General features: G+C 44.6%; 3 protein-coding genes and 1 long non-coding RNA gene across 11 annotated transcripts; 1 reads left to right on the top strand and 3 right to left on the bottom strand.

Moving 5' to 3' along the window:
* Positions 1 to 17,552: 17,552 nt before the first annotated feature.
* Positions 17,553 to 40,500, bottom strand: SPARC (secreted protein acidic and cysteine rich). Its single transcript, XM_057730583.1, has 10 exons — positions 40,356 to 40,500; positions 30,237 to 30,306; positions 28,725 to 28,787; positions 28,041 to 28,128; positions 26,506 to 26,627; positions 24,584 to 24,704; positions 22,771 to 22,904; positions 21,612 to 21,760; positions 19,255 to 19,403; positions 17,553 to 18,769 (listed from the first exon to the last, which is right to left on the bottom strand). Exons 2-10 carry the CDS (start codon positions 30,291 to 30,293, stop codon positions 18,741 to 18,743), a joined length of 912 nt encoding a protein of 303 aa, XP_057586566.1. The 5' UTR covers positions 30,294 to 30,306; positions 40,356 to 40,500; the 3' UTR covers positions 17,553 to 18,740.
* Positions 40,501 to 72,121: 31,621 nt separating this feature from the next.
* ATOX1 (antioxidant 1 copper chaperone) lies at positions 72,122 to 94,377 on the bottom strand. 5 transcript variants are annotated; one of them, XM_057730567.1, is made up of 5 exons: positions 94,265 to 94,370; positions 93,429 to 93,506; positions 87,874 to 87,949; positions 85,060 to 85,229; positions 81,765 to 81,911 (listed from the first exon to the last, which is right to left on the bottom strand). In XM_057730567.1, the coding sequence occupies exons 2-4, from the start codon at positions 93,429 to 93,431 to the stop codon at positions 85,105 to 85,107; spliced, it is 204 nt and encodes a 67-aa protein (XP_057586550.1). In that variant the 5' UTR covers positions 93,432 to 93,506; positions 94,265 to 94,370; the 3' UTR covers positions 81,765 to 81,911; positions 85,060 to 85,104. The 5 variants fall into 5 exon arrangements, with proteins under 5 accessions (XP_057586521.1, XP_057586531.1, XP_057586541.1 ...); XM_057730538.1 differs by lacking the exons at positions 81,765 to 81,911; positions 93,429 to 93,506 and adding an exon at positions 72,122 to 73,724 and having other exon boundaries at positions 94,265 to 94,374; XM_057730548.1 differs by lacking the exons at positions 81,765 to 81,911; positions 93,429 to 93,506 and adding an exon at positions 74,034 to 77,770 and having other exon boundaries at positions 94,265 to 94,374.
* A 10,977-nt stretch (positions 94,378 to 105,354) lies between these two features.
* Positions 105,355 to 109,059, bottom strand: LOC130850958 (uncharacterized). Its single transcript, XR_009053082.1, has 3 exons — positions 108,374 to 109,059; positions 107,001 to 107,340; positions 105,355 to 105,770 (listed from the first exon to the last, which is right to left on the bottom strand). It is a non-coding gene; the product is annotated as an uncharacterized LOC130850958 (long non-coding RNA).
* Positions 109,060 to 109,199: 140 nt separating this feature from the next.
* Positions 109,200 to 142,081, top strand: G3BP1 (G3BP stress granule assembly factor 1). 4 transcript variants are annotated; one of them, XM_057730465.1, is made up of 13 exons: positions 109,596 to 110,075; positions 118,221 to 118,294; positions 123,657 to 123,769; positions 127,007 to 127,088; positions 127,562 to 127,735; positions 130,058 to 130,148; positions 131,080 to 131,173; positions 132,419 to 132,620; positions 133,878 to 133,979; positions 134,223 to 134,334; positions 134,538 to 134,666; positions 135,057 to 135,166; positions 138,458 to 142,081. In XM_057730465.1, the coding sequence occupies exons 3-13, from the start codon at positions 123,675 to 123,677 to the stop codon at positions 138,662 to 138,664; spliced, it is 1,398 nt and encodes a 465-aa protein (XP_057586448.1). In that variant the 5' UTR covers positions 109,596 to 110,075; positions 118,221 to 118,294; positions 123,657 to 123,674; the 3' UTR covers positions 138,665 to 142,081. The 4 variants fall into 4 exon arrangements, with proteins under 4 accessions (XP_057586457.1, XP_057586448.1, XP_057586437.1 ...); XM_057730454.1 differs by lacking the exon at positions 118,221 to 118,294 and adding an exon at positions 111,082 to 111,175; XM_057730474.1 differs by lacking the exons at positions 109,596 to 110,075; positions 118,221 to 118,294 and adding an exon at positions 109,200 to 109,357.
* The last annotated feature ends 741 nt before the right edge of the window (positions 142,082 to 142,822 follow it).

Below are 142,822 nucleotides of genomic sequence, written 5' to 3'. Positions count from 1 at the left end.
ACTAGGAGTGCTCTGGGACATGGCTGTTTATTTAAGTTACCCATTAGAATGCTAGCAAGGTCTGGTGCAGGATAGATTCTGGGTTGTCCCCATGCTTGGTTGCTGCCTTGCCCTGGCATCAGCTGTGCCAGTGGAGCTGTTGGCAGGAAGCAGGTGAAAAGGCAAGTCCCACAAGGACCCTCTGGGATTTGGCTTGACCTTCAAACAGCAATTGCAATGTCACCCTCACACTTAAAGGGGTTGTGAATAAAAACACCGTGGCAAAGTGGCTGGGGTTCCCAGTCCCCTCTCTCCCTAAATATGTACCCACTATGTTCCAGGCCAGGCACAGGTGTGGAGTGAGGGATCCCGCAGTGCCCAGAACAGACCAAAATCCCTGCCTTCAGGGAACGTCTATGATTTGCTAAATCACATAAGAGCTTTAAAGACGTCTTCAAATTTTTTTTAATTGTGGTAAAATATACATATAACATGAAGTTTATCATTTTAACTATTTTTGAGTGTATAGTTCAGTAGTGCTAATTTACCTTGTTGTGCAGCTAATCACCAGAACTTTTTCATTTTGCAGAAGGGACATTCTATACCCATTAAACGATTCCCTTTTGTCCACTGCCACCCCAGACCCCTGGCAACCACCATTCTACTTTATCTATCAATCTGACTTCTCTAAGTATCTCATATAAATAGACTCATACAGTATTTGTCTTTCTGTGGCTGGCCTATTTCACTCAGCATAATGTCTTCAAGGCTCGTCCGTGTTGTAGTGTGTGTCAGAATCCCCTTCCTTCTCGGCTGAATAATATTCCCTCGTGGTATACGCCACATACTCTTCATCCATTCGTTCACAGAGGGACATCTGGGTTGCTGCCACCTTTGGACTATTGTGAAAAGTGCTACCGTGAATGTGGGGGTCCAGATATCTCTTTGAGACCTTGCTTTCAATTCTTTGGGGTATGTACCCAGAAGTGGAATTGTTGGCTCATGTGATAATTCTAATTTTAATTTTTGAGGAATGACCATACTGTTTTAGGTATAGAACAGCTGGGCTTAATTAAGTTGGCTGGAAAGGCGTGAAGGAAGGCGCAGCTCAAATTCTTCATTACCAAGTGAGCAAACTAAGGCTGCCGAATGAAGGTCTCGCTCGGAGCTGGGCCTTGAGGAGCGGGTGGAGGCGGCACGGGACTCTACACCAGGGCTCAACAGACTTTTGCTGTGAAAGCACCGGGAGTAAGTACTTTCGACTCCGGGCCACACGATCTCTGTCAGTCTCTGTCGCGACTCCCCAGCTCTGCTGCCGTATCAGGAAAGCAGCCACAGACAACGCGTACAGGCATGGCTACGAGCCAGTGACACTGGGTTCACAGAAACGGGCAGTGGGCTGCAGTCTGCTGCCCCCTGTTCTAAACCAATATGCTGAAATGTGGTGACCAGGTGGAGCAGTGCTCCTCCCCTCCCCCTCCACTTCCGGTCACCCGTGTGTGATCTTGGTAGAAGTGTCGGTCGGGGTAACCTGCCCAGCTGGGGCCGGGAGGTGGGCACGTGGCCCAATCTGGAGCTTTCTATGTGGCCTTCCCGTCTTGAAGCAAGGACAAGATGTTGAAACGGAACAAACCCGTGGTCCCTGATGACTTCGCTGCAGGTTCTTCCTACCTGGATCCCCAAAAGCTGCCCGGTTCCCAGCCCTCTCCTATTCTGGTGTCTCAGTTCTTCCTTCTATTCTGCAAGTATCCCCGCATCCTTCCAGTAGATTTCCTTTCTCCTAAATTAGCTGGAGTCAGTTTCTTCTGCTCACAACTAAAGAATCTTGATGGGTCATTAACTTTTAAGGTACAATAGCCTATATAATTTCTTCAACCACAATGCCCCCAGAGAGCTAAATGGGATCTGATGTCTTAAAAAGCAATTTATCCAGAAGTTGAAGGACATCTCAGGTTCATCAGTTGAATTGTTGCCTTTCATGCCTGCCAATGCAGACATGGCCGCAGGGCACATCTTTATCCTTGTTTCTTAGTTCAACAAATACCCCAGCTCTCCCCAGCTGTCTGTCGTACAAGCCTCTTGCCCTCTGTACCTCCATCTGTAACATCAGGGTGAGTCTCAGATTGGGTGCACCTCAGATTGGGACTTGAATCCATGTGCCAGGACTCAAACTGGGCCAAAACCCTGATTGGGACTTGAACCCACATGGCTGGGACTCAAACCCAACCAAAAGCCAAGGTCTTCCAGCTGAGATCACATGCCTGGTTTCAGGACTTGAAGCTCAGGTTCTTGATGTCTCATTGCAGAAAGAATTCAGTGAGAGACAAAGTGATAGGTAAGAAGTGGATTTATTTAGAGAGAAATACACTCCACAGACAGAGCGTGGGCCATCTCAGAAGGTGAGAAAGGAACCAGGGTACAGGGTTGTCAGTTTTCATAGGGGTGGGTCATTTCATAGGCTAATGAGTGGGAGGAGTATTCCAGCTATTTCAGGAAGGGGCGGGAATTTCCAGGAATTGGGCCACTGCCCAATCTTTGATCCTTATGGTTGTATTACTGAGGCTCAAGGTCTAGTGGAAGTCGACTCGGCCGCCATCTTGGATCCATTTGGTTGTAATCAGTTTATGTCATGGTCCCAGGCTGTGTCATTCTTTCAGAGTTGTGCCCTGCCCCCTTCCCTCTGGTTTCAGCGGGAGTGAACGATCATGGTGACTCAGGTTCCATCCAGCTCCAGGCTTTTATCAGGGTCTCCTACTGTGTGCTCAGCACTGTGCCCACGAGGAGCTTGACGGTGAACTGGGAGAGAAGTCAGGCATTGGTAGGCAGTGGTGATACGGGGCTGCCTGTGCAAAGTGCCAGGTGAAGAAAACAGTCATTGGCGCTCAGGGGGAAAGAGCTGCTGTGGACTGGAAGGAACTTTAGCTGAACCTTTAAGAATGGATAGGTTTTGAACAGGGAGAGAAGGAAAGACTTCATGCACTTTGGAGGCCCCCTCAGCAGCCCTCAGACTCAGCTCTGGCAGCAGGTCCTGGCTTCATTTCCCTCCCTGGAGCAGCAGAGGGTGAATGGAACAAACCAGCGGGTGCTCAGGTGCACTTCTACTGGTGACATTATTTGTTCCATTGAGTTCCTTGTAGGTGTTTCTGGCTGTTGACTGCAGGGAGCAGGGTGTGGACAGTTCTGAGCTTTTCAGCTAGAATATCAAAGTCTTGCGGAACTTGCTTGTTTTCTGCCTGTTCCAGCTGTCCAAGCAGTTGTAGACAGCCCCCTGCCTCCTCCCCACCCCACCCTTCAGGAGGGCAGGAATGAAAAGGGGCTCTGACTGTGTGGTCCAGCCCCCCAGGAGGTGCCTCTGATGCAGACTGTTCCCTCACAACAGGGTTGCTGGGCAAGGTGGCACAGGGTGGTAGGGGATGACCCTCTCTCCTCCTCAGCTTTCTAAATGCCATCTGTTCCAAAACCCAAGCCTTGCTTTCCGCTACACCCAAACCACCCGTGGGACTGGTTATCCCCAGCACAAACACCTCTTTGTTTGCTGCTTGTGTTTGTTTGTTGGCATTTAAACAGTTCTCTGCAGTTCGGGTTTGAGGTCAGCCTGAGGCAAAATGAGATTGGCAGAGGTGGGTGTGGGTGCCACACCTCTCTTCCGCTCTCCTGCCCGCAAGCCTAGACCCCAAGCTCCCCTTTATAACAGACACCACCACCACCACCTTTTGGAATTTCCTCCTTCCTCAGGGTCTCATTCTTTGCTTTTTCGCATGACTTATCTGAGAAACAAATCTCTTCTAAGGGATGAGATTTTGATAAGGTGTTTCTGTTTTAATAGGAGTTTTCTGGAGACATATTACCCAGGCATTGCCACAGGTTTCTCAGGGCAGATCAGGCTGCCCCTTAAATACACTTTCCCCTGTTCTTTGTCTTCGTGATGGACACTGGGGTACGTTGGCCCAGCAAGAAGGGTGACTGATCTCCTAGTCTCCGCTCAGCCATTAGCATCAGTGTCTTCTCCTTTGGGAGAGCCTCAGTTTTCCCGTCATTACAGCAAAGGGGTTGGAGGGAATGGTTACCACCAGCCCCACCGTTTACGAGCCTGTGTAAGCGGCAGGGAGGGGAAGAAAATGAAGCCCTGGCCACCGCCCCGCCCCCCGGCCCCCCCGCCAAAAGAGAAGTTCTCTGCTTTTTAAGAACTGCTCATGAAACTAGGAGACAGTAAGTTTTCTCTGACTCTAACGCTCATTGCTTTTCTGCCACTTGGGATGGTTTTCACCGAGGTATAGCGCTTTACAACTTCCAAAGTGCCGTCACTGCCCTGACTCAATTCAATGTGTGTTCTATAAAAAATTAATACACAGAAATCTCAGTTAAATAGACTTGGGAGAACTGAAGAGGGAGCTCTCACACCCAGCACCCACTGCAGAGCCCAACAGCAAGAAGAAAGGCTCCTCTTCTTTCCTAGCAAGGACTCAGCCAATGAAAAAACATGGACTCTTTGTTTTAACAACAGCCCTCCCAAATTCCTTTTCCCCTCTGTAAAACAGTTCTCCTCTCCTAGTTGTGCAGGGACTTGCACGTAGCTCACCATGGTTGCAGATCCCAAATTGCAATCCTTTGCTGATCCCAAATAAACTCATTTTTGCTGGAGAAATATTTAGCAGTCTGTTTGTTTCAGGTCGACAGTTCAACAAATAATTTTGAGCATCAGACACTGATGGTGTGAGGCACTGTCTTGGCTGTACGGATACAAGCATTAATGAGATGAGTGGTTTGGAAATAATACATAGGGAAAAGGAAGAGTGTATTGAGAAGGAGCATGGCTCCTTGTGGATGGACTTTTTTAAAAAAATATTTATTTATTTATTTGGCTGCGCCGGGTCTTAGTTGTAGCACACGGAATATTCATTGCAGTGTGCGGAACCTTCATTGCGGCATGCAGGATATTTAATTGCAGCATGCGAACTCTTGGTTGTGGCATATGGGATCTAGTTGCCTGACCAGGGATCGAACCTGGGCCCCCTGCATTGGGAGCATAGAGTCTTAGCCACTGGACTACCAGGGTAGTCCTGTGGATGGAACTTTGAATGTAAGATGGGAATGAATAGAAACAGTCCATGTGGACTTCCTAGGTGGCGCAGTGGTTAAGAATCCGCCTGCCAATGCAGGGGACATGGGTTCGAGCCCTGCTCTGGGAAGAATCCACATGCCGCGGAGCAACTAAGCCCACGCGCCACAACTATTGAGCCTGTGCTCTAGAGCCCGTGAGCCACAAATATTGAGCCTGTGTGCTGCAACTATTGAAACCCACATGCCTAGAGCCCGTGCTCCACAACAAGAGAAGCCACTATATTGAGGAGCCCGCAGACCACAATGAAGAGTAGCCCCCACTCACATCAACTAGAGAAAGCCCGTGTGCAGCAATGAAGACCCAACACGGCCAATAAATTAAATAAATAAATAAATAAAAGAAAGAAACAGTCCATGTCTGAAAACAAAATGAGCATTTATTTACAAGAAGCAGCCAACCTTGGGAAGGTCTAGAGGCAGCTTGTGCAAAGGCCCTGAGGCAGGAACTAAGGCCACCGGGCCACTGGGGATCAGAAAGACAGCCAGTGTGTTTGGAATTTAGGGAGCCAGGATGATGGCAGGACTTGAGGTTGGAGAGGAAAATGGGGCTAGATCATGCAGAGAGATTTATGGATTTTATTTTGAGTATAACAAGAAATCACTAGAGTTCTTTTAACATTAAAAAAGTCATGCTGTAAAGGAGACATGACAATTAAATGAAATGTGGAATCCTTGGATTCTAGAACAGAAAAAGGACATCAGTGGAACAATTAGCAAATTTTGAATAAGATCTGTAGATTAGTCAATAATAAAAACTATTAAATCAATGTTAATTTTAGGTTTCAATAATTGTACTATATAAATAAATTCTCAGCATTTGTAGAAGCTGGGTGAAGGATTATATGGGAACTCTGTGAACTGTTTTTGTAACTTGTTTGTAAGTCTAAAATTATTTCAAGATAAAAATCTTTTTAAAGAGGAAAAAAAAAGTCATGCTGGCTGCTGTAGTGTCATCAGCACCACTTTGTACCTCTCCAGGGCACCATTCACTGTGTAGTCAATGTAAACAGAGCCCCCTGGAGTTGTGCAAGGGGAAGCGGCCCTGACCGTTCTCCTCAAACCCCATGAGCCTTCAGGGGATCCTGATACTAAGAGACTTTGGGGTAGAAAGCCTTCCTCAGGGGCTTTGGTGATGTCAGTCCTCTGTCATCTTTGAGATGCCTGAGGGGAACTCTGGCCCCTCGAGGGTGTCTGCACTGATCTGCATAAACACTCCCTTCTCCCAAACTCTTTCATCTGAGAGGTCCAGCCAAGTGGCAGCAGACGCTCCCTCTCTCTCTCCTCCCTTCAGGCTGACATTCTCTAAGACTTTAAGCAGCTTGTAACTCCATCATCTCAGCACCCCTTGGAAGGGAGCAGCCAGCAGATTAAGCGATTCTGGGATTCAGGCGCTGAGGAATTCGGGGCCTCTTGGGTTTCTTGGCACGAGTTACAAGTACATGCAGAGACTCTTCTTCAGAACAAGTGAAAATAATTCCTTCCAGGGGCAGAAAAAGGCATGCTTTTGGCAAAGGACTTCATAAGATGTTATCTCAAGAGACCCACATGGAAGCCCTGGGAGGGAAGGCAGACGTTGCTAAGCCAGGTGGGGAAATGGCCAGGCAGGTGGGGACAGACTTACAGGGCTCCTTCCCACAGCAGTTCAGGAACTGGTTCTGCTACCTGGCAGCTTCCTGCGTCTTCCAGTCTCCTGGGACTGGTGGGAGGGAGAGGAGGGGAGTGGAGAGGAGCAGAGATCTACTACAGTTCCAGGCCCAGTCCCACTCCCCAGCCTGGACATTTTGAAGGAAAAAAGAACCTACAGATTTAGAAAGTTAGGGCTACAAGGGACCCTGGGTATCATCCAGTCCAACTTTTATTCCTTGGATGAAAAGATCAAGACCCCAAATGTGAGTACTTCCACTTGCTGGCCAGCAGGGGAGGTGACCTCCTCCTGTGCCAAAGGAGGAATTGGAATGGATGCATTTTGAAGGACACTTCGGCAACATCTGTCAATGTTTTAAACACACATACATTCTTGGACCCAGCAATTCCACTTCTACGAATTCATCCTATAGAAATCCTTGCACGTGTGCACAGAGATGGTGTATGTCTGAGGTTCACTGGAGTGCACTCTGTTGGTACAAGAACCTCAGAGACAGCACAGGGCATGGGCACTGGCTGATGCAGCATTAAACTGTGGGACATCTGTTTTAGGGAGTACTGTGCAGGCACTGGGAGGAGGAAGGAGGCAAGTATACATCATCGCTATGGGAAGATTACTAGTGATATTTTAAATGGAAAACAAAGAACATAATAAAGCATATGGTATAACCCAATTTGTGTAACAAAAAGTATATATACATATGTATGGACACACATATATTCTTGTATATTATTAACATATTTCCAAAAAAATGTGTAAAGAATATTAACAGCTGAGGAAATGAAATAGGAGCTAAGGAGAAGACCTTTTAATTTCATTTTATGCCCTTCTGTACTGTTTGGAGTTTGATGTTGGGTAGGTTTTTATCATGTTCATGATACTTCATGACACTTCTGGGCATAGGAAGGATGACATTGTAGGGCTTTGGGATTCTGTTTCTTGAATTCCTTTTCTGGCTGTGCCACTAAGAGTAGATATGGAGTGAATCGCAAGTCCCTTTTCCTCCCTGAGACTCAGTTTCCCCACCTGTAACACGTTTTGTGTGTGTGTGTGTGTGTTTGGCGTGTGGTAGAGCAGGCAATCCCTCAGTGTCCTGGGGGCGGACAGGCCAGGCTGTTCCTGGCAGAGCTCTGCAGTTGGGGTGCACAAGCCTGGGAGTTCCCATTTCTTGCATCAGGTTTCCCCCTGCTGGTCTCCTAGGAAGCTTCTCAGGGGTGGCTGTACTGCCCCTTGTGTGCCCTTGGGAGATGTGCGGAGTTGTTTGGGGATGTGGGGGGACACCTGGCATTTAACGGGCAACACCTGAGAGACCCCAGATGTCCTCTAATGCGTGAGACAATCCTGTACAGTAAAGAATTGTCTCACATCCTGCATAGCTTTTGAATGAGCCAGTGAAGAAATCCCGTTCATCATTATCTGAGCCTGGACTCTCATTCTCCTTTACAAACATTAACAAAGTCATTTGGGTTTTTGATTGTTGCTCTGTTTTGCACTGTTTTCAGATCTATTGAATTGCAACCATCCTGTAAATCGATGGATGCTTGCACTTTGCCTTGTCTCGAACTTTACCAGGAGTTGTTCACCATCTCATAAAACCACTTCACCAGGGACACTTGTGTGATCACCATTTCCACTCGCTTGTATCCACCTGTATTTGTAGCTATATCCTTTAGCAAATATGTAACCAAAGGGATCTGAGACTTCTTTTAACAGATGGAGAACTAAATATTACTAAATTAGCAGAGGTAAATGCAATGCAGAGGTTTTATCGCTTTTAATTTTTTCTAGCTTTATTGCGGTATCACAGATATATGTGATTTTTTCACATCTTTATTGGCGTATAATTGCTTTACAATGTTGTGTTAGTTTCTGCTGTACAACAAAGTGAATCAGCTATATGTATACATATATCCCCATATCTTCTCCCTCTTGAGCCTCCCTATCCCACCTCTCTAGGTCGTCACAAACATCAAGTTGATTTCCCTGTGCTCTACAGCAGCTTCCCACTAGCCATTCACTTTTACATTTGGTAGTATGTAACATATGTAAGTTTAAGGTGTTAATGTGGTAATTTGATACATGTGTGTATTGCAAAAAGCTTACCACAATAATGTTGGTTAGGAAATTCCCTAGTGGTTCAGTGGTTAGGACTCTGCACTTCAATTGCAGGGGGCCCGGGTTCAATCCCTGGTTGGGGAACTAAGATCCATCCTGCAAGTTGCACAGAACGGCCAAAAATAAAATTGTTAGTTAACACCTCCATCTCCTGATAAAATTACCTCTTTTGTGTGTGTGGTAATAACATTGAAGATCTCTCTTAACAACTTTCAAGTATATAACACAATGTTGTTGATTATAATCACCATGTTGTAGGTTAGATTCCCCAGAACTTATTCATCTTATAGCGGTATTACATCTTATAGCTGGGGGTATGTACCCTTTGATCAACATCTCCACATTTTCCCCACCCCCCAGTCCCCGGCAACCACCATTCTACTCTCTGTCAGTTCAGCTTTTATTTTTTCTTAATTAATTAATTTATTTATGGCTGTGTTGGGTCTTCGTTGCTGCACACGGGCTTTCTCTAGTTGTGGAGAGTGGGGACTACTCTTTGTTGCGATGTGTGGGCTTCTCACTGCGGTGGCTTCTCTTGTTGCAGAGCACAGACTCTAGGTGCACAAGCTTCAGTAGTTGTGGCACACAGGCTCAGTAGTTGTGGCTCACGGGCTCTAAAGCGCAGGCTCAGTAGTTGTGGTGCACAGGTTTAGTTGCGCCTATGCATATGGGATCTTCCTGGACCAGAGATGGAACCTGTGTCCCCTGCATTGGCAGGCAGATTCTTAACCACTGAACCACTAGGGAAGTCCCTCAGCTTTTTTAGATTCCAGATAGAAGTGAGAACATGCAGTATTTGTCTTTCCTTTTCAGATTAATTTCACTTGGGATAATGCCCTCAAGGTCCATTCATGTTGTCACAAAAGGCAGGATTTCCTTCTTTTATGGCTGAATAATATTCGTCTCTGTGTGTGTGTGTGTGTGTGTGTGTGTGAGAAGAATAATTGATTTACAGTATTGTGTTAGTTTCAGGTATACAGCAAAGTGATTCTGCTATATATACTTTTTCAGATTATTTTTCATTATAGGTTATTAGAAGATATTGAAATGTAATTCCTTGTGCTATACAGTAAATACTTGTTGCTTTTCTGTTTTATATATAGTAGCTTGTATCTGTTAATCCCAAACTCCTAATTTATCCCCTCCCCCTTTTTCCCCTTTAAGGTAACCATAAATTTGTTTTCTATGTCTGTGAGTCTGTTTCTGTTTTGCATACAGATTCATTTGTGTTATTTTTTAGATTCCACATATAAGTGATATCATATAATATTTGTCTTTGTCTGACTTACTTCACTTAGTATGATATTCTCTAGGTCCATTCATGTTGCTACAAATAGCAGTATTTCATTCTTTTTATGGCTCAGTAATTTTCTATTGTGTGTGTGTGTATACACACACACACACACACATATATATATACATCTTCTTAAACCAGGCATCTGTTGATGGGCACTTGGATTGTTTCCATGTCCTGGCTATTGTAAATAGTACTGCTATGAACATTGGGGTACATGTATCTTTTTAAACTAGGGTTTTTGTCTTTTCTGAATACATGTCCAGGAGTGGAATTTTTAGTGTTTTTTAAGGAACCTCCACATTGTTTTCCACAGTGGCTGTACCCAGTTACATTCCCACCAACAGCGTAGGAGGGTTCCCTTTTCTCCACACCCTCTCCAGTATTTATTATTTGTAGACTTTTAGACAATGGCCATTCTGACTGGTGTGAGCTAATACCTAATTCTGGTTTTGATTTGCATTTCTCTAATAATTAGCGATGTTGGCATCTTTTCATGTGCCTGTTGACCATCTGTGTATCTTCTTTGGAAAAATGTCTATTTAGGTCTTCTGCCCATTTTTTGATGGGGTTATTTGTTTTTTCTATATTGAGTTGTATGAGCTATTTATATATTTTGAATATTAACCTCTTGCTGGTTACATGGTTTGCAAATATTTTCTCCCATTCCATAGGTTGTCTTTTCATTTTATTGATTTCTTTTGCTGTGCAAAAGCTTTTAAGTTTGATTAAGTACCATTTGTTTATTTCTGCTTTTGTTTCTTTTGCCTTGGGAGACTGACCTAAGAAAATATTGCTACAGTTTATATCATAAACTGTTTTGCCTATATTCTCTTCTAGGAGTTTTGTGGTGTCATGTCTTATACTTAGATCTTTAAACAATTTGGAGGGTTTTTTTTTTTTTTCTTTGTGTATGGTGTGAGAGAGTGTTCTAATTTCATTCTTTACATGTGACTGTCCAGCTTTCTCAACACCACTTGCTGAGGAGATTGTCTTTTCTCCATTTATTCTTGCCTCTTTTGTTGTAGATTAATTGACTGTGGGTGCGTGGGTTTATTTCTGGGCTCTCTTCTGTTCCATTGATCTATATACCTGTTTTTGTGCCAGTATCATGCTGTTTTGATTACTGTAGCTTTTTAGTATTGTCTGAAGTCTGAAAGGCCTATGCTTCTAGCTTTGTTCTTTTTTCCTCAGGATTGCTTTTGCAGTCTGGATCTTTTGTGGTTCCATATAAATTTTAGTATTATTTCTTCTAGTTTTGTGAAAAATGTCATGGGTATTTTGATAGGGATTGCATTAAATCTGTAGATTGCTTTTAACAATTTTAATTCTTTTAACAACATTGATTTTTCCCATCCAAGAGCATGGGATATCTTTCCACTGTTTTGAATCATCTTCAGTTTCTTTTATCAATGTTTTATAGTTCTCAGGATATACTTCTTTCACCTCCTTGGTTAAGTTTATTCCTAGGTAGTTTTTTTTATGTGATTTTAAATGGAATTTTTTTTTTTTTTTGCTTTCTGATATTTCATTGTAAAGAAATGCAACAGTTTTCTGTATGTTAATCTTGTATCCTGCTACCTTGCTGAATTCATTTATCAGTTCTAATAGTTTTTGTGTGAGGTCTTTAGAGTTTTCTATATAGAATGTCATGTCACCTGCATATAATGACAATTTTACCTCTTCCCTTCTGATTTGGATACCTTTATTTCTTTTCTTGTCTGATTGTTGTGGCTAGAACTTCCAATACTATGCTGAATAGAAGAGGTGAGAGTGGGCATTCTTGTCTTGCTCCTGAATTTAGCAGTAAGGCTTTCAGCTTTTCACCACTGAGCATTAAGTTGGCTGTGGGTTTTATTATGGTGAGATTTGTTCCCTCTATACCTACTTTGATGAGAGTTTTTATCATGAATGGATGCTGAATTTTATTAAATGCTTTTTCTGCATCTATTGAGATGATCATAGGGCTTTTGTCCTTTCTTTTGTTAATATGCTGTATCACACTGATTGATTTGCATTATATTGAACCATCCTTGTGGCCTGGGAATGAATCCAACTTGATCATGATGTATGATCCTTTTTATGTATTGTTAGACTCGGTTTGCTAATATGTTGTTGAAGATTTTTACATCTATATTCACCAAAGTTATTGGCCTGTAATTTTCTTTTTTTTGTAGTGTATTTGTCTGGTTTTGGTATTAGGGTGATGATGACTTCATAGAATGAATTTGGGTGTTCTCTCCTCTTCAGTCTTTTGGAATAGTTTGAGAAGGTTAGGTATCAATTCTTCTTTACATGTTTGGTAGAATTCCCCAGTGAAGTCATCCAGTCCTGGACTTCTGTTTATAGGAGTTTTTGATCAGTCTGTTCAAATTATCTGTTTCTTTGTGTCTCAGTTTTGGCAGGCTGTATGTTTCTAGAAACTTGTCCATTACTTCTAGGTTGTTGAATTTGTTGGCCTATAACTATTCATAGTTTCTCTTAATGATTTTTTGTATTTCTGTGGTATTGGTTGATATTTCTCCTCTTTCTCTTTCCTTATTTTGTTTATTTGGGTCCTCTCTCTTTTATTCTTGGATATATACCCAGAAGTTGGATTGCTGGATAAAAGGAAAGTTCTATTTTTAGTGGCTGCTCACTATCTGCTTTTAAGAACTTTACAATTCATCCATACTTGCTTCAGTTCTGTTTTTGATTCTTAAGGAAATAGAACACATTACAAATACAGGTGAAGCCTGAGTGCTTGTCAGAGGTGCCGATTCCAAGGCCCTAGCCTGGGTCTACTCATTCAGAATCTCTGGAGACAGAGCTGGCGATATGCATTTTTAACAATCTATCCTCCCTCCTCCTCCCTTACCCACCACAATTTCTATGCATAGTGAAGTTGGACAATATGCCGGTTAAAATCTGCCCCATCAAGCAGTTGCCTGTCCTTCCTTATAGCGAACCCAAGAGGGCTTAATCTTTGCTATGCATCAGAGTCACCTGGGGAACTTTTAGAAATGCAGATTCCCAGGCTCCTTCCTAACCTTGTAAATCAGATTGGGGCAGGGATGCAACTCTATGACCAAAACCTGAAAAAGGTGGATTTTTGATGGTTGCCGGGGTGGGAGGAGAGAGGCATGGGGTGGGGAGTGCCCATCTCCCATGTTCTATTTGAAATACTCCTGGGATGATCAAAGTCAGGTTCAGATATCCTTCCACTTGCTCTCTCCCAGAATAATGTCAACATGCCCCTGAGTGCTGGGCAGAGCTGCTAGCAAAAGACATTGGTCAGTTATTGTGGGGAAGAAGCCCCAACCCATGTCGGGTCTGCTCAGACATTAACTCAGTGGGTGGACTGGAGGTTGAGTTACTAGATTTAGCAAAGAAAACGACAGGACACATGGTTAAACTTGAATTTCAGATACCTAACGCATAATTTTCTAATAGAAGTATGTTCTAAACATTCATGGGACATAGAGTAAAAAAAAAAAAATTATTTGTTGTTTATTTGAAATTCAAGTTTAACTGGAAGTCCTGTGTTTTATATGACAGTCCTACCTAAGGGGGTATCTTCCGCCCCTGCAAACCTCACTTTCCCCATTTGGAAGATGAGGGGGCCTGGGCTAGATGACTTCTATTGGTTCTTATGGCTTGGATGCTATAGCAGTCAGTTCAGATGCATCCCACAGCTCTGGAGCCCTTCTCCCCTACTCCACCAGAGGGCTCCCTGGCTCTCCGCAACGGTCTCCCAGCCTGTGGGCCTGCTTGGTCCCTCTGGCTCTGAGGGGCCATCTGGAAACCGGGTTGTGAGACCTTCATGGCTCCAGGTCCTTACTCATCCCTAGGACAGCTTATTCAGAAGGAGAGGTGGGGAGATCTCATAGAGTCTCTGAAGATGGCACCATCTCATCCAGCCCCCCCCTCTACCATTGTATAGAAGGGGAGACTAGATGCTCAAGGGCAAGGCACTCATCCAGGCTCACACTGCTGTCCTGGAAACTAGACTTCAGAATCCCTCTCCAGGGCCCCTTTACCTCCTTAGGCTGCCCTTATTTCTGTTTCCTGATGAACATATTTTAACCGTTACAGTTCTAAAGCCAAAACTAATGCAGACATCAGGCAGCTCAGCACAGCCTGACAACTGTGACATGCCTGAGCCCCTTCTCAAAGGGGATGAGGTCTTGAAACCTTACAAATGAGAGAGGACCAGGGATATAGGACCAGTTAGGCAGTGGGGAAAGAGCAGACCCCTCACATTTAAGTTGGGAATATCATCATCATTAACTTTGTCCCTGCACTTCCCCCCCATCCTCCCCCTCCTCCCCTTCTTCCCCCCTCCCCCCCTCCTCCTTCTTCTCCAGATACAATGACCTATGAGGCAGGGACCACTATCATCAGGATTTCACAGATGAGGAAACAAGCTCCATGTTTAATCATTGGACTAAATGGGGCTCAATCCAGTTCTGCAACAGAAGTTGGGAAGGAGGGAGGGAGGCTGGCTTCTGTTACCAGTATCTAGATAGTCTCCAAAGGACCCACACCCCCTTCAAGGAAAAGAGAAATCGCTTAAAGTGAGAGATACCCACCACTTCGGAGCAGGAAATGATTTTGAGAGACTTACAGATTTGGCATGAATTAACATTGAATTACGTGTAATTCATTTCTCTTCTGGACCATTTGATTATCAAAGAGAAAGTCTCTTAGAGTTCTTCTTTTGACAAGAAACAGAACATCCTTCTAGCACAGGGAACATTCATAATTGCGTAATATTTTTTTTCCACTGTATTTTTTTCAAATTTATCTTTAAGGTTTATCTCTATTTATGATAAATGATACTGGTTTTCCACCCAAGGTAATAATTTCCTTTAAATGTTAAGTTTTTATTTTGTTGTTTTTGTTTGTTTTTAAGAGATTTGACTTAAAGGGAGGGAAGCGCAGTTAGAAGGAGAGTGTGAAAACACTGCCTTTAAGGGTTCTGAGGGCCCCTCGCAGCTCAGCTGAACAGTGTTGCTACAGCCAGCAGGCTGTGCAGCCTCACCCTGTCCTCCGGGCTCCAGGCTGGTTCCTGCTCCTTGCTTCTCTTTGATGCTGCCTTTCCCTTGAAAACTCCAAGAAACTCCCTAGAGGGAAGCCTCCAGATATAGGGGAGAAAGCTCTGGGTTCCAGTTCCCTCCATTTTTCATTGTCTCATCACATGATCAAGTCACTCAATCTCCTTGAACCTCAGTTTCCTCATCTGTGAGTAAGCTGGTGGCACAGCTATTGTGATAGTGGGTGCTGTGTGTTAACACGGGTGATCTGCCCCAGGCTGACCAAGGCACAAGAACTACATCCTACAGTCTCAGGGAAGATGTCACATCTCCCTCCCTACCCACAGGAACAGTCCATCCAAGCCATGTTCCATCAGAGCTCTCTGCTTTATTTCCTTTACAGCACGTGTTTCTACCCAAAATGGCCTGACTTGTGCATTGTGTGCCTAGCCAGAATGAAAGCTCCAGGGCAGCAGGGGCCATGCCGGAGCGTACTCATGAGCACATAGAACGTGCCTAGCATACTGCAGGCATCTGGTAAACGTCACTGAATGAATGAAGGAGCTGATACCGAAATTTACCCTATCAGTCTCTGCCTGGATTCCTAGAGATTATGAGACCAGTGCTGGACTTGCATTCCTCAAATGGCCAGAACTGAACTGGCCAGTCTTCTCTTCCCATTGTGTGAAAACAGAACACCAGAATAAAAGTTTATGAGTTTTATGATTTCCTTAGTGAGTTCGTATTATGTCCATATTTAACATAAGAGAGGAATAAACCAACTGTAGGCTTCGCACCTGAAGACCTAGCTCTCTGGTCCATTGCAGCGGAGTACACTTCCTGGAACTGTTTCTCTGTCTCGAAGGGGAGCTTCAGAACACCAGCCTGAAATATCACACCGGCGTGGTGGGCACACATGAGCTTTGAAAAGTGCTCTGTGAACTTACGGTGCCGTTATCTTTCCAGAACCAGAGTGTTCTTTTTAAAGCCAGTCTAATCTTGTCTCTCTCTTTCTTTGGTTTAAAACCCTCCAGTGATTTCCCGTTGCAAACAAAAGAATAAAATCCAAACTCCATATGCCTGCCAGACAGCAGGGTCTGGCCTCTGCCCGCCTGCTCAGCTTCATTCAGTATGAGCCCTCATCTTGCACACGAGCCACCCTGGCGTGGGACTCAGCGTGCTCCCCATCCCCTCCAGAGCTCTGCGTGTGCTGTACCCCTGCCTGGAGTGCCCTTTCCCCTACCTCCAAACTTCATTCCTTCTCGCCCTCTGTGACTCAGCTCACGTTTTCTCTCGGATGCCCTAGAATAGCCTTGTCCAATAGAACATTCTGTGTTGATGAAAATATTCTGGATCTACCTGTTCAGTAGGGTAACCACTGAACAGGTAGATCCAGCCACATATTGCTATTAAGCACTTGAAAAGTTTCTAGACTGACTGAGGGACTGAATTTTTAATTTTAATTAATTTAAATGTAAATCTCAATAGCCATGCACGGGTAGTGGCTAACGTATGGGACAGTGCCATTCTAGAATGATGCTGTGTCCTGTGACACACACTCCTGGTTTCTTTTTTTTTGGCTGCGTTGGGTCTTTGTTGCTGTGCACGGGCTTTCTCTAGTTGTGGTGAGTGGGGACTGCTCTTCGTTGCAGTGCACGGGCTTCTTAGTGAGGTCGCTTTTCTTGTTGCAGAGCACGGGCTCTAGGTGCACAGGCTTCAGTAGTTGCGGCACATGGGCTCAGTACTTGTGGCATGCGGGCTCTAGAGCACAGGCTCAGTAGCTGTGGTGCTCTGTGGCATGTGGGATCTTCCCGGACAGGGGATCAAACCTGCATTGGCCGGTGGATTCTTAACCACTGCACCACCAGGGAAGACCCACTCCTGGTTTCTTATACTCTTCCTTCAGTGCACCTATCACATCTTGTAACTTATATTTAGTTGTACATTTTTTTAATCCATTAAGTTCCAGAAGAACAGATGCTTTGCTTTGCCACAATTGTGTCTGTAGCACCTGGAATGGGATCTGTCCAGAGTAGGTACATCATAAACATTTATTGAACGGGTGGACAAATGAATAAATGGTTAATGAAAGGAGAGGGTTGCTTAGCCTGGTGCTGTGATGATGAAGTAGTCATGAAAAAGTCATAAAATTATGACCCCCAGGTCATAAAATTAAAAGTAAGCTAAATCTGTGCTTATAAGCACCATGCAGTCCCTGTGTATAAGTAAGCCTGTGTGTGTGTGTGCACTTGTGTACAAGAGTATAATAGTATGTTTGCAAAGCTTTGCATTTGTGCAGTCGTGTGTGGAACGTGTGTCTATGTGTCTGTGTGTCCAGGAAATGAGGTCACTAAGACACATGCAAAATCACTCAGGAAGGCAGTTTCTAAGTCAGTACTTTTTATTTTGAAAGATTTGTCAAACTCTTCACATCATGGCAAGAGTTTGCATGATTAATAAGAAGCAGCTTTTTCATGAAATGCTTGGAGGTGAACGAGTTCTCAGCCTGTGAGATCCGACCATCCCATTGACTTTGAAGTTTCTTTTGATTAATAGAAAGAAAGAGAGGGGAGGGGGAGAAGAGGAGGAACATGCTAGAAACTAAAGGAAACGTCCCTCATGACAGCCATCCAGATGTGAAAAAAGAAAAACCAAACAAAACCAAACCAAACAAAACCGATTCACCAACTGCACTTTTTCTATTTTACAACGTTCTGCACTTCACTCTTGATTTTGGCCTTTCTGGCTGAAACAGCCTCCCAGTCCTGCATCTCCCAAAGGTAGTTCGGAGGGCAGCAGCCCTGTCCAATGTGGTGATCCACCCCCCAGAGGTATGGTGGATTCCAGAGAACTGATGATCTACGGCTCTGAAAAGTTTGAACAAACAGCCTAACGCAACAAGAAATGGCACAGAAAAGTGAGGGGGGATAATGCTGAGGAACTGGGTTTATGTGGGAGTTCCTATATTTCCACAGCATAGCCTCGGATTCTTTCTCTCAGTTACAGCCCCGGGCACACAAGATTTGTTATCTGCGATTCTGGCTGATGGGAACTGCAGGTTTCTCCCACCACTGACCCTCTAGCCCCAGAAGCACCCTCGCCAGTGTCACGTGTCTGTTACTTCCCTTTGCTCTCCTTCAGGCCGCACAGGGATGACCCCCGGGCAGCCAATACCCTGAAATAAAAGTAACACAAAGTCTGACTCAGTGAGTATTAGTTTCAAACAGAAAAGTAGAAAATCTGAAGATGCAACATGATGAAGGCAGACTTGAGCAGATCAGATTTTCCACCCATGTGCCACGAAGACAATGGGCAGAGGTGCAGATGGCAAGAGAAAAATGGGACCGTTAGTGGGTAAGCAAGAGGCCGTGACAGCTGAGTTACAGCTAAGAATGTCGTGACTTGGGTTAAAATTTCCAGGTTTAGCACCGTTAATGTATTCATTTAAATCTATATTAGCACCTTGACCCCAGGCAGAACGACAAACCATCCAAACATTTTAGACATTGGGGAAAACAGGAGGGGGAAGGTCAAAGAGAGAGAATCTGGTTCTGCAGGAGGAGACGTGGATTTAGATCACGAGATCCTTGTCGATGTCCTCTGTAAAGCAAGAAGGAGCAGAATTAGACTTGGAGGTCGGTGTTGATGAAGATGTGCTTCCCTAGGAGTCAGCAGGTCCCACCCATCTGCGGGACCAGGGACCAGGTGACCAGCCCGAGGTCACCCAGGGAGTCTGTGACTGAGAACTTTGGTCTTCCTGTCCCTGGCCGGTCCTTGTCACTTACACACGCTGCCAAGTTACACTCCCTGTTTCTTCTCTAGGTACCTGCCAGTTCCCAAAGTGGTGCTAGACACAGAGTGAGTGCTGATTCTTGAGGAAGGGAGAGAGAAAGAGACAGCTGGATGGATGGACGGAGAAGGATCAGGACGTCACCTGAGAGAGTGAGGCCCACCCAGGCAGGAAGAGCAGACACGAGTTAATGAGGCACAGAGAGCAGAGATGGACAGAGAGGACAGACACACAGACGGCAGCGAGCAGCGAGAAGGGAGGGAGAGGACGGCGGCCCCTGTGCTCAGACACTCACGCTCCTTGATGCCGAAGCAGCCGGCCCACTCGTCCAGGGCGATGTACTTGTCGTGGTCCAGGTCACAGGTCTCGAAAAAGCGAGTGGTGCAGTGCTCCATGGGGATGAGGGGCGCACGCAGTGGGGCCAGCTCGGTGTGAGACAGGTACCTGCAGGGGATGAGGCAGGCAGAGCCTGAGGCATGAGAAAGCCCCACACCCCTGCATGAGGAGACATGGGGAGGGACCTATCTCCCCAGGGCCAAAGGAAAGGATGTTCAATGCAGGATGGGAAGCCAGGGTCCTGGGTCTACCCCCAGCTCTGCCACGGACCTACTGTGGGACTGAGAGCACAGCACTGCCCCACCCTGAGCCTCAGTTTCCCTCTCCATCCAAGGGGAAGGAGTTGACCATAATGTCTAAGGGCCCTTTCAGTTCTGAGGTCCGTAGGTTCATAACACAGGTCTCTTGGTGCATTTAGTTGTTTCCTAACTGGCAAAGAGTTGAGGGCACAGAAACTTAAAATGAAAATATTCAGCATTTCTGCTCTTGGTAGATCAAATCTGGTATGAAACAACAACTCATGTTTTCTGTAGACACTGCAAATGCACAGAAAGAGGCTAAAAAGAGATGCTCAAAATGAAGAACATGCTAAGAAAAAAAGGGTTGGGAGGGAGGGAATTTCTTGGTGGTCCAGAGGTTAAGACTCCTTGCTTTCACTGCCAAGAGGCCAGGTTCGATCCCTGGTCAGGGAACTAAGATCCCACAAGCTGCATGGCCAAAAAAAAAAAAAGAGAGTGAGAGTGCTGACTCCTGGGGAGGAGCGTGGGAAAGGACTGGAATTGGCAGGAGGGTCACTAGAACTTTATCGTTTGTGTACTGTGTCATGTGCGAGAGGGAGGCCTTCTGATTTCTCCCCCACTGTCCTCCGTTCCTGACCTTCCAGCTGGCCTGGACTCCAGAGCACATGTATGATTTTTTTTTTCCTTGTTCCCCAGAGCCCGCAATTAGTGGTCCTCAAAACACTCTTCCCCAAGGGGTGCAATGCAACTCCAGTTTTCTCTCTGACCCCCAGGCCCTCCTGCCCGACCCAACCCATGGAATGAATCACACAGTGTTTGAACTGAAACCCCCCGCGCCTTCACTGTATACCAGTGAGAAAACTGAGCCCCAGAGAGGGGCAGGGACTCGGGTGAGGTCACCACGTAGCTCTGGGACAAGGAGAGGGGGAGGACGGATGCACTGACCCAGGCTGGAGAGCTTTCCCAGATGTACAATCCTTGCAGCCCCATCCAGAAGCCTCCCTCCTGGCCCCTTCCTTGCTTAGCCTGAGCTCCAGATGTCCCCCTGACTTTTGCCCTCCCCTCCACATTGTGACTCAGATGGATCCCAGCCACGGAAAGAGCCTGGGAGAGAAGCAGCAGGGAGTTTCCCAGTGCTCAGGAGACCCCAGCCACCCAGGATCAGCCACAGGGTGGACAGGCTCTAGGCACAGGGGCTGGACCAGGAGGGAGGATGAGCTTCCTGAAGCGGAGCATCCCTGGGCACAGCATGCGAGCAGGATGGCCTTCCTTTTGTGCTGCTCCAGGAACACACAGCAAAAGAAGGCCAGGAGACGGTGCTGAGGGTGACCACCCCTGCTCAGCTGCAGATACGCTAGCCACCACCTGCATCTTCTGGAAGCCAACTTTACTTTTTCCTTTGATTGTAAGAAACTGATCATCACCCAGAGTCCCAGCTCCATGGGGGCAAGGGCCATGTCAGTTCGGATTACTGTTAAATCCCTGCCTAGAACCATGCGGGGCGTGTAAGTGACACTCAGTAAGTGTTTGTTTACTGACCACTCCCTGCCTATCCTGCAGGGCAGTTACACAGCACTTCCTAATTCATTTTGACAAAGGGCGAGAGTGATCAAACCAAGGGCTTGCCATGGGGATGCGACTGGCTTTGTGAGTGTCTTAAGAACTTCCAGGGCCAGTGTGCCCTGTTGGTGCTGGGGTCTCAGGGCCTTGCTGAAGGACTGTGAGTGCACAGGCTCTGCCACCCCATGGAGTCTGGCACTCCTTCGTAGCTCGCTCTCCCTCTGAATAGATACCCAAGGCCTGCACTCACGGGGTTAAGGAGGGGTTTTCAGTTCCAATGGCTTCTGCCTCTTCTGGCAGGAGGGGGTGTCTCATGGCTTTCCACATCCTTTCTCCTACACCTGTCCCTTCCTGCCACAGCCCTTGGGCAAACTGTGAGCTCCAGGGCTGGGAGCAGCAGAGGCCACTGGGAGATCTTCTGTCCATGTCTAGTGCAAATAGCAGCCCTGACCTGTGACTGTCCACTCCAGGGCCAAGCCAGAGCAGCGCCCTTGATCCTGAGGGCCTGAGGTCTTACCCATCAATGGGATGCTGGTCCAGCTGCCCAAACTGCCAGTGCACAGGGAAGATGTACATGTTGTAGTTCTTCTCAAAGTCCCGGGCCAGCAGCTCCACAGGGTGGTCTCCGGCTTCCAGGCGCTTCTCATTCTCGTGGATCTTCTTCACCTGCGGGAGCAGAGATGCTGTGTGACAAAGGGTCCAGGGAGGCTGTCTGAGCCAGTCAAGGCCCCTCCCCCTCTGACAGGAGGCCAGAGCTGGCAGAGACCAGCCAAGGCCAAGGTTCAAAATGAGGGACAGGGGCTTCCCTGGTGGCACAGTGGTTAAGAATCTGCCTGCCAATGCAGGGCACATGGGTTCGAGCCCTGGTCCAGGCAGATCCCACATGCCGCAGAGCAACTAAGCCCGTGTGCCACAACTACTGAGCCCACGTGCTGCAACTACTGAAGCCCACATGTCTAGAGCCCGTGCTCTACAGTAAGAGAAGCCACTGTGCTGAGAAAGCCTGCACACCACAATGAAGAGTAGCCCCTGCTCACTGCAACTAGAGAAAGCCTGCATGCAGTAACAAAGAACCAACACAACCAATAAATAAAAATTTAAAAATAAATTAATTTTTAAAAAATGAGGGACAGAAGTGGCATAGATGGGTATCAGCATCTCATCCCCAAGAGTGGAGGCCTGGGGCCATTTCAAAGGGCTCTCCAGAGAGCTGCCACATCGAAATGAATGGGGAGTGTGTTCAAATGCAGCTTCCTGGGCCTTGCTTCACAGAGTCACTGATTCAGTGGGCCTGTGGGGCCCAGGAAGCTGCATTTTATCAGTACTCCTAGTGCTTGATATGTTCATTAAAGTTTAAGATCCACAGACTCAGAAGGAAAAAAGGAATAGAGTTGTTTATGTCTCTTATTTAATGTGGAGCTAAACAAAGTGAGCAAGTCTTTTTGTTACAGGACTTCTCAGAGGCTTTAAGATATGAGTGTGCTCTAGGAGCCTTCAAAGGCAGAAAGGAAGAGTTTGTGTCCTAGTGCCCAGAATAAAGGCACTCGTCAGAGTAGGAATGTGGGCTTACACTTTGGGGCCTGGATCTAGGAATGGGACTGTGGGTCTCAGCCAGCCTGAGGCCGGATGGGGTCCGGCTCAGGTGCCCTGGGACAGGATGAAAAGAGACCACTTACTCGCAGCTTCTGCTTCTCGGTCAGAAGGTTGTTGTCCTCGTCCCTCTCGTACAGCGTGACCAGGACGTTCTTGAGCCAGTCCCGCATGCGCAGGGGGAATTCGGTCAGCTCGGAGTCCAGGCAGGGAGGGATGTCTAGGGTCCAACACACAAGGGTGGTCAGCACAGACCCTGACTCCCCCTGCCCTTCACCCTACACCCGCCTCCTGCAGCCGCGTCAGTCAGTGACCTTGGCACATGGCTCAGCCTCTCTGGGCCACAGCTTCTTCACACCTTTTGAACAAAGTAGATTGCGTGGGGGGAAGGATACTCTGCAAATAGACAAGTGCAAAGGTGTGTCTGCTGTTCCCTTGGCCTTGATCTGATTTGTGGAGGGAAGTTGTTTGCTCCAATGGCTCCTGCATTTTTCTGGGTGTTGGGCCCTGAAAACAGAGGCCAGTACCCATGATGAGGATGTTGGCTCTTGAGAGGTGTTTGAAGCTAGGAGACTGAGGAATAACATCCACCCACAGGCCCCGCTGAGCTGGGGTGGGAGTTCAGGTATGCTTAATCACCAGAACATTCTTAGTGATAGAATTCCTTCATGGTCTTCAGAACTTAGGATCCCAGCATGTCAGACCTGGAGATTTCATCCAAATCCACCCTCTTGTTGGACTTATTAGCGGTCAGTGTGGAGAGAAGGGGCTTACTTAAGGCCACATTGTCAGAGCCTCATCCAGCACCAGGGTGTGTTGGCGCCTGGGGGCCTAGGGGTCCATCCTTCCCTCATCCTTGGACCTATGGAAAGCCCCCTCTGTGGTTAGGACCATGGCCTTCTTCACCAGCAGCTGGGGAGTGGAAGAGAGCATCTGAGATGGAAATGCTAGGAGTTGGAGTGAGCCACTCGGCACACGTGTCAGTCTCACTGCCCAAGAATTCCTACCAGCATTCCTCCCCCTGCCCTCCTTCTCCAGGCCTATGCCCTCTCATTTCATGCCCTAGGCCTCATAACTGGGAGAGCGGGGCTGACCACAGGAGAACCTGGTTCCCCCTGCTCCACCTTTCTGCACTCTGCACACCTGAGGCAGGTGAGTGGCTCTCCCCAGTGTCATCTGGTGCCGGAAGGTACCAGACACACCATGGGGGTATTGGCTGGGAGGGGAGCGGAGGCGGCCTCGGGTGTTTCAGATGACAGGGAGGCAGCCCCGCTGAAGCAGAAGGCTGGGCCAGCTGAGTCCACACCTGGGATCACTAACAAAAGGCCAGACAACACCCTGTTAGCCCTTCCCCCAAACACCTGGCTCCCAGGGTTCCAGAAGAAGGTGGTTAATCATATGTCTTATGCGGGCAGATAGGAATGTAATGGAGAAAAAGGGCCAAGGATATGACAATGTTGAGTAACAGGGCCTAAGGGGAACTGACAACTTGCCCCAATTTTAAAGCATTCAAAGTCAAGTATTTTTAAAACACTTCACAGGCCTAGGTAGAACATCATTTTTGCTTCACAGTGTTGAAGCAGGAAAGATTGTGGTTAGCCCTATAGAAGAACTTCCTCATCATTACAGAAGAGAAATGAGCTGTTTTGGATGCTAGTGAGAGGCTCCAGAAATCCTCCCTGATCTTGTGCTCCCACAACTGCTCAGTCCTTCCCTGGACATGTCCTGAATGCAGACACCTACTCATAGATAATCATCTCATTTTATAACTGGGGACCCTGAGGCTCAGAGAGGGGAATAGATTTGCCCAAGATCACACAGCACAGGGGTGGCATCAGTCCCAGTTTAATGCCTTTTCCCTGAGAGGGGAGGCTCGGCAGGGCCCAAGAAGAGACTCACATTTACAAGGCCCGATGTAGTCCAGGTGGAGTTTGTGACCCTTCTTGGTGCCCTCCAGTGTGCACTTGGTGGCAAAGAAGTGGCAGGAAGAGTCGAAGGTCTTGTTGTCATTGCTGCACACCTGTCGGCAAAGCATAGAGCACCTCACTCTCATTCCCAAAGCCCTTCGCTGGTACTGCCATCCTTGCCCATTTCAGAGATGGGGACATTGAGGGCCAGACAAGGAACGTGATTAGCCTAGGGTCATCCAGTGAGTTAATGGTGGCACCCAGACAAGAAGCCACTGTTTGGGCTCCCAGGCCAATGTTCAGCCCGTGTTGAGAGCCACTGCTGGTCTCTGAGCAGCGGTACAACTGAATCAAGGCTGGGATATGGGGAAGCAAACCTGGGAGATATGGAAAGGATGAATTAAAGGTGGGGATGGGCGGAAAAGGGCAGGGTGTGTGGAAAAGGGCAGGGTGTGTGGAAAAGGGCAGAGTGTGCAGCAGGCCTGGAATTGTTATCCTTAGAAAGGCCTGCTTATGTTGTTGGCCCTTGGCTGGCGTCTGGGATGTGGCTGGTAGCAGTTCCCTGCACTGTTAGAAAACTGTCCGCAATGATGGAAGCGGCTCACTGTGCCTAGATTGCTCCTACAAACAACATGGTTCATGCTGAACGTCTGTTTTCCTGCTCGGCATCTGGAATTTGGGTGCATGCTAGGGAGAGGATGTCTGTGTGACCACCCCTCAATTAAACGTTGGGTGCTGAGTCTCTAATGGGCTTCCCTGGGCAGAAACCTTGCTCACGTGTGGCTACAGCTCATCACTATAGCTGGGGAAAGAGTGGGTTTTGTGAGACCCCTCGTGGAAGGCGGGGAGTAAGCAAGATCGTGCATGGATTCCTCCACACTCTGCCTGTGTCTTTTTCCCTTTTCATCCAGCTACGTATCCTTACATCTTAGCGCTGCGTACAACCGTATGCCAAGTTATGTTGGTCCTCCTAGCAAATCTCTGCACGTGGGGCCAGCTGAGCCGAGATGCCATGGGCTGAACAGGGGCGGTGGCAGAGTAAGTGGCTGTGTTGGGAGGAGGGGAGGCTTGCGTCGGACATCCCGCGCATACTTACTGCGTCTGTATCCCTGCCGAGCGAGAACTGATGGCCACTGATGGCCAGTGGGATGGGGGTGACAGGGTGAGGTGGAGGGAAGAGTTGACAAAGATGCTAAAATTTGGAAGCCAGAGGATAAGTTGTTCTTGGGAGAGATTGACGATGGAGAAGCCAGGTGGGGGCCTGTGGGAATGATGCTGGTTCTCAGTTGGCTGCTCTGAGCCAGGTCACCACTAGCACCATGGTTGACAGGCCTGGGGGCTCAATATTTACTTGGATGGATGGATGAGTCCTATTGGGGGCTGAATGGACAGCTTTGAAAGATTTTTTTTAAATAGCACATATTAAGTACTTACTAAGTGCCAGACATTACCTGACAAAACCCCATAATAGCCCTATGAGGTAAAGTCTATTTCTGTCCCATTGTTAGAGGTGAGAAAACTTGGAGAGGTTCAGGAACATAGCTAAGATCCCGCACTAGTAAGTGGTGGAGATGGAGTTTGATGTCAGCCTTTAGTCTGACCCACCTTTTTTGGACCTGATGCTTGGCTACGGTGCCCCCATATGTTAAGCCCCTATCTTGGTGCCTGAGGTTGTTGATGTATTTATTCCCTTCTGAGCTGAGTGGAGATGGAACCTGACGGCGTTGAGTAAATTCTTGCTGGTTGCTGGAGAGCCCAGTGACAGGCAGAGCCTCCCCTCTGACTCATTTCCTTGCTGTGACTAGACCTGACACGGGAGCTGCCCCGTGGGACCCCCAAGCCAGAGGAGTTCTGGGCAGATGCTCTGTGTTCTGAGGGCCCAGACCCCACCCTGCCCTGCCCCTCAGGCCTCACCTTCTCAAACTCGCCGATGGGGGCAGGGCAGCTGGTGGGGTCCTGGCACACGCACATGGGGCTGTTGTTCTCGTCCAGCTCACACACCTTGCCGTGTTTGCAGTGGTGGTTCTGGCAGGGGTCTGGTAGAGCGCAAGCGCACACGGTTAGCCTCACCCCGGCTAGCACATCCACCCCAACCCCACCCACACAGATCCTTGGACAGAAGTCCTCAGCTGTGGCCGCGACTCGGGCTTTGAGCAGCCCTGCGTCCTCCCTTCTCTTCTGCTGAACCCCACAGTCGGCATGTAGGGGAGCAGCTGGCTCAGTCTAGGGAGGAAAGATTCAGTCTGAGGTCAGGGCCAGCCACACTTGGGGAGCTGGGGGCTCCGTCCGGGACCCAGAAGCGCCAGATGCCGTATAGCTTCCCCAAAGATTAAAGCAGCCATCGTGTCCTCAGCTGTTGGCTGATCAATCATCGCGAGGCATTTCGGGATTCTAGTATAGACTTTCTAGAATGACGTGGAAAGTCGGCTGTTGGCACGCAGCCAGGGAGCTGTGAGGCCCAACAAAACAGACTTGAGTGGCTGCAGCGGAAAAGGGAGCCGAGCCCCAAGGCCCACACGGAACAATAGAGCCTGCCCGTGTCGGGTAAACACCGGATGAGGCACGCGGAGGGGGAAGGGACATGACTCAGTGGACACCCCTCTGCTCCAGCAAATGCTCCGTGCCCTCAGGATGTGAGCTCCTCTCGCCTTTTCCTCCTGGTGCCTGACTGCGGTATCGGAGTCATCCTTTGTTGGATGCCTGCTCTGCCAGGCCCTGGGCCAAGGGCGCTTCTGCTTTCTCTCATAGTCCTCTGACAGCGCTGGGGCGAGGACCTACCATCGTCCCCCTTTCCCATAAGACATGAGGAAGCTGGGCTCAGGGAAGCACCTCGGGCTGTCGGAGGGCACCGCAGAAGGGGTGGGCAAGTTCCGAGGCAAACCGTGGTTGCTCTGCCTGCAGCGTCCGTGCTGTCAGCCCCGGGGTACGGTGCGTCTCCGCTGTGTGGGACGGGGATGCTGGCACTGTGGGTGGGCGCCAGAGGCCCTGGGTCACGCCCTTGCTCCGGCACTAACTCCATGGGTAGCCTTATGTGGGTTGTGTCAGGTTTCCAGGCCTTATATCCTCATGGCTGTGTGGACATCAAATAAGCTCACGGGTGTGAAAGCTTCTGGGGCCACTGAGTGACCAGATGGGACTGGGGATCTCAGTGGGGAACTGAAACCCAACTTTGGAATTAGAGTAAAGCGCTATAACGGGAGAAGGCCATTTCCAGCTTGAGAACTTCCCTTCCTGACACTCACGGCCTGGTTATAAATAGATCTTTCCAGATTCCAGAAAATATTCCCAACCTTTCAGTCAGGCAGTTTCTCCTCCACAGGTCATCCTGCAGGGAGGACCCCAACCTGCATTTCCTTGGGAAGGAACCTCACGCAGGCTGGGCCCATGCTTCTGGCCCAGGCGGCAGAGGGCAAAGGCGGGATGTGACAAGACACGGGGAAGGGACCTACTTTCCGCCACCACCTCCTCCTCGGCTCCCTCGGCACCTTCATCAAATTCTCCTACTTCCACCTGGACGGGGTTGGCTCCCACAGGTACCTGGGGTGGAGGGAAAAGAATACGTCAAATGGCCCCACCCCATCCCAGACCTGGAAGAAAGAGGCAAAGGCTGGAAGGGGCTTGCCTCGAGCCTCAGGTACCCACAAGGGGGTGGGGAGAGACAAGCTGGAGAAGGGTGCTGGGCCCAGGTCACAGAGAACACAACTGCCAGGTCCAGAACTGTGATTGACTCTTATGGACCCGTGGTGCCCGTGGGGCCCCAGAGCCCTCTGGAGATGCCTCCGAGGCCACCAGGGGAGTCAGGGCAAGAGGGGGTGCCAAGCTCTCCACCCTTCCCGCCGCACCAGCGCAGATTCCCTCTCATCTGTTTGACATATGGGGAGACCGTGGGTGATCGTCGGTGAAAAACGTCCCACAGCTTAAAAAGGTAACAAAATTTCAAAATCATAGCCCCCAGCTGTAAGGTTCCATAGAGGGTCTGGGGAGCATTCAGGTGTGTCAGGATTGGGGGATACACAGGACTTACATCTGTGCCGCGCCCGTTCCAGCAGGAGACCCACAGCCCCTGTCTGGCTTCCCCAGGGAGCACAGGTGGGCAAAGAGGGGCCGGGGGTCTGGGGTCCCTACCCACCTACCTCGGATACCTCAGCCACGGTTTCCTCCACCACCTCTGTCTCATCAGGCAGGGCTTCCTGTTGCTGTTGGGAAGTGAAAATGGGGTTTGGAGAGGTCAGGGCCAAGGCCAGCTTCACTGCTGAAGTGCCTCGGTCTGGACCTCTAAAGCTGGGGAGCTAGGAGAGCAGCTCTTGGAGACCCCCAAGGCTGTGCTTCAGGGACTGCAGTGGGTGGCGATGAGGGCACAGGAGAAACCAAACACGGGGGCCCTATGGGGCTCTGGAGCACCTCGCTTTATGTTTATATCTGGAGTGTCTACCTAAGATTTGGCCTGGAAAAAGCATTTCCACTGCGTAGACTCCCATGAAGTCTGAAAACCACTAATGCAGACCAACTCCCTTCATTTTACCAATGGGAAGATTGAGACCCAGAGGGGATGAACACTGAATTGTGACAGATGTCACTATCTTCCCCACCAGCATGATACCATCATCGGTATCATTGTTGTTTGGTGATTCCCTCTTGGAGTCAACTTGCAGTTAGAAGAAGCAAGACAGCATATAACTCTGAGGTGACTGGCTGGCTGGGGCTTCTTCTGAAAGTGATGCCAAGTTGTCAGATCTTTTGCCAGCATCTCCCTGCCTGATCACCATTGCCGGCGTCTATCATTATCACCCCTTCTAACGAGGAGAGGGTGAGGGAATCACAGGTGAAAGAAACTGTTCTTTGCCCACGTCATGCTTCTTCCTCTGCCTCCTGGTAATGACTTCCAGTGTGGCCTCGGATGGCAACTACTGGCCCCCTCCACGCGGTTCTTGGAGGGCCTGTCAGTCAAGGTGCCTCACACTCCCTTGGCCAAGAAGCAGGCCCAGGACCCAAGCTTAACTAGATGGGCCCTCCTTGAATTTTTTTAATCTTCTTGGCACGTTTTCTCCAGGTGTGAAAATGGTCGGAGTAGAGACATTCAAACGTGGCAACCCCTCCATTACTGTCCATTAGATCTTACCTCCCAGATCCCAGAGCTGCCCTATTCTAGTTCTCACCAAGGCCTTGGATTTTATAATCTACCCCTATGTCCTTTTCCCTCCTAATTTAGTCAGACTGGAGTCTGTTGCTTGCAACCAGATAGTCCTTACCAATTCGGAAACTAACCCAGCTCTCACTCTGTGTCTTGAATCCCTTCTACCCTCATCCCCACCGTCATCCTCCACTCTGCTAGAATTCCTCATATGACAAACAGGTCACTTCTAAAGCAATTCTAGTCCCTTTCTGGGAAGCTCTGATTGCTAAAAAGTGCATCTTCGCGTTATATGGAAATCTCTCTTTTCTGGAATCTCCACCCAATGGTCCTCATTCACTTTTTCTTCTGAGCTTATTAGTTTAAGAAAAAAAAAAATCTTAAAAAGAAATAAGACAGTTAACTCAAGATGGGGAAGTCTCTGTCCCCTCTGAGCATTCAGGGCTGGCAGATTCAATGCCCTGAGCTGGTGGTGCGAGGTAAGACCAAGCAGATGTGACCTTTAGGTACTTACAGGGGCTGCCAAGGCCCTCCCAGCCAGGCAAAGGAGGAAGAAGATCCAGGCCCTCATGGTGCTGGGAACCCTGTGGGAAGGAGAGAGATGGGGAGTTCAGTGAGAGGGAGGTTTCTTTTTTTTCCTTTTTTTTTTTTCAGCTGTGCAGCATGTGGGATCTTAGTTCCCAGACCAGGGATCGAACCTGAGTCCCCTGCAGTGGAAGCTCAGAGTCTTAACCCCTGGACCACCAGGGAATTCCCCAAGGGGGAGGATTCTTGATGGAGTGTTCCTTCTGAAGCTGAATTCCTGTTGTATGCAAGGTAATTTTAGATCCTCTGTGTTAAACCATAGTGAAGGGCACAGGAGAAAGTGCTTCTACTTGGTTCTCTTTCAATCCTGGTTATACGAGAAAGTCTCAGTTTGGTGCTAACATGTCTTTAACTCAACACTCATCCCTTTTGAACAGAGAGCAGGCATCTGGCTCAGAGCCTCCACAGGAAACTACATCCAGCTGGAATTCAATAAAGTTGTTTTGTCTCCTTTGTGTTTAGTTTTAGAGTTTCCTTCTATTTATGACAAAGGTACACAGATTTTTTCCATTTATGGTAGCGATCTTAAGTCTCCTTTCTCAATACATCTATTTAACTTTTTAAGAAGTGATTCGACAGAGGTGATTGGCTCATTAGTCAAGTCTGGGCAATACTGAACCAGATCATGTTTAAGGGCCTTTCAATCCCTGATCTTCTAGGATTCTTTTCTTCCTATACCCCAAACTCTTTTCCCCTCCTTCTCCTCCTTTCCCTCCCCTTCCCCCGCCCCCCACCCTCCTCCTCCTCCTCCTCCTCTGCTTTCTCCTTCCTGCCCATCTCCCATCTCTCATAAGAGAAGTTAATAGGCAGAAACCCCTTACCAATTTGAGACAATGAGATCTACATTCTAAAACAAAGAACAATAGTTTTCGAGTGTGGCGGGTGGAAACTTGCGGCTATACTTTCCTCCATTTCACCCACGAGGGATGGCGTTTCTCTGGATCCTGTGTGGAAACGATCCAGATGCTTACGTATGTTGCGTGTCACCTTCTCTTTCCCCTTCACAGTTAAAGGATGTTAGCTGAGATCTAGAAAAATTCTCCCGCCCTGGTCGCTGCTGAGACCTTCCTTTAGATGCTGAGCTCTCGACCCTAACAATCTCATCACTGGAAGGCATCTTGGAGCAGAATCTCCTCTGATGGTTCACTGCCAAAATACTCTCCCTAACTGAGGAACTGTGATGGGGACACTTTGTTTCTTGTTCTAACTCAATGGACTTCCACTTCCAAATGGCTTTAGAAAGTTCTTCCGTATACTGTTCAATTTGCCTCCCTCAAGCATCTCTTGGTCTACTCTGGTCATCCTTCCGTGGCCACACAGAGCAAGCATGCTCCCTCTGCCCCCCAGAAGCTTTTAGTCAAGGTGAGCAACAACCATATCTTCTCTCCTTTGTTCCCCAAAACTTCCCTATTGGGCCCATCATCCCTAGTTCCTTCCAGGACTTCTCAACTGACCAAGCACCTTGGTGGGAGGTACCCTGGCATCACAGAAGAAACACTTGGCTTGGAACTAAATGCCAGGGATTCTGGTTCTTTCTCAGTACTAACTTGGTGTATCAGTTCAATCCTTCCTTCTCTCTAGACCTTGGTTCCCCCTTCCATTAATTGAAAGGGTTAGACTAGGCAAACATTGAGGTGGTAGCCTGGGCCCTTAAGATGCCCTTAAACTGTCACAGCACCTGCTGGTCTAGGCACACATCCTCTTCTCTGGTATCCCCCATCTTCACTTGGATTATGGTATTTGGGTAGCAGAAACAGGCAAGGGAAGGACAGATTTCATAATGGTTCTTTAGTGGATTGAAATAGACACTAAACCTCACTATTTCTTGGAGTGTACAAGAAATAAAACCAACATAAATTTAAAGAAATCAACCTAGGAGCTTGGCTTTGTTTCACAACGTCCCCAACTCGCAGAGGCGTCCAGTCTTCCCCTTGCAGGCGGTTTTGGGAATGTTCCTCCCCTCACACAGTTGTTTGCTTGTCCTCTCCCCTCTCCCGGCAAGCCAACAGGTGGGAAAATCTCCCTTCTTACTTCCCCATTTGGAAGACACAAGCAAAACAACTCCCGCATGCGGCTTTGGACGAAGGGAACAGGAGAGAAAGCGTGAATGACGGGCTTGTCTGAGATTGTTTGAAGTTGAAGGGTCAGAGTGAGACTTGTAGCAGGAACAAAAAAGTCACCTTGTTTGGGCTCTAATGACAGAGAAGTCATACTGTTAGAGAAACAGTCCAGCTAGGATTTAGGAATGCAATAAGCTTCAGGTTGGAGAGCCAGGAAGACTGACATCCCCAGAGTCTGTGTCCTTCACCTGAGCAGAGAAACTCCTCCTCCTCTTTGACCAGGGAGAGGTTTGTGGGTCAGCTCTTCCATCTGCCCTGCCTCACCACCTGTGTGCTTTCCCGTGGCACTGACCCTCTCTGCCACCCCCATCCTTGGTGCTGCCGCTGGTAGAGAAAAATAATTCTAGACCTTTTTAGTTTCTAAAGGCCTCGTGTATAGTACTCTGTCCCCTTGGAGCCTCTGACACACTGGCTGGCAGACAGGCGTGGGAGGGCTCTGAGTCCTGCTTTCCTGAGGAGGAGTCTGGAGTTGAAAGGGTGAAAGTCATGCTGACAAAAACTCCCTTCTCATGGGGTTGGGTTGGGCCTCATAGGGGTCCTGCTCAGAGACTGGGGTAGGGGTAGGGGAGAGAAGTGGAAAGTGAGAGTTGAGATAAGGGCACAAAATCTCGGAGGAGGAGTTGTTTTCCAAATTTGGGGTTTTGTCCAGTGCCCAGTGCTGCCTCACCAGTCCCAGAACCCTCTCCCTCCAAATGATGGGATGCGATGGGAGGGAAGGGGAGCATGGACCTGTTCTCGGATGTGCGACCATACTCCCTGCATACCTGTGAGCTCCCTCTTGGAGGGTCTCTAAACCATCACTGGCCGAAGAGGCCAGGCGCCCATCCTGCAAAGCTAAGGGGGTGCATCAGTAACCCCAGCAAAGTCAGAACGCAGAGGCAAACCTGTGCCTGGCATGCCTGATAAAATTATAAACGCCTTGGTATAAATGAGCAGTAGTAAATGAAAATTCCTTGCTTTGTATCTCTTTAGTTTGTCATGATACCTGTGTTTATCCTTTTCAAAGTGTCTTCATCATGTGGCATCCCACTGGGGGTTGAAGGCATGTCCTTCTGCCTTATAGTACAAGAGAGAAGGCTGAGGCCTGGAGGGGGAGAAAACCTGCCCAGAGCCCCAGGGAGCGAGTGGGAGGGCTGAATGAGGACCCAGGCTGCCCCCTTCCGACACTGGCATGCCCTACGCCTCACATGCTGTTTCCCTGGGCCGCAGCTCCCCACCTAGGTGCTCACCTGAAGGGGGCCCAGTTGGGCTCTGAACTGGCCTGCGGTACAGGGAAGAAAATGGGTGTGGGGTGGTGAGCGGAGGAGGAGGAGGGGAGCAGGAGGTGTGTTTCCCTTGGCTCAGTGGTCATCAGAGGCAGACGCCGCTCACTCCCACCCCACCACTGCCCCTGCCTCCTGTACCGTACATCCAGTCCCTTCCTTCTGCCTTTATTTGCTCTGGAGACGGCTGAAAACCCGTCCTTGGCTGCCAGCAGGACCTGAAGCTGAGGTCACTTCTCCCTCTTTAGAAAGACTCCGGGGATGGAAAAGTACAGCCAGCCCCCCCAGTTCATCTCCCTCAAAACATGAAGGGCCTCCTTTGGGCTCTCGCTGGACACTGAAAAGTTCTGAATGTCAGAACTGGGGGAAATCTCAGAATCGTAACATTTTAGACTGTGGGTCTTGGAAGCATAGACCCCTAAGGACATGAAGCACAGAATCCGAGATGCAATCATCAAATTTGATTTGAGTAGAAGAGTTTATGGAGCAAAGCAGTCTAATAGAACTTCTGGAGATGATGAAAATATTCTATATCAGCATTGTCCAATATGGTAGCCACTGACCACCACCAGTGGTTATTGAACGCTTGAAATGTTGCTAGTGCCGATGTATTTCATTTTAATTAATTTAAATCTATGTAGCCATATGCTACCATATTTAGACAGAGTGGTTATCAACTTTTACAGAGGCAGTATGGCAGAAAGGTAAGCCCAGGGGCTCTGGAAACAGAATATACAGGTTCAAATCCTAGCTCTGCCACGTAGCAGTTGTGTGAACTTCAGAAACTGACTTTCCCTCTCTGGGCCTCAATTTATTTCTCCATCCGTAAAATGAAAATAGCACACCTACCTTGAAAGGCTCATGGGTGATTTGCCCAAGAGAATACAAGAGGTTAGGATTGGAAGAGTATCTTAAAATCCAAAGACCCCAGAATCTCCATCCCCTTTGAAAATCCAGGGCAAGGATCCCAGCTCTTTGTCTGTGGCCCGGAGAGACAGGTGTTGGGGTGGAACAAAGGAGACATTGCTCCTCTTGGTCTCGGGCACACCAGCCTAGCCCCCACCAGGCACAGTGACGAAGCCGGGCCCCAGGCAGCCCTCTCAGTTGGGCTGCTGACGCAAACCAGGCATCTTGCTTCCACTGTTTGGCTTTCAAACAAGGGTTCCAAAAACACACGTTCCTGGTAAACAAGCCCAAAGAGAGGAAAACAAGTCTAGAAGCTAATAAAGGAACTCATGAGTGAGCCAGGCCCCCAGGGAGCCGAGACTCAGAAGGAAGACTGAGCCAGGCCAGAGAGGCACCATGGCGGCCAGTGTGGCCACACGGGCACTCACACCCCGGGGAGCAGTCGCAGCAGCTGGGAGGTGATGCGGAAGTCAGGAGTCCTGGGATCGAGTCTTGGCAATGTTGCTCCCAGCTCACCATGCAGATTAGGGTAGGCTCCTCTACTCTCTGGACCTCACCTAGTGCCACTCGTCTGCACAATGAGGGGGTTGTTTTAGATCAGTGGTGTTCAAAATCATACAAGCCAGGGAGCCCTTTTTCTCAATGAAGTCTTCTGCAGAAGTCCAAATTTGAAACAGCTAAGAAGAGCCTTTTGCATTTTTTGAACATATGAATGTACTATTACCTACTCAATGAATCAGCTTGAAATTTTAAAAAAACAAAAGCAGGTGAAAGCAGTGTTGAGATGGGGCTGGAAATCCTATATACTCGGACACCCCCTGAGATGCCTTGGAACACCTCCAGGTTCTTTTATGAACAGAGATTGAAGACCCTGGGGCCAGGTGGTCCCTAAGTTTCCTTTCAGTCCTGATGTTCTGAGTCAGCTGAGGCAGAAGCCTTTCAGAGTACCACCTTTCCCGACTTGCACCTTGACTCCCTGCTTCCACTTCTAATATTTCTTGCTGGAAAGGAAGAAGTTAAGGGAAACTTTTAGGGTATTACGGATGTTCAAGCCTAGCTTTGAAAACGTTCAGAGGCAACTCAGAAGTAGCCCCAGTGTATGAGACTAGAATCAGTCTAACTGAGGTTCCATAAACACATCTAAGATGCCACGTTTCACCGTGGTTAGGAGAAGGCCCCAGGGTGGAGTTCAGGCTCTCCTCCTTGGCTCCCCCTAGAGGCCACTGCTGCATCTGGATGACCACAAATGAAGGGGATGAGAAATAACATCAACGTGTCCAGGCTGTCATATCCCAAAGATAGCAAATCTGTGGCATATATGCCTCCATCTGCGCCTCCTGTGCATGTGGCAGACATTACTAATCAATCACATGACCTTTTCCCCTGAAGCCCAGAGTGGCATTCAAATCCTGAACACAGTTCTTCTGTCAGCTGCTACCAATGGATTGGCGTTGTCAAGCCATGGGAAACCTTTTTGCCACGCTTCTGATTTTAGAGAGAGGGAAACTGAGTATCAGAAAGGGAAAATAATTCACTCGAGATCATATGGCAAGCTGGTATCTGAGCGAAACTTCCAGATGTTCAGAAACATCCAGATGGTTGGGTTTTTGTTTATTTTTTCATCTGCTCAATGGGGATCCCAAGGCTATAACTAACACAGGATGGCCCAGAAGGATCCGTAGATGAGATGGGTTAATACCAAGTTTCTGAAGGAACCCAGCTCTGGGGACAGTTGCTATTTCCATTTGTATTTTCCCTATAGACATCCAGCTGTATAGCGTGATGAGTGAGGGCAGAGTTAACTTCCTGTCTAAGACATCTCCTGTGTGAGAAGGAGGCTGTTTTTCTAAATAATTCTGTCAAGTCACTGGTTGCTGGCCCTGGGCCTGCACAGCCCAGCTGTCCCTGAGTTCAGGGTGGGAGTCAGGACCCAGGCTGTGTGCTGCAGAGAAAAGGTAGCTTCATTAATCCCCAGGGTTGGCTGAAAGCTCAGTTCCAGCCTTCCCTTTCCTCCTTTGAATGAGGTTTCGGAGGGAGCCAACAGGTAGCAAAAGAGCAGCCACCTCTTAGCCACGTCCTGCTGCCCTAATGACAAAGTCATGGGTTAGGCCACAGCAGGCAGCACAGGAGAGAGGGAAGGACTGCTCATCACTTACTATCCACGGGGCTCATTGCCTCTAGAGGGAGGAGTGTCAGGAGGATGCCAAACTGCTCAGATGAAACAAACAAAAAGAGCAAGATGAACATCTGGATGTTTCCAGACATCTGAAAGTGTGGCTCATTCTTCAGTTTGCTATGTGGCCTTGAGTGAGTTATTCTCCCTTCCTGAGTCTCAATTCTGTTTGTAATATATAGCAGGTGGTCAGGCATCTGTTTCCCTGCCACGACCTGTAGTTAGGTCTGGCTGTGCACATCTGTGTGTGGCTACAAATGGCAGTCATGTCTCTGTGTAAGTGACCTATGGACCCGAGGACCTCTGTGTGAAGCTGGGTATGCGACTCGTGCATGTCTACCTGACTCGGCATCTGTCGGTTTCAGCCTGTATCGGTGAGGGTCAGAGTTTACATGTGCATCAAGATGGACACCTGGGACTTGTCTGTGAGTCAAGGTATTGTTTAGGGAGAGCTGTGAGTGCGTGACCTGTGTCTGCTTATGTATTGAGACATTTATTTTTAGCTGTGCCAGTGGGTGCCTGTTGGTGAAATCCATGTTTATATATTTGGCATCCTTTTGGGTTCGTGTCTGTCCCTGTTTATCTCTGTACACATAGCTACCTATCTAAATAACCTCAAAAATCAAAGATTTTCCTGTTTACCTCACATCCTCAGCTCTTTCCTTTCCTCCACCAGCCTTTTCTATTTATAGCTTATTTTCAGCACGGAAAACTGCTCTTGTGAATAGCAAACTCCAGCCACGCTATTGGTTGACAAGTCTCTACAGATGGATAAAGATTTTAGCAGGTCTGTTATGCAACCCAAGATGCCCAACCCCTCCTCTCTTGTTTCCTTGTCAACTAGGGGGCCAGGACGTGTTAAAGATGTAGCCCAACTCTTCCCTCTACTGAAAGCGGCTCCTGGCATTTAGGTTCACAGGACTTCAGAGCTGGAAGGGCACCTGGAGACCATCTAGGTTAGATTCCCCATTTAAAAGATTGGGAAACTGAGGTCTGGAGAGGGGAAGTGTCTTTCCAAATGTCACTCATTGCGAATTAGGAGCCACTTCTGCCATTGCCTTGACCAATGCTCTTTCCACACTGGGCGAGTACGACACTCTTGGGGAATGCTCAAGAAGATGCCCAAATCAGAAGAATTTGAACAATATTTATTTTGTTTAAATGTGCCTGTCAGCACTTTTAGTAAAGGGGAGTTATATCCAAACCCCAAGATGATGAAGCTGCCAGGCAAAAAAGCTGGGAATGATTTCACCAACTCTTCAGATGCCATAAATGTATCAGTTCTAAAACCCCTCTTATTAGGTGGGAGGGCCACAGGCTAGCAAATGTTTCACTGTGCATCACCCCATTTTGTCCACACAACATCCCTTTGAGGTGGTGCTGTTATTGCTTTTTAATCAAGGAGGAACCTGGGGCTCAGTAAGGAAAAGCCATTAGTTCAAGGTCAAATGGCACCTTTGAGGCAGAGGTGGAATTAAAACTCAGGTCTTCAAGTAGCCTGTCCGGGAAGTGGGAAGCATATCACAGCCCCACAGCTTGCCCTGGGGTCCCGGGAAATCAGAAGGGCAGGACTTAGAGTTTGCTGTCCTGGTGTTTGGGGATGGAGTGGCGTGGGGGACATTCATGGAACGCATGTTCCAAGTGTTTCTAGAGTCCCCTCCCAGCCAGCAGGCAGAGACCCTGAAAAAAGGGTTACCATGGCAACTCGCATTCCTCCTGGAATGAGTCATAGCAAAGAAGAGCGTTTGGTGGGTGGGACTTGGAGAAAGTTTCAAAAGTTGATTCCTTCTCCAGGCACCCCCACTTCCTCCCCTCCCTCCCTCCCTCTGCTCCAGGCTTTGTCGATGTGGCAGCTGATGGCTGTGAGTTAACTCTCTCTTCCCCCAACCACTCGCATTTCAAAGTTTTTCATCCTCCTGAAAATATACCTTTGCTTCCAGTCCCCACCCGCTCCATCTTCCACGTCATGCGCTCCAGCTACCTGGAGGGGCAGCATCCATTTGAGAATATCTTAAGACTGAAGGCTGTGAACACCCTCTTATACACTGCTGCTGTCTCTCTCTCTCTCTCTGCCTCTCTCTCTCTGTCTCTCACATGAGCACAGACACATAGACACACAGACACACACACACTACTATATACCCAATTTTAAGGGGCTTGCAGGTGTCTTGAAGCCTATTCAAAAGCTAGTCCGTGGATCCTGGTTTAAGAGACCTTCCTTTAAAAGTTTCAGAGGACGTAGGGCAATGCAAAGACCATCGATCAAGTCCACCCCTCTTACTTTACAGACAGGGAGACTAAGTCCCGAGGAGACACTTACCTAAGATTACACGTAAAACGTGTGCTTTCAGTCTGCCACCTTGCTTCTAATGTGCTTCTCACCCTACTATCAGCACTTGGGGCGTAGAGAAATTTAACCCCAGAGAAAACACTTTGTGTGTTCTGCATAGACTTAGAATTTTCTGGAGGAAAATGTGTGCTTCTCTGTTCCTTTTGGGGCAGACTGGGCTTCCTGGAAGACATGACTCCCCCAGTGCCCCCTTTTCTCTTGGTGTCCTTAGGGACTCAGGAAGTCCACTTCTCAACCAGCCAGTGGAGCCAGAGACTGGAAGGGGTTTACCTGAAGAAGACCTAACACCAGCCTGGTGTAGAGTTTGAGCTTCTCGTAGCAAGGTGTGAGAAGGTTGCCCTGGAAGCCTCTCCATTTTGCCTTCTCCCTTCCACTCTTTACAGCATCACTTCCCCAAACAGCCCCCACTCCCACCCCGCCCCGCCAGCCTCCCATCATACGCAGTGCCTCGGCTGGACCAGATCAGACGTCCGGGGTCTTCAGATCTAGATACATGGAGGGCTACTGCTGGCGATTTCCTGGGTTTACACCCCAGGGAGCCCAGGATGGGAACAATGCCTAACCCAAGACTGAGTGTCTGATAGTGCTATTTCAGGCTGAATGGCACCGGGATCTGTGTGTGTGTGTGTGTGTGTGTGTGTGTGTCTGTGTGTTGGTGGAGGGGGTTTGAGAGGGGAGAAATTCCAGGGAAACAGGAGCCTTCCCAGAAGTGCTGATTAAAGGTGAAGACTCCCCCTTTGCCTTCCAGAGGTCAATTTATCATTCAGGTAAAGTCCCTTTTGGAAAACAGAGCCCCTGACCAAGAATCAAGTCTAGGAAGTTTCTTCTCCTGGCATGGGAAGCAGGGCAGGCTCTGGCTGTCCACCGGTCCCTCTTGCAGCTGTGCCCAGATCAGATTCCCAGGAAAGGAAGAGGCTGCCACGTTTGTAAAGGCTGCCTCTGAAATCAGAGACGGACAAAGAGAGAGACAGAGAGAAAATACTCCCTCAAAGACAGCCTGATTATTTTCTGCAGACCTAAAAGGGAGACCAAGTTATGCTAAAAAGCAACAGGCTGCAAGTCTGTGGTCCCTTAAGGGGAACAATGATGGAGCCCGAAGAGGATGCACATCTCCGTCCAGGATCCAGGAGACCTCCCAGCACAGCTTCCCTCCCTTGTACACAACGTGGAGGAGTGAACCAGGGTGCAGGGGCTATGGGACTAGAGAAGGGACAGGCAGGGCAGGGGTCGTGCCTACCTCAGTGGCAGGCAGGCAGGCAGCAGGCGAGCGCTCCGGGCGGTCTGAAGGTCTGCAGGAATGCGAGGGGTTTAGAGCTGGCAACAGGAAACCACTCTGAGCTCTGGGCTGGGTCTGTCTCCCCCTCCACCCCTCAGTCCCTCCTCCTCCTCCTGTGTCTCCTCCTTCCCACCCCTCCCCCTCCCCTCTCCCCACAGCCAAAGCTGTCTCTGTCTTCCATTTCTTTCTTCCTCTCTTTGCGGTGGGCCGTCCTGACCCGCCTCCCCAGCCCCGCCTGCCACATGGGTTCTGGAGCTGTTGCCTGAACAGCCTGACAAGTGGCGCGCCGGGGCTGGAAGGGCCAGCAGGAATCACCTAGAACATCCTCCTCCTTGTTCAGAGGGGAACTGAGGCCTGGAGGGGGCAGGGTATCACCCAAGGGATCCCAGGAGCTGAGCCAGGCCCAAGTGTCGGGACTGTATGACCAGTGACCGTTAGACGAGCCTCCCTAACATTAGGCAGTGCTGAGGAGGGCAGAGCCATTGGAGGGGGTTGTATCTGTGGCAAAGGCAAGGCCAGGACTCGCCTCTGTACAGACTAAAGAAGCTGCCGTTGATGGCGTCACTGCTGACAATTCGGGATATGGTCTAAAAATAACCACTCCAACTCTAGCTGCGCCACCAATAAACACAGGAGGGGTTAGCTTTCTAGCTGGGGGACCTATGTCATCAGTATAGAACAGAGAAGGTGATTGATTGATGATATTGATTACAATCACAGAGGTAACAATGGCCAAGATTTACTGAGGACTTAGAATTTTCGTAGATGTCGTCATTATGCCTGTTTTACTAATCAGGAAATAAAGGCGCAAAGAGGCTGAGTTCCTTGCTCAAGATCGCCTGGCCAGAAGTGAGGTAGGCAGGCTGATTCTACATTCGGCTTGGTTCACTCTTATGCTGTGTGAACTTCTCGGTGTAACAGGTCTTGGTTGAATGTTTATGAGACTATTGATGAGGGTATGAATATTTATGAGAGGTATAGGAATTAATGTCTGATCCTTGTCCCCAAGGAGCTTTGACTCTTGCTAAGAGGGCATGCCTTAGGCATCCACCCACTCGCGTGAGTGGTACAGGCTGAGGTTTATCCCCAGGCGTTCAGAGTGGCAGGATCTCTGACTTGGAGCAAGCGGAGAAGCCTTCCTGGAAGAGGTGGCTCTCGAAGCATGAATTGGGTTTGAATAACACGGAAGGAGAGAAGGCAGAGAACACTCTCATAAACTCCTAAACAATATGGCCTCTGCCTCCTTGGCCATCCTCTCCTCCTGCGACTGTCCTCCCTTTTTACTGCACTCCAGCCATGCTGGCTTCCTTTCATTTCCTCAACAACCAAAACATTATTCCTACCCCCGCATCTTTGCACTTGCTCTTGCCATCGCCGGCTACTTTCTTCCATCTGATTTTGCCTACCTGGGGTTTTTTCACCCTTCAGATCTCTGTTCTAATGTCACCTCCTAAGAGAGGCCCTCCCTGACCCGCTCTCTCACAGGCATGGTCCAGCACCTTTTGTTTCCTTCCTGGCATTTGTCACGATCAGGAGCTATTTGTCACCCCTCCTAGACAGATGCTCCATGAGAACAGGGGCTTCACGTGTCTTAGTTGCTGCAGTGCTCCAAGTGTCTAGAGCAGTGGCCGGCGCATAGCTGGCTCTCAATCACTGTGGGCGTTGTCTTTTACTAGGGTTCTAGCCTGCCATAGTGCCCAACACTGGTCTTCAAGTGAAGTAAGTCAGAGAGAGAAAGGCAAATATCATATGATATCACTTATATGCAGAATCTAAAAAAAAAAAATGATACAAATGAACTTATTTACAAAACAGAAACAGACTCACAGACTTAGAAAACAAATTTATGGTGGTTTCCAGGGGGGAAGGTTTGGGGAGAGGCATAAATTAGGAGTTTGGGATTGACATACACACAGTACTATGTATAAAATAGATAACCAACAAGGACCTACTGTATAGCACAGGGAACTCTACTCAATATTCTATAACAACCTAAATGGGAAAAGGATTTGAAAAAGAATAAGTACATGTATATGTACTACTGAATCATTTTGCTGTACACCTGAAACTAACACAACATTGTTAATCAACTATACTCCAGTAAAAAATAAAAAGTTTAAAAAAAGTATAGAGAGAGAGAGAGACTCTCAAGCCTGCGTAAGTCTGGGCGTCTGTGCATTTTTCTTCAGACAAGGTCTGTGGCTTCCTTTGGGTTTCCAAAGGGACGAGTCAGGAATCCATGAAAAGATCTCTGCTCCAGCTGACCCCCAAGACCCCTCCCTGGTCCAGAAGCCAAGAGTGGGTGCTCTGCCTCGGCTGTTCAGTGCAGGGTGCTGGCAGACTCCTCAGGTATCTGTTTGCAGCCCGGACAGATGTATGTTTTTATAGGATTGGTTGCTATAGCTCCCAGGGACCACGGGGACTAAAATTAACTTAAACTTTGTGTTTTCCTTCGTAAACGAAGATAATGATTCTGATGAAAATGAGCTGATGGAACCATTTCCAGTATTTGGTTGGGGTTCCCATATGGCCTTTGGTTCAGAAACTGGAAAGCTGGTTGGGGCTAGGCTAAAGCTCTTGGGCAAAGATCCCATCTGGAGGCCACTCTCAAGACCCTGTGGGGAGATCCTGACACCAGATCCCTCAGAGGAAAATTTGGTAGGTTTTCTGTCTCGCAGTGAGAACACCCTGGGAGAACAGGAAGCAAGATGACTTTGACCTAGGGAGGGAGACTACTAAGACTAAGGCTGGTCCTCCTGCCACCACCAAGGTCACCACCAAGGGAAGGGAGAGAAGTGCACCTGGGCCAGATGAACTAGACTTGGGCCCAGCCCCAGCTCTGCCACTGAGTCACCGAGTGGCACAGGACTCATCCCTGTTCCCGCCTGAGCTACACCTTTTCCATTGATATGTAGACTGGACAGCATAATAGTAGTAATAAAATCCAGCATATGTTAAACACCTGCTATGTGTTGAGCACTGAGTTAAGTGCTTGGTACATATTTTCTGACCTAACCTTTGTAAAATGGAAACTATTATTATCCCCCTGTTTGAGATGTGGAAAGTGAATTTTAGGTCAATAATTTGCCCAAGCTCATGCACCAAATACATGGTCAAATTAGAGATTCAAATCCAGGTTTAAGGGACACCAGAGCCCATGTGCTTAACCACTACACTCTACCCTCTCCTAAGTTCCCCTCCAGCTCTGCCATCTGTGGACTCTGCACTACACAGCCATTTGGTGCCCGTCTCCCTAGTTGAGTGTGTTGCTGACCCAACATCAGATTGGATCAGCTTTTTCAGCTTGCAGAATGAGAAGTCAGCACCCTGGGGCCCTTGCCAGCTGCCCACCACCCCATCCAGCCTCTCACCAGCCGTGCTCCTCTAGGTACCAGCCCCGCTACCTTGATCCTGCCCTTCCTGACTTGATACCCAGCACAGCCTTAGAACTCCAAGACAGTGCCCACAGGCGCATTGCGTCCAGGCTCCCCACCCCTCCCAGGACATCAGCTGCCTCCATCATTCATTCATGGACCCCACTGCGCAGAGGCTGGAGCGATAAGTAGGACCAAGACTGTCCTTGTGCCTTTTACAGTCTCACAGCTGGAGGCCGGTGATAAACGAGTTTCAGGTCGTGATGAGTTCTATAATGAAGAAAACAAGATGCCTTGAGAAAGCAGTGGGGGCACTATTTAGATAAGGTAGTGGGGGGTAGGCCTTTGGAGGAGGCCAACTTTGAGAAAAAAAAGCTGAATGATGAGTCTGTGAGAAGGGCTAGGGGAGGAGTGTTGCGGGCAAGGGGAGAATAAGTGCCCAGACCCTGGGTGGGGAGAGCTTGACCTCTTCAAGTGACTCAAAGTGTAGTTGGAATTACCGGCCAGAGTTTTCCCTTCTCCTCCTGGCCTTCCTCTTCCTTCTCTCCATCCTCTTCCTCTGCTTCACTCCTATTATTTTTATACCTTTTCAGGCATTCCAAAGTACTTCCTCTACTTTCTCAGTGAATGACCGAGCCATCCTGCGAGGGAGGCAGGTAGGGCTTAGAACCTATGAGCCTATGTAGATACGGGGAAACTGAGGCCCCAGCCACTCAGTGGAGCTGGGGCTCAAAACTAGGGTTCTTGAGCCCTGGCACAGAGGCAGAGTCTCAACCTCATTGTGAATCTGCTTGTCTTTCTGCTCAAAACCAGAGTCTCGGTCACCTGGACCACGTGATGGATTGTCTCTGGGAGCTGGACGGGGGCCAGGTGGGCAACCAGTGTTCCCACACATGGGCAGAAACACCTGGACAGGGAGCGAGAGGGCTCAGCTCTGGAAATAGATCAGGGAGGCTCTGTCGATTTGACTTGTAACAGGAAGGAAGACAAGCAAGGAGAGAGTGAAATAAATAAAAGCAGTGCCAAGAAACATACCCTGAGGCCTCACATCAGAAACAGCGTCAGGATCTCAGTGGTTCAGATCTCCAGGCCGTCAATCCTTAGTGGGTCTTGCAGGTAAAAAACTTAATGAGGGGCTTCCCTGGTGGTGCAGTGATTAGGAATCCACCTGCCAATGCAGGGGACATGGGTTTGATCCCTGTCCGGGAGGATCCCACATACCGCGGAGCCACTGGGCCCGTGCGCCACAGCTGCTGAGCCTGTGCTCTAGAGCCCGCAAGCCACAACTGCTGAGACCACGTGCCACAACTACTGAAGTCCACGTGCCTAGAGCCCGTGCTCTGCAACAAGAGAGGCCACCACAATGAGAGGCCTGCGCACCACAATGAAGAGCAGCCCCCACTCTCCTTAACTAGAGAAACCCATCCTCCATCCCTTCAAGTACATCATTCCAACCTCTGCTTCCATGGTTGCATCTCCTTTGTCTGACTTTGACCCTCTTACCTCCCTATTATAGAAACTCTGTGATTACATGGGGCCCACCCGGATAATCTAGGATAATTTTCCCATCTCCAAAGCTTTAACTTCAAACGGCAAAGTTGGTCCCTTTGGACATATTTATAGTTATAGGAATAAGAACGTGGACTTCTTTGAGGGGCCATTATTTTGTCTACCATAGGTAGGTACAATTACCATTTCCATTCCAAAGATGAGGAAACAAAGGTTCAGAGAACTAAATAACTTGCTCGAAGTCCCACAGTGGTAAAGCCAGGAATCCACACAAGTAGCTTAACACCCCAACTCTCTATCACTTCCCTAATCACAGCTCTGCCTATGCCATGCTCTTGGTGAGGCTGCCTCCCTTCCCCCATCTGCCCCAAACCCACCCATCCTTTGAGTTCAGGCTGTAACTTTATTAGTCTTTCAAAGTTTAGACCTGATAGGGCCCTTCAGCCCTATCCAACCCTACACCTCCTTGTATGGCTGGGGAAACTGCGGATCGTAGAGCCCAAGGTCACAGTATAGACAGTTAGGCCTAGATCCCTGGCCTCTAGGCCCAGGCAGAGGCCAGCCCTGGCCGCTCCAAGTCTCTGGAGGCAGGGACTGGACCAGCTGATCTCTTTGGGCTGAAGATTATGTATCAAAACTCTGAAACACACCCTTTGTGCGTCTGGCTGAAGGTCAAGGCTGCCAAGCTAAGACGGCCCATGCACATGGAGACTGACTCAGTCTGTTGTCCTGTTACTGTATCTTTCCCCAGGCCGGCCCTCCTATTGGCTGAAGGGCATAAAGGCCCCATTGTCATCTGGCCCTTGGTCTCCTGGGCAGAGTGGCCACTGACCAGGGCAAGGCCAAAGGGAGAGGAGGATGAAATTTCATGTCAGCACCCCTCCCCACTCGCAACACTCCCACTGGGCAAATTCTGATTTTCCCTCAGCTGTTTGCCACAAAGGGCTTTTATTCCCACAATCTTACAGAGCAGCACAGTCAGTCTCTCAGGTAGAAAAGTCAGGATTTACTAAGCACATTCATGACTTGGGCAGACAGAATGAGCAGACAGAATGCCCTGTTCACGGTCACCCAGGTGGGCCATGTGGAGCTGAAATGACAATTCCAAACTTAACACTTGGTCCGAAGCTCTTTCCAGTAACCAGCTGCCTCCACCTGGGATGCAGGGAGTGCTTGCCGAGCCATCTCCTTCTCCACTGAGGTGACAAATGGTTCACGATGAGTTGACTGCCCTTCCTCACACTGGCACAGACCCACCGAAGGAGAAGTGTTCACTTGAGCTCCAGTTAGGCTTTGCTCTTAACAGGACTTGTGCCCCGTGGCCCTGCCTGTAGTCTGTCCTGGAGTGGCCCATCTTTCCACTCCACCTCGGTTTTCTTGTCTGTTAAATGAGCATAATTATAATACCTGACCCTCCTGGGTGCAAAGTCAGTGTAAGATTCAAGCGAGTGTGGGTTTCAGAGAGTCAGTTAACAAGAGTGAAGTTAAAAGGCTCAACCTTGGGGTCAGATCTCTGGGCCTGGATCCTGTGGCAGGTGACGTAACTCTAAAACTGGGGCCATGTTAGTTCACCTCCACTTTCAGTTTTCTCAAGTGTAATGTATAACTCCCCTCTTTATGAGGATCTTGTAAGTATTAAATGAGATCATGTATGTAATGTGTTTGGCTCACTGTTTCATATCCTACACTATCAATAAAGGTGAGCTGTCTTATCATTAGATCACTAAACATTTCCCAAAGTGTGTCTACAAACTATTAGTCCTCAGATAAAAAGGGGAACCCCGGGTTCGAGTGAGTTTGGGAAATGTGGCATCTGCCACCTTCCTCAAGGCTATTCCTAAGACACATGAGAGCATTAAAGCCTCTGAAAAGTTCTGCAGAAAAGAAACGTGTTTAACTCCATCTAACATTTACATGTCCCTCTTTTCTATGAACTTCTGAATGCATCCCATAGAACTTGCGTTCCGTGAAAATGCCTTTGGGGGATGCCTATTTGATCCAATGCCCTTGTCCAAAGAAGAAATTAAAGTCCAGGAAGGTGAAGTGACTTGTCCTGGGTCACGTGGCCAGTAACTGGCAGAGCTGGGACTTGACCCAAGCTAGCGAATTCTTTGGGCTATTGCTTTACTAAAGCACGCAGAGAAAACACCTTCTGCTATTGGTGTGGACAAGCGCTCTCTAAATGTCAAAGATTTGGTTTCACAGCCTTTTATTCTTTCTCTGAGGTTCTGTATCCATGACTGAGGTTACCAGGCTCCCTCTGGCCTGAGCTGTCTCCCAGCAGCCCTGGGTGGGGTTGGAGGAGCTCAGCGATGGATTGGTTCTGCCTCCTCCCATCCCTGGCTCTGTAACATTGCAGCTGCTGGTCCAGGTCCAGGGAACACTCACACGCAGGCAGCAATTTCCTTCTGAAACCCCACACGCCTGGAAATCTCTTCTGAAGGAGGCAGAAAGCCCAATAACCCAAACTGACAACGTGGCAGCTCTTACATGTTCCCTGACGTGGCCCGCAAACCAAGCCTTTAGCAGCTGTGGACCCAGGAATAACGACAGCCCCGCCAGCTCAGCAACGTGGCAGCCTGGGCTGTGACTCAGCTGACCTGGGGGGCAGCCTGGAGCATCCGTCAGTCTTTTCCCGGTTCCAGGGCTGGGCAGATAGGGGACATGGAAGGGAGATCTGGATTAACCGGGAGAGCCTCTACCCCAACACGTCTCCAACACAAGTCTCTTCTTCCCCACCATTGCCTAAATAAGGCAGACCCCATCACTCTCTTCTGAGGCTGACCCAACACTGCCTCAATACGTCACGTCTCCCCACTCCTGGCTTCTGTTCTCAGACAGCAACTCCTTGTGCTGAATCTTTGAGACTTCCTATGCCAGTGGTGTTCAAACTGCCTTCCACAGGAGTTTCACACAGGAGTCTTAAGGGGGCTGAAAGAAGGCCAAAGGGGCAAGTCTCTAGGCCCCAGTCCATCTCTGCCTTCAACCAGAGCAGAACTTTTTTTTTTTGAGTTCAGTTGATTTACAATGTTGTGTTAGTTTCAGGTGTACAGCAAAGTGAATCAGTTATACACATACATATATCCACTCTTTTTTTTTTAGATTATTTTCCCATATAGGCCATTACAGAGTATTGAGTAGAGTTCCCTGTGCTATACAGCAGGTTCTTATTAATTATCTAGGGCAGAACTACTTTTATCTGTCTGACATATCAGGCTTGTGCCTAAGATTTCATTTCTTAAAATGGTTTCACTCCTTTAAAAAAAAAATTGAGATGCACGAATTTATTTTTAGCTCACTGGCTTTACACGCGAAGGAAAAATGAGCATAGAGAGAGGGTCATCTGTCCCAGGACACAGAGTATCACAAACTCACAAACTATACCAGGCCCTGTGGGAAACAGGAGGGCTCCAAGAGCCAAGTGTGAGCCCCGGAGGATGTCAGACCCACTCCCCGGAAGCTTGCAGTCTGCTCACCCTGGGCAGACAGCCATGAGGCAGGGACTTTATCCACCAGCCTGGTCCATCCCTGGAAGAGAAACCAGGGTTACCAGGGAGGCAAATTCACCATCTTCAGGGGCAGGCAGGTGACAGATGTGAGCAGCCCCTCTAAGCGGTGTACTGGGACTCGCGGGGCCTTGGGCAACCTGGAGAGAACATGCCCCGCCCAGAGGCTCTCAGATCCCTTCTGCCCTTTTTATTTATTTATTTATTTTATTTATTATTTTTTTAAGTCTTTATTGAATTTGTCACCATATTGGCTCTATTTTATGTTTTGGTTTTTTGGCCACGAGGCACATGGGATGTTAGCTCCCCCGACCAGGGACGGAACCCGCGCTCCCTGTGTTGCAAGGCGAAGTCTTAACCACTGGACCATCAAGAAAGTCTCCCTTCCACCTTTCTTAAATGTTTTCTCCTCCAAACAAAATCCATCTTCAGGAGAAATCTCACCATTGGCCACCAGTTTGGCCCTTTTACTGAGAGGGGCTGGTTCACCTTTCTTTAAAACAGTGGACCAACCCGCTTCTGTATTCTTCTGGGAGAAAGGCCAACGTCTTACTTTCTGGTTTTGAAAACTTTAAAGAGGCTCTTGCTTCCTTCTCTCTGCTAATCTGTTCCTCTTCTCCTCCATCTTCTCATTTTTCTTCTTCCTTTTTGCCTGGGCCCTTGCCTTTCTGTCCTTCCCATCTTTTTGAAAAGAGCAGTGGACAAGGAATCAAGGGGCCTGGGTTCTTTGCTCCATAAATGACTGGGGCAAGTCATCACCCCTCTCCGGTCCATTAACTCATTTGTAAAATCAGGCTGTCAGGTTAGGTCATAGTTTCCATGAGGACCAAGGAGGGGGCACTCAGATTGCCTCCTCGGACCCCCAGAGCCAGCTGTTGTTTGGCTATTTTAATCAGGTTCTGCAGCTAAATAACTCTTGAAAGTCACTAAGTCATGTAACTCAAGGCCTTCCAGCCTTTCAATTCAGTGTTTCCTCTTCTCTTTCTATTCTGTCTCCTGCTTCTCTCCCTCCCTCAGATCCCTGAGTTTGCTAGTGAAGCCTTGTAATTCTCCAGGGTGGCAACCCTAAGTCTGTCCTGCTATCTCTCAAGAGACTGGACTCTGCACTCTCCCTTACAACATGGGAGAAGAAATGGTTTCTTTCCTGAAATCCCAGAACCGTGAGGGCCCCCCCAGGGCCATGAGGAATCGTAGCCAGCCATCCATCTTGGCCCCTGGTCCCAACACGGAGATCTCCACCCCCTGCCCTCCCCCCGTAAATGGCCGCTTCCCAGCCTTATCCCAAGTTGGATTATTCTCCTGATTCAGACATTTTTGTGGTGTGAAATCATCTCCGCCCCAGCCAGCTGAAGCCAGGCGCTTGCTACAGCCCGCAGCCAGCCCTCCCTTCTCCTGCCACGTCCCACACCCTCAACTCCTCTCCTCCGAGCGCTCAGTATTTCCATTTGATGTCCTTCCAAGGCTAAAAAGAAATTCAGACAGAGTGTCAGGGGCATGTTAGCTCTGGGATTCAGCTCTGTCCTTTCCCTGTAGCTCCTGTGTGGGTCCTGGTACATGGCTGACTCCCAGGTAAAGGGGACCAAAAAATGAGTTTGTGAAATCAACACAGAGGGACAGAGTCAAAGCAAGAGATAGACAGGTTCAGACAGAGGCGGAGAGAGAGAGACACCGACAGAGTCTGGCATGGTCAAGAGAGAGGCAGAGGTGAGGAGACAGGGGAAGAGGCAGATGCAGAGAAACAAATGTGGAGAAAACAACCCAGAACAACTTAGCAATAAGACAAAAGGGTGACTGCATATCCTCCCTTTTTTTTTTTTTTAAATAAATGAATGTACTAAAAGGTCTTTTTCCTTTCTTTCTTTTCTTTTTTTTTTAAATTTTTTTGGCCATGCTGTGCGGCTTGTTCCCTGACCAGGGATCAAACCTGCACCCCCTACAGTGGAAGCACAGAGTCTTAACCACCGGACCACCAGAGACGTCCCTGCACATCCTCTTGACGTCAGACTGAAGCTTGGACTAATACGTCTGTCCAGAGATCTTCTTCTCTAGGGGATGTATTGTAGTTTGACTTGCTATTTACTGTTGATTAAGGGTCTGGCTCTGAGGGTACGTATTAACTCATAGATTTCTGTCCAGTTAAAAAAACCCAGCTGTTACAGTTTTATTGCCTTGTAGGACATTAACCAGTTTTGTATATGACCTAGCAGACGTTTTCCAGCCTTCCTTCAGTGCCTATGTAGACAGAATCTCTTTGAGCTCTCCTTCAATCAGCTTTACCACCTTGCTTATTCCCTCATTAACAGGTTAAACAAATCATTGACATGTGCCCATTTTTTATTTTTATAAATGTTGGGTTTTTAACTTTTTAAAAAACTATATTTTTGACAAGAGAAGCAAAAAGAGAATGAGGCAGATAAAGAAAGAGTGAGAGTGAGAGTGTAAGGCAGAGACAGAGAGAGAAAGGAAAAGAGAGAGACATTGAGAGACTGGCAGGAGAAAGCAACACAGAGAAACAGAAAGAGATGAAGGCAGAGGGACTGAGACCCAGTCAAACACATACACAGAGTCAGAGGGAGACAGACAGACACGAGGGCCAAAAGCAGAGTGCAGGGTCAGCCGTGCATACATGCGAAACCACAAAATAGTGGCAGCTTCTGGAGACGGGATGGATTGGAGCAGAAAGTGGAGGTGAGGGGGACTTTGTACTCACTTCTTTATACTTCTCTAGAGAATTTTTTATGAACATATAATCAATCACCTGTTATTTTATGTTTTTGAAATAATCAGACATAGAGGGAAAGGCAAAGAGAAATGGAGAGAGGAAGAAACCACCAAAGAGAGACAGACAACATCAAGAGCAGCCCAAGTAGGGAAAGGAGATTTGAAGGAAGGCCCTGGAGGCAGGACTGCGGGTGGTTCAGGCCTGCTCCTTGATGAGCCTGGAGCCTGTCATGGGCTGGGTGTGGTGCTGTCAGAAGTCTGTGTGGGAGGCAGGGAGGGAGCTGGAGGAAGCAGAGAAGGGACAGACATGGAGGAGACAGACAGAGCAGAAACAAGCAGATCCAGGGCAGGTGGAGGGGCAAACAGGAGCCGGGGCCGGGGCCGGGCCCTCTCCCTTCTTCTGGTACCTGAGCGCCCAGGCCTGAAGTCAGGTGCCTTTCAGAGATGTGGGGTCAAGGAGATAGAGGATAGGAGAGCCTCCCAGAGATGCTTCTCCAGGGCGTGGAATCTGCCCTGAGAGCTGCCAGGCCCACAGGCAACCACCTCTGGTATGTCTGCCTCCTAAGGGGAAGGGGACTGAGTGCTTGTCACATCCAACCCAATTTAAGAAATGAAGTAACGCAGGCCCAGCAAGGGGAGAGACTTGGTCAAGGTCACACGGTTAAGTTGTGTATCATCAGGACAAGGAACCAAGTCTGTGTGACCCCCTCTTTGATATTGTTTCCGCTCTTGCCCACCACTGTCAATTTTCCACACAGCAACTAGAATCACTCTTTTATTTTAATTTTTTATATTTTTTAAAAATTTTATGTATATATGTATGTTTGTATTTTTCTGCATTGGGTCTTTGTTGCTGCGCACGGGCTTTCTCTAGTTATGGCAAGTGGGGGCTACTCTTCCTTGCAGTACGCGGGCTTCTCAGTGTGGCAGCTGCTCTTGTTGCAGAGCATAGGCTCTAGGCACTCAGGCTTCAGTAGTTGCAGCACGTGGGCTCAGTAGTTATGGTGCGCAGGCTCAGTAGTTGTGGCACACGGGCTCAGTTGCTCTGCGGCATGTGGCATCTTCCTGGACCAGGCATGGAACCTGTGTCCCCTGCATTTGTAGGCTGATTCTTAAACAATGCGCCACCAGGGAAGTCCCAGAATGACTTTTTAAAAATGTAAATCACTTCATGTCCCTGCCCTGCTGGAAACCCTTGCAGAATTCTCTCCCCCAGTATCCATTTTCTAGCCAATGAGATGTGTGGAACTTCTGAGAAGGACCATTTCAGGAATTTGACTCAGCTGGGAAGTTCATCTCTCTCTTCTTTTAAAAAGTCACATTGTTAAGGGGGACTTGCCTGATGGTCCAGTGGTTAAGACTCCATGCTTCCACTGCAGGGGCCACGGGTTTGATCCCTGGTCAGGGAACTAAGGAGCTAAGATCCCACATGCCATGTGGTGTGGCCAAAAAAAAAAAATGGAAAAAAAAAATCAAATTATTTATATAGATGGGGACCTTACCCTAACCCCCCAAAATTTGTCCAAGGCCATGTACACCCTCAAGGTAGCTCTGCTTGTGTTTAAATCCAAATGTCTTATGTATCATGTCCTCAATAAGCTCTTGACATGGACTGTCCTCCCCAGATTACTCAAATGCTCACTCTTGGCAGGCAGAGCAGTCTGAGCTGGCCTTCTTCATCCCTTCTCCTTCCCAAGGTGTGAAGTTCTATCATCTGGTAGACACTCATTCCTGGTGGGATGAAAAAGGACTCCAAAGGACAGAGTTGTTATTTGCAGCAATACTTTGATCTAGCAATTGGAAGTCTATCCCTTTGGCCTTTCCTTCCTTCCTTCTTCCTGCTGCCTGGAATGCAAACATAATGGCTGGAGCCCCAGCAACTATGTTGGACCACAAAATGACCTTACAAATGGAAGCCATTAGCTAAAGGGATGGAGAAGACAGATAGAAAGAGCCTAGGGCCTTATGACCAAGGAGCTGCCATGTCAACCCTGGAATTTTACCTGATAGAGAAATCATTTCTATCTTGTTTAAGCCACTATTATTTTGGGGTTTCCCATTATATGCAGCCAAACAATTCTAATTGATTTACTCTTAATGTTTCCTAAACATTTGTTTTAATCCAAATTCTTTTTCTTGGCCCCCAAAGCCCTATGTGATCTGGCCCCAGCTAGCAGCTTCCAACTCAAACGACTCACTCCCTTACTTCATACTCTTTACCTACACTGGCCTTCTCTCTGGCAAGTAGATCCTTGTTCTACCTGAGGGACCAGGCACTTGGTGTTCCTGTATGAAATGTTCTAACCCCAGGTGTTCACAGACACTAACCCTCCAACCATCTGATTTCAGCTCAACTAATTCCTGAGAGAAGCCTTCACTAACCACCTAATCTCAAAGAGATTCATGACCCACCCCCAATCTCCATCACTCTGTCACACCACCCTGGGGGATTTTCTTTATAGCACTTACTTATCACAAGGTAAATTTACCTTGTGTGTTTATTCATGGCCTTGTTCTCTATCTCCCTCTCCCCATCTAAGTGTCACATGAGCAGGGACCTTGTATGTCTTGGTCAACAGTAGTGCCCTTATGCCTCACACAATGCCTACAATTTGCTCAACAGTGATGGTTTTTCTATTTTCAAGAACTCCTCATATAAATGTTATGATTGTTTTATCACAGTTTTTAAAAAATCAGTCTTGGACTTCCCTGGTGGCACAGTGGTTAAGAATCCTCCTACCAATTCAGGGGACATGGGTTCCATCCCTGGTCCCGGAAGATCCCACATGCCGCCGAGCAACTAAGCCCATGTGCCACAACTGCTGAAGGCCCATGTGCCTAGAGCCCACGTTCTGCAACAAGAGAAGCCACCACAATGAGAAGCCCACACACCACAACGAAGAGTAGCCCCCACTTGCTACAAGAGAAAGCCCGTGCGCAGCAACGAAGACCCAATGCAGCCAATAAATAAATAAATAAATAAATAAATTTATTTTAAAAAATCAGTCTTAGTAGGTGCAAAGATTAGAAGGTTTAAGGAATAATGATATAATTATTTTTAAGAAATTAACACTGGGCTTCCTAGGTGGCGCAGTGGTTAAGAGTCCGCCTGCCAATGAAGAGGACACGGGTTCAATCCCTGCTCCAGAAAGATCCCACATGCCACAGAACAGCTAAGCCCATGTGCCGAAAAAAAAAAAAAAAAAGAAAGAAATTAACACTAATCAATGTTAAGGTTAACTGGAATTTGATTTGGGTTTTTTAACATATCTTTAAAATTGAAATATATGTTGTACTACTTTCAAGTGTACAGCAAAGTGATTCAGATATATACATGTGTATAAATTCTTTTTCAGAGTCTTTTCTATTATAGGTTATTAAAAGCAAGCTATTGAGTAGAGTTCCCTGTGCTGTACAGTAGGTCCTTGTTGTTTACCTATTTTACATGTAGTAGTATGTATAATAGTTTATTAATCCCAAACTCCTAATTTATCTCTTCTCCCCCCTCCCCTGACCCGATTTGGTTTTTAACTACTGGCAAAGTCAAACAATGTAATCTTTTCTAAAGAGTCTACATTAGTTCCTTTGAATGTATATTTTGCCCCTTATTCACAATAAAAATGATTTTATAGGAAAATGAATTCACCCTATGCCAGGCATGTGCTCTGGGCAGGAAAGGCACAAATCAGACATGAATTGTGCCCGTGGGTGGCTGATGGCTTCAGGGGTGAGAGAGGCACATGTACACATAGCTGGGACACTCTTGCCAGCAGCCCACAGAAATCTTGAGAACAGCATGCTCAGTGACAGAGCAGTCACAAAAGACCATACGTATATTGCAAGACACCACTTATGTAAAATGTCCAGAACAGGCAAATCTATAGAGACAGGTAGTTAGTAGTTACCTAGAGCTGGGGGGTGGGGTTTGGCAGTAGGGAGGGGTCCTAGGGAAAATGGCTGCTAATGAGGTTTCTTTTTGGGGGTGAGAAAAATATTCTAAAGTTGATTGTGGTGATCTGCACAACAGCACCACTCTGTGGATAGACTACAGACCAGGGGTCCCCAACCCCCGGGGACCGGGGCCGCACAGCAGGTGAGCGGCGGGCGAGCGAGCGAAGCTTCCTCTGCTGCTCCCCATCGCTCACATTACTGCCCGAGTCATCTCCCCCACCCCCGTCCCCGGGGAAAAATTGTCTTCCACGGAACCGGGCCCTGGTGCCAAAAATGTGGGGACAGCTGCTACAAACCATTGAATTATACACTTTAAATAGGTGAATTGCATAATGGATTAGTTACTAGGGCTGCCATAACAAAGTACCACCTACTGGGTGACTTAAACAACAGAAATTTGTTTTCTCACCATTGTGGAGGCTAGATGTCTGAGATCAAGGTGTCACCAGAGTTGGTGTCTTCCAAGGCCTCTCCTCTTGGGTTGTAAATAGCTGTCTTCTCCCTGTGTCTTTACATGGTTTTCCCTGTCTGTGTCTGTGTCCAAATTTCCTCTTCTTAAAAGGACACCAGTCATACGGGATTAGCCTAATGACCTCATTTTAACTTAAGCACATTTTTAAAGGCCCTATCTCCAAATAAGAGCACATTCTCAGGTACTGGGGAGAGAGAGAGGGGGAGGGGTTCACCTAGAGCAGAACACAACGTGCTGGGGGATTCAGGAGGAGACCTTGCTGTTGCAGGGGTCCAGGGAATAACAGTGAGGTTGGAAGTGCTGAGGCACATTTGAGAGCTGCCTCGAGGGCAGCATGAAGAGTCTCTTGAGCACAAATCTGATGATGTCACTCCCCTGCCTAAGCACTTCATTCTCCACAGAATACCCTTCAAGCTCCTTAAGGCAGCTCGAGTCCTTGCCTAGCCTGGCCCCTGCCTGCCCTCCAGCCTCATCTCTCAACACTTCCCATCCCTTGCCCAACCCCACCCCTCCCCACCCCCGCCACGCACACATTCTAATAAACTGACCCACTTGTAATTGCTCTACGACACCAGGCTCTCTCGGAGCTGCGGCTGCCCTTGTGTATCCCATTCTCCCTATGTAAGAAAATTTCCCTATGGACTTGCTCACTCCTACCATCCTTCAGTGCTCAGCCTAGACATCACTTCCTCTGGAAAGCTTCTCTGATTCCCAAGGACTGGGTTAGGTGCCTCCCCTACAGGCTCTGTAACTGTTTACTCAGCTCTCCTCTGCACTATACTACAAGTTTCATGAGGGGGGAGATGATACCTTGTTCTCCATTGTGTCCTAGCGTTTGCACAGTGCCCTGTCCAGAGGAGGAGCTCAATCCCTCATTGAGTTAATGAGATTATATTTAGTTGTGGAAGGCAAAGAAAAGGCAAGAGGGCTGCCTCCTTTTAGAACGGTCTCTTTTATCCCTTCCATCCCGGAATCATCCAGCTTTCTGGTGCCCCCATCCTTGGCGACATCTTCTCTGAGGTCCTCACTTAGCCCTCAGGCCGTGGAGGCTGTGAGCCAGGGCCAGATGGGGCTTGGACTGAATACAGGTGGGGGATCCTTCCATGCCTTCAGGTCCTTCTCTGGTTTCAAGCCCAGGGTTTCAGCCCCAAGGACCGGCAGCATCTACCTTCCCTCAATGGCTCAGCTGGTCAGGGGATAAGAAAGATGGTCTGTGCTCCCTGAGAGAGCAGCTAAGGGAGTGGGTTTGGGGTGGGGGGAGCAGGGCAGTGGAAGGCCCAGGGAAGCATGGATCCATTTCAGGCCCTTCACCCAGTGACCTCCCAGGGCCTCTCCTCTCTTTCCAGTGAAAAATATCATCGCCCTAAAGTTTCTCAGTAACTCTCAAAGGTCCAGAGGAAAGGCAGCCAGGGAGGGACCAGAAGAGAGAGGAGGCTATCTCCTAAAATACAAGGGGGCAGTGTGTCCTCCTGAGTAGGGCTTCCCAGATTCAGTCATCGGGCACCACCTCCAGCATCTTTGCCATGTCCTTCTAACACCTATCATCTTATTTCAGCTTTTTTTTTTTTTAAAGAGAATGTTAATTTTTTTTAAAATTTTATTTATTTGTTTGGTTGCGCTGGGTCTTAGTTGTGCCAGGTGGGCTGCTTTTAGTTGTGGCTCGCAGGCTCCTTCGTTGCAGCTTGCCAGCTCCTTAGTTGTGTCATGAGAACTCTTAGTTGCAGCATGCATGTGGGATCTAGTCCCCTCACCAGGGATCGAACTCAGGCCCCTGCATTGAGAGTGCAGAGTCTTAACCACTGCGCCACCAGGGAAGTCCCTAGGCTTATTTTTTAAAACCAAAATCCATTTAGTTTAAAGGAGAGCTTGTATCAAAAAAGAGTCTCACCAACTGTTCCAGATGTGTCCTGCTTGCCCCTGGGATCCATTCTCCACCCCTCCCCCTCTGCACAGAGGTGTCTTAAGCCCACCCCAGTGGGCACCCATGGCCTGTTTCCATTTGGGATGGGCCAGTGGGGAGCACAGTAGGAGACTGGAAAGAGGAGAAAGAAGAGTGAGGTGGGTGTATCAATTCCCCTAGCTCCTACCCTGGGGGATCACAGTAGACTGACCATGTCCCTCAGCCCGGGGCCCAGCTTTTGTCCCAGGCTCCTCTCTTGTTCTTGTAATGACCTCTCCCCTCGCCCCTCAGGCCCTGTGCTGTTGCTGGCCTTGGGGACCTGCGCCACCCCTGTGGTTGACCTACATGGGCCCACATCTGCATAAATAGTCCCTTGATTAAATTCTCACATTATGCATTTTGAAAGTGCCATCTGTTTCCTGCCAGGAACCTGACTGATAAACTTGTCATAAATAGAAAGTAATTGACACAATGCTAATAAAGTGATGGTATTAAATTCTAACAGTGTAAAAAGGAATGAGGGGAAATTTCCATACAATGCTATAAAATGATCTCCAGGACATATTAGGTAAAAAGCAAAAAAGCAACAACAAAAAAATGAGGCACAGGACAGTATTTAGAGTGCAAGGGGGAGACAAATAAAAATCTGTACATGTGTTTGCTTATATTTTCAAAGAGATACAATTGAGAGCTAAACCAAAAATTAATAGAAATGTTTACCTTAGGGGGAGAGAAAAAGATTGTTGATAAAAGCTAGCTTTCTGAGTATATGTTCTTTTATAATTCTAGCTTTGGAACTATTAAATGTTTTACATAATTTAAAATGCTAAATTATATCAAAGAGATAAAGCAAATTCTAAAAAGAAAAAAATATGGGAGCAAATGAGCCTCATTGTATATCAAGTTGGTGGCATAACCATCCTGAGAATCATTATTTCAAGTAAATTTAATAGTATTTTGGCTGTTCATCCTTAATGAGATATATACTTAGGAAAAATGTATATTATATAGACTTATATTTAGCATTAATATTAGTATCTGGATACGATAGGATAAAGAAATAAGCGATATAGGTGGTGAAGGAAAACTCATTTTAATATCATTAGCAACAGCATTTAGAGCCTGAGATAAGTTTTTTAAATAAAAAAATTAAATTAAATTAAATGCTTGTAATCACTTGAGCTGAGAATTTAAAGCCCTGAGCTTATCATTTTCTTTCCTTGCCTCTGCCAGCACCCTTAGAAGCAACCAACCAGCTACATCACATTCCTTAATTTCACTAAGATGTTCTATGACAGCGAATATTTGGTCACTTAGAGCCCTGGCTTCTTTAGGTACTTGGTTGAGAATCTATGGCTAATAGTTTGAGTAACCGCTGTGCCAGCATGTGCCATGGGCTGCAAATGTCCCCTTTAGCACTGAAGACAAGATCATCAGTGCCTTTAAATCCAGTCAGACTACAGAATCAATTCCGAAAACTCATTCTGTTTTCTGAAGATTGTGTTCCTCAGGAACCACTTTCAGTATCAAGCTGAATCTGCATCTAACTACCAGTTTACAGGAAACAAAGGGATAGAGGAACATATTTAGAAACACTGCAAGAATCCAACCAGCCAAATCCAGAATGTGAGAAATTCTTCAGGACAAATAAGATGGTTTGATCCATAAATGGTGTGACAAAAGGTGGGGCGAGGGGAGGAGCTCCAATAGATTGAATGGGGTGTAAAAAATAGTGTTGAGTGTGGGTTTCTTTGTATCTTAATTCAAATCAGCCAAATAGAAATAAAGATTTTTGAGATAATCTGGAAAATTTGAACACAGACTGGGTACTGGATGATACTAAGAAATTACTTTTAATTGTGTTAGGTGAGATGATTGGAATTGTGGCTCCACTGAAAAGAGAGTTCTTGTCTGTTAGCTTTACATACTGAAATATTTATGGGTGTGATGATATAAGATTTGTTTTGAAATACTTCTGGAGAAAAGTGTGTGATGGGGCTGGGTGTGTAAACAAGCTTGATAAAATCTTGATAGTAATTAGAGCTGGGTGCTGAGTACATAGGAGGTTAATAATATTATTCCCCTTGCTTTGAATTATGCTTGAAAAATTCCACAAAACATTAAGATAACAATATTAAATTAAATTAAATTACTTCTGTTTCCTGTGAAGGCTCTGAGGCTAGAATGGGCTCCCTTGTTAAAAAAAGAAAGAATAGCAAGTGAGGGGTGTTAGTAATTTAATAGCTCCAAATCAAGACTTTCTCCTCCATGTGATCAGTAGGCTTGGAAAAATAGTTAAAAGGAAGTAATTTACTGATCTGTGGATTCAGTGTAATTTCATGCAAAAAATAACCTTCAGGATGAAAAGTGTTCTGGCTAAAAGATCTCTAAGATCCTTCCAGTTATGTCAAGCTGTGATTCAGTAAATGATCAATGTGTCTAACAACTCATTCAGTCATTCGACAGTTGATTTCTTCAGCGCCTACTATCGATGGTGCTAGATGCTGGGATGCACCTTCCTATAGTCTCTGCCTTCACAGAGCTTAGGGTCTAGCTATAATCTGCCATTTCCAAGAGAATGTTAGTTATTCTAAAATATAGACACTGGTGTAGTGGTATATTTTGGAAGGAGTATGAAGCAGTTTTCTCCCAGGTCTCCTGCCTACTCAAATCCTGACTTTTCATCCCAGACCACCTGCATTTCAGGACAGCTGTTGCCTCCCTGGGACTAGGGGATGCAATGCTCTGAATGGCTAGGCAGTTGGGGGTGGGGGGTTGGGGGGTGGGGAGAGGTTCTTATCCTGAAGCAGAGGGTAGAGTCTTCCCACCCCTCACAGGAGCTGAGAGTGGGAGGAGGGATGGTCCAGGGGAAAACTCAGGTGCTGTAAATGGAGAAAGGGTCAGTGGATGCTGAGGGACAAAATGTACCAGCCCACTGCCTCTCTTATCTCACTACAAGTGTTAGAGTAAACATACTACACTTTCCCATTCCTCTGTGGGGAGATAATATAAAGAAATGCCACTGTACTACTTTTTAACTAACCCCATCAATAGGAATCAGTCCAAAGAATTGTTTTAACATCTCTATCTCAGTTTTCTCCTCTGTGGAACAGGGATAATGGTATCTTATACCCATAAAGCAATTAAAAAGATCCAGGCAGATACTTCATGTAAAAGGCTTAGCACAATGCCTATAACATTAAAAAAACAAAAACAAAAGCTCAATAAATGGCAAAAGTATTTCACTACTTCTTGTCCACTCAATCCATTCACCAGACCCAGAAAGCAACTCCCTAGCTGTCCCAGGCTTCCTGGAGTGTAACCTTCTTGTTGATTATCTGTGACCCTTGCTCTCAGGCACCCACAGGACCCAGCAAACCCAACCTTGGCCCTGGTCTTTCAATTTATAGCCCCTGAGTCATTCCCTAGGTTGAATGGCTCAAACAGGTATGATTGGAACTCTCAAGAAACCAATCAAATTCTTGTTTATGACAGTTCATTAGAATACTAATGACCATAAAAAACAGCTGAGAGGCTAGGATGGATCTGACGCTTTTTTTTTTTCTAGAAGACTTTCCCAAATTCCCTTGGCAGACACACCCAGCCCTTCTCTCTATTGATACTAACCCCACGCCATTCCTGTTTGCCTTGTTTTAAGTTGCCCTGGTCTCATCTCCACAACAGATTATTTTACCCTTGGTTTTAAAGAGGCACTTCCTAGGACCTCCCTAACAATCCTGAACCCTTTCAAATTTAACATCCAGTGGTTTCCCATCTCTCATGTGGTCAAGGCCAGAATTCTTAGCTCACCTTCAAGACTTTCCAACATCTGACCTCAACGTGTACCACGATCTTATATGCAACTTGTACTTTGAGTCATACTTTAACGATTCTCTGTAAGAGTGCTCACCCACCTTCTTGGTTTTTTCCAAGTTCAACAAATGCTTGTTGGACTTTAGACAAGACCTTTCCCTCTCTGTATAATCTAGTAGAAATTTCTGGTGCCTCCAGGCAGATGTTAAGATTTGGTTAAATAGCCCAGTTTAACACAGAGGGTGGGATGGAGTCTTAGTGAACTGGAGGGTACCTGCCCTGTATAAAGACATTCAAATTTAAAATGTTTATGAACAATGTGGTAGCTAGACAAAACACACCTGTTGGCCTGGGACCTTCAGAAAATTATTGCTATCAGCTCTCTAGTAATACTACCCCAGTTCCAGGTGAAGTTGTATACAGACTTCCAATATATTAATAAATAACCATAGTGTTTTATCAATATAAGTTTATTTTCTGGTTTTTTTTTTCCCGGCTGCGTTGAGTCTTCATTGCTGCACACGGACTTTCTCTGGTTGCAGCAAGTTTGGGCTACTCTTCCTTGCAGTGCGCAGTCTCCTCATTGTGGTGGCTTCTCTTGTTGCGGAGCACAGGCTCTAGGCACACGGGCTTCACTAGTTGCAGCATGTGGGCTCAGTAGTTGTGGTGCATGGGCTTAGTTGCTCTGTGGCATGTGCGATCTTCTTGGACCAGGGATCAAACCCATGTCCCCTGCATTGGCAGGCAGATTCTTAACCACTATGCCACAAGGAAAGTTCCTTATTTTCTGATTTTAAACATTGTTTTATGTGTATGTTAAACCCAGTCAATGATAAGAATAGGCATTGATGATCACAAAAACTGGGGTTTGGATGACAATTACAGACTTAAATCAGCCTCAGCAGCCAATTCATTGAACAATATATTTTTTGTGCCATATACTGAGAGAATACTAATTTACAGATATGTAGTTGAAAATGGGCACAATTTTTAAACAGCTCACTTTGAAACACAGACTATTTTGCAGTCAAACAGAGAATAAAAGAGAAGTTTGATTCCAAGGTCCACACACAAAAAAGTTAACCTGATAGTTGACCCCTGATATCTTATAGCCTCTTCTTTCCCAGAAATAGAAATGCTGATTTTTAACTGGGCCTGTGACAAACAGAATTTCTTAAACTGAATTTCCCAGACTCCTTTGTAGGTAGATGTGGCTATATAACTAAGTTCTAGCCAAAAGAATATACATAGTAGTGTCATACACAATTTCTGGGAGATATCTTGCTGACAGAATGCAATTGGGGTGGGTGGTGCTTAAGCAGCCATTTTGGAACATGAGATGAAAAGCCCCTCTTGAGTGTGGCAGAGCAGTAAAATAGGATAAATCCAGGTCTTTCATGATCATGAAGCCAAAAATCCCAGCCCTGATAACCTGCCTCCAAATTTTGTTTATATGAGAGTAAAACAAATTTCTGCATTGTTTAAGGCATTGCTATTTTTGGTTTGGTTTTCTGATACTTACAGCTGAAACTGTAATATGGAAAACTAAACTGATGATGGCCTTGAATGGGTTAAAATTTGTTACCTAACACTTATAGGTATTCCTGTTGTTTCTTAAGATTTTCAAGTGAGCCTAATATCTAAAACAGCTGAAAGGTAGCAGGATACGCCACTCCAAAATATACCAACGTGGCTGCCCTTCATGGTGATTCTCAAACTTTTGGTCTTAGGACCCCTTTATTGTCTTTTTTTTTTTTTTTTTTTACTTATTTATTTTATTTATTTTTGGCTGTGTAGGGTCTTTGTTGCTGAGCACGGGCTTTCTCTAGTTGCCGAGAGCGGGGCTACTCTTTGTTGCAGTGTGTGGGCTTCTCTTGTTGTGGAGCATGGGCTCTCTAGGTGTGCAGGCTCAGTAGTTGTGGCACATGGGCTCAGTAGTTGTGGTGCACAGGCTTAGTTGCTTCACAACATGTGGGATCTTCCTGGACCAGGGATCAAACCCATGTCCCCTGCAATGGCAGGCAGGTTCTTAACCACTGTGCCACCAGGGAAGTCCTCCCTTTATTGTCTTAAAAATTGTTGTGAGGGAGTTCCCTGGTGGCCTTGTGGTTAGGATTCAGGCTTTCACTGCTGTGGCCTGGGTTCAATCCCTGGTCAGGGAACTAAGATCCCAAAAGCTGCACGGCACAGCCAAAAAAAGAAAAGAAAAAAGAAAAGAAAATTGTTGTGACATCAAAGAATTTTTATTTAGTTAGTGATGTCTATCAATATTCACTCTGTTGGAAATTAACACTAAGATCTTTTTAAAACACGAGAATATACAAACACACACCCCATTAGGTATCAGGGCAATGACAACATCACATGTCATGTAGCCACACAGCGCATAACCTCTGAAAAACTCCACTGGATGCTTGGGAGAGAATGAGAGTGAGAAAGGTAAATAACATCCTAGTGTATTATGAACCTGTAGTTCAGAACTTGTGGACTTTAAAGGGACCCCCAGGACCCAGGGACAAAATCTGAGAACTACTGATCTAAAACATGAAATGTTTGTTTGTTTGTTTTTCGGAGTTGAAACTGGTTAAGATTTTATCTTAGCTGTATGGTTTTTTTTTGTACTTCTTTATCAGAGTATAATTGCTTTACAATGTTGTATTAGCTTCTGCTGTACAACAAAGTAAATCAGCTATTAATACATGAAATTTTAATCAAATATTTGGGGCAGCTGGACACATCTGCAGTAATTTAAGAATCTTGGAACATGATGACACCTGAGATTCAGCAGCAGCTATTTGCTGGCTTTGGGGCTACCAGAACCCATTTCTCCTTCTTCAGGAACCATGCCTTGATTTCCTTCTCAGACAATAATACCCTCCCTGCATGCTCAGCGCAGCTTAGAGAAAGAGTCTGCGACTAGGCTAAGCCATCCCAGGCTCCATGGCCAAGGTGACCCTTTCAGAGAGGAGCACAAGGCAGAAGGCAGGCCTGCAGCAAAGGAACAGGCCTTTTCCTCCTGGGCTGGACGAGGCGTGGATGTGAGATGCAGAGTGGCAGCAGCCTTCCTGCGATCACATGAGGAGGCCTGTGTGAGCATGAAGTCAACATCAGAGAGACAGAGACACAGAAACAGAGACCGGTCCTAGGATGCTGGTCGGAGCTCCTAAACCATCCCTGGGCAGACACTGCTATTTGCCTGCTCTTCTGCGTAATCCTCAGACCCCCTGTCTTACTCGAGGAGCGCTCTGTCCGTGTCTGGCCAGCATACTGAGCTTCCTAGACCTCCTTGCAGCGCCGGGAGGCCATGTGACACGGTTCCGGCCAATGACCTGTAGGCAGAAGTCTGTGCCCAGAAGTTTCTGGGGAAGCTTGTGAAAGGAAGGAGACTTTGCCCTTTGTCCCTTTTTTCTCAGATTGCAGGCGTGAGACTAGAAGGGGGCATCAGAGGAGTGAAAGGCACCAGGAAGGCTGACAGGAGGAACGGGTTGCTTTGCAGAGTGACATCAACGTGTTTGGAATCAAGCTTCTGTGACACACGGCAGCGTGCAATCCCTACATGATATACAGCCCTGCTCCTGGCCTTTTTGTTTACAGGAGCCAATCAAGTCCCTTTGGGGCTCATGCTGCTTTGGGTTGGGTATTCTGTCACTTTCTTTCTTTCTTTTTTTTTTTAAATTAATTTTTATTGGAGTAGAGTTGCTTTACGATGTTGTGTTAGTTTCTGCTGTACAGCAAAAGGAATTGGTTATACATATACATATATCCCTCTTATTTTGGACTTCCTTCCCATTAGGTCCCCCCAGGGCACTGAGTAGAGTTTCCTGCTCTGTACAGTAGGTTCTCACTAGTTATCTGTTTTGTGGGTGTTCTGTCATTTTCAAGAGAAGAAATCAGATTTCTGGCTCTGTAGAGATCTTGTGTTTACTCAAGCAGGCAGTTAACCTTTTATCATGTCACGAAGACAAGGTGAGCCCCCGTTGTAGCTCTACGAGAAAGGAGATGAAACTTGTTACATGGCAGAAGTGTGACCCTACTATGGCTTTAGAGAAACAGCAAATCAGGAGGACGAGAGAGCAAGAAAGTCATGGGAGTAGCCTTAAGGAGAGCAGAAAATCTGTTCCAGCTTCGGAAAGGAGCTGAAACAGCGTCTGGGGCCCCTGTCTGGGTCACACACATAATTCTGATGACTCTACAGCCAAGCTATTTAGGGGAGGATTCTCCAACTTTTAGCAAAACGCAGCTGGCCCTTATGCTTCTAAGGCATGTGAAGAGCTGCATTCTTTTGGGGACTGGACCTCTCTCTTTTGGACTTTTCCTCTTTCCTGGGGAGGGTCAGGGAGAAGATGGAGGGAGAATATGAATTCGTGTGAGCTCGTACAAACTTCAGAGTCAGAAAATCTGAATCGAAGTCCTGATTCTGCACCAAATTGCTGGGAATCTTGAGCAATGTATTTCATTTCTCTGGGACTCAGTTTCTTCCTCTGTAAAATGATCATGGTAACAGTCATCTCATAGAGTTGCTGCAAGGATTAGATGAGCTAGTAAAATGTAATATGAAAGAATTACATAAGGAGTAACCATTGGAGGAAACTGGGTAGAGGGTAATACTATTGCTACTACATTTTCACTTCTTATGAATCCATAGTGATATCAAAATTAAAAGTTATTACCATTATCGAGTTAATGGGTGATGACTTAGAGGGCTGGGATAGGGAGGGTGGGAGGGAGTCATGGGAGGCAGGGGATATAGGGATATATGTACAAATACAGCTGATTCACTTCGGTGTACCTCAAAAACTGGCACAACAGTGTAAAGCAATTATATTCTAATAAAGAGCTTAAAACATAATTAAAGTTATTAAATTTTTTTTTAATTAATGGGAAGGAAGGAAAGAAAAATCTACAAGTCCTGGGTATAGGATTTTGTAGAGTTTGCTAGTGGTTGGGCAGTAAGAGTGAGGAGATGAGAGAATTTGTTGGGGACAGGAATGGATTAATTTATTAGATTAATTAAATTAGATCCCTTATAATGCTCTTAGAGATATAAAAGTAAAGATTATAGAGCTTTTTTTTTTTTTTGGGGGGTGTACACCAAGTTCAATCATCTGTTTTTATACACATATCCCCATATTCCCTCCCTCCCTCGACTCCCCCCACCACCATCCCTCGCATCCCCCCCATCCTTCCCCTCCGATTATAGAGCTTTTAAATGACTGGTGGTGGTGGGACTTTGTTTTCTTCGACTGTGGCTCTGCGCACACTGGGCTGCACGAAGCTCGGATTTTCCGGGGTTATGCGCTCACAGAGGCAGGTCAGCTATGTTGATCCCCTTTCACTGCTCCAGCCCTGCTACCCTGCAACGGGCTGCCCCGAAGTCCCAACCCCCACAACATTCCTCTCAGCAATGTGGTCAGAATCAGACAAAAACAATACCTTGGCCCCTGAGTCTTTCTAGAACCTTCTTTAAGATATCAAGTCTCTCAGGCCCATGACCTCATCCCATCTCTCCTCTGTCTCTGGAATGGATTAAAAGCCTCTGGTGCTGGACGACATTACGTTAACATGCAATGTGCTTAGCTCAGAGCCTGGCACGTAGAAAGTGTGAGTTAAATTCAAGCTATCACAGTTAATGCAAAGCATCAGGACAAGTCAGTACTTGGCCCTGCCTTGCTTAAATTGCTGTTGACTTCCAGGAAACCTCTCAGCCTCTCTGGATCAGTTCTTCCTCCTCTGAAAAATGAAAAAGTTGAACCAAAGATAGGCCCCTCTTCTCTAAAGATCTCTGAAACTCTTGAGGCAAAGTCCGAGCCACTCCTTGCAAAGAAGCTGCCACGGCTTTGAAACACTGAGTTATCAATGCCTCAGTAAACTACACTCCTCTAGGGAACTCTCAGCCCAAGAGGGAAGGCTGCTGAATGACAGAGAGCTTTTCAAGATATTTGGCTGGGGCTGTGCTGACTCAGAAGAAACAAACAGTACAATTCTCAGTCCTGAAGGTAACAAGAAGTCCCCTGCCAGTCCCCAGAGAGAAAGCCTGCTGTAAGCTCATGAAATGGGGCAGGGCTTTCACAGAATTCTAGAATGCCAATACTAGAAAAGCTCTTAGGGAGTCTCTAGTTCAGGGGTTTTTAAGCCACATTCTGTGAGTGCTTCTGCACTTCCACAAGCTATTAATATTCATCTCCTTTTGAATACCTCAAGCTGTATTTAAAACTGTGACTGAAAAATAGCAAAGACACCCGTATCAGTAACCCATTAAATTTCAACACATCAGAAATGAAAACCCATTAGTATGTTGTGGCAGATTCTGCTGGTTGTCCCCTAAATCTACCCTTCCCGTTTCTCTTTGTTGTGGAAACTACAGTTGGGTGGGTCCATGGCCACCCAGATTAAAGACTACATTTCCCAGTCTCCCTTGCAGCTAGATAAGGCCAGGTAATGAAGTTTTGGTCAGTGAGATGTAAATAAAGGTTGTGAGTGCTACTTCTGGGTGTTTTTTTTTTTTTTTTTTCATTTATTTATTCATTTATTTTATTGGCTGTATTGGGTCTTTTTTGCTGTGCGTGGGCTTTCTTTAGTTGCGGTGAGTGGGGGCTACTCTTCATTGTGGTGTGCAGGCTCCTCACTGCCGTGGCTTCTCTTGTTGTGGAACACGGGCTCTAGGCTTCAGTTGTTGCAGCACATGGGCTCAATAGTTGTGGCACACGGGCTTAGTTGCTCTGCATGTGGGATCTTCCTGGAGCTGGGATCAAACCCGTGTCCTCTGCATTGGCAGGTGGATTCTTAACCACTGAGCCACCTAGGAAGCCCTGGGTGTTTTTTTTTAAGTGAGAGGGTATGCTCTTCTTCCTTCTTCTCACTGGCTCTCATTTGGATGTGATGGTGGGACTCAGTCAGCCACCTGGGGCTTTGAATTGGAAGTCTCATGTTGAAGATGGTGGGCAAAAATAGAGAAGGAATCTTGGGTCTTTGATGATCATTGAGTTCTTACTTACATTGAGTGCCTGGACTGTGTACCTCTAGACTTCATCTGCATGAAAGAGACATAAACTTCTGTCATATTTAAGCCACTTTTATTTTGGAGTTTCTGCCTTTTGCAGCTAAACCTAATTGACACATTTGTGTTCTCAGCAATTGACTTTATAATGCATTAGTAATACCATATTTGTATAGTTTACTTAATGATTCTAAGGAAAACACCAGTTGTAACTATCACTCAGGTCAAGAAATAGAATTTTGCTGCCATGCAGAAGACGTCCGTGTCCCCTGACTCAATCACAACTACCTCTTTGCTCCTAAAAGCACCTGTATCCTGACTTTTATAGTAAATACTTCCATGTTGTAATGATCTAATATTACCTTAAAAATATTTTGGTTAAAAACCACTTTTATCTTTTATCTGTTGTATATGGAATAAAGTTTAAGACTTTGTTTCACCAAAGTCTTCCTCTGGTCAAAAGTTAGAAAACAACTGAAGTATGTTTGTTTTTTTTAATATTTACAAAATTTTTTTAATTTTGGCTGAGTTGGGTCTTCATTGCTGCACCAGGCTTTCTCTAGCTGTGGTGCGCGGCTTCTCATTGCAGTGGCTTCTCTTGTTGTGGAGCACGGGCTCTAGGTGCACGGGCTTCAGTAGTTGCAGTACACGGGTTCAGTAGTTGTGGCTTGTGGGCTGTAGAGTGCAGGCTCAGTAGTTGTGGTTCACTGGCTTTGTTGCTCCGAGGCATGTGGGATCTTCCTGGACCAGGGATCAAACCCTTGTCCCCTGCATTGGCAGGCAGATTCTTAAGCACTGTGCCACTAGGGAAGTCTAATAACTGAAATAGTTTGACCACCTCACTTTACAGAGCAACAATATGAGGCTCAAAGAGGGAAAGGACCTTCTAATATCAATCAGCAAAGTAGTGGCAGAGTGAACTAAGATTCAAATTTCCTGATACCTTAGCACTTCATTTTCCAGTTCTTTCTAGGTGAAGGGACCCTTGATACAAGGTACCAGCCTCACCCAATGACTCAAGGATGGGAAAGATTTGCAAATATAGCCTCTGTTTAGGGCATTCCATCCTCCATCAGCACCAAACCTGGCTCTTCCCACACAGATCTCAGGACAGAGAAGCTGCCAGTGGTTCTCCCCAGATGGCTTTGCATTTTAACTGAAAAGGATACATCAGCAAAGATGGAGTCATAGTCACAGAGCCATGCAATGGGGATGCTAATTGGATGAAGTGATCTTCTCAACATTTCTCAGAACCCAGAGCGGGGCATCTCTCCCGTGGTGCTGTGTGCACTTACCCTGATACACAGAGATCCTCAGAGAGCACTGTGATTAAGTGTGATGCAGAGTCTCTGGGACAAAGAGAAATGAGATGCAGAGATGCAGGCTGGGAAATGCAAGCTCTTCTGCCATATTTGCTCAACTGTTTTGACCCACATGGGGCTACTCCCAAGTCTGAATTCCAGAAGAATCCCTCCTGCTCATGAAAGTCAGTTATGTTATATTGTGAAAGGTGACCATTGTGCTTTCATGTAGGACCTGGCAGCGTCCAAGATCTCACATTGGCCAGATTCCACAGCCCTCTCTCTCTTAGATTCTTGGACGTTTAAGGGTAGGCCTGTTGGCTTCTGCCTTATCCTATGGATTAAAATTAGCAATCAACATTTAGCAGAGATGTTATTATATATTCCGTGATTGGGGGTAGGGTTGTGTTCTGAGGACTCAAAGTTTGGGAAACAATGCACACTTTCTACCCTTTTGGAAAATTCATGAAGTATGGTATTAGCATATTGCAGGCTCTGTGAATTCCCACAGTAGAGAATTTTGCTTGATTTTGACTGACCTAGCATTTCCCATACTTTTTCGACTTTTGGGTCTTGTGTTTCATTAACACCCTTCTGCCTAAACAGTTTGGCAAGTGATGCTGTGTCCCTTTGATGGATAAAGGATGCATTAATACACATGTATCACATACGCAACATGGCTAGAAAACCACCCTTCTGGCCCAGGAAGCCCATCTTTCTGGAAAAGTACTGAATTATCCCATACTTTGTAAAAACCCATTCCTAACAGACCCAAGAAGCAGTTGTGGAACTGACCTAAACCTGCCCAGTCTGGGGTGGGTTCCCGGGGGAAAGCTGGCTTGGCCCCACAGCCTGGCACCTGGCTTGTTTTACCAAGATCCTTGGCCAGCCGGCAGGGCAGCCACCCAGTGTGTGTCTGGGCTTGTTTTTCCTTCCTCTCCCTGCTCTTTTTAGAACAGGGCTGAATGGCTCCAGTCTCTCGGCCCTCCTCCCAGCCAACACTGGACCCCTCCAAGTCTGGCCAACTCCTCTCCCACCCGCCTTGATAAACACGCCCTCCAAGCTGGGAACCACAGCGCTGGGCTGTTTTTCTCCGTGCTGCACCCCAGGAAGCCCCCCTGTTGCCTGGGCTTCCTTCCCGGGGCCTTAGCTGCCAACCTGTCTTAAGCTCATCCTCGGCCCAGTCACCTGAAGAAAAAAGAGACTCACAGGAGACTCAAGATGAAAGAGTCTTTAATCCTGTGACTTTTTGATTTTTGTTTTTAGCAGGAAAACCTTATTTTCAAAACAAATTATTGTGAAGAATTTACCAGTTTATAGAACAGATAAATGAGGCCATTTATGGCACACTTGTTTATTCCGGCAAAACACTGGAAAGAAACAAAACAACCATTGGTAGGGAATGGGTTTAATAAGATTATGGTGAAGTCATTATAGTGGAATATTATGCAGCCACCTCTCAGCATGAGGCAATTCTCAACAATAATAACAAAAGTCCTAGGAAAATCCTTACTTTGTATGGAAACTATTTGGTTAATAATTTAATTTTAGGGCAAAAATGAAGATTACTACTCACATTGTCATTAATGTACCAACTCCTATTCAAACTTGTCTGATATTTTTATGGTACTTAAAAAGGATGACCAAACATCCCAGTTAACCCAGAATGGAGGGGTTTCCCAGGACATAGGACTTTAAGTGGTAAAGCTGAAAAAATCTCAGGCAAGGAAATGAGTTGCTCACTCTATACTTAGCACAAATTAAGACTATTTTAGAAAGAATAAGATGATTACTCATTTTAGCCCCCAGTATATTCACAAAATGAAATTGAACCAGTATTTGTACTGTAAATAGAAGGGCAAAACTATGTGGATATGAAACACGGAATCATTTCAAGCTGTTGTGAAATGTATGAGGAAAAAAGCCAAAGTACAGAACACTGTGCTAAGTATGTTCCCATTTTATATATTTTCTCTCTTTTGTTTTTCCTAAAGGTCAGAGTAGGAGAGCAGTAAGGGATTTATCTGTTTAATATAAAAATGAAATTTGTGATTTCTTGTCTATTTTTTTAAGAACTTTTATTGCGATACAATTGACATACAATAAACTGCATATATTTAAAGTGTACAATTTGATATTTTTTTATTAGTAATGTATATATGGCAATCCCAATCTCCCAATTCATCCCCCCAACCCCCCCCCCCCACCGCTTTCCCCACTTAGTGTCCATATGTTTGTTCTCTACATCTGTGTCTCTATTTCTGCCTTGCAAACTGGTTGATTTGTACCATTTTTCTATCTTCCGCATATACGTGTTAATATACGATATTTGTTTTTCTCTTTCTGACTCACTTCACTCTGTATGACAGTCTCTAGGTCCATCCATGTCTCTACAAATGTCCCAGTTTCATTGCTTTTTACAGCTGAGTAATATTCCATTGTATATATGTACCACATCTTCTTTATCCATTCATCTATTGATGGACATTTAGGTTGCTTCCATGTCGTGGCTATTGTAAATAGTGCTGCAGTGAACATTGGAGTGCATGTGTCTTTTTGAATTATGGTGTTCTCTAGGTATATGCCCAATAGTGGGATTGCTGGATCATATGGTAATTCTAGTTTTAGTTTTTCAAGGAACCTCCATACTGTTTTCCATAGTGGCTGTATCAATTTACATCCCCACCAACAGTGCAAAAGCGTTCCCTTTTCTCCACACCCTCTCCAGCATTTACTGTTTGTAGATTTTCTGATGATGCCCATTCTAACTGGTGTGAGGTGATACCTCATTGTCGTTTTGATTTGCATTTCTCTAATAATTAGTGCTGTCAGCAGCTTTTCATGTGCCTCTTGGCCATCTGTATGTCTTCTTTAGAGAAATGCCTATTTAGGTCTTCTGCCCATTTTTTGATTGGGTTGTTTGTTTTTTTGATATTGAGCTGCATGAACTGTGTATATATTTTGGAGATTAATCCTTTGTCTGTTGATTCATTTGCAAATATTTTCTCCCATTCTGAGGGTTGCCTTTTCGTCTTGCTTATAGTTTCCTTTGCTGTGCAGAAGCTTTGAAGTTTCATTAGGTCCCACTTAACTTATTTTTGTTTTTATTTCCATTACTCTAGGAGGTGGGCCAAAAAAGATCTTGCTGTGATTTATGTCAAAGAGTGTTCTTCCTATGTTTTCCTCTAGGGGTTTTATAGTGTCTGGCCTTCCACTGAGGTCTTTAATCCATTTGGAGTTTATTTTTGTGTATGGTGTTAGGGAGTGTTCTAATCTCATTCTTTGACCTGTAGCTGTCCAGTTTTCCCAGCACCACTTATTGAAGAGGGACTTCTTGTCTATTTGTGTACCCCATTGTAAGAAAATGGCTGGACTGATTCTTACCAAATTTTGAGACTATATTTGGGATGGTCTGACTTAAAATCTAGGTTGTTTGGCATATGAAAATTTCATTCTAGGGGTCCGTGGGAGGGTACTTCAGAGAGATAAGCAGTCATTCTCCAGAGAAGCTGACTGGTTAAACAGGAGAGGCCCACATAGTTACCAACTGGAAAAGATGCACCAGATGGGTTTGGGTCCACTGACAGAGAACACAGAGAGTGGTTTCCAGTGAATGTTCAAAATAAAGGGTCACAAGGTAGACTCTCCAGATGCAAGGCCTCAGTGTGCAGGCTGCTTCCCACCTGGGGGATGGAAGCAGACGTCCATGCGCGTAAGGATGGTTAAATGATTCTTCTGAGAGGAGCCACTCTTTTGCATCTTCAAGCTTGCATCTGCAGCCTTTTCCTGAAAGACGGTTATGAAATTAGTAATCATCAGTAATAATCAGAGGACAACCACAGTTTTAAGATGAAGTGGGTGTTTATTTTTAATTGTATATACTTGTAGGCTGTTGGCAGTATTTTCCATGTTTACACAACATATCAAGCCTTTTTTCTTTTAATTTATGAGCTGTTTCAACCATACAAAGAAAGTACAGAGGATATTAAAGTTAATATTTTTGTATGTACCTACAGGCTTTGACAAATCTTAATGTTTTGCCATATATGGTTATATTGAAAAACCTACAGTTCTCAGGAATTTCCTGGCAGTAGGGTGGTTAGGACTCCATGCTTCCGCTGCAGGGGGCACGGGTTTGATCCCTGGTCGGGGAACTCAGATCCCGTATGCCTCGCAGCACAGCCAAAAACGAACAAACAGACAAAAAAACCCTCTACAGTTCTCTTCCTGTGTATTTCTCCTTTACTGTCACACAAGACACTTTTGACACTTCTGGTCACCAAATGTGTGTTACTTCCCCACACCAAGCAAATTCTGTGACACTGGCTGGGTGTCCTACAATTTAACTCATTTCTGACGCTCCCTACGTGGAGATAGCATCAGGTTAAAGACTCAGTCCCAGGAGACACCTCCTACTCAGATGTCAGTTGCAGGAAGTAGGTCCCCAGGTCACCCCCAACTTCTGTCTGACTTGGCTACAAATAGGAGGTGCCCATGACCTCCTCCCATTTGGATTTGATTATTTGCTAGAACAGCTCACAGAACTCAAGGAAACACTATGTTTACCAGTTTATTAAAGGAAATGATAAAAGATACACTTGAACAGCCAAATGAAGAGATACATAGAGGTGAGGTCTGGGAGAGTTCCAGGTGAAAGAGCGAAGTTCTGTCCCCATGGAATTGGGGTACACTGCCCTCCCGGTACATGGATGTGTTCACCAACCTGAAAGTTTTTTGAACCCCAATTCTTTTGGATTTTCTACATAAACAATCATGTCAGCTGCAAACAAACACAGTTTTATTTTTTCCTTCACAATCTGTATACCTTTTATTTCCTTTTCTTGCCTTATTGCATTACAAGAACTTAAAGTACAATGTTGAAAAGCAGTGGTGAGAGGGGACATCCTTGCCTTGTGCCTGATCTTAGTGAGACAGCTTAGAGTTTCTCACTATTAAGTATAATGTTAGCTATAGGTTTCTTGTAGATATTCTTTATCAAGTGAGGATACTGAGAGTTTTTAATCAGGAATGAGTGTTGGATTTTGTAAAATGTCTTTTCTGCATCTATTGCTATGATCATATGATTTTTCTTTTTTAGCCTATTGATGTGATAGATCACATTAATTGATTTTCAATTGTTGAACCAGGCTTGCATACCTGTAGTGGTGTATAAATCTTTTTATACGTTGTTGGATTTGATTTCCTAACATTTTGTTGAAGATTATTGCGTCTATGTTTCTAAGACATATAGGTCTATAGTTTTGTTTTCTTGTAATGTCGTCATCTAGTTTTGGATTAGGGTAATGTTGGCCTCATAGTATGAATTAGGAAGTATTCCCTCTGCTTCTATCTTCTGAGAGAGATCATAGAGAACTGGTAGTTTCTTCCTTACGTTTGGTAGAACGAATAGTTAACCTTAAGAAATAAGAGGATCAGTCTTGATAGAAAGGGGCTGGGAGCCTGGAGCCCCACCATCTACTCTTCTTTCCCCTGCGGTACCTGTAGGAACCTTAGGTTTCCATAGAATACAATTTGAAATCAGTGATCTAGACCAGGGATTGATAAAATTTCTCTATAAAGGGCGAGATAGTAAACATTTTAGACTTCGAGGGCCATATGGTCCCTGTTGCAACGATTTAACTCAGCCATTGTAATGCAGAAGAGCCACAGATAACACACATATTTGAGATGAAAATGTATCTAGGAACTATTTAGTGAAAGAAGTTTACAAAATACCAATACTAATAAAATTGTTAAACCGCTTATTGAGTGCTAACTACACAGCAGCCACTCTGCTAAATGATTTTTGGGGATTAGCTCATTTAATTTTCAGAACCACCCTATGACATGAAGGCAATGATCTCCAATTCACTGATGAGGAAACAGTGATCTAGGTGGGTTAAATAACTTGCTGGTAACATATGGAACTGGGATTTAAACCCCTGCCGTCTGAAATAGAGACACAGATGCAGAGAACAAACACATGGACACCAAGTGGGGAAAGCAGGGAGGGTTGGGGGGGAATGAATTGGGAGATTGGGATACCAAATTGTACACTCTAAATATATGCAGTTTATTGTAAAAAATAAAAAAATTAAAAAAAAAATACATGCAGTTTATTGTAGGTTAACTGTATTTCAATAAAAGTTCTCAAAAACAATAAATTAAAAAACAAAACAAAACAAAAAAACCCTGCAGTCTAACTCCAGAGTCTGAGCTTTGAAATGCTACAGTATATTGCCTTTTATGTTTACTTACATATATTTACATAAGCCTAAAAAAGGATCGGGAAGGAAAGACACCAAAAAGCTAAGTGGACTTCCTTTGTCAGGTAGAGATTATAATGGGGGGAGTGATTTATAAATGAGATTGTTTTATTTTTTTCTAATTATTCTGTCTCATCATCATCAGTTAGATATTTCCATTAGTAATATAATACCACCACCAAATGAGGCAGTAGGACTTTTTCTTTCTAAAGATTCGTCCAGTTCTAACATTTTAGAATTCCTCGAGGCCTCCGCCATCTCCGGAGTTTGGTCAGAGGAAGAGGCAGAGGCCTGAGGCGATGGTGGCAGGGTCTGGGGAGCTTGTGTCTCCACCCTGGAGGGCCCGTGAAGCTCTCAGAGATTCCCGGCTGCTTCCCCAGCCTCTAGCCTTCCACCTCTCCCTCTAGCCCTTCCTACCATTTCAATGGCTTTTCTGGCCTCTCTACTTAACCAAGAACACAGAGGGAACCACAGCTTCTGTTTAGACCAAAAAAAAAGGAGTTAGATACCCACAAGCGGTGCCTCGGGGAGGACGATTTCCAAATTGGACCCTGGGAGGGGCAGTGACTGAGCAAGGGAGGGGCCAGGTCTGATGTGTGTTGTGTGTGTTGGGGGTGGGGCGCCTGACCAGGCAGCTTCAGTCTCCCTTTAGGGAGCCATAGAATTCAGGGACACGCTCCCCAAAATGTAAAGCTACGCGCCAGCACTGACCCGGCCCCTGCCGCACGCGCATGCGCATCCCGAGCCTCACCTGTGACGTAGCTGCCATCCAGGGCGGAGCCACAGTTTCCGGATGAGGGGAGATTGTGTAACCTGCCCAGGTTCCCCTGCGTGAGGACCTTGTGCTCTCTGGACTCAGGCCAGATCCCTCCATGGTACACCGGGAACTGTGCGACCGGGTCTAGGAGCAGTGGGGGCCCAGGGCTGCTTGGCCTCTTCGTGTTTTCTCCGCTTCCACTATCAAAAGGACATCAACGAGGACTTCCCTGGTGGTCCCGTGGTTAGGACTCCACACTTCCACTGCAGGGGGCACGGGTTGGAACCCTGGGCTCGTCTTGGAACTAAGATCCTGCCTGCCGTGATGTGCAGCCAAGGAGGGGGCGGGGGGGGGGGGGGAGGCATTAACGAAAAGGCTAGTGACCAGGTGGTCTGATAACTCCAGCGCCGTCCCTGAGGAAGGGGTAGGCCGGGGAGGGGGCCAGGGATGGGAGAGGGAGAGCGTGTTCTGCCTCTGAGGAGCCAGCATGGGGAGCGGCTGGGCTGATGCCTCTGAGTATCAGGACAAACCCAGCATCAGCTGTGAGAAGTGCCAGGGAGGTGAGGCTGGGCTCAACACCAGAACCTCCCCCAGAGCACTGTCCAGAGTGGAGCCAGCTGCTCGTGGCGTTCCCGCTCAGGGGTGGTGTGCAGGCCAAGGCTGGGGGACCCCACCATCAAGAGTGGGGGTGGGGGGACGTGGACATCGGGCTGGATGACCAGCCAGGTCTTCTTCCCAAAGCTCTTGCAACGATGACAGCCGTAGCCAAGCTGAGTACCCGTTGTGTGCATATGTCATCTCCGTTCACTCTGAGGAGAAGGCATCGTTACTACTCTTATTTTACAGATGAGGAAACTGAGATCCTGGACAGTTAAGCACCTTGCCCACATTCATGCAGCTGGGAAACAGTCAGGCTGGCACTGAATTCATCTGCTTGTCTGCAGAGCCTGCATTCTTCTCTAAGATCCAGCTGGCTTCTAGCTGTCTGGGGATTTGTGGCCCTAAAAGGATTAGGAGGCCAGGAGCACACGATGAGCAGCCCAGTGGGATAGCATCCTCATTCCCAGAGGCTTTGATATTTTCTTTCAAGGCTCTGACTGGCAGTCACGAGATTTGCAGACCTTCCTCTTCTTGGGAAGCAGACTAGGAAACTTGCATTGTCCACTTAAACGAAGTGGCTACAGCCCCTAAAAACATGGAAATCTAAAAGCAGCTCTGCTGGACACTCCTCAGAAATTACAGACTTGGGTTTCTGAAGAGACTGTCCCTAATTAAAGGAGGATGCCACAGAGAGGGCTGTGACCTGAACAACCACTGCTTTCCTCCCACGCAGTGCCATGCTTAAGGGCCCACGTTTCCTTCTTACCGTCTGCAGGGTTGAAAGGACCTAGATCCAAAGACTTTCAAATTCCAGTTTTCAAACTTCAAATTGCGAAACTTTCTGTTGAAAAAGCTTGATTTGTGGAATGCCACCATCCAGTATTAGGCATGTGGTGATCTTATTTAAGTGCCACAGTAGCCACCCGAGGTAGGTATAATACAATCCTTATTTTACAGATGAGGAAACTGAGGTGCACAAAAGAATCAGTTACTTTCCCAAGGCCATGCAGTCATTACGTGGTGGAGATGGAATTTGAATCCGGATCTGCCCAAGTCCAGAGTGTGGCTTAACACCTCCAGGCTGTAGGAGGAAGCCCGGTAGGTAAAACTATATGTTGAGCTGCCTTGGTTTGGCATCTGAGACTGTTCCCTGTGCCCTGCGGAGCCCTTGGGGAACCTGGCCAGCACCAGAGAGCAGTCTGAAAAACCGGAAACAAGTCCGATGTCCATCAACAGGTGAATGAATAACACTTTGTGATATGGGCGTACAATGGAAAACTACTCCGTGTTAGGAAGAAATAAACTACTGATACCTCAATACCATGGCTGAATTTCAAAGTCATTGTGCTGAGTGAAAAAAGCCAGACAAAAATGAGTATATTCTGTATGATTGTATTTATTATAAAAGTGTAGGAACTGAAAACTAATTGATAGTGGCAGAAAGCAGATCAGTGGTTGCTTGGGGGTGGAGGGAGGGGTGGATGGATTTCCAAGACACCTGAGGGAACTTTCCCCGGTGATAAATGTCATCACTGTCTTTGATTGTGGTGAAGGTTTCATGAGTGCGTATGTGTATCTTTAAAAATTACATATGGGCTTAAATTGTGTGCAGATTATTGAATGAAATTATGCCTCATTAAAGCTGTTAAAAAGAAAAATGCTTAAAAGTCAAAACTTGTATTTAACAGGAGGCAGAGACAGGAGATGACTTGCCCAAGCTCACTCAGAGCAGAGGGGCTCCCTCTGTGGCCCACATGGTCACAGGTGATGGACCCTCTCCTGAGTTCCGCCCCCGGGCTCTGCCTCCAGCACCCTGGGGTCTGTATGGCTTCTCTGCAGCCCTGGGAATGTCAGCACTGGACAAGGTAAGGCTTTGGCCACAGAGTGAGGAGGATGACAAAGGCAATTGTGACTGGGAACAGTGAGCCCCAGGGGTGGCTCCAGGCTGCTGTACTCACACCAGGGATCTTTGACAAAAACATAAACCTGCTAAAAGGATCAGAGCAGGTAATATCTGCCTCTTTAAGATTAACTCTGCAAATGCCTCCTGCACATCTTCCACATGTCTGGATCTGTCCTGGTCCACTGTTTTACAGGGACTAGATGCAGATGAATGACATTAATGCAAGGGCAGGACACACAATAAACGCCCCCCAAATGGCAGCCATTATACATCCATCAGATATCCCCCCAGTGCCTGGTCTGTGCGCTGAGGGAATAGACCCGTGGCATGATCCTTGAGGACAGGAAAGACATGTGGATGAAAAGCTTTGCTTCAGCCCTGAAGCTAGTGGGATAAATACTGTGAGGGCCAAGAGGAAAAATAAATGACTCCCAGTTGTGGAGAGGTTTCATGGAGGCTGTGGTATGCAAGGGAAGGAAAGGAATTTGTACATGGAGACAGGCGGTGGTGGGGAGGTGGGCAGAGATCATTCCATTTCGGGGCAGCATACACAAAACCAAGGCACCTGGCAGACAGGAGGCATGGCTGGCCGCTGGAGGGCTGGAAAGACTGGGCAGGTGGACTGGGGTCAGGTGTTAGGGAAAGCACCTGGATCACATGTGGACACATCTGCTCCCCCTCAACACATACCCTGCTGGCTGATCTCATTTGCTCCGGCTGCTTGGGGTCTTCAAGAACAGAACCTAGGGCCTCAGCTGGGAACCTGGATTCCAGTGGGGGGTGGGGGGTTGAGACGAGCCAAAGAAAAGGAACTCGTCCAAGGACCCTGGGCCCAAGAGGCAGCAGTGTCTTTATCCTTGGGCGTTCCCAGTGGGCCAGCCAGCCTGAACCAGGTCTCCTGGGAAGCTGTGAAAATGGAAAAACTTAAGTTTGTACTCCCAGCACCCACAGAAACAGTCTTCAGTCTCTGTGGATGGTCAGAGCCAAAGGACACTGCCATCTTGTGGCCCAGAAACCTAGATCCCATGAGGGCTGGGAGAGTCCCTGTGCCCCTGAGGGACCACAAAGGCAGAAATGGCTGAGACTTGTTTTAATACTCATAATGCAACCAAAATGATGCTAGCACACAGTTTAGAGTTGGCAAAGTCTTACTTAAGGCCCCTGAGGTGCAGATATTATCGTTGTGCAGATGAGGAAATTGCCTCTGGGAGAGATGAGGTGACTGGTCCAAGGTCACAGCAGTGCTGGTCCCCAGTCACTGCCCAGTAGATGGTCAAAGCAGTGATTCTCAACGTGTGGTCCCCAAGACCTCTCAGAAGGAACACAAAGTCAAAACTATTCCCACAAGATGCCTTTTTCTCTTTCTCTTACAATCATGCAATGAAGTTTCCAGAATCTAAGTGCTGTGCAGTGTCCTCATCTCGCCCTGATGGCTAAGGGGATATGTGCTTATGTGTTCTTATGTTTCAAAAATTCCTCTTTGAATTTCTAATATGGCATAACTCCATAACCAGAAGCTCTTTGAGATACTCAGTAATTTTTAAGAGTGTAAAAGCGTCCTGGGAAAAAAAGGTTGAGAGCTGCTGGTTTAGAGAAATATTTTTTAAAAATAAGTAAAACTGTACAAACTAAAACATTCCCTTTGTTTTGATATAATTGCATCAACTCTGTAAGGCACTAACTTTTAGGCTGACTGGAATTCTATTTGCCATTTCTACAGATCTTTGATTAATTAAATACACACACAAAATGTACGTGAATAGAGAATGTTCACTGAGTGATTTCTAACTGGCAAGCACTATCTGAGTGACTTACATGAGTCACCTCATTTAATCCCCACAACCACCATTTGCTGGGGATGCTTGTGGACACCAGGAGGTCCCATGGCCCAGCCATACAAGGGAGGTGTGGAGCTTGGACTCTACCCCAGGCAGTCTGTCTCCACTGCCTCTTCCCATTGTTCTAACTGCCATACAATTTTACCTCCCTTAAATGCAATTCACTTGACAGACAAAAGTTTTTCAAAATACGGAGTCTAAGAAAGTAGTGAAAGGAAAGAGGATCACCAATCTGACTCAACACCTTCACTTACAGATGAGGAAAAGTGAGGTCCAGAGAGGGGAAGTGATTTGCAAAAGCTCACACAGCAAAGACTCAGAATCCATCAGACCTCTTACACCCAAATGGGAGCTCTTAGAACTCCAGCCCAAGCAAGCATTGCAGTTATCTCCTTCCCAGCAGCATGTGAGCAGCACAGTGCACAAGCGAGTGACATCAAGACCGGGCAAGAGACAATATCTCCAGCAAAATTTATTGCGGGAAGCTTGACTTTATTGCAGGGAAGCTACAGAGGAGCAGGGCAGGTGAGGGTCTCCGCAGGAACTACCATCGCTGAGCAGGATTGCCAGGTCCTAGATCTGTATGGAAGGCAGGAGAGGATCAGCATCCTGGAAGAGAGGAGATGTGAGGTGGAACACAGGCGCCATCTGCTGTGCATATGGAGACATTACAGAAGCAGTAAAGGTTCACCAAGAGGCAGCTTCAGGGGGTGAGGTGGGAAACCCAGGTGCTAGAGCAGGACTAGGACCCTATGTCCAGCCCTGCATGCTGCTCCTACCAAGACTGCCTTTTGGTGACCAGAACCCACTGACCTTGCTAAGCGGATCACCGCTGAGGCCCTCTTCTGGGGGACTCCCAGGGCTGCTGGGGCACCTTCCCTGTCCTGTTTCAACTTATACCAGGAGGGTAACAAAAAAAATCACGAGCAAACAAATCTGCCAAGAGCCAGATGATCAAGGAGACTTCATAACCGATAAACATTCTATCTCTGGCTCCTGAGCCTGGCTCCAAATCAGTCATTGGGGAGCCTCTTAAAACAGACTCAGAGACAGATGCTGCCTGGTGTCTGGGGTAAAGCTTACTTGATCAGTGACTCCCACCCAGTGCCATGCATATGAATTCCCAGGAGCCTTTTCATACTACAGATGGTTGCTGACAGATGTGCAGATGAAATTATATGACGCCTGAATGTGCAGTGAGGATGGCGGTGGAGAGAGCGGGCCGTGGATGAAATGATGGCAATGACTTGACCACCCATGTTGGACCTGGGTGATGGGTACGTGGAGATTCATTTTACTACTCTACTTGCAGAGCTCTGACACTTCCTATAATAAAAAATCTAAAGTTAATTAATTAAAACTACTATGAGAACTATCCAGCCATAGAAAGGAATGAAGTACTGATACATGCTAAGCTTGGGTGAATCCTGAAAACATTACGCTACTTGAGGGAAGCTAGACACAAAAGGTCACATAACGTATGATTCCTTTTATAGGAAATATCCAGAATAGGTGAGTCCACAGGGGGAGAGAGCAGATTAGTGGTTGCCAGGGGATGGAGAGAGGAGGCAGTGGGGAGTGATAGTTGAAATGGGTACAGGGTGGTTTTTCTAGGGTGATGAAAAGTTTTGAAATGAGAGAGAAGTGGTGGATGTACAACATTGTGAATACACTAAAGGCCCATGAATGGTACACTTTAAAATGGTTAACTGCATGGAATGTGAATTTCCTCTAAAAAAAAAAAAAAGCCTACTATGAGAAAAACACACATAAAGCTTTCACATGGTTTACAACTGGCAGGTATTACTTTTTTTAGTCAATCAAAATTCACATGCTCAGGTCAAGAGTTTCCAATTCAAAGTGTCTACACTGGGGCTCCCCCATATGTGTAGCCACGTGAGGAAGTTTTTTTCTCTTCCCTCCTTCCACCCCTGCTTGTCACAGGGACTTTTATAAACATAATTTTATATGGAGGCCCAAAATAAAACAGGGCTACTTGGGATAGATTGAGGGACCCAGGGTCCCACCCATCCTCCCCCCAAAACCCTAGGAATGCAGGAACCACGTGATGAACACTGGTATGGTGGAAACATTACCTTCCCTTTAAGGATCATCATATTCAGAGGGATTTCACCCCACAAGGCAGGAAAGCAGGGTAGAGGTTATAGCCCCATTTCACAGGAGGGAGGACTAAGTCTCAATGAAAGAGAAGTGTCCAAAGCCATTGTGAAATGAGGGCAGAGATAAAATTAGATTCCTTAGAATACTGATTGTTCATCCTGGGCTCATTCTTGAACATGGTCGTATCCATGAGCAGAAAGGGGATGAGGAAGACAGATACATCTGACATCTCATGATTTGAACGTGATGTCACCGTGTACATAGGACACTGCCAGGGCTCAGATTCCCATACACACCTTTAGGAAGGAGGCTTCAGCTAAAGATCACTGCCATGGCCTGCCACTCAGTTGTAGCTGGATGCCTGACTCTTAGCCTGCCCCTGGCACTCACTTTGGTGGGGCTTTGGTCAAGTCACTTCCCCTCTCCAGGTCTCATTTTTTCTTAATTACAGTGAGAGCACTGACCTACATCAAGGATGTGGCGATTGTTGTAATTCACACATGAAAGCACTTCAGGGGCAGTGACAGCTAGGAGGGCTGTGCTGTGAAGGGTCTGGAGACTGTGGCTGGGCACAGAGGGACGGAATGCTGGATGGATGATTCAAGTCTGCCCTGGTGCCAGAGGGCAGGGTGCTGGCACAGGGCCGCTTACCTGCCTCTCTGGACTATGTAAAATCAAAGGGAACATCCAGCTTCAACACGCTGCTATTTTTTGTTTGTTTTTGTTGTGTTTTTCACCTTTAATAGCTTTACTGGGGGTAAAACTGACATGCTATACACAGACCTATTTTAAGTGCACAATGCGATGATCTGAAACTTATCAATTGAATACACCCATATACCCTCACCACACTCAATATAATGAACATATGCAACCCCAAAGTTTCCTCCTGCCCCTCATAATCCTTCCCCCTAGTCTCTCCTTGCCACCCCACATCATCAAGCAACCACAGATCTGCTTTTGGTTGCTATAGGTTCGTTTGTATTTTTTAGAATTTTATATAAATGAAATCATACAGTATGTGAGATTCATTGAAGCCATTGCATGGACAATAGTATTCAATCGTATGGCTATACCACAATCTGTTTACCTATTCACCTAGTGATGGACATTGGGTTGTTTCCAGCTTTTGGCTATCACAAGTAAAGCTGCTATCAATATTTACAAGTCTTCATGTGGACCATGAGGACAGTGCTTTCCATTTCTCTTGGGTATAAATACCTGGCAGAGGAATGGCTGGGTCATATGGTAGGTTTTAAGAAACTACCAAATTGACCACACTATCCTTTTTGCACTAGCCTGGGCAGAGGGCATGCTCAGGAAGCTGGCAACAGTTCCAAGTGGGGACAGAGGCCAAGGTGAATTAACTTACCTGGTCAGTGCATAGGACCACAAGGCTCAGGGTGCAGATGCCACCTCTGATGGGACCGTTAGGTTATCAAAGCAAACGACACGCTGCTCAGGGCCATATACTTAAACCCTTCTGATCATGAAATGTACCCCAAAGTCATAGAGGGGACCCTGGGAGACATCACGCAGTGCTCTGTCTACTCACAGGGGGCCGGAAGGAGTCCCTGAGCTTGTGATTTGCATTCGGTAATGACATAATTTGTTGCAATGTCGGGGCCTCACCCACCTGCCCGCTGTGGTCCATCCTGCAGGCTGGGGGCCCGGGCTCTCGCTACTTGGGGCCGAGGTAGGAAACGGCCTTTCCTGTTTTCCCCAGGGTCTCAAGCAGAGTGTCCACACTGTGCTCAGAGTTGATGCAGACCTTCTTGTTGGGCAGGTCAATGTCAAATTGAACTCCTGCAGGAAGCGGGGGCAGGTTGGGAAGACAGAGACATTCCCAGTCAGGCTCCTGAATTATTCACCACCACCCTTCCCCCCTCCTCTAGACCAGGGATCAGCTAACTTCTCCTGAAAAGGGCCAGAGAGCACATGTTTTAGACTATGGGCTGCACGGAATCTGTCCCATAGAGTTCTGTACGTTGTTTTTACAACCCTGTGCAAATGTGAAAACCATTCTCAGCTGTGCAAAAACAGGCTATGGCCTGGATTGGGCCCAGCGGCTGTGGTTTGCCCATCCCTGCTCTAGACGAGAGCTTTTTAAAATTTTTTTCTTAACTGAAAAAGTAATAGACACATCTTTTTATTTTTATTTTTGGCCACACCACACGGCATGTGGGATCTTAATTCCCCAACCAGGATCGAACCCATGCCCCCTGCAGTGGTAGCATGGAATCTTAACCCCTAGACCGCTAGGGAAATCCCCAGACACTGTTAAAAAAAACAAAAAAAAGGCAAGCATTTCTGAATAAAATTTGAAATTGTAAGGCCCCCTAGTATTTCCTACCTCTGAGGATCACTGAATAATAGGGCACCTATCCAGTGTTTCTCCCTGATGGACAAATGAAAAGTAATTTCCCAAAGTGGCATCATACTCTGTAAATAGGTCTTGCTATATGTCACTTTCCAACATCTAGGACATCTTGCCATCTTAGCGCATACAGACTTGCTCTATTCTTTTTTAACAGCTATACCATATCCCATAGTGTGGATGTTCCATCCATCTACTCAGTCCCCCTCTGATGGACACTGAGGTTGCTTCCAATTTCTCACTATGATCACAACAATGTAAACATATTTGAACATATCTTATAAAACTTGCAAAAATACCATGAATTCATAGAATGGAAATTGTAAGGCAACAGACTGGCATATTTTAAATGCTCATAGATATTACAAAACTGCCCTCCTAAAGGGCTGTGCCCATTTAAAGCCCCTCGGTGGCGGTGGTGGCAGCGGTATATGGGAATAGGTACAAATCAGTCTTGTTGAAACAACAGAGGCAGAGTCCCAGGCCTGGGTTCACCACTGACTGGCTGGGTCCTGCCCATCACAGGCCTCAGTTTCCGCATCGGTACATGAAGGAGTTGGGGTCTGCCAGCCCCTGTGGACTCTCCAGTATGCCACTGGTCTGTGATTCCTTAGGCCCAGCCCCGCTCATCTATGGCCCCGACTAACTCAGAAAACCCTTTTGACCCTTCTTAAGAGGCCACCCAAGTGCGGATAGTAGTGAAAGAGGGGGAGATACCTGCCCAAGCTCAAAGGCAGATCCTCAGGCACCAGTGAAGGGACCTCAAAAAGCACACAGAGCACACAGCATGGGATTTTAGTCCTAACCTCTGACTCTGTACCTAATGGATACTGGGGGGCAGGGAGAGATACCGGGGTGGGGGGGGGGGGGATTTCTCCTGGCTGCATTCTGGGTTTTGTCTCTGGGATCATCTGACCCAGTGGATTTCAAGCTGTGTTCCTGGCAGCCCAGGTCCCCAGGCAAGTGTCCTGGAGCTGGCAAGAGCGAAAGAAGGCCCGCCCTCACTTCATCTAGAGCTGGTGCTTGTATAGAGGGGCTTCTGAGCAGTTTCACTCTTAAAGTGTCCACAGCAAAGCTGAGACTGACATTCCCATACTGCAGCTGGGGAAAGCCAGGCCCCGGGAGAGGAGGCCAAGGTCACATGGCAAGTCAGCAGCCAGTTTCAGATTCTTTCCACTGCTTTCCACTATTTCAGATTCGTTTACAGTTCAGATTCCAGTTTACAGTCTAGAAGCCAGCCATGGACGCACTGTGGGGCTCTGGGCAAGTCACTTCCCCTCCTGGGGCCTGGTGTTAACATCCCTATCCCACAGATGGAAAGTACAGCTCAGAGGGCTGTGTTAAGTGTTAAGAGCTGACACTCACATGAAAGCCCTTTGAAAATTGGGTGTTTTTATTATCCAGGGTTTTAGAAATGATATTCTTAAAAGACTGACTGCCCCAGCACGACCAGAACTCTGATCACAACTCTGTCATTACTTCGTGGAGCCCCAGGACCAGACCCCAGCCCTCTTTGGGCCTCAGTTTCCCCAGATGAGATGTGAGGGGACTGGAAGAGAATAATGGTTTTCTACATACACCCAAAAGAGGTGCTTTAGGAGTTCTGCACAGGAATGATCCAAAGTTTATTTCTTAAAATGTTACAGCTTTTAAAATCTTAATAAAAAATGACACTCAAATGTATCACGTAACGAAAATTATCACACTGGAGATGAGTGTGATTATCAACATATTAAGTAGTACTGCCAGGGCTCCACGTCGCCAAATTCCAGCTCTGCCACTACTGGCTGTGTGATCCCAACAGGTTACTTAACCTCTCTGAACTTCAGTTCCCTCCTGCTTGAAATGGAGATGGTCAAAGAAGCTACCTGAAATGGTCATGGTGAGCATTAAGTGATGTGCTTCACAGAAGCAGAGTACTCGGTGCATGCTAAGTACTCAATAGTACTCCATACGTTTTGGTTTTACTGTTATCAGCTTAAACTCAAGCTGTTCCCGCTCCATGCCTGCATGCATTTCACATCAGTGTATCAGTCTCCCCACCCCAGCCCCAACCGAGGGCCGCTCGCTCACCTCCCAGCTTGTTGAGAACCCGAGTGACTGCGTTAGAGCAGCCTTCACAGGTCATGTCCACGGAGAACTCGTGCTTCTGAAACAAACAAAGGGGACCATGACCCAAGCCCTGCACAGGGACCCCCACACCCCTCTAGCATGCAGACCCACTCGGGGGCCAAGACAGAGGGCAGAGAGAAAGGCAGGATCGGGCTGTCCTCAGACTCTCCAGTAGCTGTTTCTGAGCCCCACTCTCTTAAAATGTACAGTAACTAAGAGTTTCTGTATCTCACAGGTGGTTGTGTTAAAGGAGAGAATCCCTAGAAATCCTTTAGCAGCGTCTGGGATACAACACGTAGAATCGCCTGGGAAGGTAGTTTAAGATGTTGGTTTCTAGTCTCACCTTCAAAATCCTGATTTTTCAGCTATGGGGTTGTCTCGGGATCATTAATAACTCCGGCGTGGGTGGGCCCCAGGCACTGAGCAGTACTCATCTGGTGGTTTTAATTATGCATCAGAAGATCACTCTCTGCATTAAAACCACCTGGGAGCTTACAAAAACTATAGGTTCTGGTCAGCAAGCCAGTGGGGCTGAGGTGTCTATTATGGTCAACAAGCTTCCCTGATGATTCTGAAATACGGAGACCACTGCTGCAATCCATGTGCCTCAGAGGCAGCACCTGAGTCCCAGGGAGAGGATTTGCCTGGGCTCCCAGTGAGCTGAAGCTGGGCCAGTAAGGGAAACTAGGCTCCTGGATTCTCCATGCGGGCTCAACATCCTACAGCCTCTAGGATATCTAACAAACCAAGGGCCCGAAGGCAAGCTCCCAGAAGGTGAGGTTTTGTTTAGTTCACTGCTGCATCCCCAGTACTTGGAACAGACAGTGCCTGGCACAGAGTAGGGGCTTCACACATTTTGTTGAGTGAATGGATGATTGACACAGCTGGTTGAAGAACCCTGGATCCTTCCTTTGCTTTCAAAGATTACTTAGACCAATACTTCCTTTATTTTAAATCTCTGGAAATGAGACCTGGCTTCAGATCCCAGCTTTGGCACTTTAGTATCTGTGTGGCCATTAGTAAGGTACTTAACTCCTCTGTGCCTTGGTTTCTTTTTTATTTATTTATGCAGCTGAATCAGGTGGTAGTTGCTGTACGCAGGATTTCTGTCGTGGCGTGTGGGCTTCTCTCTAGTTGTGGAGCAGGCTCTAGAGCGCACGGGCTTAGTATCCCCCCGCTCCTGCCCCTGGGCATGTGGAATCTTAGTTCCCTGACCAGGGATCAAATGCGAGCCCCCTGCATTGGAAGGCAGATTCTTAACCACTGTACCACCAGGGAAGTCCCATGCCTTGGTTTCTATATCTGCAAAATGGGGATGAAAGTCCCTCTCCAGGCTGGTGAATGGGATGAACGTAGGATTTTAAGTGCGGTAGCCAGCATGCAAGATGGCCCAGTGATCTCTGCCTCCTGGTATTTATGCCCTTGAGTAGTCCCAGCCCACAATGTCTCAGGGTTGGCCTGTGTGTCCAGCAGAATATGGCTGAAGTGACACTAGGTGACTTTGGAGGCTAATTCATAAAAGACATTGTGGTTTCTGCCTTACTCTCTCTGGGGTCATTCGCTCTGGAGGAAGCTGGCAGCTGTGTCCTCAGGACCCTCTGACAACTCCATGGAGAGATGCACATGGTGAGGAACTGAGCCCTCCAGCCAACAGTCATGTGAAGGAGCCAGCTTCGAAGCAGATCCTCCTTCAGAGGACCGCAGCCCTGGACGACATCGTCACTGCAGCTTCCATAAGAGACCCTGAGCCAGAAATACCAGCAGAGCTGCTTCCAGGTTCCTGGCTCTCAGAAACTATAAGTTAATAAATATTTGTTGCCTTAAACCACTAGGTTTTGGGGGTAATTACTCAGAAGCAATAGATAATTTATATATTAGGTAAAGAGACTGGCGCCTAGGAGTAGGTTCCACTGGGGTAAAAAGTTGGCTATCAAGAGAATTCCCTGGCTGTCCAATGGTTAGGGCTCCACACTCTTACTGCTGAGGGCCCAGGTTCAATCCCTGGCAGGGGAACTAAAATCCCACAAGCTGCACGGAGTGGCCAAAAAAATTCTTTTTAAAAGTTAGCTGTCGGATTATTAGTATTACTTTGTTCCACTTCCATCTTTTCTGTGCCTTTAAAAAACTGTGGCAACATTTTCCATGGAGTATTTCAAATCTATTACCTCAATTGGAATTCTGGGCACAGCACTGTATGTTGCTGGAAGACCTCAGGCAAAATCTCTGCCCTTAAGGGCCCCAGTGCTCTTATCTATACCAAAGGGCATTAGCCAATTCAGTTTTCTCAGCCTCGGTGCACATAAGAATCATGGGGGTGGGGGAACTTCCCTGGTGGCACAGTGGTTAAGAATCCGCCTGCCAGTGCAGGGGACATGGGTTTGACCCCTGGTCCTGGAAGACCCCACATGCTGCGGAGCCACTAAGCCTGTGCACCACAACTACTGAGCCTGTGCTCTAGAGCCCATGAGCCACAACTACTAAGCCCATGTGCCACAGCTACTGAAGCCCATGTGCCTAGAGCCCGTGTTCCGCAACAAGAAAAGCCACTGCAATGAGAAGCCCGCACACCGCAACAAAGAGTAGCCCCTGCTCGCTGCAACTAGAGAAAGCCTACACACAGCAATGAAGACTCAATGCAGCCAATAAATAAATTTATATATATATATATATAAAAGAATCATGGGGGGACTTGGGGACCAGGCAGCTCTGCAGGCAGCTCCCTCAATAGGTTGTGTAGCTCTGGGTGGGCCCCAGGACTCTCCATTTTTAGCCCACTGAGGAGAGACAGAGGGGGAAGACCGTACACCTGAGAAAAACTGCTCTAAATGGCTTCTCAGGCTCTTTCCAAGTCTCAAACCATCTTTGGGTCTAGATTATCATCATGCTTTACAGGGGAAACTGAGGCTGAGAGTTAAGCAGCTTGGTTTTTCTGTGCTGAATTACATACCCGTCATTACAGACGTCCTTACATAACCAGGAAGCCACTATTTTATTGAGGCCAAATCTGCAAAACCTGCCTTAAAGAAAATGGTTAGTCTTTCTTTTCTTCTAGTTGAACACCTCTGATTTCTTCAGCTCGTTCTGTGACTATTTCACAATAACCACAGCAAATTCTGGAAATAAGGATGTCTAGTAAGGATTCCAAAATCTTGTCTTTAATGGGTGGTTCTCAGAACAACAGTATCCGTCTCACCTGGGAGCTTGCCAGACTGCAGGCTCAGGTCCCACCCCAGGTCTCCTGAATCAGAATCCTCTTTTTTTTTTTTTTTTTTTCCAGAATCCTCATTTTTAACAAGACACCCAACTCATCCCTGCCCACATTATAGTTTGAGATGCTGCTCTAGCACACAAACTGGCAAGCTATAGCTTGCCTGCAACCTGGTTCTATAAAGTTTTACTGGAACACAGCTAAGCTCACTCATTTAGTTTCACACTAGAATGGCAGAGTTGAGGAGCTGTAACAGACCACATGGTTCATGAAGCCTTAGGTATTTACTATCTCACCCTTTAAGAAAAAGTTTGCTGATTCCTGCTCTAGAATAACTGGTAATCAAGATTGATCAGTGGTTGGTACCTGTATACCCATGCAAAGCTTTAATGGGTTTGCAAAACCAACATAAAACCCAAATCTACTGAGTGCTCACTATGTGAAACGTTCTTTACATCCTAAGTCAGTCCTCACCCAGCCTGGAAAGGGAGCTAGTCACCCTACTATACTTAGGAGAAAACTGAGGTTCCAGGGGTTAACTAAGCCACCCACAGTCACGTGGTGGGTATGTGCTGAGGCCGGGATGTGAACCCAGGTTTTCCTGGCTCCAGGGACACCTTGATGGCTCTGGACCAGCACATAGGGCTGCCACCCCCCACAACCATGACTTAGCAGGAGCCCTGAGGTAGGGACACCCTGTGAAGGAGCACAAGTTTTTGCTGCCTGAGGACCTAAAGTCAACATCTCTAAAGCTTTCTGTTGTTGACTACAGAGGGTGGGTCTCCTTCCATCCTGCATGGTACAGAGGTCAGAAGCCAGCTGGAGGTTTCTGTGGCGCAGTTCAGTGCTCTCCTCCTCCACCTCTGAGTTGCAAAAGCAAACATGGGGGTTGTAGAAAGTCTCCTTACTGCGCAGAGTAATCCTTTCTTTATAGAGAATCCCAACACAGGCCCCACCACTGAATACTTGATTTTGCTCAGTGCCAACCCCTCAGAGCCTCTGCTCTGTCACCTATAAAACGGGTCCTGTAAAGCAGATGAAAAAGCCCAGTCATCTGTGCAATTCTTTCACAGAATCTCAGAACTGGAAGGGTGGGAATGGAATGGGGTCATACTGTCCAGACCCCTCCCAGACACAAAATGCTTTCTCAAATATCTGGGACATTCAGTTTTTGAACACCCTGATTGGAAATTTACTAATATTAGAGTGCCTACTATGTGCCAGGCATTGTCCATGTGTGTCCTTGTTTAATCATCACAACCACCCCATGAGGTAGGTGTTATTATTATCCTTTCTTGACTCAGGGTGACACAGCTAGTGAAGATCAGCGCCTAGACCTGTCCAAAGCCTAAACTCTTAGCCACCGTGGTCCTTGTTAACATAAGGTTGAAACCTGCCTGCCTATAGTTCTACTCAGTTTGTTCTAGGTCTACACAACAGCTACCATTTCTTCAGGACTATGTCAGTGACTGAGCTCTGTGTTTTTCTGGCATTTTTCCAGTTACTACTAAGGACGCCCTATGAGGTCAGTTTTTATCCCCATTTTACACTGAGGAAATCAAGGCACAGAGAAGTAAAGCAGCTTGCCTGAGGTCACCCAGCTGGCAAGGGCTGGGGAGGGCCACAGATTTTTCAGAGAGGTTTCTGACAGTCCAAGTCTTTTGTGTGAGAAACCTCTCGGGCGACACATTGTTCCCTTTCCAGTTTTCGTGTGAGTCCCTTGACTAATACCCTTCTTCCTTCAGCTGTTCATCTCGTGATATACTGCCAAGTGCCCTCTTCGTTCAGATCATCCACTCCGCTGGGTCTTCTGTTCGTCAAAACCCCCAGAAGTGAACACAGAATAGAGCCATCTTCAAGCTGGCCTTTCGCTCACTGCCATCCCCCACAAAAACCTGGTAGCCTCCACTATCCCAGTCCCAGAGTGATTAATGCTGTTCTCTGACACTGCTGCAGGCAGATTTGCTCAACTGGGAGGGCTGATTCTCTCAGGTTCTTTGTCCATACTTTGTGTTGTCTGAGGATTTGTCTCAAGGCACCTGGCAAGACCCCAGGGAAATGACACCTGAGATGTTTGTGGCTGGGCCCAAGGGCCCTCTGGCTCACCTGTCAGCTCCCCAACGCTAGGCTGCTAAGACATAGGGCGTCTCTGAGACACCTCTGGGTACCCATTTGGAGTAGAGCCAGAAAACCAGGCACCCTGGGGGGAAATGCTTAACACCACATGACTCCAGCCAGGAGCCCTGGGATGCAACTGGGATCAGAGCTTCCTCCCAAGCCGGCATGACTACTGTTGTTGGGTACTTACCATGTGGTGAGGTCAGGAGAGACTGGGCCCCTGAAGATAAGGGGCTTAATCCTGGCTGCACCCATCTCCCAACACCACCTTGAATAAATTAATAGGCTTTTGATTTTTTTTTTTTAATCTACAAAAGGTCTTAGTCTCTTATCTACAAAATGAGGCCATGAGCAACCATGTATATTCCATGATAAGACTGAGTTAGCTGCTCATCCTTCCCTTGGGCAACCGGTGACTTTGGACAGGTCCCTGAACTTCTCTGAAGCTCATGGGTTCAGGTTCATAAAGTGACCTGTAGGAAAGGTTAAAAGCACTGTCTCCATTCAGTGTGGCCCAACACCGAACTGAAACTTAGATATATAGGGCGGGGGAAGGGAAGATGAACACGGATCTTTGAACTCCTGCCCTGTTCCGGAGGCGAGAGCCGCCCGAAACCCCTTTCAGGACAGCTCCGCGGGAAGGGGCAACCAGGTGGGAGACGCAGGAACTAGCCAACCCAGTTCCGGATCGCCACCAACTCCCTGTGTGATCTCCGGCGACTCCCCGCCCATCTCTGGGTCTCAGTTTCCCTATCTATGCAGGGAAGGTTTAGGCTTGTAATCGCTTGGAGGCCTTGCAGCTTCGATGTTCTGAAACCTGACCGCCAGATAAAACTCTCCCTGGGATCCGATTTTCTGGAGGGTCGCAGAAGCTGCGGGCTGGGTGGGGAGGGGTGAGAAGAGGGGAGACAGCTCCGGCCGCAGCCTGAGCCCTCGAAGAGGGACCTCTGGCCGAACGGCGGTGCAGCCCAGGAGCAAGCCAGGGGCCGCGGGCCTGCACGCGGCGCGGACGGCGCGACCACTTACCGGCATGACTGAGGAGGCGGCGGCAGTGGCGGCGGCGACACCTCCCCCGGCCCTGAGCTCTGCGGCGGCTGAGCTTCCGGGTGTGCACGCGGCAGAAGCCGCCCTCCGGCCCCGGCCCCGCCCCCTCTGGTCCCGGCCCCGCCCCCTTGGGCCGTGCTGGCTGGAAGCCGCCTGAAGGCCATTGGCTTCTCCGCTTCCTTCCGACTGGGACAGGGACCCTGGACACCAGCCACGTCTGCGCCGGTGGGAGGGACGCTCGGCCAGCCTGCCTCGCTTGTTGGCCGTTTTTAGAACGCCTGCTCTGTGTCAGGCTTGCATAAGGGGCTGGGAATACGCCCCCGCCGCTGTGAACAGGCCACACCCCCCCCGCGCCCCCCATCCCTCCCTAGACGCACAATCTCAGTCGGTATTTGTTGATTGCCATCCATGGGCCAGCACTGTGCTAGGCATCCAGAGTGCAGTTGTGGAAAAGACAGAGCCTAGTGGGGAGCCAGGGAAGCAGGCGATGATACTGCAAGATAATGCAAGTGTTAAAGGAGCTGTGTCTTTGGAGCGAAGAAAGGATCTCAGACTGGAGAGGGTGGGGGCGGTTCGTGAAGAGAGGAGGCTTCCAGAGGAGGAAGTCTTCCTTCGTCTGAAGATGGAAGATGGGTCAATTGGGAAGGAAGGAGACACAGAGAACAACATGTGAAAGTTGAAAGACATTAGAGGGCATGCCTTGGGAGGCAGAGATATTCAGACTGAGAGGCAGGCACAATCTCTCATCAATAGAACTGCTTGGAGAGCTTATTAAAAACTCAGATTTCTATTCCTTTCCTTAGATATACTGTCCCTTAATTTCCAGGTGTACCTTCAGTCCACTTCCTCCTTCTGGTTTGAGGAACCACGTTGAGGAAAACTATAGTCTTTTTTGTCGGCGGGGGCGGGGGGGAGTTGGAATGAAGGATCTTATTTCCCTGGCCAGGGATGGAACCTGTGACCCCTGCGTTGGAAGGGTGGAGTCTTAACCACCGGACCACCAGGGAATTCTCAAATTATAGTCTTAGTACACACATGAAACCTTTTTGAAAAAGTGTCCTAGATGTTGCTTTATTGTCTCACCTCCAACTCATCCTTTTTGCCTGCTTGTGAAAATCTGGACCCTTTAAACATTGTTTTTTCATTGCCTGATGGCAGGATGTTAAGCTTTGCCAGTAAAGGCTGTGGAGAGGCCCTGGAGGAGAAAAGGTTTCCTTTTTGATTCCAGTGTGCTCGCTCTCCAGGCTCTTGCAGTATGTGTGATTGGCCTCTGTCTAGCTTCTGAGGATGGCTGCCTCAGCACCAGGCTGCTGCTGTGTTCAGGGACCAGCAGCACCCAGCAGCCAGCAGCTTCCCCCAGTACCTACCCTGCTTATGCACTTTCATAGAGTAACTACAGTGAGATGGTTCTCTGTGACTGCTTTCTCCAGCATCCTAGAGGGCAGTCTTCCACCCTAGAGGGTGAATTTCTAGCAAGTTCCACCAGCATGACACCATAGCCATTCCTCTGCCATTCACAAGGGGTGGATCTCAGCCTGGATGAGTGGGGTGCAGGATTCTTCTTTGGGCACTCCACTTTCCTATTTTAGCCCTAGGGGCAGTGGCTGCTCCCCGAATCTGCTATTCCTATATTCTTTAGAGTTCCCTTTACTTCTTACTAGCCAATCCCTCATTACTCTAGCTCCATTATAATCCTTAAACTCTTCTATTTCAAATTATGTTGTGGTTTCCCTCTCCTGATTGGACCCAGACTGATTCAGGGGGTGACAACTTGCCCACTTCAGTTTAGGGAAGAGGATGATGGTTCCACCCTTAGTCTAAGTTCAAGGAAAACAGGACTTCCCTGTGGTCCAGTGGTTAAGACTTCATGCTGCCACTGCAGGGGGCATGGGTTCGATCCCTAGTCAGGGAACTAAGATCCCACCTGCCGCACAGCCAAAAGAGACAAACCAACAACAACAACAAAAAAACCCTTAAAACAGAATAGAAGGGATAAGTCTAAACTGGGACCAGTTACTGACTCACACTTGCCCTAGATGATTAGGCATGGTGAGTGGAAGGGGTGTGGATATTAGAATCCATCCTAATCTGCTCAGGCTGCTATAAGAAAATATTGTATCACAGACTGGGTGTCTTAAGCAACAAAAAATTATTTCTCACATTTCTCACAGCTCTAGAAGCTGGGAAGTCCAAGATTAAGATGCCAGCCCATTTGGTTTCTGGTGAGAGCTCCCTTCCTGGCTTGCAGACAGCTGCCTTCTTGCTGTGTCCTCACAGAGTTAGGCTAGCTAGCTCTGGTGTCTCCTTCTCCTCTTAAAAGAGCACCAGCTCTATCGAATTCGGGTCCCCCTCTTTTAACCTTCATCACCTCCTTAAAGGCCCTGTCTCCAAATACAGCCACATTGGTTGGATGTGGCAGGGAGTTGGGAGGGGATTAGGGCATCAACTACTAATTTGGGGGAACACATTTCAGTCCATAGCAAAGCCATGTATACCAGAGATTGAATCTTGGCCCTATTATTTACCGGCTGTGTATCCTTGGACAGATTGCTTTACCTCTCTAAGCCTCAGTATTCTCAGTTACAAAAGGACGTAGTTTGGGAATTCCCTGGTGTTCCAGTGTTTAGGCCTCTGAGCTTCCACTGCAGGGGGCATGGGTTCAATACCTGGTCAGGGAACTAAGATACCACGAGCCATGCAGTGTGGCTAAAAAAATAAAGTGTTTCAGTAAAAGGGAGTAGTTAAGATAACTATACAATTTTTTATCCGAACCTTTAGAGGGTGAAAGGGGATGCCATTAATAATGATGTCAGGACAACAGGCATACACCATGACTGTTCCAGGGCATATGGTTCCCTCAAAGAAACCTACACTGAAGTATTGTTTGGAGGAATAAACATGGTAATGTGTGCATATTGTCTAGCACATTGCTTGGCACAGGGTACGCGTCAAAAAATATTAGAATTCTTCTAATTGCTAGAATCTCTGCTGGCCTCCCTGGCACTGTGTCTTCCCCTACTGGCAAAATGCTCACCTATTAACTCTCCACCATCTCCCTACCTGTCAGGCATTTCCTAAAGGAGGGAGGAAGGAAGGAAGGAAAGAAGGGAGGGAGGGAGGGAGGAAGACCAGTGAAGCTAGCACTGGGGACAATGGCACACTGACTCTGGGGAAAGCAAGATCCCTGTGGGAAGCAGGGGAGGGAGTAAAGGAAAGGCAGAGGAAGAGTGAAGAGCTCAGAGAACTGGGGAGGAGTGGGCTAAGCAGGGAGAGTGCGATTTAATGCTAAGCAGCATTTTGAAAACTGACGAGCGATAGCAAGCGAAGACCTATCAAAGAGGGGAGGAAAATGTACGGGATTATAGTTCCTGTATATGACTGTATACATACATTCCATTTACTTATGAAAATAAGCCTGAAATGAACTACAGCAAATGTTACTAGAAGTTATCTTGGATGGGTGTGGGATTACAGGCAAAATCCCAATGTACATATTATTTTTTTCAAGATGTTAATGTTTTTATTTAGCTCTCTTGATTAGTTCTTTTTTTAAAATAACTTTTTATGGTTTATTTATTTATTTAATTATTTATGGCTACTTTGGGTCTTTGTTGCTGCTCACGGGTTTTTTCTAGTTGTGGCGAGCAGGGGCTACTCTTCGTTGTGGTGTGCAGGCTTCTCATTGTGGTGGCTTCTCTTGTTGTGCAGCATGGGCTCTAGGTGTGTGGGCTTCAGTAGTTGTGGTACATGGGCTCAGTAATTGTGGCTCGCAGGATCTAGAGTGTAGGCTCAGTAATTGTGGCGTGTGGGCTTAGTTGGTCCGCAGCATGTGGGATCTTCCCAAACCAGCCAGGGCTCGAACCCATGTCCCCTGCATTGGCAGGTGGATTCTTAACCACTGTGCCACCAAGGAAGTGCTGTACAGATTATTTTTAAAATTTCAAATAGCACAAAAAGATACAGAAGGAAAAGTCAGTCTCCTTCCTACCCTACTCCCCTCTTTCAAACAAAAGCTGTACTATGTACAGTTTTGCCCCTTGTTTTTCTCACTTTACAAAATATCTTAGCGATTGTTCTTTACTAGTACATATCAATTCCCTTCATTCTTTTTAGCACTACATGGTGTTCTACTATTCAGTTGTACCATAATTTATTTAACCAGTCCCTATGGCAAAAATCTTTGGTTGGTTAATCCAACACTCATTCTCAATCTTTTTACTCTAGCTACTGTAGAGGCTGGAGTCCCTAAATACTTGCTTTTCCATCCTCTCTTGCAGCCAACTGTGCCCACATAATATGACTCAGGCCTGAGTCAAAAGCAGTCTGCTGGGAGGCTTCTGGGAAAATTCTTGCTTTCCTCACAAAGGGAACAGATACCACTCCTTTCCCCTTCCTGCCTAGATTGCTGATAAGATACCTAGAGCACAGGTGCACCATCTTGCAACCATAAGGGAAATGCCAAGAGAATCTAATTCTGGCTGTGTGCTCACTGAACTGTTGCAAGCTGGATCTTGCCTCCAGACTCATTGTGTCAAAAATGTAAGCTCACCTTTATTTTAGCTCCTGCTACTCAGACTTCCTGTTACTTGCCACTGACATGTTCCTGATATGGTCCCCCACCATTGGACATATAGGTTGCTTCCAGTCTCTTAATGTTAATAACAGTGATATAATGACAATCTGTATACATATACATCTTTGCTTAAAATTTTGTGTAGAATAAATTCCTAGATGTGAAATTGCTGTTCATTTTTAATTTTGATATAGCCAGGTTGCCTCTCAAAGTTTTATTAAGTACATTTTCCTATCTCCAGATTTATGTGTATTATTCTTACCCTTTCCAATATGACAGATGATCTTTATTTCCTTTTAGAAACTTTTCTGTCATATTTTCTGTAATGAATATGTATTAAAACACAGGAGGGCTTCCTAGGTCGCCCAGTGGTTAAGAATATGCCTGCCAATGCAGGGGACACAGGTTTGATCCCTGCTCCAGGAAGATCCCACATGCCTCGGAGCAACTAAGCCTGTGCGCCACAACTATTGAGCCTGTGCTTTACAGCCCATGAACCACAACTATTGAGCCCATTTGCCACAACTGCTGAAGCCCATGCGCCTAGAGCCCATGCTCCGCAACAAGAGAAGCCACAGTAATGAGGAGCCCGCACACCACAATGAAGAGTAGCCCCCACTCACCGCAACTAAAGAAAGCCCACGCACAGCAAAAAAGACCCAACACAGCCAATAAAATAAATAAATAAACAAACAAATAAATAAATAAATTTATTTAAAAAAAAGAATAAAGAAACACAGAGAAAAATATTTTTAAAAAGCAGAGTTCGGGAATTCTGAGTTCCAGACTGCCCAGCAGCAGTCACATTACTAGCCTTGTCAACTTGGGTAAGTCAGTTCATCACTAAGCCAGTGGGCCTGGGAAATGGGCCCTTTCTGGCTGACTGTTGCTGGGAGGATAGGGATGTATAGACTACGGTCATGTGTAGTGGTGGGTTCTCAGAAAGTGATTGTTGCCTTCTTCCAGGGATACCCTACCTCTGGACTCCACCTACTGGAGCATCCTTTGGCAGATGCTGGGTTTAAGCTTTGCAAAGAGAGGCCTTTATAGCTGCTGCCTACTCCCTCCAGGAGACCAAGTATCTATTTTCTGTGTTATAATACATGTATGCACTAGCTGCTTCACTGATTTATCCACTAAGGAACCCTTAGCCTGGGATCAAAGGTTCTGAGCTGAAAGGGCCTGCAGAGAAGCCCAGGCATGAGAAGAGAGGGGCTACAAAGCCAAGGGAATTTGGGCTGCAGGCTTGGGAGAGGGAGCATAGCATCTGGCAGAGTTGCAAATTGGCCCAATCTGGCCTGTAGACATATTTTATTCAGTTCCTAAAGTGTTCAAAATATTTTTAGAGTAGTGGACATTTTAGAACACTGAGTGTGGTTAGACAACATTGTGAGTGTACTAGATGCTATTGAACTCTACACTTAGAAATGGTTCGATTGGTAAATTTTATGTTCTCTATATTTTACCACAATTGAAAACAAATCTACTTGTAGAATGGCATGTAAAGTTAGTTGCTTCTTTATTATAAGAACTAAGAAAAGCATTAAAAAAATTAAAATTCCCAATAGAGTTTAAAAAAAGAATGAATTCAGTTATATAATCCTCTTAGACTATTTCATTGCGTTGTTTTAAAGTGAGAGCAAAACATTTTTATACCATTAATAAAATGTTAAGGAAAAAAAGAACACTGAGTGATGTCACGTGATGACCCAGATTTTGAGTATCTCCTGAAAAACTGGAATATCTGGAAACCTATCTGTTATTGGCAGGATAGGCCAAGTAATGCTGTGGTTACAAATAATCCTCAAACCTCAATGGCTTTATTTCTTGCTCATGCCACATGCCCACTGCAAGTTGGGACCTTGGAGGAACGGTTGTGTGCAAATTGTTTTTGCCCAGGGATCCAGGTAGAGGGAGATTATCCATATGGGACAACATTGAATGTTGGGGTGGGGTGGGGAGGGAAGATCTCGGCAATGGTCACCAGCTCCAAAGACTTCTCTGCCTGGAGGAGATGTATCATTTCCACTTACATTGTTTTGATCAAAGCAAAGCACATGGTTATGCCTATACATATATTTTAAATTATTATTATCTTTCTGGATGTGCCCCACAGCTTGCAGGATCTTGGTTCCCTGACCAGGGATTGAACTCGCGCCCTCAGCAACGAAAGCATGGAGTCTTAACCACTGGACTGCCAGGGAATTTCCATTCATGCCTGTCTTTATTTTTTTATTTTTATTTTTTTAAAGTAGACAACCACCACATTTTTTAAAAATAAATGTATTTATTTATTTACTTATTTACTTGTTGGCTGCTTTGGGTCTTTGTTGTGGCACAGGCTTTCTCCAGTTGTGGTGAGCGGGGCTACTCTTGGTTGCGGTCTGTGGGCTTCTCATTGTGGTGACTTCTCTTATTGCGAAGCATGGGCTCTAGGCCCATGGGCTTCATTACTTGTGGCACAGGGGTTCAATAGTTGTGGCTTATGGGTTCTAGAGTGCACAGGCTTAGTTGCTCCGAGGGATGTGAGATCTTCCTGGAGCGGGGATGGAACCTGTGTCCCCTGCATTGGCAGGCAGATTCTTAACCACTGTGCCACTTAGGAAGTCCCTGTAAGATGCTCTTTTTAATTAATGTGCTCTGGAGATTTATGCTATATAATATTGTTATATATACTTAAAATATGAATATCTATGTATATAAACACACATATATACACATACTATAAACTAACACAATCTTTCAAATTACTGCATAAAATTCTCTAGTATGGATTTATTATTGTAAATTTAGATATCCCTTTATTGAGAGAAGTTTGGATTATTTTTTAATATTACAAACAATGCTAAAATGAACATCTTTGCTCACTGTATGCATGTGGGAGTGTTTCTTCAAAATGGATATAAAAAAGGAGAATCTCTGGGTCATAGAGTGTATGAATTTTAATTTCAACAGATGCATTCAAATAGCCCTTGGAATGGTCATGCTAATTTATTTATTTATTTATTTATTTATTTATTTATTTATTTATTTCTTTGCCTGAGCTGAGTCTTAGTTGTGGCATGCGGGAACCTTCGTTGCCATGTGCGGGATCTTTAGTTTCAGCATGAGAACTCTTAGTTGTAATGTGTGGGATCTAGTTCCCTGACCAGGGATTGAACCCGGGCCCCCTGCATTGGGAGCTTGGAGTCTTAGCCACTGGACCACCAGGGAAGTCCCATGCTAATTTATATTTTATACTAGTAGTATATGAGAATATTTTTCCACATGCTTGTCAACATCTGATTTTAGCAAATTATCATTTTTTCAATTTGATGAGTGAACAATTATTTAACTTATTTTTGCCTTGGTTTCCCCATGTGTTAAAGTGAGCAGTTTGAGGATTAGATGAGCTATTATATGTATTCTATTATTGTTCCCTTTTTCCTTTTTGGGCTTTGGGTTTAGAGTGCTGTTAACCTGAATTTGAATACCAGCTCTGCCACTTCCAAGGTATGTGAACTTGGGCCAGTCATTTAACCTTTCTGAGCCATAGTTTCTACTGCTGTAAAATGGAGTTAATACTTCATGAAGTTCATGAAAAGTTTTTATAAGGAGAGACTCAAACACGGTGCCTAGAACACCATGCCTATCACATAGAAGTTGCTTAATACATACTACGTTATTTGGACTCCAAGTTTTTGTCCCTTTTATAAGCCACAGGAAGTGAGGAAACCTAGGTCTGTAGATGGTACCAAAGTGTGCTCTTTTTGCAAAGAGCTTTGGCTGCAGATTACCAGGATTTGCCGTGGATTCAACTCTCAAACCACCTGGAAAGCTGTCTTATGCAGCAATACCTGGTGCTGTGCCTGAGAAAAATGAAAGAAAATCCCAGCCTCTCAGGGGTTTCTGAGGAGGTCCTGCCCCTTTTCTCTACTTGGGGCTGTATTGTCCTTCCCTGGGCAGTACTGACAAGTGGGTAAAAGAACACAGACTTGAAGTCAGAGTCCCAGTTTCTCGCCCTAGCTGTGTGACCGTTGGCAACTTGCTTACTCTCTCTGAGCCTGTTTCTGAGAAATGGGATATAGGATTGTTGTGACTATTACATGAAATGATCTTTGTAGAGAACAAGGTGCCTGGCTCAGGCACTGGTCAGAGTTTGAGGAGGTGATGTGTTTGCAGTCAATGCTGAAAGAGAGAGGGATCCAATTAGGCATGCATTTCTAAGCCAGTAAAGGGTCTCTTTGGATCTTTGTATGATTTTTGTATGCTAAGGAGGAAAATGAAAAGGGGTTAGTAGTCTGGGGAGGGAAGCAGATTAAAACTTTAATGCCTCCTTTCCAAAAGACCTCATATATTGAAAGGGGTAATGTAGTATTCCATTTTGTTTGTTTTAAAGATCAAAGTTTTTGTATATGTAGTTCCTCATATCACTATTAAAATCTATAGTTAACATTGAATTTATGTTCAAATATAAATGTATAACATTTTATACATGCACATCTTTAAAGAAATTATAAAGTACCAAAGAGTACTTTGAATGAATGAAAACTAAACCTTTCTCCAACCCTGGCCCTCCCTGTTAGCAACCAATGACAGTTTCTTGTTTCTTTTCTTTTTTACTTATATGTGGAATCTAAAAAAAAAAAGACTAAAATAAAATATAAAGAAAGAAACAGACTTACAGATACAGAGAACAAACGTGATTACCAGTGGGGAGATGAAAGTGGGAGGGGCAAGATATGGGTAGGGCATTAAGAGGTACAAACTACTATGTATAAAATAAAGAAGCTACAAGGATATATTGTACAGCATAGGGAATAGAGCCAGTATTTTATAATAACTCTAAATGGAGCATAATCTATAACAATTTTGTACCACAGTGTTGTATACCTGAAACTAATATAACATTGCAAATCAACTATACCTCAATATAAAAAAAAATCCTTTGCTCAGTTTAATTTTAAAAAGTTTTATTGAGGTATAATTGACATACAATAAACTACGTATATTTAACGTGTACAATTTGATATTTTTTCTTATTAGTTATCTATTTTATACATACTAGTTATATATGAATCATTGCCAGGTTCTTATGACTCCTTCCAGATACTACCTGTGCATGTACAGCAAAACCACACTGATGGTGCATGGACAACTATAGTAATACAGAATATCTTAATAGAAATATTTGCCCCATTAGTAATGGCCCCCTCCCCCCTTTTCTGTTCTTCCTGTCTTCATTTATTGATGTCTCTTGGAGATCTTTATAACTGTACACATAGATCTGCCTCATGTTCTCCACTATTACATGGGAGTCCACTGTAAGAGTGAAATAGGAGGGAAGGGGGCAGGGCAGAACCTTTAGAAGAATGACATAGCCCGAGGACACTACATAAACTGATTAGAACCAAATAGGTCCAAGATGGCCGATAAGAGTCCACTAGACCTTGAGCCTCAGTATATGCTCATTGTAACATATCAGCAAGCTAAATGACACACCCACAGGCAGCCTGACAGTTCCAAGGCTGACCCTAAAGGTCAAAAAGTGGGCAGCGGCCCAATTTCTGGAAATCCCCACCCCTTCCCCAAAATAGCTGGAATAATCTTCCCACTCACTAGCCTATGAAATGACCCACCCCTTCACAAACTGACAACCCCATACCCTGGGGCCTTTCTCACCTGAGATGGCCCACACTCTCCGTGGAGTGTGTTTCTCTCTAAATAAATCCACTTCTTACCTATCACTTTGTCTCTCACTGAATTCCTTCTGTGGTGAGACATCAAGAACCTGAGCTTGGTTAAATCCTGAGACCAGGTGTGTGATCTCAGTTAAAAGACTGTGGGTTCAAGTCCCAATCTGAGTTGCACTGTTTTAAGAGTACACTGTATTGTATTGTATCTACCCAGTCCCATATAGCTCAACATTTGGGTTGTTTCCTGTCTCTACTGTAAGTAGTGCTGCAATGAATATTATTACACTGGGTCTTTGTTCATAGGTAGAAGTTTAACAGTTAAAGGTACATACAGGCACATATTTTTAATCATCCTTCCTGAGTGGTTAGCTATGTTTGGGAAATACTGATTCAGATGATTTTTTTTTAAATTTATTATTTATTTTTTGACTGCATTGGGTCTTCATTGCTGTACATGGGCTTTCTCTAGTTGTGGCGAGCAGGGTCTACTCTTCATTGAGGTTCATGGGCTTCTGATTGTGGTGGCTTCTGTTGTTGCAGAGCATGGGCTCTCGGGATATGGGCTTCAGTAGTTGTGGCTCGAGGGCTGTAGAGCACAGGTTCAGTAGTTGCGGCGCACAGGCTTAGTTACTCCACGGTATGTGGGATCTTCCAGGATCAGGGCTCAAACCCGTGTCCCCTGCATTGGCAGGCAGATTCTTTCTTTTTTTTTTTTTTAATTATTTTTTTGGGGGTACACCAAGTTCAATCATCTGTTTTTATACACATATCCCCATATTCCCTCCCTCCCTCAACTCCCCCCCCTCCCTCCCTCGGGTGGCAGGCAGATTCTTAACCACTGTGCCACTGGGGAAGTCCCTCAGATGATATTCTTAGAGCATTACCTAATGCACCACTCTTCCATTCTCTCCACAAAACTGTATTTTCTGGGGTCCTGCCCATACTTCTGTTACTAAACACAACTTCGTGTGCCAGACACATAGTGAGGCTAAACAAACCTAAATGTTGGAGTTTAGAGCACAGAAAGGTTAACTGCAGGGCCGTGTAAGGAGAATGGGTGGCCCAGGCTCAAAAACCCCTGAACTCCCTTATGGTTTTTAGAGAGAAATTTTTACAGGCCAAATTTGGGGAGCGGGCTGCAGGGTGTGTGATTGGTTGATGGTGAGGTAACTGGGTGGTTCTAGGAATCTTGTGCTCAGCCTGAAGTTACCATCCTCCTCCTAGGTGGGGGCCTTAGTTCCTACAAAAGAAGTCAAAAATATTATGTATATTTTTTGAAGAGGAACCGAGACCCTGGCCCAAGGCTTCACTATTGTTTCTTGACTGCTCCTCTTTTGTCTCCTTATTCTCTCCCTTCCCCAACTAGCAACTGTTTGAACCTCCCTCTTGGAAGATCAAGGAGGCTGAAGTCTTTTTCCTGAAAATTCCTGGAAAGGATTTGTACCAGGAAGGGCCCCAGGGGGTGTTTCTCTCTTTCATTTCCACCCTCATTCTCAGAGCTTTGGGGAGAACTGGCAGGAAGAAAAGGGTGAAGTCCTGTTTTGAAGGGGTTTGCAGAATTTGTTTGCTAGTAGAAAGACCAGCAGGAGGCCGGGTACTCTCCCTTAGATGACCAGATCAGGGTTTCTCACCCCTGGCACTATTAATTTTACCCACTTCGTCACAGGGGTACTCCTGGGCTTCCCTGGCCTCCATTCATTAGATGCCAGTAGCCCCTCTACCTCGTTGTGAAAAGATTATATGTATCCTAATGGCAAAATCTCCCCCATCTTGAGAACCAGCGCTCCAGACTCTTCCATGGTGGTAAATTGCTCACTGAACATTTACTAAGTATCCAGCATCTGGGTCCTGAGGGTTTATGATTCCAGTAGGGAAATGACCACAGGAAGATGCCAACTTGTTCTCTCCCATGGAAGATAGTCACAGCCACCTGAGGGGACTTGTCCACATTCTCCCTCTGGTAATCCATTTCCCCTTCTTTTCTTCCTACCCCCTACTGGAGAACACAGTACATGAACACAATCTCATCGCAAAACTTTCAAATAATATGTTATCTCTGTGGTTCCCAATCTAGGGGAATCCTTAGGGGCAATGACTTGTTTTAAATTTAGAACTCCCCCCCCTCCCCGACCTTACACTTCCATACTTATTTTAACATATAGAAATCAGGAGTTTGGGTTTTTCATTTTTAACATAAACGGGAACTCACTGTATGTTTTGTTGAATTTGATTTTTGTCAGTTAACAATCCAATTAACTACTGGAGACCAACTCAAATCACTATAGTTCAACCTCATTCTGTTTTCAACTGCTACATAGTAACATAGTATTCTATATTACAGGCATATTAGTGGTTAATCAGTTTGCAAATTGATAAACAATTACATTTTCAGTTTTAAAATATCATAACAAAGCTGACAGTGCTATAATGAACACCTAGTATGTGCTTTTTTAAAAAGGAATATATTTACTTATTGGCTGAGTTGGGTCATCATTTCTGCACGTGGGCTTTCTCTAGTTGCAGCGAGCGAGGGCTACTTTTCGTTGGGGTGAGCAGGTTTCTCATTGCAATGGCTTCTCTTCTTGCAGAGCACAGGCTCCAAGGTGCGCGGGCTTCAGTAGTTGCAGCACACGGGCTCAACAGTTGTGGCTCACAGGCTCCAGAGCGCAGGCTCAGTAGCTTTGGCCCATGGGCTTAGTTGCTCTGTGGCATGTGTGATCTTCCTGGACCAGGGCTTGAACCCATGTACCCTGCACTGGCAGGCGGATTCTTAACCTCTGTGCCACTAAGGGAAGTTCCAGTACATGCCTCTTGATGTAAAAAAAAAAAAAAAGTGGCTATCAAGCAAGACAATTTTAACAGAATGCCAAACAGCCTAACAGATCTTATCACTCAAAATTCCCTCCAAATGTGATTAAGAATAGCCTTGACCCCCACCATGGGCCACCTGGGTTAAATTACCAATCTGTTAATTTGAAGTGTTGCCAATCCGCTCTCATTAGCGTTTCGGTTTGGAAAGTCTTCTTGTAAAATGTAAATATCTTAGTTCACCCTTCAAGAAATCTTTCAGGGGCTCTCCACCTCCCTCAAAATATAGTCCAAACACCTTAGCAAGGCTAACAGGATCCTGGGGGTTCCTTTAGGAAAACCTTTAGCAACTTCTCTCCTCTGAGCTGAGTTCCCTCCGGTGCCCCCATAGCCTCACACGCCCCTTCTGCAGTTTTGGGCGCTCCCAGCGCCGCACGGCGGTCCGGTTTGTTGAATGGGTGACAGCGGGCAGGGACAGTGTCTCGATCATTTCTGACTCAATAAAACCTGAATGAGCGAGGCCGATGTGGGAGTGGGCTTGGGGGGCCAGAGGGATGCTCCCACTTCGGTCCTGGAGCAGCACCCCCGACCCCACCAGGCTGCTGCGCGCGCCCCTTCCTCCCCAACAGAGAGGCTCCACGTGCTTCATTTCCAAATTGCAAAACTCAACCAGAGCCCCTTCCGCAAGGTCACATGCCTGGAAGGAGAACCGACCGAGGCGTGTCTCTGTATTTCCATATAAAATGCTCGTGGTGACCAACAGAGGGCCCAACAAAACCGTAAGAGACGTGGACAGGACCAGGCTGGAGCGCCACTTAGTCTCTGAAGTGTTTCGGGAAAGATTCGGGGTGCCCAGATAGGAGTTTGACAAGCTAACTTTTAAAGACGGATCGACCCGAAGAAATAAGCCCCGACACCCACAGCAACTGGAAATCTGAATGACAGTGGTGGTGACGCTCAGGATGTCGCAGAAAGACTGAAACCGGTCGGAGAATTTACAAACTCCCGTTCCTCGGTGAACACCTACGAACTGACCTGCAGGGTAGAGATGGGTAGCCTCAAAGTCAACGGTTTTCACCTGCGACCTTTTAACAGGCTCTTAGGTACACAACGGGAGTTTCTTTCCTCTCCGGTTTTCCCAGAGCAGTTGTCCAACAATAGTGCTGACTAATGGTGGGAGCCAGCAAGTGCCCTTAGGCGGCCGCGTGGAAATAAAAAAGTTGGTATAAGAAAAAAAAACCAAACAGAAAACCAAACAACGGGAAACTTCACCACCTGGTTCCCCTAGTACCAAACTGCGCGGAAAAGGCGGGAGAGGGGGCCTCAGGGACCGCACCCAACAAGTGAGTAAAGGAAAAAGGACAGAAGCCGGGGCCCGGAGAGCTTCAGGACCGCCCCAGAGGGCACGGCAGCCCGGGTGCTCGGTCTCCTTGGTGCGGTCCAACCCCCGCGTCAATCAGCTCCTTCCCGCCCTGCGATTGGTCGGGGACTTTTGGCCACCCTGGCGCCCTCCTCCTAGTTGCTTGGGGTTTACTTCCCCAAAGTACACGGGCCCCACCTTGTGGAGCAACCGCTCCTGCATGGAAAGCGGATCTCCGCCCTGGGGAAGACGTTTTAACGAATGGGAGCACCCCCCCACATTTATTGGCTACCGTGGATATCGGTCAAAGAACCTCCCACCCCCCTTCCCACTGTCTCTTTCCCTTATTGGTCTCTCTCAGTGCCAATCCGTTACTAGGGAAACGAACTCCTCACAGTCTCATAGGCAAGAGCCAAAGCCAATCAAGAGCCACGCCTTCATCCTGAGTCAGTACCCAACTGCTGCTCGAAGAGCCCAGAGGACGCAGTCGGGATTGGTCACCAGCCTGCCCGACCTGGCCGCAACAAGTTAGGCTGAGCCGTCCTTATATAGCCCGGCGACGGAGCACGCGTGTGTGCGGACGCAGTTGCGTGAGGGGTTTTTTTGCCTTTCGTCGTGCCGTGGAGCAGCGCTTGTTCCTCTCCCGCTCAGCCGTGCAGGTACGCCGGCGTGTGGGCGGGGCTGGGCGTCCCCGCGACGGGGACTCGCTGGGGCTGCGGGGAGAAGGAGGAGAAGTCCGAACGGCAGCCGCGCAAGGCGCGCCCACCCCCTCCCCCGCAACGGCGGCAGGCGCGCGCGGCGGGCGTACGGGTGCGCGGAGGCCCTCCGCACCCCGCCCCCACCGGCCCGGTGCGCGTGGCCGTGTCCGCGCCCGCCGCGTGCGCGTGCCCCGCCCAACGGCCACGCGGGGCGAGAGCGAGCCGCGGCCGCCGCCCGCGCCCCGGCGTGATCTCGGGGGCCTGGGCCCCCGCGCGGCGGGCTCGCCAGCTTTTTCCCGCCCGCTCGCCCGCCCGCCAGCCGAGTCCTCCGTCCCCTGGGGGGATCTCTAGCTTCACCCGGTGGAGGTTAAGAACAGCGGAGACTGGCCTTTGGGGCGGGGGTAGGGGGCACGAAAGGGCCATGAGAATTTCTGGACTCGTGAAGCAGAAGTGCTGCTCCTAGGGTTTACGAGGGGCGAAGGGGGAACAGCGAGTTCAGGGATGTGGAGTGATGATAATTTTCCCAAGGCCTCCCTGTGTGCCAGGCACTGTGCGGAGCAGCTTGTGTGTGTCTTTACTGCCGATGAGGCAGGCACGGTGGTTTCCCTCCGTTTTCAGCGGACTCGAAGGCCCGGAGGTGGAGGGACACGGTCACAGGCGTCCAGACCCTAAGGGGCAGGTATTTGTTTGAACCTAGGCCGTCAGACTCCTGGTCCCCGAGCCGGTTTTATTCTTTGTTCCAGCGCCCTGTGCGGCTCCAGGGCACTTTTGCCCCCAGAGCGCTAGTCACCGGGGACAGCCTCCGCCTCGGAAGGCGGACTGCAGCGGCATTTGCACTTGGGCCAGTTGTGGGCTTCCAGGGAGACGAGGGTTGGACGTGGGATTATGACAAAGGAGAAGAAACGGTTTGGGGTTCCTTTCTATAGATATTCCTACAGGTAGCTGATGGCTATGCTGCCGTAAAAGCTTCTGGGAAAAGTACAGAATAAAATGAATAAAGCCAAATGGTCTTGGGCAGTGTTCCTCGTCAGATTTGAAACGTACAGCCTGCTGATGGGAAGTTCCCGCCAGCAGGAAGTTAGGTTCTGATATTAGACCTTGAATCTTTTTTATTTTTTAATTGGAACAGGCTTTTGAGAAGGACCTTCGAGAAGATAGTTTAACTTCCTCGTTTTACATAGTTGAAAATGATGTTGCAAAGCGATGAGTTTCGGATCTGGCCAGCATGTATAAGTGAAAATTTCAAATTGAAGCGGAAAGCTTGGTGCCTACTTACAGTACGAATTTGACCTCTGTGGAGCCTAAGATAGGTGAATTAGGGGTGACTGAGAGGTGTTGGAAACCTTCCCTTTTATGGCAGTTGGGAACTTCTGTGAATGAAAGCTTGTCTACATACATTTATTTAACATTATGTATATGCTTGTTATGTGCAAACGTAGAAGGCACCTTCAAAGACTTGAGTGTAGGTTTTTCTAGGAGAGTTATATTTGAGATTTTTTAAAGCCAGTTTATTACTTGGCTTATTGAAATAAAAGTTCCGGTGTTGCAGGTCCAAATCATTACTTTGTGTCACAAATATCTCTACTTGAGATAAAGTTGCAATAAAAGTTTTGGAGCTAGCTCTTCTGAAGTATTTTGATTGGAATGGTTGTCAACCTTTTTTCTTTTTTTCTTTTTTTTTTAAGAAATTTATCTATTTTGTGTGTGCAGACGCTTTTTAGGATTGGTCTTTATATAAGAATCTTTTTTTGCTGCCAGAGGGAACACATTTACATCCTTGTAAGTAATTTAAAAAGCTATAAGGAAACTTAACATTTGTGTATCTATTTACCCAGTAATTTCCGTATTTCTTAACAGAAAGTAATAGTAGGTATATGAACATGGTATGTTACAGACAGGTTCTTAATCTTTGTTGGTGTTGCCATGAATGACAGATAGCCTTAGAGTGTAACATTGTTTTCCTTGGAACTTGCCTTTCTGTAGCAATTCCAGCTACCTGCATTTAGACACCAGTTAACTATTGAATTAACATTGTTATCGAGTGTTAAGACATAGTGATATACATTGAAACCCTTAATTTGAATCCACTAATTATTCCTTGAGGTAAAATGTATCAGAATGAAAATTCTTTGTGCATTAATTGAGGGATATTTTTGTTAGTTTCCCCTTTAGATATTTTGAAAAATACTGTTCTTGGCTTCAGGCAAAAGGTTATCAGTTGGGTAGGAATATGAAAACTGGTATTTCACAGATTGGTAGCCCAGCTTGTGCATTCATTTATCAAGAACAAATGCATTGAAGCAAATTGTGATAATATAAGACTTGTCTACCTCCCTCTCTCCCATCCATGCTAGAGGTTACTTTTGTTGTTAAATCCTTTGAATCTAAGCTTTTGTACCTCTTCTAACTGGTAGAAAAGTAGGTAGTCCTTTGTTCTTTTATTTAACTCACTTCAGTTTGCTGTTCTCAGCTGACAGTCGGCTAAGGGAACATCAGGAGATTTGATGTTTCTTGGTGACCTACTTAACAGCAGTTTTTGGTAATTTACATTTTTAAAAACTCGTTTTGGTACTTTGCCTAGAAAGTAAAAGCGCAGAGGTTATGTTCTAAATTTTTATAGATTTGTGAATTGTATATGGTTCTTAGAATGGATGGGGCAGTGTTAAAAGATGAAGTTTGGTATAAAGCCTGAATGTGACCTAAACCAAGTTTTCTTTTTCTTTTTGCCAATTTAGTAATGTTACCCACTTGATCTTTGATTTTGCAGTTAGATTTGTTTTTTAAAATATTTCAGAATTCAAATATGCATTGTATGTTCATTTAATTGTGCTTTAAGATTGCCTTTGACAAAGTTTACTGACTTTAAAAAGGGAGATAACTGTTAAAGTAGGTAGGTAAGAAAAAAAGCTCCCCCCCCCACCCCCAACTCAGTTTCTAATAGCTAGAAACAATACTATCCTTAGTACAATCCTATCCTTAGTACCACCCTATCCTTCCAGCCATGGAGTTAAGTTTCAGATTCAGCAACTGTAAGCGCACTTGTAGTTGATCAGACTGTGGTGAACAACTAGGTTTATGTTTTTAAATCTCAAAAATCAGCTTTCTGTTTTTATTTTTTATTTACTTATTTTTTAGTATTCTTGGTCACCCTGTCTGGCTTTGGTTGGGAAAGCTTAATTGCAAGCCTGATGATACAGTGAAGAGGGTGTAGAGTTAGGAAAAATCTACACATGAAGAGTGGAAAGAGGGGGCTTTACAAAGCAGAAAGTTATTAAAATTTAAAATTAAAAGTTCTCTTGTAGGCTGTAGCCTTTGTAAATAAAATCACGTCTTTAGATGATAAGTGATAGATTTTCACTTCTGCACTCTGGCCAATCTGTTAGGTCATTTTGCTTGGCTGTTTAGCCTGTGTTGTTTTTCACGTATTTAATAAAAAGTTAATATTAGAGATGGTTTGGAGAAAAAAAGCTGGCTTCCTGGATGGGACACACTTAAACTTGGTAGGAATGTCATCCTTGGTGGCTGTTAAGTGGCTATGTGACAGCATCATTGTTAATTTGTATAGCCCTTTATGTATTTTTTAAGTGCTTTCACACATCTTAGGTATTCTCATGTTTTTGCTTATAAGACCTGGAGCTCTGTAACCCAAATAGTTGTCTAAATTATTCTTTAAAGCACGTGGTGTATCTAGTAAGGATATGATATATTTCCTTATTCAAAAACCTTTGAAGGTTTTAGAATCTCAGAAGGCATCAGTGGTACCTACCTGCCTTCCAGGTGTTTTTTTGTTTGTTTGTTTTTTGTTTTTTTAAACAGCTGTGCCTTAAATATACCCCATGTTTAAGGACTACCTCGAGCTTACTCTTGGGAATTCCTGGCATACATCCACCTGTGCTTTATGAGATCTGAAGCATGGGTAATTCATGTTTTTAAGGAATTTCATAGATGAAGCATTAGTATATAGTTTATAGTTAAAAGTATTTTTTCATCTCGGTGAGAAAGGACAGATTGTTGCTTAATTATAAACCTAGCTGACTAGCTTTTAATGCTGGATTGGGGAAGGGATGTTAAAAACCAAGAAAAGTTAGTGAATTAAGTTTCCTAGTTCGTCTTGAATTTTTTTTCTCTTTTGGGGAAGTGTGTTTTTGAGGTAATTTTAGATTTACAGAAGGGTTGCAATACAGACAAATCTTGTATACCCTTTACCCAGCTTCCCTAATGTTAACATCTTACCTGGTACATTTATCAAAAATAAGAAGTGGACATGGATAAAATACTGTTAACTAAAGGATTGACCTTATTTGCATTTCCTGAATTTTTCCACTAATGTCCTTTTTTCTGTTCCAGGATCCAATCCAAGATACCACATTGTAGTTAGTCCTCATGTCTCCTTGGTTTCTCTTTTCTGATCTGTGACAGTTTGTTGTGTTTTCTTTGTAATGACACTTGATCTCAATTTGGGTGTACTAGGTGTTGAGTAGACTGAGGTTATGGATTTTGGGGAGAATACTACTGAGGTGGCTTAGCCTTCTCACCACATCATGGGGCACATAATATTCCTGGTTGAATTTAACCTTGATCACGTGATTGAAGTGGTGTCTACCAGATGCAGTATTTTTTTCCCTTTGCATAGTTTTTTCATTAGGAGCTAGCTACTAAGGGAGGAGAATCTTTGAATTTGTGGACATATATTAAAGCTACCACTGTAGTTACTAAACATTTTGGGGGAAACACTTTGAACTTAGGCAAATATTCTGTTTCTTTAAAGTGGTCCGGCCGGTGTGTCCCCCCCCCCGCCGTAATTCCTGCATTTATTAGTGGATCTTGCTTGCCGCTGTTATGGTGGTGTTCTCATGGTGATTCTTTACGCTGTTATGGTGGTGTTCTCATGGTGATTCTTTACTTCCCTTGTTTCTTCTACATCATTTGAAATTCTTCTGTGAGAAAGATTTGTCTCTTTTCTCATTTTTTCTTAAAGACTTCATTTTCCCATTTTTTTAAACACTATTTACCCATTAATTTTAAAATTTTTAGTAATTTATATCATTATGGGCTCACGGATAGTCTTTGGGGTTGTAATCCAGTGTTCCCCTAACTTAATTTCTGCTTTTTTACTTATTATTGCTCGAATTGTTCCAGTTTTGACTGTTGTGTCCTTTTGATGTGTCCCCCCCCGCCTCTTTTTTAAGCATTTTCTTTCTTTAAAAGGTACTTGAGGCTTATATTTTGCCTGTCCTGTTTCTCCAAGGAGTTGTCAGGAAGAATTTTGAAGGAGGGTGGCAGGTAATAAATGTGAGGAGTTTGGAAAATAGATTGAGCAGTAGTAGATACAGTGATAGTTATGCTGCTCTTGGTCTGAGCTTGGTTTCTCTGGTTCTGGGAAAGCATTTTTATTTCTGATAACTAAGCCAAATTTCAAATGTTTGAATACGTGGCACAACCTTGCAACAAAAATTACAATAATTTAATACATATTCATGTTAGTACACAGAAACCCTGGCTGTTTATTTTTCCTTAGTGTTTTTGATATGTTATTACAATAGAGTAAAAAGATCCCTTAAATGTCATTGTACTCAGAATTGACACTTAACATTTTGCATCTTTCAAGTTTGCTTTTTTTCCTGTACAGGTTCCCATTCTCTCTTCCCCTGAGATGACCTTTTGTCTTTCTAAGCTATTATATTGGTGGGTTAAAAAACAGCTTTATTGAGGTATAATTGACATACAGTAAACTGTGCATATTTCAAGTGCACAATCTGATAGCTTTTGCATTGTCTATACCCATGAAACCATCACCACAATCAAGATAGTGAATGTAGCTGTCATCCCCAAAAGTTTTCTCATGCTCCTGTGCATTCCCTCTTGTCCACTCCTCTGTGCATTCCCTCTTGTCCACTCCCCCTTCTCTTCTGCACCCAGGCATCCCTTATCTGCTTTCTGTCACTGAAGATCAGTTTATACTTTCTAGAATTTTTATGTAGATGGAATCATACAGTATGCGCTGTAAAAAAAATTGAGTAGTACTGACTGTTCTCTTCTGTAAGTAAACCACAATTTGTTTATCCATTTACCTGTTGATGGACATCGGTTTGTTTTCAGCTTTTGGCTGTTACAAATAAAGCTTCTTAAGAAACTGCCTAACTTTTCCAAAGTAGTTGTACCATTTGACATTCCCGCCAACAGTATTTGAGGGTTTCATTTCCTCGATATCCCAGCGAACACTGTATGTATGGTCAGCCTTTTAAGTTGTCATTCTGACAAATGTGTAGTGGTACTTTACTGTGGTTTTAATTTGCATTTCTGTAATTACTAATGGTGTTGATGTTCAGCATTTTTCATGTGCTTATTTGGCATTCAAATAATTCCTTTGAATTGCTTCTTTAGATCTTTTGCTCGTATTTTTTATGGGGTGATTATTCAATTTTGAGAGTTCTTTAGATATTCTAGATACAAGTTGCTTTGCAAATATTTACCTCAAGTCCACTTTGCCTTTTCATTCTCTTACTAGTGTTTTTTGCAAAGTGAAAGGGTTTAATTTTTTTTTTTTTTTTTGCCATGCCATGTGAGATCCTAGTTCCCTGACCCAGGGATCAAACCCGAACCCTATGCAGTGGAAGCGTCAAATCTTAACTACTGGACCGCCGGGGAAGTCCCTGAAAGCTTTTAATTTTGATAGAGTTCACATTATCAACCTGTTCTCTCTCTTTTCTTTTTTAATAGGATTTAAAAAAATATTTATTTATTTATTTATTTATTTATTGGCTGTGTTGGGTCTTTGTTGCTATACTCGGGCTTTCTCTAGCTGTGGCAAGCAGGGGCTACTCTTTGTTGTGGTGCTTGGGCGTCTCAGTGCGGTGGCTTCTCTTATTGGGGAGCATAGGCTCTAGGTGTGCGGGCTTCAGTAGTTGCAGCACGTGGGCTCAGTAGATGTGGCACATGGGCTTAGTTGCTGTGAGGCATGTGGGATCTTCCCAGCCCAGGGATATAACCTGTTTCCCCTGCATTGGCAGGCAGATTCTTAATCATCATGCCACCAGGAAAGTCCCTCAATGCCTTCTCTTATAGGTGATGCATTTGGTGTTGCATCCAAAAATGACTCAAAGTCATTCAGATGTTCTTTTAGAAGTTTTTTATAGTTTTAAGTGAAATCTAACTGTTGAGTTAAATTTTAATATACTGTGAGGCTTGAATTGAGGTTCACTTTATTTCTATATATGAATATGCAGTTGTTCCAGCACCATTTATTGAAAACAGTATCCTTTTTTTACTGAATTGTCTGCACTTTTGGAAATCAATTGTCCATTTATGTGTGAGTATATTTCTTTATTCTGTTTCATGGATCAGTTTGCCTATCTTCACATGTAGACTATTTTAAAAATAAATTTACCTATGTATCTATGAACAATATCTGGTATTGTTTTGTGTATACTAAAAACACTTAAACATTTCAAGGCTATCATACAGTACATATTTGGCAAGTGACTTTTTTTGTTCCTGAGATCTAGTTCATGCTGACTTTATGACTGCTGTAAATAGGGTGACTTTATATCTTGGTTTCCCAGGAACACTCCTAATTCACTTCAGTTAAACTGGCGTAATTATCAATTGTATCATTTTTAAGCTTTTAAACCTGTATGATTATCTTACATACAGGGCTTTCCATGATGTGAATAAACTGCAACTTAATCCACTTCCCATTTGACGGACATGTGAGTTGTTACTTATGTTTTAGAAATACAGTGGCATTTAATTTGTCTGTTTATATCTTGAGTTTCTCTTGTGTGCATATGAGTCTACAAGAGGATTACTGGATTCATCAGATTGGTTTTGATTTTATTAGACAGAGTTGTTCCCCACCATGGTTGTACCAGCTGATACTTAGTGTTTTTTGGATTTTTTTTTTTAATTGTTTGCTTGTTTATTTATTTTTGGCTGCATTGGGTCTTCGTTGCTGCGTGTGGGCTTTCTCTCATTGTGGTGAAGGGGGCTGTTCTTTGTTGCAGTGCGTGGGCTTCTCAGTGTGGTGGCTTCTTTTGTTGAGCATGGGTTCTAGGTGCGTGGGCTTCAGTAGTTGCAACACGTGGGCTCAGTAGTTGTGGCGCACAGGCTTAGTTGCTCCGCGGCATGTGGGATCTTCCCGGCCCAGGGATCAAACCTGTGTACCCTGCATAGGCAGGCAGATTTTTAACCCACTGCGCCACCAGGGAAATCTGACACTCAGCAGTTTTGCAGATTCTTTTTTCCCCAACTTCCTTTCCAGTGTTTGATATTGACTGATGTTTTAATATTTTGGAGGTTTTCCTGTGAAAAGTGATATGTTTTAATATGCATTTTAGGAGTTATTTACTTTATCTTTTGTTGTTGCTCATTTACTTTGCTGAGAATTGCCTGTTCCATTTCCTTTGCTTGTTTTTCTCTCAGGTTATTTTTTATTTTAATGATCTGTTTGGGAGTTCTATATCCATTCTGGTTACTAATCTCTTAGAGTATGAGGCTGTGTTTTTCCTTAATTTACAGTGGGCACTTACAGGTCTTGCATTATTAAAATATTTTGCTATTTTGATATTATTAGAAAGAGTAGGCTCTACAGTTTAAAAATTCGAGTGGCTTATAGTTGGTTTCCATGCTTCCCTGTTCTAGGAACATAAATGCTCACAGTTCTATTAGACTCAGTTATAAGAAGCACCTTTAACATTTCTCTGAATTTCACCAAAGTTGATATGGAATTTCTTTAAAGTTGCCATTCAGTCTAGTAACTTGGGCTAAGTGAGTATTTTGTCTTTTTTTTTTTTTTTTTTTTTGCTTTGGTGGGATCTTCCTGGAGCGGGGATCGAACCCATGTGCCCTGCATTAGCAGGCAGGTTCTTAACCACTGCGCACCACCTAGGAAGTCCCTAAGTGAGTATTTTGGAAGTTAGGGAAGTATTGAATATTTCACAAATCAGTGAGGTATTGACATTTCCACGTGTGTGTGTGTGTTTTACAATAGCACTCATTGATGTTACGTGCTTTACAGATAAGGTAAGAAAAGTATAAAAATTATGTTCTTCACTCCTTGTAGGTAAGTAATATCAATTCTGTTGCCTCAAACTTGTTTTCCTGTTCTGTAACAGGACTAACTACTTTAGTCATGCTTTTATTGTTGGCGTCGATGGATCCTACGGCGAACACGAAGTGATGCTATTGGAAGCCAAAAGTGAATCTTTCCTAAAATTGGAAAACTTCATGGGAAAATATTCTGATATAATCCTTTAAAAAAGCAAAGTAAATAGATATAAGACAAATTTAGAGATGAAGCCAAGGGCTTTTTAGGAGATTGCCCAGCTCTAAGACCTTAACCCTGAAAGTTGAGAGAAAATAACCAGATAGAAACTTCCTACATCATGAAAAAGTTGAAATTGGAGCATCTATACTTGCTGCTTTTATTTACTTATTTATTAATATTTTTTAAATTTTATTTATTTTATTTATTGGCTGTGTTGGGTCTTTGTTGCTGCATGTGGGCTTTCTCTAGTTGCAGCAAGCAGGGGCTACTCTTCATTGTGGTGCACAGGCTTCTCATTGTGGTGGCTTCTTTTGTTGTGGGCTTCAGTAGTTGTGGCACATGGCCTGAATAGTTGTGGCTTGTGGGCTCTAAAGCACAGGCTCAGTAGTTGTGGCACATGGGCATAGTTGCTCCAAGGCATGTGGGATCTTCCCGGATCAGGACTCGAACCTGTGTCCCCTGCATTGGAAGGCAGATTCTTAACCACGGTGCCACCAGGGAAGTCCCAGGGAAAGTATCATTTTTAAAATGTGTTTTTCTTGTCCCCTTTGTAGAGTACAATTTTGGCATATTATGACATTCACAATATTACAAACTTGGATATAAAATTAGTGGAAAGTAAACTTTACTGGAAGTGAGTGATTTCCTCCCTCTTCGTTTTCTTCCTAGGTCCTGTTTCTTTCATCATTAATCTTTCTAGACTATAATGATTTCAGTATATATCATCTTTGGGAATATTACTTTTGAGTAGTTTGTAATATATACCCCAAAACGTTTATCCTGTAGATCTGAAAGTGTTACAAGGGAGTGATTTCCAAATTGGAATTATTTGGAATGTTCAGCGAACTTATTGTGTCTTGGGAAAGTGGCATGTATCTTTTAGGAGGTCTTCCTATCTTTACATCCAAATGGGAAAGGAGGAATATCTGTTGATAATTAAAATAATTAAACAGACTATCTAGTCTGTTTCCTATTTCACATTTTGGTACAGGCTTCGTAGTCCAACCAGTAATGTATCCGTTGGCTTATGCTGTTATATAAGGAACAGCCAGAATCCATAGTATTATATACATTTGCATAATGTATACATTGTTTCAGGAGTATTTAATAAATGAGGAAGGATCTCATGTATTTTTAGCATGTATTTTCACTGGTATGCATAGTTTCTAATTGTCATAGTGGAGCAGTAACTGGTAAAACATCAGCTTTTCTGAGGTGATGCCATTTGATTTTGTTTACTTTCATTATTTTAGATTTGATAGAATTGAGAGTTCTAATGAACCAGGGTGAGAAAAAAGACTTTATTCTCAGGACGCATCCTATTAGTATACATATTTCTCATAGCTTCTGTTTTATGTTTGGACCAGAAATAAAGATGGAGATTTCAGGGAGGTGATTTACCAGATAAGAATTTTTTAATGAGAATTGATTGAGTCTGTTTGTGTAGACTAAATCTTTTGGGCTCAGATTGCCAAAATTTTTTGCATTGTCTTTTTTGCTGGGAATGAGACAAGGTTATTCACAAAACTTTCAGTGTATGGTCTTAGATTACTGAAGAACTTACCTAAACACTTAGTAGGCACTGGTGCTATTTGGTGATTCAGTATTCTTAATTATTCTAAAACATTTTGTGATGTCTTCAGGATTTTTTTAAAATGTGGAAGCATTTATTTTTTTTATCTATTTTTATTTTTTATTTTTGGTTACTTTGGGTCTTAGTTGCTTTGCATGGGCTTTCTCTAGTTTTGGCAAGCAGGGGCTACTCTTCATTGTAGTGCGCAGGCTTCTCAGTGTGGTGGCTTCTCTTGTGGAGTGTGGCGCTCCGGCTTCAGTAGTTGCAGCACTCGGGTGCCAGAGTGCGCAGGCTTCAGTAGTTGTGGCGCATAGGCTCTAGGGCGCACGAGCTTCAGTAGTTGTGGTGCACAGGCTTAGTTGCTTCGTGGCATGTGGGATCTTCCTGGACCAGGACTCAAACCTGTGTCCTCTGCATTGGAAGGCGGATTCTTAACCACTGCACCACCAGGGATGTCCTTGGAAGCATCTTTATTTAGATTTTTTGAGCCATAATTTACAAACCATAAAATTATAGAATTTAAGGGTTCACTTTGAACAGTTTTTTAGCTGTATACAGGTAGCCATCACACACATATACAATCCTCTCACTCCAGCCAGTTCCTCTCAGGTCCTTCCCAGTCTGTTCCCTCTCAGTCAGCTTCTGTTTTTTAGCACCTTAGCTTAGTTTTCTCTTTGGCCTTTTCTTAATCACTGAAAAAAAAAAAATGTATCTGCTGTCGTAATCTGAATTCTGGACAGCCTGACAGTTCAACCTGACAAATGGATGATCAGGAATCTGTTTTGCTGGTGTAAAACTCTAACCTCCATTTGTGTTGAGGATGACAAATGAAAGAAAATTTTTTATTCCTGAGTGTGCCAGACACTCTTAAGTTTTCAGGCTAGAAAGTTGCATAAGAAATGGTCTCTATTCTTAAGGAACTTACCACTTAAAAGAGGCTTGCAGCCTTCTTTCAAAATGTTATTTTTATCTCGCCGTGACTTACATAGACTTCTTGAAGCCTTTGGCTATTTTAAGAATCACTCCTTTCTTTTTTTAAACATTGAAGAAATATAGGTTCTTTTCAGTAAAATGCTATGTGCATTTAGGCACATGGGGTATTATTTTTTCTTTTTTTCTCAATTATTAAGATATAATTGTCAGAAATACTATTTTAAAAAAAAATATTTATTTATTTGGCTGCATTGGATCTTCCGTTGCTGCGTGCGGGCTTTCTCTAGTTGTGAGCGGAGGCTACTCTTTGTTGCGGTTCGTGGGCTTCTCATTGCAGTGGCTTCTCTTGTTGTGTAGCATGGGCTCTAGGTGAGTGGGCTTTAGCAGTTGCAGTGGGTGGGCTCAGCAGTTGTGGCTCGCGGGCTCTAGGGCACAGGCTCAGTAGTTGTTCCGTGGCATGTGGGATCTTCCCAGACCAGGAATCGAACCCAAATCCCCTTGGCAGACGGATTCCCAACCACTGTGCCACCATGGAAGTCCCCAAAATACTATTTTTAAATACTGCTACTATTTCCTTTGAGCTGATTGGTTGGTATTTATTATAGAAGAGCTTAAAGGAGAGACTTGAGCAGGAGTTTCCACTTTAATGGGACCATAGTGTGAATATAAGCCTAGGAAGTCTGTAAGGCCATTTGAGGTAACCCTGAAATAAAGTATCATTTGTTTGGAACATTTTAAAATGCTAATTGAGAATCTAGTTTGCAAAATATTCAATTATATTAAACTGTTAAACTAATAAAGAAACTTGGTGAATAATATGGATTTTTTTGACAAGCTTTAGTATTATCAGTTGAAGAAAAATTCACAACTGAGGTAAAGGTAAATTTACTATATAAATATGTTTAACTTTCTTGGCTTTATGGCAATGACCTGAAATAAAACATTGATGATAATGGTAATCAAACTGATGAGTTTTTTGTTTTTTATTTGAGTAATCTAGATAATCTCAAAGGGAAAGGAGAGGTTCTAGATGTGGTCTATAAGTTTTTGTTTTTCTTACCTTTGATACATAACCTGGAGGATTTTCATCATTTTGCATGGGAAGATTGGATGAGGGAAGCAGTATTTGATAAAATATTATTTAGAAATTATAAGAGACTACTTGACAGTATCAAAGGATGCAGTTAGGTTGATGTTATTAGTCTAGTTTCTTAGATTTTGGTGAAACAAGTAATAAATGGCACAGGTATTCAGGAATAATGCAGTCATGCACTAGATAAGGATGAATATCTCTACAGGTTGCTTGTGCAGGAATTGACCAACCAGACTCAATCTGTTTTGCCCATTCTTTAAGAAAACTGAAATACAGTTTTTCTTGTTTTTCCTTTATAGTGTAGTTAATTAAGTTAATTATATATACATCTGTTTGCTTTTATGTTTATAAAGTTCAGGGTGATTTTATCTCCTCAGATGAAAAGTTGGATTATCTTATGCCAAATATTTTTTCGAAAGGGTTTTTTTTTTAAGTAATAACTGACAGTAATTGAGAACTTATTGTGTGCCAAGTACCTTTCTTAACACTCCAGCATACTCACTTTAAGTCATAATTTCGAGGTGCTAGGGATTATTTTGTTGCCTAAAGAAGCATCTTGTTATTTTTTGCCTATTTTATTTTCATCTTTTTGGTTTTGTTTTAAAATAAGCATGTTTAGATTTTTTTTGTTTTCTTTTTTAAAGATAGTAAAAATTTTTAGTTTGACTAAAAATGTGTTAGCATGTGTATGTGTTGTCAAAGCTATATACTTCTCACCCTTGAACCTAATATTGCCATTGTAATATGTTATATTACAAGTGATACACCCTTAATTGAGTTTATTAGCTTGGGAAAGTTATGATAGGATGCATGTTAGACATACATACCTTTGATGTTCTTTTTAATTTTTTTTAATGTTTATTTGGCTGCATTGGGTCTTAGTTGCAGCACATGGGATCTTTCATTGCAGTGTACTGGCTTTTCTCTAGTTGTGGTCCTTGGGCTCAGTAGTTGCGGTGTGCAGTCTCTAGAGTGTGTGGACTTGTCTGAGGCATGTGGGGTCTTAGATCCCTGACTAAGGATCGAACCCAAGTCTCCTACATTGGAAGGCAGGTTCTTAACCACTGGACCACCAGGGAAGTTCCACCTTTGAGGTTCTTATATTCAGTTTAAGAAAATTGAATATTGGGAATAATGGTGAATTCTTTGCAGTGATTTTTTTCCCCCCATAGCATTCATCTGATTACAGTAAATTTGAATTTATAAAATCTCACAGGTCTGTGTGGGTTTTGTTTGTTTTGTACAATGTTTATTCCTTTTAAAAACCAAGAATTGCTGAAGTGATCTTGTTGGTCTATGAGTCGATCTCAGCTAAGTGATTCGGTCTTCTCCCCTGCCCCTTTCTCTTCTTGTACTTGATCTTCCAGGTTGAACATATTTGACCTTTTTTTTCCAGGTTGAATTGACCAAAGCAATGGTTATGGAGAAGCCTAGTCCCCTGCTGGTTGGGCGGGAATTTGTGAGACAGTATTACACACTGCTGAACCAGGCCCCAGACATGCTGCACAGGTAAAACCTTTTTTCCCCCCGAGCATCATCTAATGCTGTGTTTTAGTTTGTTGGTATTTATCCTTAAGATTTTCTTATCATACGCCTTCTAGGGTTGTCACATAAAAGTGCTTCGTAAGTACCAAAAAGTGGTGGATGGTCAAATTATATAATAGTAGGATATACAAATATTATTTAAAAATTAGACTGTTACCTAGGTATTATCAGAAGAGTAATGCTTGAAAATGTAAATATATATGTGTGCTTTGATTTTTGTTTTTTGTTTTGCTGTTTTTGGTGAATCATGAATTATTTAGTGGGAATGTATTGAAGAAGATACAAGACTGTTCTTTTAATGAGTTTTGTGTTGGTATGCTTTAAAAAATTGGGGTATCTTTTTAGTGGAAATGATTTATATGCTTGTGAATTAAAACAGATGTATGAAATAAACATGGGAGTCTTTAGTAAAACAATGCTAACAATTTTTCTATGTAGATGCAGATATTTTTATTATACTGTGTTTTAGCTTTTTTACTTGATAATTTTTTTTTAATTTATTCATTTATTTGTTGTCTGTGTTGGGGTTTCATTGCTGCACGTGGGCTTTCTCTGGTTGTGGCGAGGGGGGCTACTCTTCATTGTGGTGTGCAGCCTTCTTATTGCAGTGTCTTCTTTTGTTGTGGAGCACGGGCTCTAGAGCACAGGCTCTAGAGCACAGGCTCAGTAGTTGTGGCACATGGGCTTAGTTGTTCCGTGGCATGTGGAAGCTTCCCGGACCAGGGATCGAACCTGTGTTCCCTGCATTGGCAGGCAGGTTCTTAATGACTACACCACCAGAGAAGTCCCTACTTGATAATCTTTGATCATCTTACAAGGATAGTACACGTGTCACATTAATTTTAGTATCCGCCTACAAACAAAGCTGCATTATATAAAACTCTTAAGTCTATTTATGTGGACTTACTACAATATGTTTTAGAAATTCTGAAATGTGTATTTGTTGGACCAGAACTATTTTTTCTTCTTTACCTTGCTAGCTTGCATATTGGCTACCACATGATTATTAGGTGTAAAAGAATATTTATAAATTCGTTTTGAGTCCTTGCTCTGAAAATGGAAATTACCACTTTTTTTTTAAGGCTTTACAATTTCCAAAACACTTTTACCTGTTTCTTGATCTTTATAAAAACCTCTTGGTAAGGCATTGTAGGATGGTTAACTTCATTTTACAGATAAAGGCATGATATATTTCAAGTGATGAAAGGGAAGAACCTACAACCAAGAATACTCCTACCCAGCAAGGATCTCATTCAGATTCGAGGGAGAAATCAAAAGCTTTACAGATAAGCAACAGCTAAGAGAATTCAGCACCACCAAACCAGCCCTACAACAAATGCTAAAGGAACTTCTCTAAGCGGGAAACATAAGGGAAGAAAAGGACCTACAAAAACAAAAACAAAACAATTAAGAAAATGGTAATAGGGACATACATATCAATAATTACCTTGAATGTAAATGGACTAAATGCACCAACCAAAAGACACAGACTGGCTGAATGGATACAAAAACAAGACCCATGTATATGCTGTCTACAAGAGACCCACTTCAGCCCTAGGGACACATACAGACTGAAAGTGAGGGGATGGAAAAAGATATTCCATGCAAACGAAAATCAAAAGAAAGCTGGAGTAGCAGTAGTCACATCAGATAAAATAGACTTTAAAAAATGTTACAAGAGACCAGAAAGGACATTGCATAAAGATCAAGGGATCCATCCAAGAAGAGGAGATAACAATTATAAATATATACGCATCCAGTATAGGAGCACCTCAATACGTAAGGCAAATGCTAACAACTATAAAAGAGGAAATGCAAGGCAGAAATAGAGACACAGGTGTAGAGAACAAACACATGGACACCAAGTGGGGAAAGCGGGGAGGGTTGGGGGGGATGAAATGGGAGATTGGGATACCAAACTGTACACTCTAAATATATGCTGTTTATTGTCTATTAACTGTATCTCAATAGAAGATCTTAAAAAAAAAAAAGGAATAGGCAATAAAGAGATTCGGAAAAAACAAACAAAAAAACAAAAACCTCTTAGTAAGGCATTATAGGATGGTTAACTTCATTTTACAGATAAAGACCCTAAGAGGTTAAAATTTGCTGGTATTCACACAACTATTAAGTGATAGAACAAGTCTCTAAACCTTTCTTTCCCCCTTTTTGTTGTTTTTTTTTGTCAGTTGTATTCTGTGCCTTTAGAAGTTAGGTACATTTGGAATTTAAAGCGGGGCGGCGGGGCGGGGGCAGGAGTTGAAACAAACTAACCAAATAGATTACTTGTCAGTATTATATATTGATTGGAACATCTTCTTTTCACATTTCATCTCTGAGGTACATTTTAGATACAGTGAAAAGTGGATTAGCCAGTAGTGAACTGATTGGCTGACATGCAGCCTTTTGATAACACTAAAAGTCAAAAGGTAGTTTTAGGATCCTTCAGGGCCTAGATCTGTCCCTTTTGGGGGGGGCAGCGGGCAGCTGGAGAAAACAGGATGTAGAATGACATGTAGGGGCTCCTTTGTGAAAAATTGTTCATCTGGAGTACAAGTGCCAAGAAAGCCTAATAGTGATTATCCCCAAGCTAGGGCACTTCTTATGTATGTGTGTGTGTTTGTGTGTTGAGGAGGGGAGGGCAGGGGGTGCTGGCGCTTTCCCAATTCAGTATTGTAATGAAAACGAATCAGTCGAGGATATAGATGAATTAAAGCTATAGAGAATTAAGTCTGACGCTCTTAATGTGTCAGCAAAAATTGTTAAACTACTCCTCAAACCCATCTGCCTGAGTTACTGGGTTTTTAGTGGGAACTCATCACATGCATTCTCACATATAAAAGGACTCTCCAAGTCTATAGAGAGTAAAGATGTCCTCATCTATATCAAGACTGCCTGTGATCTCCTTGAGTGAAAACAGGAACTTGTATTTTACGTGCCCTTCCTATAAGAACAAGATCCTTCCCAACACAATCATCCTCTCCTGAAGTTTGTGACTTGTAAAAAGTCCTTGACCAGTTTCATTACCATTCAGTAAATGTTGTGACATGTAGGGGATGGGTATATGATTGCATACAAAAATGAAAAAGAACACATTTCTGCCTCCAAGAATGTACTAGTGAGGCTGATGGGTTCAAACATGAACAATAAATACCTGGTCTTAGGAGACTTGAATATGACAAGTATCTTTCTGTTTTACAGATTTTATGGAAAGAACTCTTCTTATGTCCATGGGGGATTGGATTCAAATGGAAAGCCAGCAGATGCAGTCTATGGACAGAAGGTAAGCATAACAGGCTTTATGTGAGCTGTTGAGCAGCTAGAAAATAACCCATAGAATTGAGGTAGATACATGCTTAATATGTCTGTTGATATTTAAAGATCAAATTTCTCAACTTCGTTTAGAAATTTAGGTATTCAGTAACTACTTGATTTCTTTGATAGTCATTGAAAAGCTTATAATGTCACTTTGTTCGTTTTGTATGATATATTCTGAAGTTTTTTTTTAATGGTGGAAAATAATTGATTTTCGCATGGGGATCATCTGTTGTAAACATTTTTAGGTATGTTGATTAAGGACAATAATTTTAAAAGATCAAGGTGTCACTGGGAATATACTATACTAAGGCAAATTATAGTAGGGTCTGTGTAGTTTGTAATTTAAATGTGCACACTTAAATGCTCTATCTTTGTTGTGTTAGAAGGTTTTTTGTTGTTCTTGGAGATTCTGCATTAACTGTTGCCTTGATTCCTTAGGAAATCCATAGGAAAGTGATGTCACAAAACTTCACTAATTGCCACACTAAGATCCGCCATGTCGATGCTCATGCCACTCTGAATGATGGTGTGGTGGTCCAGGTGATGGGCTTGCTCTCTAACAACAACCAGGCTTTGAGGAGATTCATGCAGACCTTTGTCCTTGCTCCTGAGGTATGGAAAAAAAACAATGAAAGGTTGTACATGTCTTTTTAAAAACTGTTCACTTTGAAATTTTAAATATACAGAAAAGTTGAAGTAATAGTATACAGTAGTAACTCCTACATATATCTTACCCAGAACCACATTTATGAACACATTTATAATTCTTCTATTTGCCTATCATTTTTAATTCTAAACTATTTGAAAAAGTAACTGTGCCTAGTCATCCTTAGATACTTAAGTGAGCATTTCTTAAGAATAAGGACTTCTCTTATGTAACTATAGTACAGTTATCAAATTCAAGAAGCTTTTGTATTACAATTATCCATCCATAGTCCATATTTAAATTTTAGTTATTGCCCCAAGTAATACAAAGAATAATACAAAAAATAGTAATTTTTTTGTCCTCGTCCAAGATTTAGTTAGGGATTACACATTGCAGATAGCTGTCATGTCTGTTTAGGTTCCTTTAATCTGCTGTAATTCATTAATCTTTTGTTTTTCAAAATGTTGACATTTTAAAATTAATTACTTTTATTTATTTGTTTTGGCTGCATTGGGTCTTCGTTGCTGCACGTGGGCTTTCTCTAGTTGTGAGCAGGGGCTACTCTTCCTTGCAGTCCGTGAGCTTCTCATTGTGGTGGCTAGAGCGCAGGCTCAGTAGATGTGGCATGTGAGCTTAGTTTCTCCGCGGCATGTGGGATCTTCCCGGACTAGGGCTCGAACCTGTGTCCCCTGCATTGGCAGGCAGATTCTTAACCACTGTGCCACCAGGGAAGTCCAGTATACTCTGCTCTTCATCAAACTTTTAGGCACTAGTTTTCACATTGATTAATTGTTGCCAGAATCAACTGCTACTCTGATAGGTAAAAAGGGTAATCATCTAATTCTTTCTTATTCTGTTTATTGGTTGGTTGGCATTCTAGTGTAAAGAGTGTGGTGCTCAGGCTCCTCATTGCAGTGGCTTCTTTTGTTGCAGAGTACAGGCTCTAGGTGCGTGGGCTTCAGTAGTTGTGGCACAAGGGCTCAATAGTTGTGGTGCATGGGCTAGGAAGTCCCTCTCTAGCTTTACTCTTAAAATAATTTTCTGTTGACGCATAGTGAGTCTAAAATCCCTGCATTTTACTGTTTAAATATAAAATAACTCAGCTGTGTATTTGAAAAATGACATGAAGTCATTTTAGTCATGTTTTTTTAGAGGAAGCCTTAGATTATCTGTAGTGTTAAAATTGTTGATGGAGGGTCTCCCAGGTGGCACAGTGGTTAAGAATCTGCCTGCCAATGCAGGGGACACAGGTTCCATCCCTGCTCCAGGAAGATCCCACATGCCTCGGAGCAACTAAGCCCGTGTGCCACAACTAATTGAGCCTGCACTCTAGAACCTGTGAGCCACAGTTATTGAACCCCTGTGCCGCAGCTACTGAAGCCCAGGCACCTGGAGCCTGTGCTCCACAACAGGAGAAGCCACTGCAACTAGAGAGAGCCCATGCAGCAACAAAGACCCAGAGCAGCCAATAAATAAATAAGTAAATAAATAAATAAATTTATTTAAAAAATTGTTGATGGAGTTCTAAATATTCAAGGAGTCATGGGATGATTAATAATTATTCTAAATTTAGTTCTTTTTTTGCCCTTAAAGAGGAAGATTATAACATTACCATAGTGCAGTGGATTGTTACATAATAACAATATTCAAAGCTCTAAAGTGTAAGTTGGTATCCCTCATTTTACAGATGAAGAGACAGCCTTAGAAATTGAATGACTAGTAAATGACATAGTTGGATTTTGACATAGTGTGTCTTATACCTAGGGTAGGCAAACCTTTTAAGCTACACCATGTTGGGTGCTTGTGTCAATATTATTAGATACAGATTTAGGGAGTTTTAAAAATATCTATTGCAGTTGGTAACATGTATTTATTGTTCAAGAAATGATTTGAGGTTTGGGCTTTGGCATCTTAAATACTTAGAGTTTGTCAATTCTTGGATATTTGTCTGGTGGTTTTTTAAGCACGTAAGTATATTTGAGTGTAGTTCTTAACTGCCATAATGTAGAGGAGGGATCTCTTCAAGCTTGGCCTTATTAACATTTTGGGCTGGGTAATTCTTTGTTGTTGAGATTGTCCTGTGCAATGGAGGATGTTTAGCAGCGTCCCTGCCCTCTACTCAGTAGTTGTCAGTTCTGCTCCCCCTTGGGAAAACTGAAATGTCTCCAGAAGTTGCCAAATGTCTCTTGGTGTGGGCAGTATTGCCTTTAGTTGAGAACCATGGTGTAGAGTGATTTGAAATTTTGAAAGTCTGCTGAATAAATGAAAACTTTTTGTTGGCATTGCAGGGCTCTGTTGCAAATAAGTTCTATGTTCACAATGATATCTTCAGATACCAAGATGAAGTCTTTGGTGGCTTTGTCACTGAGCCTCAGGAGGGTAAGTTTCTTGTCTAAATATTTTTGGGTGGCATCAGATTGACTTGAAGAGAGTATAAGTTTCTTGAATATTTTCATAATTCTCTGTATTTTGCATCAGTAACTTTTAATTGTCAAGACATAAGAAGTGTTGGAGATTTTAACCTACTTGAGACTGACAGGTTATTCTACTTCACTGATACTGGTAGAAGACATCAAACTCCTAAGTCAGGAGTAGACAGGTTAGTGTCTTGGCCACAGTTTCTGTAGGACACTGCAGAAGTTTAGATGATACCTGCACTGCAGAGAGGTGCATTACTAGAATGGAACCCTAAGTTTCAGGAACCAAAACCTTATAATGGACAGCAAACATACCTACCCATTGCTCTGGAGAGAGACACTGTTTTCCGAGTGTTGCTGTATAAACATTCCTAAAAGATAGTCTGGAACAAAGGGTAGCCATTGCCTCAATTATAAGATATGCAGAAACACAAGAGACCCATGGAGAATTGTCTCTAAACTCTAAGAGTAATTAGTATTTTAGTGTTTTCTATAAGACTGAGAATTCTAAGTGTTGTATTGTGTAATATAATAGCCTTCCAGATACATACTTTAGGTACTTTTGTTCCCATTTAATAAATTAGGGCACTGAAATGCACAGAAGTCATTTGTCTGATATCATATTCATATAGCTGGTTAGGTGGTAGAACCTTCGTTGGATTACTGGCAATATGGCCTCAGACTCCATGCTTGTAACCCAGACATTACAATAGCCTAATTCTGTCCTTAAAGCCTATGTCATGATTTTACTCAATTGGCCTGTTTTCCTTATGGTTTTATGTATGTGTACTTTTCTTATTTCATTGCCTTTTTAATCATGATGAACATTGTGAAAGTGAATATATTTGTGAATTAAGTGAGCACAAATATGTTAAGTTTCTTTTCTCATGTAGAATCTGAAGAAGAAGTAGAGGAACCTGAAGAAAGACAGCAGACACCTGAGGTGGTACCTGATGATTCTGGAACTTTCTATGACCAGACTGTCAGGTAAGGGAAACTTTGTTCATCTGTCCAGAGCTGCATGAGAATTTGAGTTGTTTAGTCTTTCTCTTTTTTGGAGGGCAGCCATAATGCTCAGAATTATCTCAGAAAATAGCGATAATTTCTCAAAAGAAAGGTTTTGCTTTTGGTATCTGACATAAATATATAACTTGTTTAATAGAGATTGCAGTCTGAGGACTACTTAAATAGTATCCATCAGTTGCTTTTCGGTTTGGTTTTTTCTTGGCTGTAGGTGAAAATAGATTTGGGATTTATCAAGTATTTAATACATCAAGGCATGTAGCATTAAGTGCTTTGAGAGAACTAGAAGGTGTACAAGGACTTGGGCATAAATTGAGAGACATTCAGACGTGAGTTTAGCAATAAAGAACTTCATTTATTAGCGCAGATAGTAAATGTGTGATTGTATCTTAGGTTTTCTTTAATCTGTAACTGGAATGAAAATATGTTGTATAGCAATAGAAATTAATATTTACTTGTTGCCCTTAATGTTAATATTCAGCACTTAAATGATGCTTTCAAATGTGTCTCAGGGTGTGGTGGTAGAACTGACTTTACTCATCTGAGTTGCTGGTTGAAAATGAAGATTTGTTGTCCTTCTACAGACCTACCAAATTAGAATTTCAGGGGGAAAGCAACTGCATGCAGCTTGTTAAAATGACTTATGTGGAAGTTTAAGAACTATTCTGAATCACAACTGAGGTTTTTTTTTCTTTTCCTCCAGAGTTCTTTGTGTGTCTTTGTTATGAGAAAATGTTTTGATAGTCCACAAAACATAAAATTTACTTTCTTAACCATTTTTAAGTGTACTTTATAGTAGTGTTAAGTATGTGCACACGGTTGTGCAACAGATTTCTAGAACTTTTTATCTTGAAGAACTGAAACTACCTATTAAACAACTCCCTCCCCCAGCTTCCCACAGCCTATTAGAGTTTTGTGATATTGATAGGTAAATTGTAATAATTTTGTGATTCTGAAAAACACTTGTCTGTTTCATTTTGACCTGTTTGATGCATTTGCTTAATCAGAATTTAGCAAATCCGACTGCATTTAAGATTTGCTCATTGAGAGCTTTTCTAAAAAGTTGTCTAGTTTTAATACTCAAATACATAATTCTTAGATCTTTTTGGGGAGAAGGGAACTATTTTTTTTTTAGGTTCAGGTCTCTGTAGGAATTTCTTGCTAAATCAATGGAAGCAGAATGATATGTCTCAAATTTTACTGTGAAAGCAATGACTTAGAAGAACATTTAGAAGAACCCGTTGCTGAACCAGAGCCTGATCCTGAACCAGAACCGGAGCAAGAACCTGTATCAGAAGTCCAAGAGGAAAAGTCTGAGCCAGTATTGGAAGAAACTGCTCCTGAGGATGCTCAGAAGAGTTCTTCTCCAGCGCCTGCAGACATAGCCCAGACAGTGCAGGAGGACTTGAGAGTATGCAGCGTGTCTTCATTTTTATTCTGTTTCTATCTATTTTAAAAAAATCTCTCTTCTCTTTTATTGTTGTTTGGTTGACTTTCATAGGTGCGTTTTCATATTGGTTGTTCAGGGAAATTTCTTCCATATTGAGCCATACCTCGGTTAAGAAGATGCATATTGTGTTACCAAATCAAAAGTAGTTTTTTCCCTCCTTTAAGGAAACTTGATACTTTTTAGAGCAGAAATTTCAGGTGCTATTTTATCACCATATCAACAAACCCTCTTTTTAATATTAAATCTTCCAAATTGCACATTATTGTGTGCTTGTTAAATAAGTGATAGCGTGTCTTTAAAAAATAACATGGCACACTGTTGTGTGCTGCACTTTTCCTTTTCTGTGAAATCTAATTGAGGACAACTTTAGAGTAGAAGTAGAAATAAATTGTTGAAATATAACTACTTTTCTGATTAAAATAACTGATTTAAAAAGTTTGAAGCTTTTCAGTTACTCCTCATGAGTCGCATCAGGATGGTATCAAGTGAACTCACAGAACTTTTACAGTTGATGCTCTGTGAAGGAATATGTTTTAGTGCTGTATTTATGGGGCTAGGGTTCTTATGTCATTTGTCTAACAGTTATTTCAAGTGTCTCTGTGCTAGGCGTTGTTCGAGGTAGTTGTTCTAGGTATGGGAACTGTTGATAACATGGATAGAGTTCTTGGTCTCTCTGGCAGCTTGTAGGTGAGCAGGGAAGAGAAATGGTGAAATGACTTCAGCTTGCAGGTGGAAAAGTAGGTTGGCTGGATTGAGAATGAATGACAAGTTAGGTGGCTTAATTATAGTAGTCCTGGAGAGAGGTAATGACATCTTGGATTAGGATCATGGCAGTGGAGATGGAGAAGAGATAATTAAGAGGAAAATAACAGGATCTGGTGATTTTTGTCATTGAAATAATTAAAGAAATTCTAAAGTTGCTGTAATTGGGTTATAGATTGAGAGAATCATAGGAGGAAGACTGGTTTTGGAAAGAGAAGTTGCTTTGATTCACAGACTGTAGCCTCACATATTTTGCTGATACTTGATAATTAGTCCTAAGGAATTTTAGTACTAAATTTTAAGTAGTGGGGAAAAGGAATCTTAAGTTACTTATAAGTTCCATCTTGCCTCTGAAAATGTGATGTGCATATAATGTACAAGAAATCAAAAGCTAATAGCTTTTATACTGTTTTGATAAATAGTGTAATCAACTAATGTTGGCATTGTTTTCCTTAGACCTTTTCATGGGCATCTGTGACCAGTAAGAACCTTCCACCCAGTGGAGCTGTTCCAGTTACTGGGATACCACCTCATGTTGTTAAAGTACCAGCTTCACAGGTGAGTTTCTAATAAGCTTGCATATTAGGCAAATTTACTTGTATTTTCATGTGATTTTATTTCACAGAGGTTTAATGAATAAAGCGGAGAAGTGTACAAGGTGATTTTTAATTTCTTTTTTTTTTTTTTGGTGAGAGACCTCTCATTTTCTAGTTTAAATGTTATTGTTAGCTAGGACACTTCACAAGAATAAAGGTAAGCTTGCTTTGTTTTTACACAAAAGTTAATGTATGCATTTTTCAGCCTCGTCCGGAGTCTAAGCCTGAGTCTCAGATTCCACCGCAGAGGCCTCAGAGAGATCAAAGAGTGCGAGAACAGCGAATAAGTGTTCCTCCCCAGAGGGGACCTAGACCAGGTGAGAGCTCAGAAAGGTGGCTTCTGTAGTCTGAGCCTGTTGAGGGTGACAGCTTGTTTTGGGAGGGCAGTTGATATTTGCATATACTTAGATTTAAAAAATACATTGTGGAGTTGATGGAATTAAAGGGTAGAGAGAACTGTTGAACAGTCACTGAAAGGTGTCTTCTTTCTCATTATTTGCTGTTTTTGTTTCCTCTTCAGTCCGTGAGGCTGGTGAGCAAGGTGATGTTGAACCCCGAAGAATTGTGAGACATCCTGACAGTCACCAGCTCTTCATTGGCAACCTGCCTCATGAGGTGGACAAATCAGAGCTTAAAGATTTTTTTCAAAGTAGGTTATTGAGTTTTAAACACTAGAGTCGTCTAATACAGTGCTGTCCAACAGAAGTAAAAGATGAGGCACCCGTGTAATTTTGTTTTCTAGTGACATTTTTAAAAGGCATAATTTCATTTTAAAAGGATAATTTAATTTTAATAATAGTTTATTTAACCCACTGTATCTAAGATATTATTTCAATCTGTACAGACGAGATATTTTCCATAATCCTAAGTCTTTGAAATCCAGTGTGTATGTTGTACGTAGGGCACATCTTAACTTCGGAGTAGCGACAGTTCACGTGCTCTGTAGCAATGTGTGACTAGTGGCTGTCATTGGACAGTGTGCGTGTAATATTTAAAGGAAATGTTCTGAGTTATTTGAGAATCTGTGTTTCACTTGCAGGTTATGGGAATGTAGTGGAGCTGCGTATTAACAGTGGTGGGAAATTACCCAATTTTGGGTTTGTTGTGTTTGATGATTCTGAGCCTGTTCTGAAGGTGCTTAGCAACAGGGTAAGCAGTTTTTCATCTTGATTTTTTTTTTTAAGTAATGTATCTTTGGTCTTTTAATTTATTCATCCTTAAAACTATGTCTTATATGTAAAGTGCAGTTTATTCCAACATGTTTGGGTAATGTTTTCCATCATGTTTAACTGTTACTAAAAGGACTGCCTGGGAGTTTAGAAAAACAGAACTGCCATCTAAATAACTTACTTTTAGAATAAGTACATGATGTAGAATGAAATAACTATGGTTACCAATGCACTGAAATTTATGCAGTTCCTTTCTTTGGTAGCAGCTTGGTGCGTGTAATGTTACATTACTTTTACTTTTAGAATCAGTTTGTTTACCAGGTATATTTGCAGTCTTCATAAGTAACTGGGTAAAGCTATGAGGAGCTTCTCCTTTTGTTCTATAAGTTGTCTGGGTTTGGAGTCACCCTACCTTAAGGCACTTTAATAATAGAGGGATTTGTAGAATCAGAATCTTATTTCCATGTTCTTAAAGAGCCCTTTCCTTCCCCTACATCTTGCATTAGTAAAAAACATTTTCTGTAGTAGTAGAGAAGAAGAAAGGTGTAAATATGGTTAATTTATTGAGATGGGTGTGGGATTTTTTTTTTTTTAATTTATTTACTTATTTATTTATTTTAGTTATTTGTTGGCTGCATTGGGTCTTCGTTGCTGCACACGGGCCTTCTCCAGTTGCTGAGAGCGGGGGTTACTCTTCACTGTGGTGTGCAGGCTTCTCATTGTAGTGGCTTCTCTTGTTGTGGAGCATGGGCCCTAGGCACATGGGCTTCAATAGTTGCAGCACATGGGCTCAATAGTTGTGGCTCACGGGCTCTAGAGCACAGGCCTAATAGTTGTGGCGCACAGGCTCAGCTGCTCTATGGCATGTGGAATCTTCCCAGAGCAGGGTTCGAACCCCTGTCCCCTGCATTGGCAGGCGGATTCTTAACCACTATGCCACCTGGGAAGTCCTGGGTGTGGGATTTTTAAGACCTCACTTTTTTTTTCAATTGAGGTGAAATTCACATAACATAACCATTTTAAAGACTACAGTTCAGTGGCATTTAATACACATTTTTGTGCAACCATTACCTATCTAGTTGCAAAACATTTTCATCAAAAGTAAGTCCCTGGGCTTCCTAGGTGGCGCAGTGGTTAAGAATCCGCCTGCCAATGCAGAGATCACGGGTTTGATCCCAGCTGCAGGAAGATCCCACATGCCGCGGAGCAACTAAGCCCGTGTGCCAAAAAAAAAAGTAAGTCCCTTACCCATTAAGCAGTCCTTCCCCCATATCCTCTCTCCCCAGCTCCTGGCAACCACTGATCTGCTTTCATTCTCTGCCAGTTAAAACTAAACACATTTTATTAAACCATATTACTTAGAAATGTTGTAGATCATTATTTCCCAGAGGTGCTCCAGAACCTCTGATGTTCTCTAGAATGTTGATTGGTATACTGCAGAGTTTAATGTAGTGTAACATTAAGCTAGCCTTAATCTGAAATGGTCATTATCTACCACACTGTTTGACCACTGTGTTTTGAAGCATCTCCTGCAAAACACCAAGCAATGTGGAGAGAATGATGGTTTATCTAATCCAGGACACAGAATACTGAACCCAGAAATGTCCAGTAGGCTTTGTTGATAAATCCACCGTTGAGCATGCAGTAGGTCCAGTGGCCACACTTCTTGGTGCAGCCTTGAATTTGTATTTTATTAAATGGTATGGTATTCCCAGTGGGGCCAAACAAGGTCAGACCTGTTAGCTTGCTTCCTAGTTAATTATCCAAGATGAAGGATTTGGTGGGTAAGTCATGGCGTCTTTATACATAAGAATTGTTGAGGTAAATTTCCTCAGAAAGTGGCTATATGTCTGGCATCCTTTTCATTCAGATTGCTTCTATCCTTGTGATAACTCCTTAGAAGTGTCTTCTTCCATAACTACCTTTTAATATATCTGCAGTCCTAACCTCTCCTCTTATCTTTCAGACTTTAAATCATTTTTTTTTCCATTGTGTCAAGAACATTGCCAGGAACAGCACTTCACATAAATGTGTGTGATTTATATACTGTGTATATAAACTATATTTATAAATATTTATAATACTTGTGTTAATATTTATTTATAAATGTGCAAATATAAGTATATATTTAATCAGAATTTAAAACAAATTAGAATCAGAGCTCAAAAGAGGCTCCCTGCCCCACCCCCATGCAGGTTTCCTCACGCACTTTCAAATCACTCCTGTGTACTTTGGAGACTTCGAATGTGGCTTGTCTTTCCCTCACCTCACTGTATTGGTAGAAGTCTACTGTACTCCCTTCAGTAGTTTCTTATGAGTACAGAAATAGCTTGTAGAATATGACCGTGGTGCCTGACCATGCTGTGTAGTTCAAAGCTTATGTTTTCCTGTCAGGATGCCTTGGTTTACATTGCTCTTCTGTCACTCACTAGCCCTGTGACCCGTGCAGTCTATAATGTTCCTTAATCTTCCTGGCATGTAGTTTGCTGGTCTCTATAAAACAGGTGTGGTAACAACCTTCAAAGGTTGTTGGGAAGATTAAATGGGATAATAAAAGTTAAGTTTATAGAATACTTCTCTGTATAGTAAGTACTGGTAGGTATTTATTTAAAAAAATATTTCAGTTAGAAAACCACTGAGTGCCAGCATGGGGCGTAAATTGAGTTTATTGGAATCTTAACCCTTTGTTCTCTTGGCAAAAAACAAGGCCCAAGACTTGGTGGGATGTATTTTTTTTGCTGCACTAAGATCTGATATCTTTATTATCTTCAGTATTTTCCTAAATTCTGTTAAGGCAAATAGCATTTTGTTAAGGTTATATTTAGATGAAATTCATGATGTTTTTGAGACGTAGATGTACTTTGCATGAACATTAGTAGCAAAATTTTTCCATATTAGGTGATGATGAAATTTTATTCTAAGCCTCCCAATCCATGGAGAAGGTGGCAATTTTTATTTTTGTTCCATTTATATAACTCTATGGGAATATAAGACGTCTTTAATAAATGCTGAGAATTACTTTTGCTGCTGCGCTATTTAAATTGACTTTCTGACTTTTGAACTAGCTTGCATAACTAAACTTTTTTCCATGTGTCTGTTAATGGGAAAATTATGTCTTCTGAGTTTGAGAGGAAAACTGAACTGTGAGAATGTAGATGATTTGTAAGCTGCTGGTTCTTTGTTTTGTCTTTGTTTTATAGCTTTGTTTTGTCTTTGATAGTCAGTAGCCCATAAGCATTCTGTGTAAGTCTGTTCGCCTTGATTCTTACAGCCCATCATGTTCAGAGGTGAGGTCCGCCTGAATGTGGAAGAAAAGAAGACTCGAGCCGCCCGGGAAGGGGACCGCCGAGATAACCGCCTGCGGGGACCTGGAGGCCCTCGAGGTGGGCTGGGTGGTGGGATGAGAGGCCCACCCCGTGGAGGCATGGTGCAGAAACCAGGATTTGGAGTGGGAAGGAGCATTGCTCCGAGGCAGTGATTTGTTCTTCACCGATCTTCAGACAACAGTACAAACCCTAGCTCCCACAGAATGGTGAAGTTCTTCAGCCAGCCTTTGGCATCTTGGAATATGACCTTAGTCTATTCATAAACTGCTTAAGTTTGTACAATTTTACTTTTTGTGTTAATGGTGTGTGCTCCTTCCCCAACTCTCTCCTCTCACCTTTTAGTCCTTCACTTCCAATTTTGTGGAATGATATTTTAGGAAAAATGGATTTTTAAAGAAGAAAAAAAGAGACTGAATTTCCTTGCTTTATTTGCATATACAGACTGGATTTTTTTTTTTTAACAGTTTCCCCAAAGAAATGTGTCTCACTTATTACTGACATTTGGTATGTTTCATTCATTGGAATATTTCTTACTTATTTTCTACGTGTTTCAAAAGCCTCTGAGAATTACAGGATATGATAAACATTTTGAAGGCAGGAAAAACCCAAATTGTTTCTTCGAGAGTCATGACTACCTTCTGGTGTGGAGAAATTGCCGTTGGAAAAATTGACAATTTTGATTCTCGCTGGTATGGTTAAAAACTGAATAAAAGGTGTTAGTGGAGTTTTTCTTTTGATACGTGATCACAAAACAGTTCCAAAACCTACTGCTTTTACCACTGAAATTGTGAGATAGGTTTTAAATGTCTAGAATGCAGCTAATAAGCTTTTCTTGAACTGTTAGATTTTTTTTGAAGTAGAGTTTTTTCATGTTTAATTTGTATTTGTAAAAAAAGGAAAAAAACAAAAAAATTTTCAAAATCTGAATAACACAAAACCAGAGCAAAACTGCTGTGCCTTCTATTTATCTTTGATTCCAGTCTTGGCAATTGTTTAAAGAAAAATAAAAACAAAAAACAAACCTTAGATTTGTTCTATCAGGTTCAGAGTATGTTGGGAATTATATAATCCCTTTTTCACCCTGTATGTCTTGTGTTATGCCTTATTCTGAAATTGAGTCTCAAACTGGAATGCCTTTGAGGACAGATGCTTCCATAGAGGTCCTTTGATCTGAATAGTTAAGCATTTGTATTAAGTTTTATTTCAGTGTCTATTCAGAATTCTAATCATAGCCCATAAGAAAGAATGTGACTTTAATATTGGACTTTGCTGGTGTGCTTGAGTGTGTGCAAGTTTTTTTTCTTTAAATCATAGCCATATGGTAAATTTTCTGTTTTGTTATGGTTTCCTTTTATTGGTGGGCACGCAGTGGGTGTTTCTTGGAAATGGCCAATTTTTATTAAAATGTTTCTGGAAGAAAATTTAATCTGGCAATATAGACTAATACTCGTTTTGCATAGTATGTTACTGTTGAGTGCTGTGTGTGAGATGGGTGAAGGTTTTGTTTACATGTTTGTGAAGCAAGCCTTTGTGTGATAACTTATCATTATTAATTGAAAGGCAATGAGGTTGTCAAATTTAACTTATTTATTTTCTTCTCAACAGTATTCATCTTTAGGACTGTTGTTTGAGGATAATATATTAGTAGGAATAGGAATGTTTGTTTTGCTCTTATTGGGAAACAAGTTTGCTGAAGGGTGTAGTCTTAAACTAAAATGAAGTTCGATGTTATCAGTTGGTCCTCAGTACCCCAGATATTTGAAAATTGGCAACATCTCCTTCACATAAAGACACATATAACTGAATCACATGGCTGGGTTTTGGGTCAGTTTAAATAACTAATTGGTAACCACTTCATTTGGTCCAGGCCAGTGATAATTGGAAGAAATTCAGCTTGTACTTCTGTAGCTTATATTAAGCTTGTGGTAGAAAGAAGAAAATTTAGCTGGAGTTATTTTTGAGAAAAAATTAAGTTGCAGTAATTGTTAGGTGATAAATTTATAAATAACCTAGAAATCATTTTTTGTAAGTGAGTACTAGACCATACATTTCAAAATGTTCTTCCTCCTCAGAGCAGAGCTTTAAGGGCACTAACTAGATGCAGTGTTTCTCAACTTGGGGCTGTTATTATATCCTCGAGGACGTGCAGAAATGTGTTGTTCTTCGTGGATTAGGGTTAGAGGGAGATGCATACCCTTCGTCTGGAGTTTGGTGGCTGGGGCCCGTGATGCCAAATACTCTTTGAAAATGAAGCAACCCCACTGAGAACACAGGTAGTCTTTACTCCTATAATTCATGGTGGGCAGAATGGTAGAATAGGGCAACTGGAGAGAAGACTCATTCCTTTGAAATAGAGCCTCAGAAAAATAAATTAGCAAATAGAAATCTTTCTCAGGAGTTTTAGTATGTTACTACTGTAAGTAATTAATCTCAACTTTCCTTTATTTGTATCAATTGTGCTTATTTTTTTAAAATTTGGAAAGGTAGTAGTAATATACTAGATGCTGCTTGTAATTTATTGCAGGGGATTACTGCATAATTTCAGAAGAGAAAAGGTTGCTTCAGTAATTTCAAGTCATCATAATTGGGATATTATGGTGTTTTGACTGGCATAGGAGTTAGCATCATGGTTAACACTATTAAAAGTATCCAACTATCATTGATTACATTATTGCTGATGAAATAAACACGTCACCCTAGATACACATATATTCACATGTTTCACAGTTAGTGAAAATAAAATAGGTTAGGGCAAGGTTTTCTGTAGACAGCATCGACTCATCACATTCAACATAATTTTTCATCTGTAGGATGGCCCAACATGCAGTTCTTTTCTACTGAGCTTAAAACCCTTCACCCATGAATATTTTAGCTAGGTAAGACTAGTTTGGTTCCGTGGGTCTCAGTCATTTAAGACCTGTTGAAAATAAATAGGCCTTGGGCTGTACTAAAATAATTTTGTTTGCTTTTATGCCAAGATTGGGCTTTACTTGTGTTTCCTGTGATCTCAACTTTTTAGCTATTGCTGGGGAGCAGTAAAATGGATAATGGAAAAATAAGTGTTTGGTTTTGGATGAGTAGTTTACTACCACAGCATTAGTTGAATTGCACTTTAGTTTTAGGTTAGACAACTAAATTTTCACAACTATACCCTGTGGATTGGATGAGATTTCCCCCAAAGTAATAGATGAAGAAATGATGTTAGAGGCCTCGAAGTCATTCATGTAACTAGGAGCAGTATCCCAAACTGATACTTTTTCTCCAGAACCGTAATGACTACCTGTTGATATTTGAACGACATTAAGGGAATAGGGCGTGCAATAACTGCAGTATAGAGACGTGAGTCTGCATAACATTGGGATCAGGGTTAGCATTACTGTTCTCCACTTCCTTTAGGGTAAAGTAGATACGTAAACGTTGATTTGGTAGAGCTTTTGATTTCCAGGCTGTATGGTAACACAGTAATATTCAGTTAGTAGATTATTTTTTCATCTGCTTTGATGTTACATTTAGTGCAATTTAATCTAGACATGGAAGATAATATATTTATCATAGCATCATCCAGGTGAGTTTCTGACAGTTGTATTTTGTGTTTATAACTGCCATCCTCTGTTGCTTTTCTTCATCCCTTTATTTGAAAACCCTTGTAGAGTTTAATGATTTAGTGGAAAATGTGTCACTTTATAGAAAACAATTTGTTAGAATTTATATGAAAATTTTTTTCTCTGAGGGTTAAATTTGTAGACCATTGTTGTGGCTTATTTTAAGTAAATGGTTGCATTTGTCAAATCTACTGATCTAAAAATATCTTTTATATTAAAGTTTTATTTTTGTGCTACTTAGAATCTTTGCAGGAACTGCATACAAATTAGATAATTGTTTAACATTTAGTTTAGCAGTTTTGAACCTTGTAGAAGAAGCAACTTCAACATTTATTTGAATATGGGGTTCTCGTTAAGTGCCTAATATATCACAAATTGGCAACGGACAATTAAAAGTAGTCTTTTGCAAATGTTTTAGAAACCCTAAAGAATGTGTTAGAAACTTAGCTATGTCTTGTGTGAAATGGGGTTGTAGGTTAAAGTTGCTCATCATGTAATGGCCATGTTGTACTGGATAATTAAACAAGGATTTCTGGTTTTAAGGTAGTAATACCTTTTGGAATTCGTGTTTACTGTAATACCGAGGTTCTGGGGACCATAGATAGGCTTGTGACTCTTACTAGACTGAATTCAAGAAGAAATGGTGGCACATGTGAGATAAAACTTTTATTTTTATTCTTTTTAGTGGATATGTGTCTGACTCAGGAT

The sequence above is a fragment of the Hippopotamus amphibius genome, chromosome 1 (genome assembly GCF_030028045.1).
Source record: "Hippopotamus amphibius kiboko isolate mHipAmp2 chromosome 1, mHipAmp2.hap2, whole genome shotgun sequence".
NCBI lineage: Eukaryota > Metazoa > Chordata > Mammalia > Artiodactyla > Hippopotamidae > Hippopotamus > Hippopotamus amphibius.
The sequence above is the reverse complement of the archived record's forward strand: the minus strand, read 5'-3'. Positions and strand labels throughout refer to the sequence as shown.

Excerpts from the sequence above, each read along its gene's own strand:
- ATOX1 (XM_057730528.1), bottom strand. Across the intron at positions 85,230-87,873 it reads GGTTCTCAACAAGCTGGGAG|GAGTTCAATTTGACATTGAC; the intron begins GTGAGCGAGCGG and ends CGCTTCCTGCAG.
- G3BP1 (XM_057730444.1), top strand. The coding sequence starts at position 109,908 with ATGATAATTTTCCCAAGGCCTCCCTGTGTGCCAGGCACTGTGCGGAGC. Across the intron at positions 132,621-133,877 it reads CAGTGCAGGAGGACTTGAGA|ACCTTTTCATGGGCATCTGT; the intron begins GTATGCAGCGTG and ends TGTTTTCCTTAG. Across the intron at positions 135,167-138,457 it reads TGAAGGTGCTTAGCAACAGG|CCCATCATGTTCAGAGGTGA; the intron begins GTAAGCAGTTTT and ends TGATTCTTACAG.
- SPARC (XM_057730583.1), bottom strand. The coding sequence starts at position 30,293 with ATGAGGGCCTGGATCTTCTTCCTCCTTTGCCTGGCTGGGAGGGCCTTG. Across the intron at positions 28,788-30,236 it reads GGAGGGCCTTGGCAGCCCCT|CAACAGGAAGCCCTGCCTGA; the intron begins GTAAGTACCTAA and ends ACTTCCCAACAG. Across the intron at positions 18,770-19,254 it reads CTGCTTCGGCATCAAGGAGC|AGGACATCGACAAGGATCTC; the intron begins GTGAGTGTCTGA and ends CTTGCTTTACAG.